Below are 144,179 nucleotides of genomic sequence, written 5' to 3' on the forward strand. Positions count from 1 at the left end.
TGCATGGAATTCTGTGTGTGAAGGCCTCGTGTGGGGGAGGTTGCTGGATGGGCCCTGGCAGCATGCAGCATGTATGCTGGGCCATATCTGTGCGAAAGGGGATGGGAAGGGCTATGGTGGGCCATGAGTGTAACAGGCAGGACGGTCTAACTAATACCTTTACCTGTGTATGTTTCCTCTGCAGGTCAGTGCCATCAAAAGAAGGGTATATGGCGTGCCATCGCCAAGGACGTGCGGACCCTGGTGGTCTATGGTAGGCGGAGCACCTACTGTCGGAAAATGTGGGAAGACCTGAGACGCTGGGCACGGAAGACGGTGGAGGCCCAGCTGGGGATGGCCTCCCAACGAGGAAGGGGTGCCCATCGAACCCTGACCCCCTGATGGCCCGCATTCTGGCGGTGCCCTATCCGGAGCTGGATGGGTGCTTGAGGGCATCACAGCAGCCACAAGGGGGTGAGTACAGTGCCCATCATTACAACTTACGCATGGTGGGGTGGTACCCGCGTGGGGGATGTGTGTCTGTGAGTGCCCCTAGACCAGGCCTGACATAACAGAGTAGGTCCCATGTTGGTCAGGGTTCTGATGGGAAAATCCTCCAACCTAGCTAGTAGGCTTCCACTACTGGGCAGAGTTGTGTGGGTACCAGGTATGCTGCAGTTTGCGGTATGTGTCCCTCCCCATGCCCTGGTAACTAGCATTGTTACTGATAGTGCATTGCACAGTGCGTAGGGCTGTTCCCTGTGTGTGAGGGTGGTATATACGCCAATGGTGGTGTTGGTGCAGCCATTGACCAAGTGTTTCCTTTGTCTCCCCCCACTTTTTGTTTTGTCATTCTGTCCTTATGTGCATTAGCATAATCTGGCGGAGGAGCAGAGGCACCGGCGACGGAGGGAGCTGCATCCCACAGGACCCAGGAGGCACAGTCCACCGACGATGAGGGCACCAGTGGGACGGAGGGTGAGGGGAGCACCACGGAGAGGACCGGAGGGGACAGTTCGGACACGGATACCTCCTCCGATGGAAGCTCTCTGGTGGTGGCGGACACCTCTGTGCCCACCTGAGGTACATGTACAGCCGCCACACCCTGTACCAGCACCGCCCTCCCAGCAGCCCCTCATCGAGTTGCCCGTGCCCGCTCACCCAGAAGGGTGGGCATCTCCTTCGCCCCAGGCACCTCAGGACCTGCCCCAGTGAGCCCTGCTGCCCTGAGTGAGGAGGCTATTGACCTCCTGAGATCCATCTCTGTTGGGCAGTCAACCATTGTTAATGTCATCCAGGGGCTGGCAGCCCAAATGCAACAGACTAATGCATTTCTGGAGGGCATTCACACCATGTCTTGGCGGCCCAACAGAGATCAATCCAGGCTCTGGCCTCCTCTCTGATGGCAGCCATTGTCCCTGTTTCCACCCTCCCCCTCCAACTTCCTCTGCCCAATCTCATTCCCCTAAACCCCTACCTATCCCAAGCACACAGACAGACGAGCATGCACACAGGACAACACACAAGAGTGGACATGGCAAACACAAGCACCACACATCATCCACAGGCACTCACACAAACACCATCCAGATGCAGACATATCAACATCCACCGCCTCCACGGTGGCCCCCTCCTCCTCCTCCTCCACCTCCCTCCCAGTTGCGTCTAGACTCACCCCTGCATGCACAACATCCTCATCCACTACCTCCATCACCAGCACACCTATCAGAACACACACCTCACTGGCAGTCACCACCCCAACATCCATGCACACGTCCCATGTGTCTGTGCCCCCCCTCCCAAGACACCCAACAGCCATCCACCTCATAACAGCATCCATCCCATGCACCAGCACCCAAACACAGCAGACAGACACCTTCTCCAACCACTCCTCCTTCCTCCACTCCTAAACCTTCTCCCTTATCCCGCACCAATGTCCCTAAGAAGTTTTTCCTCTCCACCATTGACCTCTTCGTTACCCCTCCCCCATCCTTCACGTCTGGCCAGGGTGTGTAAAACCCAGGCAAGCACCTCAGCCACCCAGTCCACGGGCCCAGTAGTGTCCACAGCAACTCATGGTGGTAAAGGATCCAGGCCACCAGCCAGCCACACGGAAAGGGTGGCTGCCCCAAGTGCTGCCAGGAAGGTCAAGGTGCCACCCCCAGCTGCTGCCAGGAAGGGCAAGGTGCCACCCCCAGCTGCTGCCAGGAAGGGGAAGGAGCTAAGGAGAAGTGCTGCCCTGCCTGTGACTGTGCTTTGTGGAGCTATCCTGCAGTTGCTGCTTCTGCCTGTGAAAGGGGACAAAGATGGGACTTTGTTGTGCATTCCTGCTTGTGAAGAATCTCCAAGGGCTTGAACTGAGCTTGCCGCCTGTTGTTGAAGTCTCAGGGCCATCAAAGACTTCCCCTGCCAGCACCTGGACTCTCTGCTGAGACTCCTGCCCTGCCAAGTGGTGCCCTATCCAGTTCCTGGGCCCTTGAAAGGTGAAGCTGGCAGACAAAGACTGAAAATCCACGCACAGACCGCCATGCAGGGAAATTTTCGACGCACCTTCCGTGACGCGGCTGATAAACGACGCGCTGCCGGCTTCGCAGCTGAAATCAACACTCCACCTGCATCGCGGCTGGAAGATCGATGCAATGTGGCTGGAGAAACGACGTGCAACACCCGCTAACGGAGGCTGATAACGACGCAGACCCCACGCAGCGCAATTTTTTGATACCGTGCGACCGGATTTTCCACGCAACATCGCTGGGCACGGAAAAAAAACAATGCAAAGCCTGCCTGGACCCGAGGTGCCTGTGTGGATCGACGCATTGCTCTCTTGCTGGAAAGGAGAAACGACGCACGCCGACACGCGGTCTTGCGAGTGAGAAATCGATGCATCGCTGGACTTTTCCGATGCACACTCGCCCAAGCGGTGTTATTTTGACGCTACCCAGGTACTTTTGTACGCTAACAACGTTCTCACTGTTTTCTAAGGATTAAGACTCTTATTCTTTGAAAATTCATAACTTGACTGGTGTATGTTGGATGTTTGTTGTTTTGGTCTTGTTTTGTTTAGATAAATGTTCCCTATTTTTCTAAACCTGTGTTGTGTCATTTTGTAGTGTTTTCACTGAGTTAATTTGTGTGTTGGTACAAATACTTTACACATTACTTCTGAAGTTAAGCTTGCCTGCTCGTGCCAAGCTACCAAGGGGGTGAGCGGGGGTTAACTGAGGGTGATTCTCCTTTACCTTGACTAGAGTAAGGGTCCTTGCTTGGACACGGGGTAACCTGACTGCCAACCAAAGACCCCATTTCTAACAGTACACATGGGAAGACAGGAAGATGGTTAATAGTGACGCTCCTGTTGAAATAGCGACTTGTAAATGAGATCACACTTGCCAGCACCATCAGCTCTTCAGCTCTTCTCCTTGGCAGAGGTTCCTCTTGATTCCAGAAGTGATCTAATTTTCAGGGGTTTTGGGACTCTTCTTATACACCTTTCTGCCTTTGAAGTAAGCCTACTTCAAAGAGAAGCTTCTTGTTTTCAAGATCCTGCCTTGTACAGGCCAGGCCCCAGACACACACCAGGGGGTTAGAGACTGCTTTGTGTGAGGGCAGGCACAGCCCTTTCAACTGTGAATGACAACTCCTCCTCTCCCTCCTAGCACAGATGGCTCATCAGGATATGCAGGCTACACCCTAGCTCCCTTTCTGTCACTGTCTAGAGAGAGGTGCAAACAACCCAACTGTCAAACTGACCCAGACAGGGAATCCACAAACAAACAGAGTCACAGAATGGTTTAAGCAAGAAAATGCCTACTTTCTAAAAGTGGCATTTTCAAATACACAATCTGAAAACACACTTCACTAAAAGATATATTTTTGAATTGTGAGTTCAGAGACCTTAAACTCCATATTTCTATCTGCTCCTAAAGGGAATCTGTACTTTAATCATATTTAAAGGCAGCCCCCATGTTAACCTATGAGAGAGATAGGCCTTTCAACAGTGACAACAGAATTTGGCAGTGTTTCACTGTTAGGACATGTAAAACACATAAGTACATGCCCCACCCTCAACATACACTGCACCCTGTCCATGGGGCTACCTAGGGCCTACCTTAGGGATGCCTTACAGGTATAAAAGGGAAGGTTTAGGCCTGGCAAGTGGGTATACTTGCCATGTTGAATTGGCAGTTCAAAACTGCACTCACAGACACTGCAGTGGCAGGTCTGAGCCATGTTTACAGGGCTACTAATGTGGGTGGCACAACCAGTGCTGCAGGCCCACTAGTAGCATTTGATTTACAGACCCTGGGCACCTCTAGTGCACTTTACTAAGGCCTTACTAGCAAATCAAATATGCCAATCATGGATAAACCAATCAACAATACAATTTACACACTTTAGCACTGGTTAGCAGTGGTAAAGTACTCAGTCATAAAGCTAACAAAAACAGGTCAGAAAAATTAGGAGGAAGGAGGCAAAAAGATTGGGGATGACCCTACAAAAGGGAAAAAGTCCAACATGTACAATATGTTTACTGTGAGCGTACATTTGTGAGGGTACATGCATCATTGGGATCAGACCACACAGATGGCACATTTCACAGTTTGTGTAGCCATACAGCTTAGGATAGCTTACCCATGTGCTCAAAATGTTCATTCACATGAGTCCCTTGCTAAGAGTATATCCTGGGATGCTGTTGACTTTCCCTAGATTGTGGCCAGCTTACCCACCCATATGACACGGCATTTGTGTGACAATCTAATGTGTGTCCAATGGAGCAGACATCAGGCTGTCGTGCAACATGAATAACTTACAGTTCCATGTACAGGCAAGTGATATGTGCTCGACAGACATGTGGCATGGATGTGTTTGTCATGCCATGCATGTGATTGGTTTGTGTTCTTCATGTGTGATTTCTTCTGCCTAAAACATTGGTATGCCTGGGATATCATTGCAATAATCTTCATGATCCATTAATGGGTCATAGTACACCTTCAGTACAATATCTTTGCTCATATTAGTGACTAATGTGTTACCCTATGTAGATACATCACTACTGTTTGTAAGTGTTAAGAGGTGGTTTACTCAAACACCATGCACTATGATGCATCTTAGCATTTGTCCATGCTCACAACTGTGGGCCACCTAGAGCCTGGGGCACCTGGGGGCATTAAGGTTACATTTTGTGACAAATGTGTTTTCAAAATACACTTTGACAGTGCAATTCCTCACCACATAGTTTTGGACAGAATTTCCTTGTAGCACACAGTGTGCATAGCAGGGCTGCCATCAGACAGGGATGGCAGGCTACACATCAGTGCACACTCAAGTGCAGGTATCCAAATGTACGACTACACTCCCCTGCCCTATTATCTACTAGGGACTTAAATGTTGTTGATGTCAGCCTTGCCTATTATCTACTAGGGGCTTACAGGTGATTTATGTCTGTATTGCCCTTTTATCAACTACGGACCTACAGGTTGTTAAATGTCAGTCTTGCGCCATTATCTACTAGGGACTTACAGGGGATTCATGTCTGCCTTGCCCTATTATCTGATGTTGACTTACAGGGGATGTATGTAAGCCTTGGACTATTATCTACTAAGGACGCACATGAGTCTGTGACTTGGGATGGCATATGTGCATTTATTGTCTTGGCACTGGTAGATAGTGGGACAGGGACATTTCTGTAGACCAAGGGAACAGATAGTGTCTGTTCCCACTCATCACTCATATGTGTTATGTGTGCTGGGCAAGCACACGGGGGGACGTGCTGACAGTGTGACTGGGATGTTAAGTAGCCTACACAATAATGTGTGTGCTTAAGTGTGTGGTCTTACATATCTACAATATTGTTTTGTAGAGTGATTTATTGAGATTGTGCAGACATTCCCACATGTAGAAGCCAGATTGTGTACTGTAGGCCTCAAATACTACATTGCTGGCACTGTTTGGATAATTGGTACTTCCTCCTCACCTTCCTCATCCTCACTGTCCAGTCCTTCATCCATGTCACAGTATTTTGTCCATGTGATATGTATCAATGAACATAGAATTTTCTACAATGCGAGTAATATTTGCTGTAGCATATTCATTTTATGCAGGGTGAGCGACTGACATCCACACATCTCTGGGTTCCAGCCGCAGCACTTCTGTAGTCTGTGAGTCACCTCCACAAAGTGGCTGTGACAGTTCAGCACAGTAGTATCTCAGCTGTCCTTCAATGTAGGTGTGTTTAACGTGGGCACTCATACACAGCTGCTGCCAACATCCTTTGTCAGATGGACAATGAGTGTGGGTGGATTGTATGAATAATCCTGACAGCTATGGTTAACACATGCATGTGGAAATATGTCTGTCTCCCGATAGACACATGGATTTTGCCACGGGTATGAGACATGCTATGACACTGTTTGACATACATGGGAGCAGGCGCGGCCCGTCCTTTAGGGCGGAGGGGCCATGCTCCCCCACCTTTTGCCCCTCATGAAGAGTGCCAGTCAGGCTGATCAAAGGTCAGCCTGACAGACACTCTTCATGTTCAGGTCAGGCAGCCAGGAACAGACATGCGCGATTTGAGCAGATTCCTGGTTGCCTGAGCTGAACTTTGCGGGCTGAAGAGGTCACAGCTCCTGTGGGCGTGACCTCCTCAGCTCAGCAAAGGTGCCTCGAGGCCCTCCCCCAGGTGGCGAGGGAAGCGTCACCCATTGACTTCGACCTGGGCGCTTCAGGCTTAAGCCCTGAAGCGCTCAGGGCGAGTGTCAATCAGTGACACCTCATCACAGAGTGGGGATGGGTCAGCAGTCTCACTGACCCCATCCCACTCTGTGACGAAGTTGGGACTGCTGCCTTCCCTCACTGAGGGAAGGCAGCAGTCCCAACCCTCTTGGGACCTCCGAGGCTGAAGGTAAGCGTGTGGGTGTGTGTGATCTTTTTAAAATGAATGTTTGGTGCGTGCGTGCATGTTTGAATGTTGAGTGTTGTTAATGGATGTGCGTGCGTGCGTGTGTGTGTGAAAGAATGAGTGTGTGTGCTTCCCGCCCGCCCCCTCCCTCCTAAAACTGCCAGCTGCCACTGCATGGGAGACGACTACTTATTTGAGTAAGACAGACTTAGATATACTGGTGCAGCGTCCTCTGTCTGTCACACACCATTTGTCATACATGTGAGTGCCACTAAGGGGTATGTTATGAGTTGTCATCTGTGATTGTGACATGAAGACATTACGTTGTCACATAGCTGACACTTACCTACTGTTGTAGGTACTGACTTCTCTTGTCCTACCAAGGCCTGTCATCTGGATTACATTCATCACATGGAGTTACAATGTAGCTGCTGTCAAATTTCAGCCCAACAGAGCTGTGTGATATGTGTGTTGCTATGTAAAATGTATGTTAAACTGGCAATGTATACATTACAACCGCACATTCCATTATCATTGCTTTGTGTGTAGTTGTTTGGTCTTCCTGAGTGTGTTCCTACATATTTTCCCACTGTTGTGGCCTACTCTTGCTTTCCTAGATGTGTATTAGATACTGCTGCATTTGTCTGTGACAGATACTTCAAGACACTTGTGTGATTAAGTGATTTATTTACAAGTTTTTTTTAATGTGACATACTATTTACAATATTCATGAGAAGAAGTTCTGCACAATGCGTGGATGTCTACGTACCCCAGCAGTAGAGTTTTGTGCTTCCCATCCTGAGGTGGGGCATCATTGTCCTCATCCTCCTCCCCTGGGGTCCTCCACCTGTTCATTCCAGGGGACATTAATCCACACACACATTTTGTGCAATATGATGCAAACCACAATGATTTTACAGACAAGGGGTGGTAAATATAGGAGCCTTCCTCTTGATAAATCTAGGCATCAGAAATGGGACTTCAGGATACCAAAAACCCGCTCCACAACATTCCGGGGCCATATGTGTGCTAGATTGCATGCCTTCTCGGCGTTGCTCTCTGGGTTGACATATGGTGTCATCATCCATGGCTGGATACAATATCCTTGGTCAGCTGCAGTGGAAGAGAAGAGACAGTATTTTTGTGAATGAATGTGTCAGGAAGGATACATTGAACAAAGTTGTAAATTAACATTTTTGGTATAGAGTGAGGCCCACTTCAAACAAGCATTGGCAACGCAATAGGTCTCTCATTTACTTGAGTTAGAGCTATTGCCGTGGTAAATGCATAACAGGACTTTTCTTGCCACATATATTGGTCAACCCTGCCGCATGATTTGGTCCTCTCTGCCAGTGGCTATCATATAACTAAAGCACTTCCATTTATCTTCCTCCTCTATCTGTAGCAAAAAAATCTGTTATTATTTTGGGGTCCCCCCAACCTAGAGTGGGGTCCCAGAGATGACCTAGACAGAAAGAGCATGTCGTGCTGACTGTACCACATGGTGAGTTATGGGCAAAAATGTTTTGTAAAAGGAATGCCCTGCAAAGAATTATGGGGCGAGGTTCAGAGTGCAGCGAATATTGTAGTATGTTGATTGTAATGCTCAGAACAGCCCCTAGAGAGCACCACAATAAAAATAGCATTTGTAAGAAACATGGGGGTCATTCTGATCCTGGCGGTCATGGACCGCCAGGGCCAACGACCGCGGGAGCACCGCCAACAGGCTGGCGGTGCTCCCATGGGCATTCTGACCGCGGCGGTACAGCCGCGGTCAGAAACGGGAAACCGGCGGTGTTGATTGTAATGCTCAGAACAGCCCCTAGAGAGCACCACAATAAAAATAGCATTTGTAAGAAACATGGGGGTCATTCTGACCCTGGCGGTCATGGACCGCAAGGGCCAACGACCGCGGGAGCACCGCCAACAGGCTGGCGGTGCTCCCATGGGCATTCTGACCGCGGCGGTACAGCCGCGGTCAGAAACGGGAAACCGGCGGTGTCCCGCCGGTTTCCCGCTGCCCAAGGGAATCCTCCATGGCGGCGCTGCAAGCAGCGCCGCCATGGGGATTCCGACCCCCTTACCGCCAGCCTGGTCCTGGTGGTTTTGACCGCCAGAACCTGGCTGGCAGTAATGGGTGTCGTGGGGCCCCTGGGGGCCCCTGCAGTGCCCATGCCAAAGGCATGGGCACCGCAGGGGCCCCCTAACAGGGCCCCACCAAGATTTTCAGTGTCTGCCAAGCAGACACTGAAAATCGCGACGGCTGCAACTGCACCCGTCGCACCCATTCCACTCAACCGGCTCCATTCGGAGCCGGCATCCTCATGGAAGGGGGTTTCCCGCTGGGCTGGCGGGCGACCGCCAGAAGGCCGCCCGCCAGCCCAGCGGGAAACCCCCTTCCATGAGGATGCCGGCTCCGAATGGAGCCGGTTGAGTGGAATGGGTGCGACGGGTGCAGTTGCAGCCGTCGCGATTTTCAGAATTACCGTGGCGGTCTTTTGACCGCGCAGCGGTATTCTGCCGGCGGGACTTTGGCGGGCGGCCTCCGCCGCCCGTCAAAGTCAGAATGATCCCCATGGTCATGTAACTATATAGTCAGCTACTAGAGAGCATACCCACATGAAAACAGAATGGCAAAACGTAATGCACTGTAACCATATATTTGCCCCCTACAGGGCGTAGTATATTACACATTTTAATGCCTAACAGGCTTAGTAGAATAATATTACACACATGGCCCTTAAAACACAAATCACTCCCAGCTGTAAAGGAAAAGCCCCAACCATAAAAGAATTTAAAAAGTCACTGAAGATTGGAGAGAGGGGTTATTATTTTGGGGTCCCCCCAACCTAGTGTGGGGACCCAGAGATGTCCTAGACGGAATGAGTGTGTCGTGCTGAACATTTTGATGGGTGTCCCATTGTCCTAGGACCACCACAATGTGAGTTTTGGGCAAAAATGTTTTATAAAAGGAATGTCCCACAAAGCATTATGGGGAGAGTTTCCAAGGGCAGCAAATATTGTAGTATCTTGACAGTAATGCTCACAGCAGGCCCTAGAGGGCACTACAATCAAAATAGCATTTTTAAGAAACATGGTCGTGTAACTATGTAGTCAGCCCTTAGAGAACATAACCACCTGAAAAGAGCATGGCAGAATGCAATGCAATATAACCATATACTTAGCCCCTAAAGAACGTAAGGCATTACACATTTTTAGGTCTATTCGAATAAAATTACAAACAAGGCCCTTAAAACACAAACTACGCCCGCTGTAAAACAAAAGTTCCAGCTACGAGAGAGCTTAAAAGACATTGAATGGTGAAAGAGGTTATTATTTTGGGGTCCCCCCCAACCTAGTGTGGGGACCCAGAGATGACGTAGACCGAAAGAGCATGTCTTACTGAACATTTTGATGGTGGCCCCATTCTCCTAAGACGGTGAGTTATGGGCAAAAATATTTTGTAAAAGGAATGTCCTGCAAAGCATTATGAGGTGAAATTCCAAGTGCAGTGAATATTGTAGTATTTTAACTATACTGCTCAGAACATCCCCTAGAGGACACCACAATAAAAATGAAACTTGGAAGAAACATGGTCATGTAACCATATAGTCAGTCCCTAGAGGGAATAACCACATCAGAAGAGAATGTCAGAAAGCAATTCAGCATAATCATATATTTAGCCCCTGGAGAATGTAGTGCCTTAAACATTTTCAGGCCTAACAGGCCTATTGCAATAATATTACAAACAAGGCTCTTAAAAACACAAAGGGGGTCATTACGACCCTGGCGGAAGGCGGAGAAGCGGCGGTAAGACCGCCAACAGGCTGGCGGTCTTTTTTTTTTTAATTATGACCATGGCGGTTACCGGCATGGTCATCCGCTGGTTCTCCGTTCCGCCCGCCGGGCTGGAGACCTGGGTCGGCGGTATTTGGACCCGGCTGACCGCCATGGATTTGATGCGGTTTGAAACCGCCATGAAATCCATGGCGGTAAGCACTATCAGTGCCAGGGACTTCCTTCCCTGGCACTGATAGGGGTCTCCCCCACCCCCCACCCCGACCCGACTCCCTCCCCTACACCCCCCACCACCCCTGCCACCCCCCAAAGGTGGCAGGGCCCCCCTCCACACCCCGACTCCCAACATCACATCACTCACTCACACACGACACGCACGCAGGCACCATCAACACACATACACGCACACACACCGACATACATGCCAACATCCACACACACAGTCAGACACGCACACCCACATTCAAACATACACGCACACTTCCATACAGCCATGCCCACAGACATACATGCACTCATTCCCAAACACGCAACACCCCCGCAAGCATACACGCACTCACACACCCCCTCTACATACACACACGCACACCCCCATGCACGCACACAACACACAACACCCCCCCACCCCCCTCCCCTAACGGACGATCGACTTACCTGGTCTGTCGATCCTCCGGGAGGGGACGGGAGCCATGGGGGCTTCTCCGCCGACACCACACCGCCAACAGAACACCGCCACGCCGAATCACAGGACGTGATTCGGTGGGCGGTGTTCTGTTGGCGTGGCGGTAGAGGTAGAGCAACCTCCACTTCCCCGCCGCCCACCAGTATGGCTGTTGGCGGCTCTCCGTCCGAAAAAGGACGGAGAGCAGCCAACAGTCATAATACGCCGAGCGGAAAACCGCCACCACTGGTGGTCTTCAGCACGGCGGTCCCTCTGCGGTCTTTTCAAAAGACCGCCGAGGTCATAATGACCCCCAAAGTACTTCCAGCCGTAAAACAAAAGTTCCAACCATGAGAGCTTAAAAAGACACTGGGTGGTGGGAGAGGTTACTATTTCCCCCCCAAAAAAACTAGTGTGGGGACCCAGAGATGACCTAGACAGAAAGAGAGTGTTGTCCTGAATTGTTTGGTGGTGGTCCCATTGTCATAGGACCACCACAGACTGAGCTATGGGCCAAAATGTTTTGTAAATGAAATGCTCTGCACAGCATTACGGGGGCGAGTTTCCCGAGTGCAGTGAATATTGTAGTATCGGCTCCCCAGCTGTGCCAGGAAAGCTGTGTTGAGGATTTCTGTGTTTTTCTGTTTGAAATGCACCAGTTTGTAATTTTTCAACTGCTAAACTTGTATATAAGTGGTACTTGTGTAAAGCGCTCCTCCATTCGAGTTTGCCCTATATGAAACTTCACGTATGTAAGTGGTATTCATATAAAAGGCTCCTCCAATCAATTTCGCACTATATGAAACTTCTAAAAATAAATAAATAAAAAAGAAACCTCCTCCAGCATGGAGCCTTTGGGACAGGCACCACAAAGAAATAGCGGCATGCCCAAAACAAGGAAAAGGAAGAAACAACATATGGGTCTTGCATTTGCTCGAGTTAGAGCTATTAGCATTGTAAATTCCTAACTGGAGTTTTCTTGCCACTTACATTGAAAATTTAAAGTAAAACAGTTGACATAAACAAGCCTATTCAAAGCCCCACGGCCGCTATGAGCATGAGTGCAAAGGAGAGACAAAAAAAGAAGTTTGCTTGCAGTCAAAAGTATCAACAATCATGCAATTATCCAGTCTGCAAGGCGGTAACAAAACCGCCCCAAGGTGGGACCAACGTAAAGCGTTTACCAATGATGATAAAGAATTTTTTAAAGACAAGCCCACGAACGAGTGAAGGTGATAGGTGTGCGGTGGGGGTGGTTAAAAGCCTACAATACTTACAACAGGACAAAGCACTTACGCGCTCGACCTAAAAAGTAGTGCGCCACACTAAGGTAAATGGCCGATCGTGCAATAATCCATGTAACAGGGTCAGACTCCAAGGCGGTAACAAAGCAGCCTCAAGGCGGGACAAACGTAAAGCATTTACCTACGAAATCAAGAAAATTTTGAAAGGCAGGCCAAGGAACGAATGAAAGTGATGGGCGTGCTGAAAGACCACAGAAGTAGATCACAACGTGTTGAAGACAGTGCATGCGCGCTGCCAGGGCTCGACCTAAAAAGGGGGAGTTAACAAGAGAAACATGCATTTCACTAATGAACAAATTACAGTGACTCATGCCTCACTATGATTATCCCCCATATCATGGTAATGTTTGTAGAAGACCATGCAAGAGCAATTTCACTGCACATTTGAAAATGTAAGAAATTGTTTGAAGCTCCTTAATGTCAACTCGCATGCTGAAGGTATTCAGAGGTAAAGGAAATGTTAACATGGGCCAAGCTTTTCTTTTGAAAGTAATCCCCGGCCTGCTGCCAGTTGTATTTAGGGGAGCTAAGTGTCATAATGGGGGCAGCCTGGACCTGCAAAGACACAGGTGCCCATTTCAAACAGAGCTTGGCAAGAAAAAACAAGCATTTGCAATGCAATGGGTCTTGTGTTTGCTTGAGTTAGAGCAGTTAGCGTTGTAAATTCCTAACTGGGCTTTCCTTGCCACATAAATTGAAAATTAAAAGTAAAACCGTTTACATAAGCAAGCCGATTCAAAGCGCCATGGCTGCCATGAGCGCGAAGGAGAGACACAAAAGGAAAAAGAAGTTAGCTTGCAGTCAAATGTATCGGCAGTCATGCAATTATCCATTTAACAGGGTCGATGGCCAAGGCGGTAATAAAACTGCCACAAGGAGGGACAAACGTAAAGCATTTACCAAAGATAACAAAGGATTTTTAAAAGGCAAGCCCATGAACGAGTGCTAGTCCACAGATAGATTACAACAGACCAGAACGCTTGCGCGCTCAACCTAAAAATGCATCGTCTACTAGTGTACATTGGGTAACCACTGCATATCAAAGTGCGAATTGACTGCACAGTAAACTATGAGTATAGAGTACACTTTACTTCCGCAATAAACCCCCCGAGGAGCAACGTTTTTATGAAAATTAAGTCTGTTTCCATCCTGGCTGTTAAAGGTTATTACGCCTTGTTTTACTATGACCAGGCACTCAGAAGTGGACGAAACAACAAAGGAAGAGAGGATTCCAGGCCTGCTCGACATATGGTTTCAATTTTAGGCCTAAAATAAAGAATGCAGGCACAAAAAAAACATCAAACACTAGGAGAAACCCACTTATGTTTTGCATTGGACCGGTGCCCTAGGAAGGGCAAACCCTGGCTGTGAAATTAGCAACGCACAGTGAGTGGGCAAAAGATGGGACTCTCTTTTAGCTCACTCCCCTAGTTTGTGACACTACATTAAAGATAACACATGCATCCCATAATATCACCAGTCTTTAAAGATGATGAGGTCACCTGCCATCTGTCATGTCACATTGCTATCGTTGTGTCCACCCATCAGTATGTTAGTATACCAGTGTCCCTGTGTCAACCTCCCAGAGTACATGTGGGCCCTAAAAAAATAACTGAATTAATAAATTGTGGTCAACAGTGTCAAATGCCTATGATGAGTCTAACAAAGGGGCCATCCCTACACCCCTCCATGTAAGGCTGAAGAGTTAGGAGCAGGGATCGGTTTCAGACAGAGTTTGCAAGCAGTGTGTAGATTATACTCAAGTTTTATTATGTGCAACCCCTTAACACTTCTCCGATCAAAATTCGATGGCTGCAGAATTACAATTGAGAAACCGCCCTGGCAGTAATTCATCAATGTCACAAAATGTATTTGTTTTTCAATGACACCTCTGGTGTACGTCGATTTTTGCAGGAAAATGTTCCTGCGAAAATTACGTTTATTTTTTTTCCAGCAAAACAAGTGAAAAATATTACCAAGGATATTTCACACAAACTGATGAAAAAAGTAATAGACTTTTGCCCACAGTTTCGTTCTTGGTTACTTAAGCACCCGTGATTCAAATAAAAATTAAATAAATAATATGATGAAATTGTTATTTTCCCTTAAATTTCATACAGTTCGCAGAAACAAAGCCCCCCAATCTTGAATACACTCAGAGAAGGCCTCTGCAGTCTTAGAGTAGAGCAGTTGCCCGATTGCCCGACATCTGGGCTGATGTTTTCAAATACAATATTATTAAGGTTTTCCCAAATAAAAACATATATATTACACTTTTGTATCACTTTCTGATTCATACCGGTATAATGTCCTAGCTCTTAGTTGAGCCACATTCTGCACTGATTTTCTGGAATTAAGTGGAACCTAAAAAGGATATATGCATGGGAGCAAAACATGAGGGGAGGGCTTGCAAAACCGAGTTATTTGTATTTCGTGCTGTCCATAAATTTGCCAATAGTTTTCCTTTCATTGAGTCAACATGGAAAAGTAAAGGCATGTTTGAAAACATATTTGCTTTCCATTTTCTTTCGCTTTAATGACTTCCTCGTGGGCAGGAGCGCTGTGTTTTGCTTTGAGACCAGAGGCCTTCACTTGGCTGGATTATGGTGTCCTAATGCCTACTTTTCAGCTGTTTGTTGAAAAGAACTAAGACTCTTTTGTCAATCAAACTGCTCTTCCCAAGAGCTTCTTTTATTAAAACAGGAAATCACAAACTCGTCTGTGCCCAGAGGGCCCCACCCATGCTCTTCCTCGGATCCCTATGTACGTCTCCTGTCATGTGTTTGTCGTTAGCTCCTCGGATGATACAAAGCCGGAATCCTGACATGTGACTGACTCTGCCCCAGCCCTGAAGGTGTTTCGGAAGCACAAGCCTTTCAGGAAACCTCCTCATTTTCAATAGTACATGAACCCATTGGACTGCTTGGTTCATATGCAACCGCGCACACAAAGAACTGAAGGTGATTATAGAACCCGACAATACTCAGAAAATGCAGTGATTGTGCACCGAGCCCTTCATCTTTATGTTTGTTAATTAAGCATCTCTCGTGCAGAGAATGCGGGGCGTGAACACAGCAGGTGAAACAGTAGGGATGACACTGCTAGCAGTGGGTAGGCGTGGCCACATAGTACTCCAAGACCAGCAGAAAGGAGAAAGGGGTCTAACCTTGTGAGAATGTACCTACAAATGCTGTCTAGAGGTGGGGGGATATCCAAGGATATGCGGGCACACATGGAGACCCAATATCTTGTATATGTGGCTATGGTAGGCACACCTGGAGACCCAATATCTTGTATATGTGGCTATGGTAGGCACACCTGGAGACCCAATATCTTGTATATGTGGCTATGGTAGGAGCACATGTAGATACAATGTCATGTATATGTGACTATGATAGGGGCACCTGGTGACTCCAAACTATGTGCTTGTGGATACTGTATGGACACCTGGAGACCCAAAATCATCTATACGTGGCTATGGTAGAGACACCTGGAGCCCCAATATCTTGTATATGTGGTTATGGTAGGCACACCTGGAGACCCAATATCTTGTATATGTGGCTATGGTAGGGGCACCTGTAGACACAAAGTTAACTATAGGTGGCTGTGATAGGGACACCTGGAGACCCAATAATATGTATACGTCGCTATAGTAGGGACACCTGTAGACACAATGACATGTATATGTGGCTATGATAGGGGCACCTGGTGACTCCACACTATGTGCTTGTGGATACTGTAGGGACACCTGGAGACTCAATACTTTGTGTACGTGGCTATGGTAGGGACACCTGTAGAAGCAATATCATGCATACATGGCTATGGTAGGGACATCTGGAAACTAATATGATGCATATGTGGTTATGGTAGGGACACCTGTAGACCCAATATCGTGACAACATGGTTATGGAAGGGACACCTGGAGACCCAATACCACATGTACATGGATATGGTAGGGACAACTGGAGACACAATGGTCGTCATTACAACCCTGGCGGTTGGTGTTAAAGCAGCAGTAATACCGCCAACAGGCCGGCAGTAAAAAAAATGGGATCACGACCACGGCGGAAACCGCCAAACACAGACAGCCACTTTAACACTCCGACTGCCACGGCGGTAGCAACAAACACAGCGGCAGTACCGCCAACAGCCAGGCTGAAAGGCTGAAGACAATGTACTGCCCACCCCATCACAACCCACCAATCCGCCAGCTTTTCCGGGGCAGTACCAACGCCATCAAAAGCACAGCAGAAACAGGACTTGGAAGGGAAACCACTCACCGCTTGACACAAACGAAGAACCAGGATGCCATGGAGCCTGAGCTTCAGGTCCTGCCCATGCTGGTCTACCTCCTCATCTACCAGGAATACGAAAGGTGGCAGCAACGACCACGGTGAGTACGGCACCTAGTATACAGGGGAGGAGGGGAGGAAAAAGAGAGTGACACACACACACAACACCCCCATCCCCACCCTCACCCACAACACCATACACACAAAAACATGCATCAACATTACATTTACACCCCGTAAACTCCTGGAAGAACGCAAGGACAAAAGGAATAGAGTCAAATCAGTGATATATTAGAAATAGGCAGATATACGTAATAAATAGAAAAACTGTATTTACAAAAATATACAATATGTACTTAAGGCAGTACATTTTCCATTCAAAATGTCCGTGGGCCATAAGGCCAAAAATCATGGGCCAAGCCCACACTTGACTCCTGCCTCAATACGGAGAGAACACTGCAGGGGCATCAGGTCGAAAACACACAGGCACCTCAGAGGGATTGGGAAAGGGGGGGCACCTCAGCCGGAAGATGGAATAACGCCACTGCTCCTCGGGGGGCCCAATGCCCACTGCTTGGTCCTTGGGAGTGCAAAGCCACAGTCTCTCAAGTGGGTTGCCCACTGTTTGGTCCTGGGGAGTGCAAAGCCACAGTCTCTCAAGTGCATGGGTTGCCCACTGCTTGGTCCTGGGGAGTGCAAAGCCACAGTCTGTCAAGTGGGTGGTTTGCCCACTGCTTGGTCCTGGGGAGTGCAAAGCCACAGTCTGTCAAGTGGGTGTTGCCCACTGCTTGGTCCTAGGGAGTGCAAAGCCACAGTCTCTCTAGTGGGTGCCTTTCTTCATTGGTTCTGGAGGGGGCTTTGTGCCCAGTGTGCTTCATTCTGCCAAGGACTGGGTGAGTGGATGCCTTTCTCCACTGGTTCTGTAGGGGGCTTGGAGCCCAGTCTGCTTCATCCTGCCAATGATTGGGTGAGTGGATGCATATCTCCACTGGTTCTGGAGGGGGCCTTGTGCCCAGTGATACAACACTTGGGGTGTGGCAGTTCACAGTCCCTCACCTGGGTGTCTGAGGCACGAGATTTGCAGGGACCAGGTTGCATGATAGCCCATGGAGGCAGGGCTAGACTCCATCCTGCGGCGGCTAAGGCTGTAACTGGTTGTAGTGCCGGTGCTGGTGGGGGTGCTGCCAGTGGTGGTGGGAGGCTCCAGCCCTTCTCCTGAAGCCTTGGACAGCTGCCCACTGGAGCTGCTGCTGCTGCTGGTAGTGGTGCTACTGCCACCAGTGCAGGTGGCGGTGCTTGCGGAGGTGCCTGCGGTGGTGCTAGCGGCGGTGCAGGTGGCGGTGCTGGCCGTGGTACAGGTGCCGGTGCTGTTAGTGGTGGGTGGAGGCCCCAGCCCTTCTCCTGCAGCCTCGGACGGCTGCCCACGGGGGCTGTTGCTGCTGACAGTAGTGGTGCTTGCGGTGGTGCAGGTGGCGGTGCTTGCGGCGGGTCTGCTGGCGGTGCTGGCCGCGGTGCAGGTGGCGGTGCTGGCGGTTGTGCTGGTAGCGACCAGTCCTTCACCTGCAGCCTCCGACGGCTGAAGTGCCTGGCCTGGTGTTTTCTGCCCCTTCCTCACCTTGGCAGATGGTGGTGTCACCTTGGGTCTGGCACCTGGAGTCTTTGGGGTGGCCTTGCTGGGTGGTTGGTACTCCTTCCCCTTGCTGCATGCTGTCCCCCTCTTCACCTTGGAAGGTGAAGAGAATGGTTTTGTCCTTGGAAGGTGTTTGTGGCACACTGGCTGGGCTGACGGGTGTCCCCTTTGAGCCTCTGTTAGCTGCAGGAACCACAGCAGACGTCGACTTGGTGGCTGAGGTGCTGGCCTGTGTTCTGGACACCCTGGCCCGAGGGGAAGGATGGGGGGGAGGGGCAGGGAAGAGGTCACTGTTTGCCAGGAAAAGCTTCTTAAAGACACTGGGGCGGGAAGAGGGAGAGGGTTTGGGAGTGGAGGAAGAGGGAGTGGTTGTAGGAGGTGTCTGCTGTGTTTGGGTGCAGGTGCATGGGCTGGATGCTGTTGTGAGGTGGATGGCTGTTGGGTGGGTGGGTGCTTGCATTTGTGTACTTTGGGAGGAGGGGTCACAGACACAATGGGAGAGGACACAGGGAACGTGTGCATGGATGTGGGGGTGGTGACTGCCAGTGAGGGGTGTGTTGTGATGGGCGTGCTGGTGATGGAGGTAGTGGATGAGGATGTAGTGCATGCAGGTGTGAGTGGAGACGCTACTGTGAGGGAGGTGAATGACGAGGAGGAGGGGGACACAGCGGAGGCAGTGGATGTTGGTGTGTCTGCATGAGGATGGTGCTTGTGTGAGTGCCTGTGAGATGAAGTGTGGTGCTTGTGTTTGCCTGAGCCACTTTTGTGTGGTGATTTGGGTGAATGCTGGTCTGAAGGTGTGCTTGGGATAGGCTGGTTGAGGGGATTGGGACTGGGTAGAGGAAGTTGGAGGGGGAGGCTAGAGACAGGGACAAGGGCTGCCATCATGGAGGAGGCCAGAGCCTGAAATGCTCTCTGTTGGGCCGCCACGTCAGAGTGAATGCCCTCCAGGTATGCATTTGTTTGTTGCAAATGCCTCTTGACACCCTGAATGGCATTCATAAAGTTTGACTGCCCAACAGTGAGGGATCTCAGGAGGTCAATACCCTCCTCACTGAGGGCAGCAGGGCTGACTGGGGCTGGGCCTGGGGTGCCTGGGGTGAAGGAGATGCCCACCCTCCTGGGTGAGCGGGCACGGGTAACATGCTGAGGGGCTTCTGGGAGGGCAGTGCTGGTAGGGGGGTGGCGGTTGTACCTGTTGTTGGGGTGGGCACAGAGGTGTCCGCCACCGCCAGGGAGCATCCATCGGAGGAGTCGTCGCTGTCTGTGGTGTCCCCTCCTGTCCAGGTCGTGGTGCTCCCCTCGCCCTCCCTCCCACTGGTGTCCTCACTGTCGTTGGATTCGGCCTCCAGGCCCATGTGGGATGCAGCTCCCCCCATCGCCAGTGCCTCTGCTCCTTCGCCAGATGATGCTAATGCACACAGGCTGACAAAACTAAAAGAGGGGGGGGAGAGAGTCAGAGAATACACTTGGTCAATGCCAACAACACCACTACCGTTGGCGTACACAACACACAGGGAGCAGCCCTATGTACTAGGCCTTGCACTACCAGTTACTAAGATAGTCACCTGCCCATGGGGTACAATGCCTACCGCCAATCAGCTGCACACCTGAAACCCACAGGACCCTTCCCAGTAGTAGATGCCCACTAACACCATTGGGGTACGAGTGCTCCAGAGCCTGCCCAATAAGGGACCTACACTTCCATCTTCGCTCTGGCCTAGGGGCACCTAAAGACCACATCCCCCACCCAGGTAACCCTTAATACGTGCAAAGTCAGGATTCAGAATCTGTACTCACCCCCTTGTGGCTGCTGTGATGCCTTCAAGCGCCCATCCAACTCCAGATAGGCCACCGCCAGGATGTGGAACATCAGGAGGGTCATGGTGCAACGGGCACACCTTCCTCATTGGGAGGCCAGCCCCAGCTGGGCCTCCGCCGTCTTCCTTACCCAGCGGCGCAGGTCCTCCTACCGTTTGCAGCAGTAGGTGCTCCGCCTGTCAAAGACCCCCAGGGTCCGCACTTCCTTGGCAATGGCACGCCAAATACCCTTTTTCTGGTGGGCGCTGACCTGCATGGAAAAGACAGCAGAAAAGGGAATTAGTCAACCGTCCAGACCGTCACACTCATGGCCCACCAGATCCCCCCCATCCCCTGATGCACATACATTGACCACCATACATGCAGCACTCTGGCCAGGACGCCTCTTCCCCCCTAAATGTGGCTTACACACACAGCAATCCCTACATTCATGGCCCACGCATCATGCTCACAGTGTACTCACCTGTTTGTCTGGAGGACCGTAGAGTAGGTAGGACCCCATCCACCAGTTTCTCCAACTCCTCCACAGTGAAGGCAGGAGCCCTTTCCCCAGATACACAAGCCATTGTCGCTTCCAGACACAGGTCACAGCAGCACTTGCAGTGTAGGTCCTCTCCTGTTGAAGGTCAGGTAGCAAGTGAGTGACCAGATAGAAAATGGCGGTCACGTCTGCGGCGGTGCGTACCGTCACTGCCGGCATACATCGCCATTGGCTCCTGGAACCCATAGAGCCCAATGATAACCAATGCGAAGTTGCACGGCGGTCTTCGACCGCCTACCGCAATGGCGCACAGCGCCAGCATTACCTCATTTCCACTTGTCCCTCCTCACAGGTCAGGCAGCCACCATTTCAGGAGGGCACAAGGCAGACATTGGCACATCAACTGATTGTCGGATTCACATACTGGTTCTGTAAAGGAAAAATGCATCATTAGTGCAACAGATGTGTGAATATGACCCACTGATCACCGTTTTCTTCCATGGGCTTCAACCGCTGAGGCTGAATATGAGATGGCTATATCCTCCGGTGTACAGACCCCTGGTGGACCTTGCAACAATGGAGGACAGACACATTATCATTACATACAGACTTGATCGGTCCACAATCCAAGAACTGTGTGCCCAATTGGAGCCAGCTATCCGCCAGCCCGCAGGTATCCCCCCTCTTGTGCAGGTCCTATCAGTGCTCCACTTCCTGGCAAGTGGTTCCTTCCAAACTACAGTGGCCATTCCATCAGGGATGTCTCAGCCAATGTTCTCCAATGTGCTGTGTTGACCAGAGTGTTGTCAGCCCTGCTGAAACACATGCGCTGCTACATCGTATTCCCCCAGGTGGAGGATTTGACCACAGTGAAAGCTGACTTGTATGCCCTGGGACATATCCCCAACATCATTGGTGCCATTTATGGTACCCATGTAGCATTTGTCCCCCCCCAGAGAAATTAACAAGTTTTCAGGAATAGAAAAAGCTATCACTCTATGAATGTGCAGATGGTGTGTTTGGCGCACCAGTACATCTCCCATGTCAATGCCAAGTATCCTGGCTCTATGCATGACACCTTTATCTTGAGGAATAGCAGCATCCCATATGTGATGAGCCAACTCCAGAGGCACCGGATGTGGCTAATAGGTGAGCCCAAGGTCCCCACCCAGTATAAGTTGGTGTCTGGGAATGGAGTTGTCCCTAAGGGTTAGTGTGTGTCTAACAGTTGGCCCTCGATATTTGCATGTACCTCTGGTTACCCCAACCTCTCATGGCTACTGACCCCAGTGAGGAATGCCAGGACAAGGGCAAGAGGAACGTTACAATGAGGCACATGGGCGAACAAGGCGGATAGTTGAAAGAACCTTCGGCCTCCTGAAGGCCAGGTTCAAGTGCCTCCATCTGACAGGTGGATCCCTGTACTACTCACCCAAGAAGGTGTGCCAGATTATCGTTGCATGTTGCACAACCTGGCCTTGAGACGCCAGGTGCCTTTTCTGCAGGGGGATGAGCCTGGAGATGGTCTTGTGGCACCAGTGGAGCCTGTGGACAGTGAGGGAGAGGAGGCAGAGGAAGAAGATGTGGACAACAGAAGTAATATAATACAGCAGTACTTCCAGTGACACACAGGTCAGACACTGTAACTTCACTTTACATTTCAGTTTTCTGTTGGACATTGTACATGGCAGCCTGATTGCCCTATGTCTATGGCCACTTACTGTACCCTTTGGCATCTCTATTTTCAGATATCTGTGGCCCACTCTGGCTCCTGGTGTGTTTACTGCTGCCCACTAAAGGTCATTCCAATGAAAATTTAACTGTAGATATGACTTGCTATGCTTTGATAATGTTGTACTAATACATACTTGAATCATTTGACAGACTCCAGATTTGTATTTGTTCCAAGGGTGTTTATTTAAGTGCTCATAAGTAAAGGGGTGTGTGCAATGGGCTGGGTTGATGGTGGAGGAACGTCCAGGGTAGAGTCCAGTCTATTTGTATCACAGGTGCATTGTCCAAGGGGGCATAGGAAGTGGAGTAATGGCGGTTCAAGGTGGACAGGGTGACAGAGATGGACAAAAGGGAGACAATCAGGAGAGTCTTATTTCCTGGCGGGGTCTTGGCAATGTTCTCTGGCTTCTGCCTGGATCGCAGGGACCGTTTGCGGGGTGGTTCTCCTTCTGCAGTGGTGGGCTGATGGTGGCCTGTTGTTCCTGTGGTGGGGCCTCCTGTCCACTAGCATCGGCGGAGGGGGAGGGCTGTTCTTCGGTTTGGCTAGTGTCAGGGGCCCGTTGGTGTGCCACTACCTCCCTCATAGTGTTGGGCATGTCTTCCAGCACCCCTGCAATGGTGACCAGGGTGGTGTGGATGTCCCTCAGGTCCTCCTTGATCCACAGGTACTGTCCCTCCTACAGCCGCTGGGTCTCCTGCAACTTGTACAGCATCTGGCCCATGGTCTCCTGGGAATGGTGGTATGCTCCCAGAATGTTGGTGAGTGCCTCCTGGATAGTGGGTTCCCTGGGTCTGTTCTCCCTCTGTCGCACAGCAGTCTTCCCAGCTTCCCTGTTGTCCTGTGCCTCTGTCCCCTGAACCGTATGCCCACTGCCACTGACCCCAGGTCCCTGATCGTCTTGTGTTTGTGGGGTTGCCTGGGGTCCCTGTAGTGGTGGATACACTGCTCATTGACGTGTCTTGGGGACAGTGGCATGGGCCCGCTGGGTGGGCTCTGTGGTGGGTTGGGACTGTGGCAGGGTAACCGACTGTCCGGAGGTCCCCAATGGGCCAGGTTGGTCATCCTGATCCTGGCGTGCAGAGCTGCTGTCATCACTGTGGGCCTCTTCTGGGGGGGGACTGGATGTTGCTGGCAACTCCTCTCCGGTGACGTTGAGAAGGGGTCCTGTGGGGATGCAAATGCAGAGTTAATTTTTCTGCGTGTGCCATCTTGTACATGTTCCCCACTATGGTTGTTATTCCCAAGGCAGCTTTAGCTTGTGTGAGTTGTGCTTGGTTTGGCTAAGTGACTGTCACTAGTGTGCATGCTGTGGTGATGGGTGTCCATGCAGGTCTGTGATGGGGGTCCATGGATTGGTGTAGCATGCAGGGCTTGGTATTGGGATGGTGGGTTGTGATGTGTGTATGTGTGTCAGGTGTGTGTAGTTTGAATTGTCCAATGTGGTGGAGTTTTGTTAGTATGTGTGTATTTTGAGCGCGGCGGTGTATACCGCCAATGGTTTACCGCGGTTGAAAGACCACCGCAGTGATTCGTGGATCGTGATACTGTGGGCGTATTCCTGTTGGCGTAACGGTGTGGGTTTTGGTACCGTCAGTTTATCACTGACCTTTGGTCTGGTGGACTTGCGTGGGTGTCTGTATAGTGGCGGATTTCTCTGTGTGGGTCATAATACCCGTAGCTTAATACCGCCGCGGTCATGGTATGTTGGCGGCCGTCAGCTCAGCGGTAGGCGGCATTTACCGCCAAAGTCGTAATGAGGGCCAATGTCATGTATATGTGGCTATGGTAGGGGCCCTGGTGACTCCACACTATGGCCCTCATTACAACCCTGGCAGACGGTGCAAAAAGGGCAGTAAGACCGCAAACAGGCCGGTGGTCATTACAGCCCCATTATGACATTGGCAGTTTGGCATATGCCAAACCACCAACGTCCTGCACCGTCCGCCACGGCGGTTGTGACCGCCAGGCTGGAGACAACGGTCTCCAGCCCGGCGGCCGTCACTAGACCGCCGGCGGAATCAGGTCCCCGCATACCGCCATGGATTTTGTGGAGTTTTCTACTGCCATGGGAAGGGAATTAGTTCCCTGGCACTGATTGGGGTCTCCCTCTCCCCCCACGCCCTCCCCTGAGTCCTCCCCCAACACCCACGACCCCCAAAGGTAGTAGAACCCCCTCCCACCCCTGCCCCCACCCCCATTGAAACCCCCACACATACCCCTCACACCTCCCTACACGCACGCTCACACCACTCACACACATACAAGCGAACATACATGCACACATTCACACACAGATACATGTTACATTTCCCTTACACACATTACACCCCCCACATGCATACACGTACTCATACAACCCCTCTACACACTCACACGCACACCCCCATGCACGCACACACCAAACAACACCCCCTCCCCTAACTGTTGGCTTTCTTGCTCTATTCTCATGATTGGATGGCTTTTCTGTCTCAATTGTCTGGTTTTGATTTGATTGATTTCCTTGCTATTCATGGGTTTGTACTTGCCATGATCATTTCGGCCTCACAGTAATCTGAATGGAAGAATTGTAGGGTTCTATTGCATACCTAAGGGAACTTTTTTTATTTTGCATTCACAACTCCATGGAGTGCCCGTGTTTCCTTGTTCTTCTCTTGCTTTTTCCTCTGCCTCCATGTCCGTGCTCTCTTTTCACTCCCTGATACTGTGCTAGTTCTGTAAAACATTTTTTCTTTCATTTTCTTTCCAACTTGTATTTCATTTATTGAATTTTAATTTCGTTTTTTTTTTAACATGGTTACTTGTCAATACCTCACAGCGCATTTAAATATCACGACTCAAGCATGCACATCTGTGGCCATCTTGGAATTAACTTCTTTAATAGAAAATCCATTGCAAGTTTGCTATGGACCAGAAAGTTATGGCTGCCATTTTATGTTGCGGGACACGGTCCTCAGGGCAGAAAATAAAAATAAAAAGTGGCATAAGAGGTCGCCAGCGGTCACTAGTAGGTAGTTATAGTTAGGACCATAACAAGCGTTTTTTGACTTTTTTGACTTGCCTATATCTTTGGCACCATTTGACTAATCTTGCCGAAATTTTCCGAAAGAAGTGCCTCAGTGATTCTTGTTGCTCATGGAAAGTTTTGGGGTGATCCGTCCAGCGGGAGCCGATAAATAAGGGGGGTCAAAAAAGTTGTGTTTCCCATGTTAATTCCCATAGGAACTTTAGACACAAATACAGACCGAACCACTGTACGGAATTACTTCAAATTTTGAGAAAGTTAATTTTTGGAACGCAGATTATGCTTTCCCTTATTTGGTGTAAATTCGTTTAGTAGTTTTTGAGTTATTAAAGGAAATCCAAATTTGTAAATCTCGGCTTGCGAATAATTAGTGAATATCCGTGAATTTTCACGAAAGCGCGTGTGAAAACAAGAGCTGTAATTGGCTGACTGCAACCTGACTAGAAAGTTGCAGCTGCCATTTTATTTCACAGGGCACAGTCCCCAGAGGTGAAGATTCTAACTAAAAGTAAAATAAGGGGTCAGGATGGAGTTACCCTGACCCCAGGGGTGTGATATAGGTGTGTTTTAGGGAACAATTATGGGTTTAAAATAATTTTGCGTCACCATGTGTGATAGTCACAAAAATTCACAAATATTCTTTTAATCAACAGGTTGTCCCATGGGGTCCAAAAAAATGAAAACTTAGAAAACAAATTTGAAACTAGGGTAAAGGGGGTAAGAAAAGAAGAAACAAAATATTTTGTTTCATTTCACAATGTGATTATGTGTCCAGATTTATCAATTGCATAATATTGAGGGTGAAACCTTAGCAGTTATGGGTAGTGAAAACTGCTAAATGCCCCCCTCACCATGGGAGAGAACTCCCACACCGAGAGGAGCATTGTCTTTGTTATTTTCAAAGAGTAAATCTTATTTTCGAAACTAAAATCCTGCTTCAGGAAATTTTTTGATAATGCAAAAGAAAACAGCTTGGTACAGGGCTCCGTCATGTTGACGAGGAACAGCTGTGACTGTTGTTCCTGCCAATGCTATAGAAAAGACTGGCAGCGTGGCAGTCATTTCTAAATTTGGCAGGTGAAGTAGTCTCGGCCTGGCGAACGTTAATTCCACCACCAGGCTAACAGAGATGACTCCGTCCGCCAAAGTATAAATGGGGCCCTTGGATTATGGACTCGTGCATCCTTGATGGGTGGTGACAGTTTTTGTAAGGCCTCAACGTGGCCCTGTGTTTGGTACCTGAGACTCTCCATGCCACCTCCAGGAACTCACCATCCATCCTGGTCATTTCTTCAATTGGTCGCTAGGTCTGCTCATGTCCTTTGAGGATCTGGTATTCACATACTACTGCATTGTTTGTAAGCCCTAACACTGCCTTTCTTATTGAACTGCAGCAGGTGCATAAAGAGAGAAAGCAACAAAGTATTTCATTCTGTTTGTTGTTACTTCTTTCTAAAGTGCAATAGTCCGGCACTGGCTCTTAGATCAATCTCAACCTGCTGCAAAATGACAATGGTGAGAAGATCCGATTCTTCAGTTTTCCACAAAGGGGTAACAGATTTGGAATTGATCTGGTATCAGAAGGATGTGAATTACATAATTGGGGTATACAGACTGAAAGGTAACAACAGGCTACTTGAAAGATGGAAACCTTGATCATCCTTACTTAGGCAGAATGTCTGGCTAGACGAGGGCCCAGTCTATGTTATAGGGCCACCATATGAAGAGCATTATGCACAATGGTTACTATTATAATTGCATTGAGACAAGGCCAGCTCAAAGGCACACATCTGACGAGGAATCCGCTTTGATGATCTACTTTAGCCTTCTATAGTTGTGGTAACTGCGTAACCAAGGATGCTGGTAGCTGGCAATAGACATCAGACATGATCTAATCAGTGGCGGCCCTCGCAAATGTCAAGAGGCCAGGGGAAACAAACAAAAACCCAACACTTACCATTCACTTGTTTCTGGGCTTGCGAATAATTAGCGAATATTCATGAATTTTCACGAAAGTGCGTGTGAAAAGAAGAGCTGACTGCAACCTGACTAGAAAGTTGCAGCCGCCATTTTATTTCACAGGGCACAGTCCCCAGAGGTGAAAATTCTAACTGAAAGTGGCATAAGTGGTCAGGGTGGAGGTACCCTGACCCTAGGGGTGTGATATAGGTGTGTTGTAGAGAAACATTATGGGTTTAAAATAATTTTGCGTGGCCATGTGTGATATTCACAGAAATTCACAAATATTCTTTTACTCAACAGGTTGTCCCATGGGGTCCAAAAAAATTAAAACTTAGAAAACAAATTTGAAACTAGGGTAAAGGGGGTAAGAAAAGAAGAAACAAAATATTTTGTTTCATTTCACAATGTGATTATGTGTCCAGATTTATCAACTGCATAATATTGAGTGTGAAACCCTGGCAGTTATGGGTAGAGAAAACTGCTAAATGCCCCCCTCACCATGGGAGAGAACTCCCACATCGAGAGGAGCATTTTCTTTCTTATTTTCAAAAAGTAAATCTTATTTTGAGATTAAAATCCTGCTTCAGGAATTTTTTTGAAAGAAAACAGCTTGGTACAGGGCTCCGTCATGCCTCCTGCTGCCGCTGCCGGCTCGCTCCTCTTCTTGTGTCCCAGCATTCACTGGGACACCAGTACAGGCTCCCCAGCAATCCTGGCGCTGCATTCATGCTAAAGCTAGCATGAAAGCAGCATCAGGATTGGTCTGAGTGGCTTGGACTGCAGCTCGGACACTGACCTGGGGTCTGTGCAGTTTCTCCAGCGTGGCTGTTCAGCACAGCCGGGTTGTAGAAACCTAATGTGTTTGAGAAACCGCATGTGTGTTTGGCCAGCGTAAGACAGCTGACCAAACACACATGCACACCTAGGTGCACTCTCTCCTCCTCCCCAGACCCACTCACACCTCCTGTGGCCCAGCCACGCCCCTCTCTTCACATGCTGGCTGAGCTAGCAGATGAAAATGAAACTAGAGTAAGCTATAGTTTTATTTTTTATCTGCTGGCTCTTAGCCAGGGGGCGCTTCCCCTCTACCATTGCGAAGGAGCCTCCCCAGGATCTAATACAGTCCACTCGGACTGGTATATTGTAAATCATAGATTCATGCCAAGTGCTTCATCTCCGCTGCAGCCTGGTCCATGCTATACAAGTATCTTTAATTAACAAATAATTCTGAGTCTCCAACTGTGTGTTGGTAGTCAGTGCTTTGGAAGCTGGTCATTACAGAGAACAAGCACTGGCAAATACAATAGGTCTCAGATCAGCCAATCGGGGGAGACAGTAATGATGACAGTGTTGGGAGGAGAGACAGGAAAGGGGGCAGAACAAGGAAACATGCACTCCAATGAAGCGCTCAAAATAAAATAAAAAAGAGTCCTCTCAAATAGCCAGTAAATACAAATCTTCCTGTCAGAAAACTCTGACACTGAAATGCATCTAGGTGGGAAAAACACACAAACATGAGATTAAAGAGGAAAGCCATTGAATCTGGAGCATGCAACTGAGATAGACAACAATACCATCCAATTGTGCATAAGGTGCAACCCAAAGCCTACCCAATTATATTGGAAACACTGGGGCCCAGATTTATGAAAAGTGGCGCTGCACCTAATGCAGCGCCACTTTTCTTGAGCCCCTTAGCGCCCCGGGTTGCCGCCAGCCAATCACAGCATTCTTGGTGGCACGTGCATTCGCGACTATGCCGCAAACGCCGCAAATTCGTCACGACAGAGCCGCAGCCCTAGATAAACACATTTATTTTCCCTTTAATATCTCAAAAACTACTGTATGGATTTACACCAAATAACCAAAAGCACAATCTGCAGAAAGAAAATATAGCTTTCTGCCAAATTTGGTGTAATTCCGCACAGCGGTTCGGGCTGCAGTCATGCTCAAAACTCCTATGGGAATTAACATGGGAAACACACTTTTTTGACCCCCCGATTCAATTGGCACCCGCCTGACAGATCACCCCGAAACTTTCCATGCACAACAAGAATCACTGGCGCACTTTTTTTGGAAACGTTTGTGAAGATCTGTTTAACGACGCCAATGATAGACAAGTCAAAAAATGTTTTTTTCTACGGAAACATGGTCCTAACTATAACTACCTACTGGTGACTGCCAGTAGGTAACGTAGATAGATAGATAGATAGATAGATAGATAGATAGATAGATAGATAGATAGATAGATAGATAGATAGATAGATAGATAGATAGATAGAACCCAGTGGCAGTCGCCAATGGGTGGTTATAGTTGGGATCATGTTTCCATAGGAAATGCATTTTTGTGGCGCCGTGTGAGGAATCTCCACACAACTTTCCAAAAAAGTGCAACTTTTTTAATTATTTGCATGTAGAACATTTTGGGGTGATTTGTCAGAAGTTAAAAGAAAGACATAAGGGGGCAGGATAGGGATACCCTGACCTCATAGGCCTCGTGGTGGGGTCCCAACGGAACCCTGCCTGAGATCAAAATTGTTTGTTTTTTAAAATTTTGCCACAAATTCTAAGAGGATCCGCAGCAAAATTTTAAGAAAAAACAAGCATGGGCTCCCGCTGTATTTTTTTTTAACCCCCCTGGGTGGCTCAGGTCCCGTGGAGGAAGAGGGGTTTATTTTTTGGGGTGGGGGTGCGTCTGGCCCCCATCCCCAGGCCAATTTCGGCCCTGGGGACCCCATCCCCCGGGTCCAACATCTTACTTAGGGGGACAGCGGCACGCATCTCCAGGCTGTTTTCGGCCATGGAGACACCATCCCCAGTGGGAGGGTGGCACGCTGTTCCCCTCCCCATCCTGCTTTCATCCTCTGGGAGATCCATTCCCCACCGCCTGACATATTTTTTCAGACGACCCCCCTCCCTGAGCTGCTAAATACCCCAGGATCCCATCCCCTGGAGTTGTGAAACTAAGTTAAATGGAGGGGGCCGCACCTGAGCCATTAATGGAACCTGCTCAGTAGCTATTGCCCAGGAAGCCACCCCCTGAGCATAACAGTTTCCCGTCTCACACCAGCAGGGGCAGAGAAATCCGTTAGCTCCCACTTGGAGGAAGCATTTTTGAATTTCCAGCAGGCAGGAGCTTTGAAAATGCTCTTGCCGACTGGGATCAGACTTTTCATCTGTTTCCCTGCCCGCACTGATGCGGCAGAGAAGTAGATCAAAATATTGCTCCTGTCCACAGGGACCAGCATTACTGGCTGCTCCCTGCCGGCGGAACAATGCCAGCTCCTACTGCATGCAGGGAGCCGGCTGGGCCCAGGAGGGCCTTGGATCTCCACCACAGCTGCCAACGAGGTGATGGTAGGTACCTGTGGTGGGCACCAGGGCATCCACATTTTACAAATGCAGGCCCTGGAAGATGGGGCCCCCAGGGCCAATATCATCAATGATGTCATTTGAGATGTCATCAGTGATGTCATAGAACATGTCATGAGTGATGTAATATGGGAGGTCATAAGCAGTGCATGGCGGGGTAATGCATGGCGGGAACACAAGTTGTAGTTAGTTCTGCTACTATAACTGGTGATTTTTTTTTTTTAGTTCAAAACGTTAATGTTGTCACTGACAGATTTACCTAACTATAACATTAGTTTACTTGTTTGTTTTTAGTGAAGATATACAAATCCAAATGTTTGTTATCCACCTAGTTGAATGGAGTTTAACCATTCACACTCGTTATCAAATTCAGTTCAACCCCTTGCACCACTGCCAAGCTTTCTCCAGCTGTTTGCACAGCATTCAATAATTCTAAATGTCTGGCACTTCCACCAACTAAAACTCAACAGATACAAAGACGGCCTCGCAGAATTCTGCAACCAACCTTCCTCAATTGCTGGGAACTCTGAAAATAATTGTGTTTGAAGAAGCTTTTAATCTCAGATGATTGATGTGCCCTTGTTTCATATCCAGGGGGATTTATTTCCCATAAGTGCTCCCTTCAGAACTTGACGTCACCCAGTAATGATGGTTTCTATTATGTGTAAAGCCATTATATTTTGTGTTCCATACAAGCAATGCTTGGGATGCATACAGCCAAGATGAATCAGGGAACAGCATCATGATATTTCACGAGTTGCAAACGCCGCTCGCCCAGGTAAGTATGCCACCTGTCAGCAAAGAGAGGAGGTGAGCAAACAGTGCGGAGCGGCAGTGACATATTTATTAATCTCTATGGCTATATACATGCTATATAACACACCGCAAAAAAATCTTCTAATATGAATTAAATAATAATTCAGCAGCATTTTGTTTACATGACATTTAGGGGGTCATTCCGACCCCGGCGGGCGGCGGGCACCGCCCGCCGGGCGGAAACCCCCCAAACACCGCCCCGCGGTCAAATGACCGCGGGGAGCATTCTAACTTTCCCGCTGGACCGGCGGGCGATCTTCAAAAGATCGCCTGCCGGCCCAGCGGGAAAGCCCCAGCAAAGATGAAGCCGGCTCCGAATGGAGCCGGCGGATTTGCTGGGGTGCGACGGGTGCAGTTGCACCCGTCGCGATTTTCAGTGTCTGCCAAGCAGACACTGAAAATCTTAATGGGGCCCTGTTAGGGGGCCCCTGCACTGCCCATGCCAGTGGCATGGGCAGTGCAGGGGCCCCCAGGGGCCCCACAACACCCGTTCCCGCCAGCCTCTTCCTGGCGGTGTAAACCACCAGGAACAGGCTGGCGGGAAGGGGGTCGGAATCCCCATGGCGGCGCTGCTTGCAGCGCCGCCATGGAGGATTCCTTTGGCCAGGGGAAAACCGGCGGGAAACCGCCGGTTTCCCTTTTCTGACCGCGGCTTTACCGCCGCGGTCAGAATTGGCCAGGAAGCACCGCCAGCCTGTTGGCGGTGCTTCCGTGGTCGTTGGCCCTGGCGGTCAATGACCGCCAGGGTCAGAATGACCCCCTTAGTTGCCCTAAGAAGAAGAATCCGTCAGATTTTATTTTATTTGTGGGCAGTGTACATTTTACTATAAAAGGTTTATTTGTAAAGCGGGTATCGTGGCACGATTGACAGATATCAGATTTTATTGTTATTTTTGGGCACTTAAAATTTTTCTATAACAGGTTTATTTGTAAAGCACACGTTTATTCCAACGGGTATCTTGGCACTACTGTCAGATAGCAGACGAACGTTATTATCCAGTGCAAAGGTATCGATTGTATTGATCTCAGAAGGATGGCAAGCTGCATGGCCCTGCAGGAATTCTAATTTATGACAGTGGCGTCGAATACATTCAGTGCAATGTATGAAGTAGTTTACCGAGCCATTAGATGTGGCTTCTGATACGAATACACATAGGCACACAATTGGATTGCACGTGCACACACACACACACACAAAGGCTCAGATCTATACTCTGTTTGCGCTGAATTAGCATCATTTGTTTGCGCTAATTCAGAGCAAATTTAACTCCATATTTATATTTTGATGCTAGACTAGTCTAACTTCAAAATATTGGAGTTAGAGTCATTTTTTGGATGCATGAACCCACATTGCATCAATGAGAGGCAGGGTGGGCATTCCCATCCAAAAAATGACTAAGGCCATACCGCATTATTTATACTCCCATGCAAAAATGGTGCACAGGAGGGAGGCGTGCCTAAATAATGGCACTAAGCCTGCTTAGCACCATTATTTAACACCTGGGTCAGGGTAGGCGTTAGGGGACCTGTGGACCCATTTCCATGGTCAAACACCATGGAAAGAGCCCACAGGTGCCCTCCCCAACCCTCAGCAACACCCCCACCCACACCAGAGGGACACCAGAGGATGGGGGACCCCATCCCAGGTAAGTAGAGATAAGAATTATTTTTTTTAAGTGCCCTTGGGGGCCCCGAAATGGGCCCCCCTACATGGCACTGGGTGCAATGGCCATGCCCAGGGGACCCTTGTACCCTGTGCTGGCCACTGGGGTGGTGGACATGACTCCTGTCTTTTATAAGACAGGAGACATGTGGTATGGATGGTTTTGCATCAAGAAATGATGCTTGGCTGGTTAGAGTAATTTTTTTTGCCTCTAACCAGCCTAACGTCATATTTTAGTGCAAAACCCCCTTCTCCCACACGCCACCTCCGCCTGGCTAACATCATTTTTTCTACGCTATCCCACCCTTTGCGCCGGATTGCGCCATTTTGCAAATGCAGTTTTACGTCAAAAAGTAGAAATATGGGCCAAAAGACACACACTCTCACTCACACTCTCAATCAGAGGTCCAATGAATGTTTTCCACCATTTGTAAACCAATTATGGCATTGGTGTTCTGTATTTTCAGCATAATATGTGAAAGTAAATAAATTACAAGTTTATTCCTCTGTTGAAACATCAGCATACAGGGCGTCTTCTCCTTGACCCTTCCCCGACTGACTCAATGTTCGTTATCACAAACTCTAGAACACAGAGCCAGCACGCTCAAGGAAGAGCATCATCACAAAACTAAGCATGCACAATAGAAAAAGGACAATATATTAACCTAACTAAATGTACATACTAATGCTAAAATGTGAAAAACTACAAGAACATAACACATCTTACTCTTTTATATTATTGAAAATGAAAATAAAATAAAATAAAAAAATCATTCCGATACAAAGTATGACATCCATTTTGGTTTAGCCCGAATTCTTTCACTTCTATTTTCTTTGCTTTGTTTTCTAAACATCCTTCCTCAGTATTATCCATTGTCCCAAAATTATCACATTCAGAACATGAATTATCCTTTACAGTGAAATCGCTCTTTGCTCTCCTTTCATTTTTATTGACCTCTTCACAATGTATTCTACTATTCAGTCTTACATTCATCTCTACACCATCTCTTTCTTCTTAGGTATTCATGCCTTTTGAAGATTCTCCTTTTTCAAATGGAATTTCCTTAGCCATTACACTATAAATTTCATCCTTATTCATGCCCAATTCTAAATCCATTTCCAATGACTCATCCTGTGAGTCTTCATCCTGGCTTCCAATTTTTTTTTCATACAAACTGCGGTCTGCTTTAAGCACAGCAATTCTCCTTAAATTCCATAATTTACCATCACTCAATAGAACTGCATTGCGCAATACTTTTGACACTTGTAGTGGTTCAGAGAATTGACTTTCAATTTTACTCACTTTCCATATTTTTTTTTTTACTTTCACCCACATGCCTTCCCTAATATCTATATTTTTTAACCTCTTTTGAAATCAAAAGTTTTTTCAATATTCCCAATGTTTGTCATTTATTTTCCTTCTTATTTTCTCTATAGAAATTTTAGCATCTGGGGACTGCAATAACCACTCAGGATTGCATTTTGTCTTAGCTCCCCTTTCCCTCATTACTTCAAAAGGAGAGACACCTAAAGCTTCACGTACAGTAGTTCTATATGGTCACACTGTTTTAAAAATGTGTGTTTCCCAATCTTCACCGTTTTTTGTGGCTAACTGTATAGTATTCTTCAAAACTTCGTTAAATCTTTTGATCATACCATTGCCACTTGGATTGTATAAGGAAGTAGTTTTGTATTTGACACCTACTCTTTCAAATTAATCCTTTGCTAAATTTGACACAAATTGTACACCATTGTCACTAATTATTTTAACTGACAACCCTTCTTCTCTATAAATACTTTATCAATGAATTCCAATACTTCTTTTGAGTTAATTTTTTCCACCACTTTGATCACAATACACAAATCTATTCCTGGCCACCAATACCATTTTTTGACTCTTTGCTTACTTTTAACAACACCCTTGTGACCTGCGTGACACAACTTCATTAGCGTTCCTCAGAGTGAACAGAGGAATGGCTCTGTCACCTCTGAACACTGACCCATGAATTACAGACAACTCACTTCTAACCTCCCAAAATGGTTGAAGATCTTTGGAATAAGGGATTTTTTATCTTCCCAACCTTGTTGTATTAATTAGATAAGTTCTTGTAACACAAAATCCTTAGTATACTCTTACTTCCATTTCTCTTCCTTTACTCCAGGCAATGTATCATTGCAATTTGTGAATCATCCCATTTATTTTTGTCTCATTCCTGAATTTCTGCTGGCATATATGATAAGAAATCAGCACCAATATTGTTTTTTCCCAGGTACATACTCCACCTTATATATAAAGTCTTGTAAGCATATTGACATCCTCGCTATTGTGGCAGATGCTTTGAATACCCCTTCTGTTGTTAACAATTTTACTAGAGGTTTGTGGTCAATTTGTACTCTGCATAGTTTCCCCATACAAATGATCTGAAGTGCTCTAAAGCCCAGACACAGGCTAGAGTTTATTTTTCTATCACTGAACATTTTTCTTCCATAGGGGACTATGCACAAGAGGCATAAGCTACTCTGTGTTCCTTTCCATCTATCCAAAGCTGAGATAAAACACCTCCTGAACCTTAATTGCTAGAATCTACTGTAATAACATTTTCTGGTTCTGTATCAAAACATTTAAAGAAAGGGGCTTCTGTAATGGCTTTTTTAATATCTGTAAATTCCCTATTGCATTCCTCAGACCATGCAAACTTCATTTTGTTTTTTAACAGCTATCTTATATTACACACTCTACTCCAAACATATTTAACAAATTTTGAGTAAAATTCTACCAGGCCTAAGAAAGACCTAGCTCCATCTTTATTGGTGTTAATAGAGATAGATAGATAGATAGATAGATAGATAGAACATTTTGTAGGATGTAGAGCATTTTGTATATCTTCCACTAACTTAGGTTTAGTAGTTATACCCTCACCACTTAAAACGTGTCTTAAATAATGTACAGATTGTACTGCAGATTTGCACTTTGTGTACTCAACTGTTAATTCTTTTTCTTCAACAATTTTCAAAACCTGTTATAAACTTACATCATGTTCAAGTCTATCTTTGCCAAGTACTATGATATCATCTTGAAAGCTTCTCATCTTCGGTTTCTTCCCGTATAATTGGTGCATAAGTCTTTGAAAAATAGCTGCTGCCGAAGCTAACCCAAAAGGTAACCTCTTCTACTGGAAGCAGCCAGATGGAGTAATAAAAGCTGCATTCATTTTGCTCTCTTCCTTGAGTCTAATTTAGTGGTATGTAGCGGATAAATCTACAATGGAAAACCACTCAGCATCTTTAATTAATTATAACATTTCCGAGAGTTTAGGTAAGGGAAATTTATCCACAACTATATTCTTATTTAAGTGGTGCAAAGAAATACATAATCTGATTTTGCTATTGCTCCGTCTCGCCACTACCACTGGTGAAATCCACTCAGACGATTCGATTGGTTCATTTATATTAGCTCTGACCAGCTTTTCTAATCCTCTATCAATTTCATCTCTAAGTAAAATAGGGATATTCCTTATTTTCTGTACTTTTGGGCAGGCATTAGCTTTTAGAATAATGATGATGTTGAAAATCGTTCAACTCACCCCACATTTCCCCACTAAGGACATGTGGATATTTTCTTAAAATTTCTGTTTCGATAGTTTCACCCACATCACTGACCATAACTGGTTCTCGAGTGTTAGGATTGAGGATCACTTGTAATTCACATTGATCCTTCCATCCTAGTACGGAAGGACCTTTCCTGGAAACATATAATTTACCTATGCATTTTCAATTCTTAAACCTGAATACTAGCGTTCTGTAGCCCATCATATCTATTTTTTCACTCCTCAGGCTTAATATCAGGTGCTAATAATCCCAATTTTCATTAAAACTTTGTTTTCCATACCTCTTCATGTACAATAGTGAAAGGAGAACCAGAATATGCGTATATGTTTACTCTCACACCCCCAGTGGTCATAAGGCACATTGTGTTTTTTCTTTCACAACCCCAACTATCATTTATGTTTAGTATCAATACCTTCTTTTCCTTTTTATCTTGAGCATCTTTGTTTATCTCACAGTGTATGACTTTTTAATGTTGTTCGCTTCATCACTTGAGCTTGCTTCATCCACACACTGCACTTTAAAACCTTTCTTTTTCATACACACCTTTGCAAAATGTCCAACTGTACCACAAGCCGAACATTTCTGCTTAATAGCTGGGCGAAATTAGGTAGATGCAAGATGTGACTCACTGGCACAAGTGTAACATTTTATATTGCCCTTCTTTGTAGATTCATTTACCATCACACAGTTTGCAGTGTCACTCTTCACCCTGATAAAGGGACTTGTAACCGTGTTATGTTACTGCGACTTGTAACATAACACGGAATGCACTTATGTTCACCAGAATGTATATTTGTGCAACAGTGACCACTCTTCACCCTAATAAAGGTACTAGGTCACAGCGACTTGTAACATAACACGGAATGCACTTATGTTCACCAGAATGTATATTTGTGCAACAGTGTCCACTCTTCACCCTGATAAAGGGACTAGTTCACTGCGACTTGTAACATAACACGGAATGCACTTATGTTCACCAGAATGTATATTTGTGCAACAGTGTCCACTCTTCACCCTGATAAAGGGACTAGTTCACTGCGAATTATACATCCATGACGATCTTTCATCGTGTATAAAAACAAGCAAAAAAAACTTGTGCGGTAATTTTGTAAACGATGCCCAGAATTACATCCAGTCGCAGAAAATTGAGGTATCGTACACACTCGTCAATTTTTGTCGTTTGAAGTAGAATTACACCAAAGACGGCGGCAGGTACATGTGAGGTAATCACACTTGAAGGAGGAGAAGGATGTTCTAGTTACGTCGTCTGGAAGTGGACGTAGCAAACGTGCGCTAAATTCACGCCAGAATAGCTCGTGCTGGACTCATGAATGCCGAAGAAATCGATGGAAGAATGCACTGGTTTAATTTAAAACATGCCCAAAGTTGAACTGCCAAGACTGCGTGGTAGGTACATTTTAAAAGATAAATACTTTAATGTCGATGATACGCAGTAAATTCACACTAGCAGTGTCAATGTGCAGGTCAAATGGAACCTCTGCTAGTGGGTCGGTACTGCCACTTGCAATGAGGATTTTATATCCCAACTCACAGTGAAACGTGCCAGATAGAAATGCACAACTGACAGTACTTAGTGCTGGGATGAGGGGCAAATTCCAAACATGTGTGTGAAGCTTGAGCCTTCAGTATCAATACATTAGAAACAACCATTGGCAAAGACATTAGGGCTGGCCCTGGCTGCAATCCATTTGGCTTTGTCAAGGCTTGTTTTGTTTATATGTGAATATCTATTTGTTGGGGGAGCTTTGGAGGCATTTAGCAGTACAAAAAAGAAAACATTGTCTAAATTCAAAAACTATGTTTTTGTCTCAAAATTCACACCATGCCACAGTAGCCCCTGGCACTGATGGGAAATACTTTGTGTGTGGACGCGCTCTTTGTGAAAGAGCAGAATGCTGTCACTCACAGTGCAGTCAGCCAATATCTGAAGTAGGCTGACTCATTGTCTTATACAGCTGGTTCCCAACCATTTGACTTTTGTGGCCCCCGCTTTATCATTACTGGAACCTGGGGACCCCCACTGAGTCATTAGTGGAATCTGGAGAACGCCTACTGAGTCATCAATGGAAGCCGGGAAACCAGGCCTAAACATTGTCGATGATTTGAACTGCAAAACAATACACAAAAAATATAGACACAAGCATTCATCAAACACATACACAAATGCTAACACATTTTATTTAATTTGCATACAAATACAAAATATATGTTTTTAATAGGAAGGTTAGAGCTTTTCAAAATCCAATTTAAGCCACACATCGTCCATACTATGGTCCTCATTACAAGTCTGGCGGTCGCGTGACCGACAGGCTGGCAGTGGGACTGCCACATTATGACCGTGCAAGCCGGCAGCCTGGCGGTCCCGGTGGTTTTCATCCTCCTGGGCAGTGCTGCTTGAAGCACCGCCCTCGGAATTAGGAGTCCCCATCCGCCAGTCTTTCCATGGCAGTTTACACCGCCATGGAAAGGCTGGTGGAACAGGGGTGTCGGGGGTCCCTGGGGGCCCCTTACACTGGCCATGCACTTGGCATGGGCAGTGCAGGGGCCCCCATGCACAGCCCCGTCATGCATTCCACTGCCCGAATTAGGGGCAGTGGAATGCGCAACGGGTGCTGCTGCACCCGCTGCACTGCAACATATGTGCCGGCCCCAATGTTAAGGCTCTGTTCACCGCAGGGCCGGGTGGGCGGAAGCACTGTGAAGTCCTATTAGGGCCGGCGGGGTTCAGGCCGCACAGGTGGTCTGAAGGTGGGAAGAGTTTGGTGGGTGGCCTCCGCCGCCCGCCAAACTCTTAATGAGGGCCTATATTCTGTTTTATGCACCTGCACTGCTCTCATGAATCAATCTGGGGATATTGAATTTTTAGCCTCCAATTTCAAAATCCTTGAGCTTTTACAGTGCTTCTTAAAATTTTCTATCGTGCATGTGTCGCAATGAAAAGTCCACAATTTCTTGAATAAGATTATTCTTTATTCAACCCTAGCATCTGCAAATACACAGGAGAACCAAATACATCCCCGCTCCACTCCTCGCATATCTCTCCACTCCAATCAATGTCCTTCTGCCCCTTCGCTAGTCACCAGCCCAGAACCTTCATCAACATTCCCATTCTATACATTCTATATTCTATTACCACAGCATGTAGCCACTTTATTTATATACGTTTTATTAATCTGTTAATTTAAGTTAATTTTCTAAGCAGTCACGGACACCCTAAGGAGATTTTGCGGACCCCCAGGGGTCCCCGGACCACAGGTTGGGAAACACTGTCCAATGCTGTTTGCTGCAGCGAACGGTAGAAAATGTGATTGACACAACAACAGGCCAAATTGATGAAGGAGGCTGGCTGAAAGCCCTTGTAAGTAAATATATACATATAATTTTTATAACAACAAATAGGCTTGGCTAAAAACAGACCTAAATTATATAGGGGGACATTACGACCTTGGCGGGCGGGACCGTCATGCACCCCCGCCGCGGCCATTTGGTGATCCCCGGTGAACCAGGTTTCCGCCTGCCGGCCCAGCGGGGATCACGGCCGCAACATAGGAGCTGGCTCCAAATGGAGCTGCTGGCGGCAGTTGCACCCGTCGCGCTTTTCACTGTCTGCATAGCAGACAGTGAAAAGCTGCATGGGGCCCCCAGGGGCCCCACGACTCCCGTTCCGCCAGACTTTTTCTGGCGGTTTGCAGGCTGGCGGTCGGGGACTCGTAATCCCCTAGGCAGCACTGCAAGCAGCGCTGGCCAGGCGGATTATCACCGCCGGGGCTAAAGTGGCGGAATTCCGCCGGCCCCAGCAGTGCAACCGTGGTGCTTCCGCCGCAGTCGTAATACGCCTGGAAGCACCACCAGCCTGTTGGCGGTGCTTCTGTCATTTTAGCCCTGGCGGTCTCGTACCGCCAGGGTCAAAATGACCCCCATAATAGTCAGGAAAATCATGGGTGAAAAATCATAAATTTCTACCGCAAAGAACCGGACCCTCAATGACATATATGTGAAAACTGATCTACAGGCCAGACTGGGGTTAGCTGAGGCTTAATCCAGGCGGAAGCACTAGCATTAAATATCTGCTCATAAAAAGGGATGTTGTCTGACCACAGTGTATCCAGAAACCATGGCAACAGTTCCTGTTTATGGTCAATGACACCAAGAGGCACATCCTAAATACAAAGCAGCAAACGTAGCAGATTTTGCAAGATCAGTGAGATAGACAGGACCTTATCAGCCATGGAAGTTTCTATAGCAACCTAAATTATGAGCTGCACGTGCACAGTGTAAGTGCTTAGGCAGAAGCTAAGGGATTAAGGGGGTTATTCTAACTTTGGAGGAGGTGTTAATCCGTCCCAAAAGTGACGGAAAAGTGACGGATTTACCACCAGCCGTATTACGAGTCCATTATATCCTATGGAACTCGTAATACGGCTGGTGGTATATCCGTCACTTTACCGTCACTTTTGGGACAGATTAACACTCCTCCAAAGTTAGAATAACCCCCTAAGCGTCTCCCGACTGGTGCCAATTTTTTTTAAATATTGCATTTTAGAGTTGTTTTCTTGCAAAGAATTGGATTAAGCCACTTTAAAGTATGACATTGAGTCTGAAATACTGTAAAGGCTTTTGGTCACTGTGCAAATAAAAGCGTCCTATGATCTCATGTTGGCTGCTCCTTTTGGCCAATCTTGTGTTCCGGAAAAAATGTCTCATCTCACAGTTTCCTAACAGTGAGGACACCAAAAAACAGGATTAACACTGATATTAAGCATTTTACAAAACATTTGGGCCCATACTTATGGGTTTTGTGATGCAGGGCAGCATAGCAGTATTTATCCCATATGGCACAATCCTGTCCCTTACCCTGCACTGGTACCCTTTTGGCAGCCCAGCCCCAATGCAAGCACCATGGCACAAGGGTGCCTGTATTATTAGGAGGATTGTTTTGGTGCAGGAAGGGACACCTTCCTGCACAAAAACAATCCTGGGAGGCATTTTCCTCTTTCTATGTGTGCTGCAGAATGCAGCACACATAGAAAGAGGAAACAACAAGGAGAAATAGAGCTATTTCTCCTCGCTATGCCTCACCTTGAGAAGAGTAGAATTTTGATGCATTCCCAGGCTTACCAGGGTTGGGAATGCATCAATGCTTAGGAGTTGCATAGTAATACCTACGCCACACCCATCGAATGCCTCCATAGGGTAGAGTAAAGAAACGCAGTGATTTGCACTGCATTGCCTTACTCCATATTTTTTTAAGCCATTCACAGCCCCACAATGTGGATTTGTGTGTTTTCAAAAATATGACTTAGTGGTGCGTGACCAACCTGGAGGACGGCCTGGCTGTCGGGGGCGACCTCAGTGATGGCGGTGGGCACGTTGGGAACATGCTATTGCTTCCGCACACCTCACCGAGTGGACCGGGGGCCCGATACAGATGGAAACCTGATTGCTGGACGGGCAGTAGGGAGAGCCGTTGACTTGTGTGCATGTCGCACCCTCAGTGCCTGTGGTAGCAGTGCCACTGGGTCCTTAGAATTGGACCAGGACCTTTGTGAAGCACTGGTAGTGACCAGAAATCATTAGAATCAGCACAGAACCTGAGGAATTGTTAAACAGAGCAACACCATGATCATAAGTAATCGGCTGTGACTTAGAACCAAAGTGCATGGCCCGTCGAGCAGAGTGGGGGCAAATGGGACTGTTTGATGCATGGCTGCATATGTTCATAGATGATTTCAGAATCCCTTCCTCCACAAGATATTATATCGCTGGCCAGCACTTGACATAAAGTCAGGGTGTGAGGTCCTACCGTGGGACATATCACTGCCTGCAAGCAAGTGAAAGGGAGGACTTGCAGTATGTATCTCCTGAACTGAGCCACAGAGGCCTTCCCCGGTCCCAACCCAAAATTAGTTTTTTTTTCAGACTCAACCGGTTACCGCTTTGCATATCTCTTCACTCTTGGGACCCCTTGGAACAGCTTTACTCCTGCACAAAATTTATATTGCCATCCCCTGACTGGGAGGCTCCGTCCTTTGCCCCACATTTACTCCTGCATGACAACACGGGATGTCAAAATGGTGAAGACTAAATGATCTAGGTCCATGCCACAGGAACATCCTGAACACTCTACAGTGACATCCGCCCCTACGGACGCCTCCATGTCCCTGCACCAATTGAAAGCCATGTTTCAAATGTACTCAACTCGATTTGAGAAAGATTGCAGGCCATACATGAAATTAAAACTTCACTGGAAACCAAGGTCAATTCGGTCTTGCACGATGTAAATCTCTTCCGACAGGACCATCACAAACTGAACGACAAGGTCGAGGTAATGGAGTCTTCCCTCAGTGCCATGAGGCCCACTGTTCAGGAACTGTAAACCCAAATGAGACAGGTCATTGGGGAGGTGGTGGCCCTACATCGCAGGGCAGAGGACGAGGAGGGTCATTCCCGACAGAACAACATTCGCTTCATGAACTTCCCTGAAAAAGGAGAGGGCACGGACACAGAGCTCTTTATGGAAAGCTGGCTAAAGGACACCATCGTAAATGGGAGGACCTCCAAATTCTTCTCAATTGAAAGAGCTCATAAAATGCCAGGGAGACCACCACCGCTTGGAGCTCCATCTCATCCATTAATTGCTCGCTTACTTAACTATCGAAATCAAGACATGATCCTGCAACGATTTAGAACCCACCATCCATGGAAGTATGAGAACGCAACCATCATGGCATACCCAGATTTTACAGCAGAGGTACAACGTTAATGTGCCACCTTCACAAAGATCAAGCAATGTCTACAGGAACAGAACTTTAAAGACGCTCTGATGTTTCCAGCTAGGCTCTGCCTGGTGGATGGCGAGAAGATTCTAATTTTTCCTATGCCGGAGGGCGCTTAGACGTAGATGCATGCAAAGGGTATCACTCAGTCCTCATCTGTGAATTCATGCCCCAGTGTGTGTTTGACCCGTGAGCCCATTGCCGATGCCAGAACCGCCCCCAGGCCAAACCTACCAAATCTCAAGCAGCAGAAGAAAGAGCCAAAGTTCCGCGAGAGACCACTCAGTATTCCACAAATATTTTTGCAGCGCTAAGAGAATCGCAAAGATCAGACTCTGGTTCAGATGCGGAAAGCTCCCACACTGCATCTACCGACATGATCAAGGGTCCGGACATTAGTCCGCGCATGGCTGATTATCTCAAACTGTTAAAAGATGCATTGTTTGTGTTTTCATGAACACCTGACTGTTGGATCCCACTGGGTAATTCCATTCCATCATATGGGCTCCAGGGCCTTGTGTCTCCTGTGGGCCTTGCTGGCGCTTCCATGCTCCATGACCATGTCTGGTGTTCCACTGGTGCATCTTGATAAGCTTGCTAGCTCAGTTATATTTACACCGCAGTGGTCTCGCCCAAATAAAATATTACTAATTTTACACCTGGTTCGGATGGGATCATGATTGATGGGGCTGACCTCACCCTGGAATGTAAGTGCCTCCTATATGTGTGCACCCCACCGAATGGTTACCGCATGGACTATCCGAACACTTAATTTTTGTTTAGTTTGCACAAGTTGTGTATCTGGATTATTTGGCAGGGCACCTTTCTGCTACCTGCTTGAGGGATTATTGTTTAAAATTACAATGATAAATAAGTTGCTCTTGTTCTTGCATACCAGATGGGGGTTGTTGGGTCTTGGAGATGTGATCCTGCTGCGCCGGGAATTCAAACAAGACATTAGTCAGCACAGAGGGACTGAAGGGCACTGATCCCCTAGACTCCTCACTGTACACTCCTCTGCTATGCATGACCACACTGATGAGGCTGTACCGCGCTACACTATACTAACGTGGAATGTGCGCGGGATGGCGACACTGACTAAAAGATATCGCATTCACACATTCCTCAAACGCCACTGGGTGCATTTCTCCATCTTCCAAGAGACTCACCTGACGGATAGTGAGCTTCGGAAACTCAAAGCCAAGTGACACGTACGGGTGTATGGTACTTCCTCGTCCGCATTCGCTAGAGGGATACTAATATGGATAGCACTGTTTGTACCGTACACAGTGCATCACCACAGCATTGATCCAGGGGGTTGCTTCATTGTTTTGGAGGGTACTTTGGATGGGTCGCCTTTGGTGCTAGTGGGTCTCTACTCTCCCAATCAAGCACAGGGAGACTTCTTGAATATGTGTTCCCCTGCACTGTTTCAGGATCCACTGGCCCCGTATCTGTGGGGTGGGGACTTTAATTGTGTGTTTAATATGGATCTTAATTGCTCGTTCCCCCCAAATGCACACTGCCTCAAAGCTTATGAACCTGGGCCAAAGATAGGGGGCTTCATGATCTATGGCGCATTAGACATCCATTACCAAGAAAGTACTCCTTTTATTCCTCCATCTATGCCCTTCACACCAGGATAGATCTGTTGCTAGGCAGCACACAATTATGCATCTTGAATACATGGCACCGCACCCTCTCCGACCATTGCCCCTTATTACTTACTCTGCAATGGGGCAAACCGCGCCCACGTATCCCCACATGGTGTCTTCAAACGGACACCCTCTTAGATCCGCCTTACCGGGAGGAATTATCCTAGTGCATTAGACAATCTTGAGAGCATAATATTGAATCAACCACACTTCGTGCAACGGAGTGGGATGCCCACAAGAGGGTGTTGTGAGAGGGCAGTGCCTCTCGACCACGTGAGGAGTGAAACACACACTACACGCTGAATTTAATTCCTTAGAGCTGAGTGAAATCAGGAAAGGGAATGAGTGTGAGTTTTTTTTTATTTTATTCATCAGCACTGTCATCGCACGTTACCTGTACCAGTGTTCACCAGTGCTGGCATCCTGCGGTCCATATAAAGGGTTCCGCAAGGCTTCCATCATAGGTTCATGTACCAAGGTCAGCAGTGCTGTCATCGTAAGTTCCTTGTACTGTGGTCATCAGCACAGTCATCGCACGTTACCTGTACCTTGGTCAGTAGTCCTGCTATCAAACGTTATTCATAAAGTGTTCACCAGTGCTGGCACCTTGGGGTCCGTGTAAAGTGGTCTCCAAGGCTTTATTGGTAGGTTCATATGCCATGGTCAGCAGTGCTGTCATCTCAGCTGCCTGGTACCATGGTCATCAGGGCTTTCATTTTAGCTTCTTTGTACCTTGTTCAAAGGCACTGTCCTTGTAATGTGTTTGCAAATGCTCTCCCTTTGGCATCCATGTAATGTGGTCAGCAGCGCTGCCCTCCTAGACTCCTTGTACAATCAGTGGTGGAACGAAACTTGACCCTCCCCCTCCCCCAAAGTACCTGGAGGGGGCCACCTTATCTTAGACTCAGCCGGGGGCCTGTTGCCCGTGCACAGTGTAGTGTGCTGAGGGGCCGTCCTGGAGCTTAGGGCCTCCTGCCCCGTGGGGGCTGCGGGGGCCTTTGTTACGCCAGTGTGTATAGTGGTCAGAAGTCCTGTCATCACAAGTTCCTTGTACTGTGGTCAGCAGCACTGTTATTGTAAGTTCCTTGTACTGTGGTAACTTATATGGGCCATGGTCAGCAGTTGTGGTATTATAAGTTCCATATACCTTGGTCAGCAGAACTGTCATTGTAAGTTCCTTTTTCTGTTTTCAGGAGTCCTGTCATCAGACGTTCCTTGTATCATGGTCAGCAGCACTGTTATTGTAAGTTCCTTGAACTGTGGTCAGCAGTCCTGTCATTGTAAGTTACTTGTACTGTGGTCAGCAGCACTGTCATCATAAGTTCCTTGTAATGTGGTCAGCAGCACGGTCGTCATCAGTTCCTTGTACACTTGTAAGCAGCACTGTCATCATAGGCTCCTTGTACCATTGTCAGCAGCAATGTCATTGTATCTTTCTTGTACCAATTCTCAGCAGCAATGTCCTCGTAAGTTCCTTGTATCATTGTAGGCAGCACTGTCATCATAAATTCCGTGTGCCATTGTCGGCAGCACTGACGTCATCATCGTAAGGCCCTTGTACCATTGTCGGCAGCAGTGTCATCATAAGTTCCTTGCACCACTGTCAGCAGCACTGTCATCATAAGTTCCTTGTACCATTGTCAGCAGTAATGTCATCATAAGCTCCTTGTATCATCGTTGGCAGCACTGTCATCATAAGTTCCTTGTATTATTGTCGGCAGCACTGTCATCAAACTTTCCTTGTACCACTGTCAGCAGCAATGTCATTGTAAGTTCCTTCATTATCAGCAGCACCTTCATCATAAATTCCTTGTACCATTGTCAGCAGCAATGTCCTTGTAATTTCCTTGTACCATTGTCGGCAGCACTGTCATCATAAGTTTCTAGCACCAATGTTAGAAGCATTGTTGTCGTACGTTCTTTGTACCGTGGTCAGCAACACTGTTATCATAAGTTCCTTGTACCAGTGCCTTGTACCATTGTCAGATGCACTGTTATCATAAGTTCCTTGTACCATTGTCACCAGCAATGTCATCGTAAGCTCCTTGTAGCACTGTCGTCAGCACTGACATAATAAGTTCCTTGTACCGTTGTCGGCAGCACTGTCATCATAAGTTCCTTGTACCATTGTCGGCTGCACTGTCATCAAAAGTTTCTGGGACCATTGTCGGCAGCACTGTCATCATCAGTTTCTGGTACCATTGTCGGCAGCACTGTCATCGTAAGTTGCTTGTACCGTGGTCAGCAACACTGTTATCCTAAGTTCCTTGTACCAGTGCCTTGTACCATTGTCAGATGCACTGTTATCATAAGTTCCTTGTACCATTGTCAGCAGCAATGTCATCGTAAGCTCCTTGTAACACTGGCGTCAGCACTGACATAATAAGTTCCTTGTACCGTTGTCAGCAGCACTGTCACCATCAGTTTCTGGTACCATTGTCGGCAGCACTGTCATCGTAAGTTGCTTGTACCGTGGTCAGCAGCACTGTTATTATAAGTTCCTTGTACCAGTTCCTTGTACCATTGTCAGCAACACTGTCATCATAAGTTCCTTGTACCAGGGTCAGCAGTACGGTCATTGTAAGTTCCTTGTACCATGGTCACCAGTCCGATCATCATAAGTTACTTGCACTGTGGTCAGCAGTTCTGTCATCCTAAGTTCCTTTGTCCATTTGTTCCATTGTCAGCAGCACTATCATCCTAAGTTCCTTGTAAAGTATTCACCAGTGCAGTTGCCTTCAGATCCAGTGGTCCAGTTATATTGTCCATCTTCTGCCGTAATTGACATTCTTCATGCTGAAAAGAGATCACAATTAATGTCTTAAGTTTTATAAGCAGCTATTGATTCTGCAGTTACTGTATTTCTAAGCACTTCAAAACGTGGCAGACAAGGGTGCCAAGACTCCAAAAATCAAACCGGGGTTAACAAAGCACATCTACTCACCCCTAAGGGTCTCAAGGCACTAAGGGGTTAGTCCTCTGAGCTTCAGTTGAAGAGCCAGGTTTTAAGGTCCTTCCTGAATTGAGGTTGAGATTCTGACTGCCTGAGGTGCAGGGGCAGGGTGATCCAGCTCTTTGCCGCAAGTAGGCGAAGGACCTTCCACCAACCATGGTCTTATGTATGCATTGTACGGTGGCTAGTGCTTGTTGAGTGGAGCGGAGAGGTCTGGTGAGGGAGTAGAAGGTGATGTGGTGGTTGAGGTCTTGAAGGGCCTTGTAAGTGTGGAAGAGGAGCTTGAAGTTCATTCTTTTTTCGATAGGAAGCCAGTTGAGGTCTCTTAGGTGATTGGGGATATGTTTGTGGCGGGGAATGTGCAGAATGAGTCTGGCGGAGGCGTTTTGGATGTGCTGTAGTTTCTTCAGGTTCTTCTGAGTGGTACCAGCGTAGAGGGCGTTACCATAGTCGAGTCTCACACGGAAACGCTGGTTTGTCCAGAATAACACAATTCTGCCAAGTGATGAAGCAGCCACTAAAGTTCATGCCTAATGATTCTACCATCAAATAATTTATCAACAAGGCCAAGTTTTTGGCCACCTCTGTTGAGCAGTTAATTAATATTTAAATAATATGTTTGTATTATCATTATTATTATCATATACATTATCTACTGACACAATTAAAATTCCTTGTTTTTCTGATATAGAAGTGAAGTTTTATAGGGATAAAAGAAAACATCTAAAATTAGAACAGCAGCTCAAAAATCCTCATTCAAATCCAGATTCATCAGTGCTAAAAACAGTGACGTCATTCCCGCAGGTACCATATGCATAGCAGTTAAGTTTTCAGCTGTCCAAGCCTTTTCTGTCTCTGCTTGTGATCTTGGAGGTGGTGATTGTGGCACAGGCTGCAGTCATCCACAGGTCCTCATTGTTCGTGGACCCCTGGATTTTATGGCTTCATTCGGGATTAGGAGGTAGCCGAGCACAGAGGGACACATCACATAGAGTGAGCCCCAGAAGTGGTAGTGTGGGGCGGGTCTGTGCACAGTTTCTCAGATAGAAAGATAGTTGTAAATTGATGTTGTTATAGAACTGCAGAGGAATGTGCTGCTTTTATCTGGAAATGTAGGGGCCTTTTTGGCATCTCAAAGGAAAACAGAATGCAACACAATAACAACACAAAGCAAAAAACAACACTACTTAAAAATAACAGAACACAATATAGCAAATACACCATACAACAAAACTCTCTGAACGGAATGCAACACACAACCACAGTAAAACACAACAACAATGCTATAATGCAGCACAAAAACACAATGGTTCAAGAAACAACACAATGCATTGCCACCAGAATAAAATGCAACACAACAGAGGTGAGCAGACACGGTTGTCACACAGTGGCAACTAAACAAATCTGCTTTCCTAATAAGATGGTAAATGGTGTGCATGTCTAGCAATTTCCTGCTTTCCACCAAGCCACCTAGCAATGTCCTGCTCTGCGCCAAGCCACCTAGCAATGTCCTGCTTTCCACAAGCCACCTAGCAATGTCCTGCTTTCCGCCAAGCCATCTAGCAATGTCCTGCTTTCTGCCAAGCCACCTAATAATGTCCTGCTTTCCGCCAAGCCATCTAGCAATGCCCTGCTTTCTGCCGAGCCACCTAATAATGTCCTGCTTTCTGCCAAGCCACGTAGCAATGTCCTGATTTCCGCCAAGCTACGTAGCAATGTCCTGCTTTCCGCCAAGCCACCTAGCAATGTCCTCCTTGCCGTCAAGCCACCTAGCAAAGTCCTGCTTTCCGCCAAGCCACCTAGCAATGTCCTCCTTGCCGTCAAGCCACCTAGCAATGTCCTGCTTTACACCAAGCCACCTAGCAATGTTCTGCTTTACACCAACCACCTAGCAATGTCCTGCTTTCCGCCATGCCACCTAATAATGTCCTGGTTTCCGCCAAGCCACCTAGCAATTTCCTGCTTTCCACCAACCACCTAGCAATGTCCTGCTTACCGCCAAGCCACATAGCAATGTCCTGCTTTCCCCCAAGCCACCTAGTAATGTTCGGCTTTCCGCCAAGCCCACCTAGCAATGCCCTGCTTTCCGCCAAGCCACCTAGCAATGTCCTGCTTTCCGCCAAGCCACCTAATAATGTCCTGCTTTCCGCCAAGCCACCTAATAATGTCCTGCTTTCCGCCAAGCCACCTAGCAATGCCCTGCTTTCCGCCAAGCCACCTAATAATGTCCTGCTTTCCGCCAAGCCACCTAGCAATGCCCTGCTTTCCGCCAAGCCATCTAGCAATGCCCTACTTTCCGCCAAGCCACCTAATAATGTCCTGCTTTCCGCCAAGCCACCTAGCAATGTCCTGCTTTCCGCCAAGCCACCTAGCTATGCCCTGCTTTCCACCAAGCCACCTAATAATGCCCTGCTTTCCGCCAAGCCACCTAGCAATGTCCTCCTTTCCGCCAAGACACCTAATAATGTCCTGCTTACCGCCAAGCCACCTAGCAATGCCCTGCTTTCCGCCAAGCCACCTAGCAATGCCCTTCTTTCCGCCAAGCCACCTAGCAATGTCCTGCTTTCCGCCAAGCCACCTAGCAATGTCCTGCTTTCCACCAAGCCACCTAGCAATGTCCTGCATTCTGCCAAGCCACGCCATCTAGCAATGTCCTGCATACCGCCAAGCCACCTAGCAATGTCCTGCTTACCGCCAAGCCACCTAGCAATGTCCTGCTTTCCACCACGCCACCTAGCAATGTCCTGCTTTCCACCAAGCCACCTAGCAATGTCCTGCTTACCGCCAAGCCACCTAGCAATGTCCTGCTTGCCACCAAGCCACCTAGCAATGTCCTGCTTACCGCCAAGCCACCTAGCAATGTCCTGCTTGCCGCCAAGCCACCTAGCAATGTCCTGCTCTCCACCAAGCTACCTAGCAATGTCCTGCTTTCTGCCAAACCACCTAGCAAAGTCCTGCTTTCCGCCAAGCCTCCTAGCAATGTCCTCCTTGCCGTCAAGCCACCTAGCAATGTCCTGCTTTCTGCCAAATTACCTAGCAATGTCCTGCTTTCCGCCAAGCCACCTAGCAATGTCCTGCTTTCTGCCATGCTACCTAGCAATGTCCTGCTTGCCGCCAAGCTACCTAGCAATGTCCTGCTTTCTGCCAAGCTACCTAGCAATGACCTGCTTGCCGCCAAGCTACCTAGCAATGTCCTCCTTGCTGTCAAGCCACCTAGCAATGTCCTGCTTTCTACCAACCACCTAGCAATGTCCTCCTTGCTGTCAAGCTACCTAGCAATGTCCTGCTTGCCGCCAAGCTACCTAGCAATGTCCTCCTTGCCGTCAAGCCACCTAGCAATGTCCTCCTTGCCGTCAAGCCACCTAGCAATGTCCTGCTTTCCGCAACGCCACCTAATAATGTCCTGGTTTCCGCCAAGCCACCTAGCAATTTCCTGCTTTCCACCAACCACCTAGCAATGTCCTGCTTGCCGCCAAGCCACCTAGCAATTTCCTGCTTGCCGCCAAGCCACCTAGCAATGTCCTGCTTTCCGCCAAGCCACCTAGCAATGTCCTGCTTACCGCCAAGCCACATAGCAATGTCCTGCTTTCCGCCAAGCCACCTAGCAATGTCCTGCTTTCCCCCAAGCCACCTAGTAATGTTCTGCTTTCTGCCAAGCCACCTAGCAATGCCCTGCTTTCCGCCAAGCCACCTAGCAATGTCCTGCTTTCCGCCAAACCACCTAATAATGTCCTGCTTTCCGCCAAGCCACCTAGCAATGATCTGCTTTCCGCCAAGCCACCTAATAATGCCCTGCTTTCCGCCAAGCCACCTAGCAATGTCCTCCTTTCCGCCAAGCCACCTAGCAATGCCCTTCTTTCCGCCAAGCCACCTAGCAATGTCCTGCTTTCCGCCAAGCCACCTAGCAATGTCCTGCTTTCCGCCAAGCCACCTAGCAATGTCCTGCATTCTCCCAAGCCACACCATCTAGCAATGTCCTGCATACCGCCAAGCCACCTAGCAATGTCCTGCTTACCGCCAAGCCACCTAGCAATGTGCTGCTTTCCGCCACGCCACCTAGCAATGTCCTGCTTTCCACCAAGCCACCTAGCAATGTCCTGCTTGCCGCCAAGCCACCTAGCAATGTCCTGCTTGCTGCCAAGCCACCTAGCAATGTCCTGCTCTCCGCCAATCTACCTACCAATGTCCTGCTTTCCGCCAAGCCACCTAGCAATGTCCTGCTTACCGCCAAGCCACCTAGCAATGTCCTGCTTGCCGCCAAGCCATCTAGCAATGTCCTGCTTTCTGCCAAGCCACCTAATAATGTCCTGCTTTCCACAAGCCACCTAGCAATGTCCTGCTTTCCGTCATGCTACTTAGCAATGTCCTGCTTTCCGCCAAGCCATCTAGCAATGTCCTGCTTGCCGCCAAGCCACCTAGCAATGCCCTGCTTTCTGCCAAACCACCTAGCAATGTCCTACTTTCCGCCACGCCACCTAGCAATGTCCTGCTTCCCGCCAAGCCACCTAATAATGTCCTGCTTTCCACAAGCCACCTAGCAATGTCCTGCTTTCCGCCAAGCTACCTAGCAAAGTCCTGCTTGCCGCTAAGCCACCTAGCAATGTCCTGCTTTCCACCAAGCCACCTAGCAATGCCCTGCTTTCCGCCAAGCCACCTAGCAATGTCCTGCTTGCCGCCACGCTACCTAGCAATGTCCTGCTTTCTGCCACGCTACCTAGCAATGTCCTGCTTTCCGCCACGCTACCTAGCAATGTCTTGCTTTCCGGCACGCTACCTAGCAATGTCCTGCTTTTCGCCAAGCCACGCCATCTAGCAGTGTCCTGCTTTCTGCCATGCCACCTAGCAATGTCCTGCTTTCCACCAAGTCACGCCATCTAGCAATGTCCTGCTTTCCACCATGCCACCTAGCAATGTCCTGCTTTCCACCAAGCCACACCATCTAGCAATGTCCTGCTTTCCGCCAAGCCACACCATCTAGCAGTGTCCTGCTTTCCGCCATGCCACCTAGCAATGTCCTGCTTTCCACAAAGCATATGTAATAGTGCACCACAAAAATGTTTTGTGATCCGACCCTAACGGCTTTATTCTGAGTGTGCTGGAATATGGCACAGTGACTCTACACCACGTAGTACTAATAATGCAGGATGTGGTATTCACTGGGTTCCTCTTGTGGTATTCATATTTTTAACAACCCTCGCTATTTTTCACGTTTTCGACAGGTAAAAGTTGGTCAGAATCTTAGTTTGAAAAAGCACAACTTCTGATTTGTGCACCTGGAATGCGCTTGGGCGCTGCAGTGTGTGCACAATACTGAGCACCAATGCTCAGCATTGGTGCTCTAGTGAGCACCAATGCTCAATGAACCAGGATGTTCACCTCAGAGATTCACACAATGTGCCAGCAAAATTCTCAGCAGGTTTTACTTGTCTAAAAAGAAGAGGAAAATAGGGCAGACAGGACCATTTAGAGAGGGGCAGGTGGCAGATCTTTATTGAAGAATAGCTCCCAAATTGTGAATTTTCACCCGAACTAGAAAGAGGAGGAAGTTTGTAAACAGGACCTCAGACATGTGTTGTGTTTGGCGAGGTTTCTTTGCCACCATGCTGTTGTGCATGAACCCAGTTTAAACCAGTGCTTAATTTGTAAATGAAGGTGCCCAAAGGTCTCCTCTGAAGCACGCGGCTGCTGCAATTAAATGTGCGAGCACGGAATACTGAGGCGGCATAATCCTGAAGCCATCTCGGGCCCCTTTAATCCATTTACAGCCACTCCCTGCCCCTTCAGCTCACTCTTGTAGCTCTCTGCTTTCTCCCTTTGTGACGCTTTTTCGTTTTTCTCTTCCTCCGTCTTTCCGATATGTGTCTTTTGCTCACAGGAAATGCTTGAGACACAAAAATAAGTGCTGAACCTCAAAAATAAGTGCCGGTGCTCCGCACCGGAAACAACAGGCACAAATTAAGCACTGGTTTAAACTATGAAGAATTTCCAACGTCTCATTGTTTCTTGCTTTTTGTGGTGCTCTGTGTGCAGAGCTGGGATTTTTAAACACATTGTTGAGCCCAATGTCTTTCCGGAAGTAGTTGGGGTTGCCCATACAGAACTGTATGACCAGTGAATGCGGTTTAAAACTTCATCCTTGACTCAAATGTCAGCCTGTGCTGTGCCCAATGGAATGGGCTGTACCTGCCAAAGCTCCAGACAGGACATGCTGGTCTTACTACAGATTGGAGATCACTTTTTTGTGTAGACCGACATGTAGTAAGTAGCTGCGTTTGATTTGTGCTCCTGTGAATATCCTTGATACTGAGGATCTATTTTAATTTAGACGATTTGTAATGTATCTGTTGGTTGACAACTTACAAAAATAGAACAATGCGTATTATCCAGATGTGTATGTTGGTTCATAAACTATAAATATAGAATGGTGTGTATGATCAAGGTGGGTTAGAGATGTTCCTTCTCTACCTGACATATCAAGCATTGGTAAAGCCAAGAGATCTAGCTTTCTTTTTAAGTTCTGATTAAAACATTTTGAACAAAAAGCATGCAGCATTGAAAACACAAAGTAACACATGATTGCCTTCTGTGTAGAAGTCATAAATGAGATAAGTAATGTAGTGTGTGATTATTTAATGTACTTTGAGATGTTAAATAGTCCCTTGTGCACTGTGGAAAGCAATCATTAGGAAGTAGGAAGACAGACCAACAACTAACAGCATGAGTTATGAGAGGAATTCTCTCGGTCTAATCCTAAACCCATTCTATGTACGTTTTAAATAATTGATAAAATAGGTCAAGACAGACATAAAGAAAGCCTCATTGTGGAAATTAGAGTGCTCAAAACTGCTGTCAATCTATCCCCTGCTAACCAGAGACTCTGCAGCAAAGAGCATTAATGAGCCACACAATTTAGGGGCATATTTATGAGCCCCCCGCGCCACCTTAGCACCGCCATAGAGTCATTTTGTGACGGCAGGCATAATGTATGGAAGTGGCGTTCCGGCACTAGCAGACCCTCAAAAAGGACACCCTGAAATTTAAAAGATTTCACTGCACCGTTTTTGCCATCACTTTCAACGCCTACTCCGATCAGGCGTTCAAATGACGCAAACATAGTAACCTATGGACCTCCTTGCACTTTGCTGCAAAGCGCCACAATAGCGTCAAAAAGGTTGACGCTATTGTGCTAATGACCGCCATGGTGGCGTGTACTACAAATACAGCGCAACCATGGTGTCGTTAGGGGCCGGTAAGAGGGCGGAAGAAATCATAGCTGATGCGCCACTTTTTCTTAAATATGTGCCTTAGACAGGTACACTCAGTGTAAATCCACATATACAGGCATACAAGAGAATATAGACACTCTGGGGAAATAAGAAGCATTTTCTCCTCCCCCCAGATTACACAAATATTTCAACTAACATCAGAATGAACGGGTGCTCCTCAGATCCAGGGATGACTAATGGAAGAGATGCCTAAAACGCACGTGGCCGTCACAAAGCAGCAGTGTTTACAGTAACTTCCTTTCTGTTTAGGCATTTTAAGGCCAAATTACTTATGCGTGAAACTGGAACAAACTGGAAAATGAGAAGCAAGCTGCTGCCTTTCCAGCGCCAAAAATTACAACCTGGAGCATAGAAAAAGACTTCTCTATCTCGCCTTACACAAAGACGGAAGAAGATTCCTTCTTAATCTTGTTATTCAGGTTCCAAGGAACTCAAAGATATGTTCCAGAATTTTACTATATTTAACGAAGAAGCACCCTCCCTTCTGTCCATTCGCTTTCTCTGCAACCAAATTCGTCACACCCTGCCCAGCTACCAACAAAAACAACAGAAATCTAGTTTAATAATTAAAAAAGGAGCCCCACCTTGGTATCTGTCAACATTCCACATTCCCCCTCCATTGAAAGACATACATTAAATCAGTGCTTAATTTGTAAACAAATCAATGAATCAATATTTGTAAAGCGCAGCTACTCACTCGTGAGGGTCTCAAGGCGCTGGGGGGAGGGAAGGGCCCTCATCCGAAGATCCACGTCTTGAGGTTCTTCCTGAGGATGGTGAGCGAGGTGCTTTGTCTGAGGTGCAGGGGGGGATGTTCCAGCTCTTTACTGCAGTGTAGGTGAAAGATCGTCCTCCAGCGGTGGTTTTGCGGATGCGAGGTACGGTGGCCAGGACCATCTGGATGGAGCGGAGGGATGTGGTGGGGGTGTGGAAGGAGACGCGGTCGTTCAGGTAGGCTGGTCCTGCGTTGTGTATGGCAGTGCCAGGGCCCTCGTCAGGAGGTCACTGCAGCCTGCACAAAACACTTGCCCCTACCAGCGTTGCCTGTGACAGTACCAACACAACTTCTATAAGTGTGACAGTTCAGACTATTCCAGGCCCCCAAAGGTATAAGAATGGCTTCGGCGGCAGCTAATAGTCATTTTTAATATATGTTGAATTCATTAGACATTCACAAGTGTGGGAACCACCGGCTCAAATTAAGCACTGCATTAAATCAGTCTCAATTTAGTTTCTTGTTAAAGTCTGTCATATGGAATGTACTAGTTAAATTTACTTGGTAGAAACTATTTGACTATAAAGCAAAACTGGGAGAGTTTAATCTTTTCTGCAGTGGAACTAACAGGCTGATTTATAGCTTGGCGGACAGAGTTTTCCATCACAAACGCAATGGATTACCCTGTTTGCCAAACTGACGTTACGCTTGCCCTGTTTATGGTTGGGAGGACCACCTGCTTTCCGTGGAGGGAGCCTCTGTTGGCTCTGCCGACAGAAAGCTTCCTCCGACATCCCAACAGAGATGAGAAGAAGGTGTCAAGAATTGACCAAAGTACTAAGGTTGTGTAGAACCGATACTCATGATGGACAATTGGCACCACATAGTTGGAAAGAAGACAAGAGACAACAGGCCAATAAAAGAAGGAGATGCTGTAGGGTGTTAGATGGGTTGTAGATGAGTCTTCTCCAGGCTGAGAAAGAGGATGATGAAGGGCACTTCCTACATGGTAGTTATTAGTCCTATGGATCTGAAAAACGCACTTCACAGTACCAACGCATCACTGACATGATGAAAAGCCAATGAGGTTTTAGCAAAGATACGTGTGCTACTGTAGGGATGTGGCAAACTCTGTTAGATCCTAGAAAATTGACCAATGGGAGGCAGTTAAGAGTGAGCAGAGTGAGCAGTAAAGAGCGAGAAGTGGGGCTCCATTGAACTTTCCATTAGAACATACACCTATGATCAGAGGATGCTAAATATCCCAAAACCCACCTCTCCAGCGTAAAATACACAGTGCACAGGTACAGATTGTGTACTCTGTGTACATCATGCATATTGTGAGTGTGGTCCTTAGTCAAAGACTGAGGGCCCTGATTGGTGTATCTGGGAGGCACACCCAGTGTGTAATCATAGCTCAAGAGCGACCACTGGATCTGAGCTCATTTACGTAATTGGTGGGGCTTACACAGCAGCATGCCAGCCACAGTGCACAGTACACAAACAACGCTTTAGTTATCTGAATGGCACACACAAAAGGCACTGCCACATCCAGAGTCTGCTAGACTTACACCTTAAGCAGGGTGACAGGGCAGGAGCCTATGGCTTTATTCCTTCCACTCGTTATCTCTACTTTGGCTGGTTCCTGCCACTTTTTCCTTTTATCCTGACCTCTATTCCTGCTGCTTCCCATGCCACTATCTCCATCCTAGTGCCCCATCCCTCCTTAATTCTTAATCCCTGCATCACATGTCTTCTACCCTTGCTTATACCAGGGCACATGGGCCACTACAGTGCTTCGTGCTATACTCTGGTGTTCTTAATCCTTGTTCCTCCATTGTGCCTGTCAGCTAGTACCAGTAACCCTCCATATATACCCTTGTACGTCCACCCTAATTATACCTTAGCACTGTTACCCCTGCTTACATACCCTAGTACTTTTGTCCCTACCTTTATCTCTACCATACTATCTCTACCCCTGCTTACTTCTTAGTACCTCTACAGCATTTCTTCTAGTCTTCCACATACCTGGGAACATCTAACCCTACCTATACCTTAGTGCTTCTCACCAGACCATCGTAGTTTAACCTCTTGTACCTATATATCCCATAATACCAGTGCCCCTATGTATGTAACCTAGAATCGGTACCTGTAACTATACCTTAGCACCTCTGCCCTTGCTTACGTAAACTAGTTCGTCTACCATTACTCCTGCATACGCTTTAGTAGCTCTGCCACTACGCCATCCTACAACGACTAGTCCTTTCCCACTACTCCTGCACCCTTTCCTCCTCACCTGTTTTATTGTACCATTTGCCTACTTCCGAGTCCTCATTTTCTGGTATTTTCTGTTGAAATTCCTCAAATTTGTCAAGGAAAAGTGGGTTTCTTACTCTGAACATTCACCAAAATAAAAGTTCACCAGGCTACGTTCGTCCTCTGGTGTTCTCTATCACTTTGGGTTTTTCCTGGAATGAAGTGGATCTATAGTCCCCCTCAAACCCCGAACCCGACACCACCAAAATATCTTAATACACTTGAGCAAAAACCTGGCCCAGGCATGAAAGTTTGTTTGAAAAATCAAAAATGGGAGAAAATATACAAAGGTGTTTTACGTATGAATTCTCAGAGTGGAGCCAAAGTCTTGGAACTTTCATAATGCTAATATAGTTGGGCAAAGCCCACCCATACATACCCACAAAACATTATAGGGTTGTGGTGGGGACCTAGGCCCGTATTTATACTTTTTGACGCAAAACTGCGCTAACGCAGTTTTGCGTAAAAAAAAATAGCGCCGGCTAACGCCATTCTGAAGCACCATGCGGGCGCCGTATTTATTGAATGGCGTTAGCCGGCGTTAGCCGACCGGCGCTGCCTGGTGTGCGTAAAAAAAACGACGTACACCAGGCAGCGCTGGCGTAGGGGAAAATGGTGTTTGGGCGTCCAAAAATGGGGCAAGTCAGGCTGAGGCAAAAAAATCGCCTTAACCCGATTTGCGCCATTTTTTTACGACGCCCAACCCCCATTAACATGACTCCTGTCTTAGCAAAGACAGGAGTCATGCCCCCTTGCCCAATGGCCATGCCCAGGGGACTTATGTCCCCTGGGCATGGTCATTGGGCATAGTGGCATGTAGGGGGGCACAATTCAGGCCCCCCTATGCCACAAAAAAAAAAAAAAATACTTACCTGAACTTACCTTAATGTCCCTGGGGTGGGTCCCTCCATCCTTGGGTGTCCTCCTGGGGTGGGCAAGGGTGGCAGGGGGTGTCCCTGGGGGCAGGGGAGGGCACCTCTGGGCTCATTCTGAGCCCACTGGTCCCTTAACGCCTGCCCTGACCCAGGCGTTAAAATCCGGCGCAAATGCAGGTTTTTTTGCCCCGCCCACTCCCGGGCGTCATTTTTGCCCGGGAGTATAAATACCACGCACATGCCTGGGAGTCATTTTTTAAGACGGGAACGCCTACCTTGCATATCATTAACGCAAGGAAGGTGTTCACGCAAAAAAATGACGCTAACTCCATGAACTTTGGCGCTAGACGCGTCTAACGCCAAAGTATAAATATGGAGTTAGTTTTGCGTCGAATTTGCGTCGAAAAAAACGACGCAAATTCGGCGCAAACGGAGTATAAATATGCCCCCTAGTACATTTTAAATTAAATAAAACAAATGTGTTCCATTTGGCCTGTCACCTTTTAGCTTTACTGACTGCAAGCAGTTGAAGATACCCTTGGGGACCTGTTCCTTTAAGGATTGTAGGAACAAGTGCTCCCAGTTGCTTCTCCAGAGATCCTTACGTTTAATGCTTTTGGCCTCATTTATGGCATCCGGGCCACCAAACCTCCACCGTGGTGGATGGAGGCAGCACTTCTGCCAGACCTGCTGAAGCTGAGCAGGCACATTTAGGATTGGTGACCTTTTTCCTTGAAACATCTCCTGGTGCTTTAGGGGAAACAAAAGTGATGTAATAACCGCAACATCAGGGAGGCGTGGCAGATGTTTCACCACCTATGTGACTTCTGGAACTGGACCTCCGAAGCTGGGATTGATTGAAGACATCTACCAATTTCTGAGCCCATCTGAAAAAGAGGCCAGTTCTTGAATGATCCTAAATTGAAGTTTGGAGGGGAGGAATCGTTGATTTTCATTTCATGCTCCCACTCTGTTGAATGCTTTTCTGCTGTGAGTTAGAGGGATTCCCATCCTACTTCTTTGTCCTGAAATCCTTCCTTTTTAGATTTCGCCTGTGACAGTGCTCGTGCTGCATGCGCATGGTCTCTCGCTTGCAAAACGGATTGTGTACAACAAGGGACTGGCAGCTGGCCCATCCCGTACCATTCGTTGGCTTCTTTGTCACTCTTCTTTGCTCCCTTGTAATTGAGCAACAACGTGTTCCCACGTCACTTCCTCTTCTTCAGCTGGAGTATGTACAGATTACTTTAGCTTCATTAGTGTCCTTCCACTGACCGAGGTACTATTTTTTTTAAATGTATTCTTCATCTTGCTTCTTTTCCCTCCCTCCACGAGACCATAAAAAATGCTATGTTGCAGCTAGCACTGGCCACGTCATGTCCCCTTTTCAACCCACCCTTTACGCTTTACCTCCCCCACTCCCTCCTGTTGCAAGTGTCACCCTTCATTCACACCACCCTCCCCTGTTGCCACGCCGTAGGAAAAAAAAGCTCTGTGATGTGGCCAGCGCTGATCATGTCATAGCACTTTTTAAAAACTTTTATTTTACATTTTTTAACATTTAACCAGTCTGCACAGAAGCTGTGGTACTGTTCACCACGGCTAGAAGACATTGGTGAAGCCAATAGCTCTTGCATAGGTGAGACCTATTGGCTTTGCCAAAGATTGTTGTTGAATTTAGCGAGAAAGAGCTAAACTGGGCTATTAGTAGAGCCTTTTATCCAGCATAAGGCCCCCGGAAGCTATGTGTGCAATGCAAATCCATGACATCCTTGTGCATGTGCCGAGACATGCGGCAGATGCCTCTGGATGTCATCTGGAAGGGCTTGTGTTAGCGTTATGGGCCTCATTACAAGCACCAAGGTGCTGACTTAGTTAAGTCACTCCCCCTCCACAGTAACAACAACTGAGGTATCAGTAACTCCAGGAGGAGGAATTACAAGTGGGGGCTGGACGATCCTTTAGTAAGAAAGAATAACTTGAGATAATCTGTCAGTCTGGTCTCCATTCACCTAGTTATTCCTCATTCCTCCCCAACATTTCGATTCACCTGGTTATTCCTCATTCCTCCCCAACATTTCACCCCGAGACTCTTCCTGCTTTCAGCAGCTGCAAACTGTGCGTAAAGTGCACAGGATCGACAGATTCACTCGCATTGCAATCTTCACTGGAATTACCGGGAAACTTGCAATCAGAGCCAAGTCTTAGAAACGAGTTATCTAGCAGTCAATGGATTTGGTTCAGCTTTATTCACAAACTTGTGCAGCTGGACCTTTCTGCCTGGTCTGTAGGTTGATACTCCCTCGCGAGGAGGGAGGAGGACTGGACCCACCAGTAGGTTCACGGTACCCCCCTTATGTGATCCTTGTACTGGTCTATACGTAAAACTCCAGGCCTCATGCTATTTATTGTTTTCACATACCCATCGGGATAAATCCTCATTTGCTGCTCATCCTATTGGCATTAAGCCAGTTTTGTTTGCACTCTGAATACGTTTTTGCTAGTATTTTTTACATTTATTTAACTGATGAGGGTACACTTGCACTCGGATGCACGTAAAGTCAACAATGCAGTGCTCTCATCTTATATCATCATTACAATGTCGTTATAGTACAAAAAATAAGCCTAGCTGCATTTATTTCATACTGTTTTACATTTAGGGCCTGATTCAGACCTTGGCGGACGGCGGAGGCCGTCCGCCAAGGTCCCGCCGCCGAATGACCGCACCGCAGTCAAAAGACCGCGGCGGCCATTCTCACATTTCCGCTGGGCCGGCGGGCGCTCTCCAAAAGAGCGCCCGCCGGCTCAGCGGAAATGCCCCTGCAACGAGGATGCCGGCTCCGAATGGAGCCGGCGGAGTTGCAGGGGTGCGACGGGTGCAGCTGCACCCGTCGCGTATTTCAGTGTCTGCTTTGCAGACACTGAAATACTATGCGGGGCCCTCTTACGGGGGCCCCTGCATTGCCCATGCCATTGGCATGGGCACTGCAGGGGCCCCCAGGGGCCCCGCGGCACCCCCTACCGCCATCCTGTTCCTGGCGGGAGACCCGCCAGGAACAGGATGGCGGTAGGGGGTGTCAGAATCCCCATGGCGGCGGAGCGCGGGGATTCTGCAGGGCAGCGGGAAACCGGCGGGAGACCGCCGGTTTCCCGCATCTGACCGCGGCCGAACCGCTGCGGTCAGAATGCCCTGCGGGGCACCGCCGGTCTGTCGGCGGTGCTCCCGCCGACCCTGGCCCCGGCGGTCAGAGACCGCCGGGGTCAGAATGACCCCCTTAGTTCTTTAAATAAACTAATGCAGATAGAGATGCACATTGCTTTATGTCAGTATTTACATGCAAAAGCAGTGAAGATTGAAAACTGTGAGCCTTATCTGTAATATCCAAAAGAAGTGGTGAAAAGATTTAGGGGGTCATTCAGACCCCGGCGGGCGGCGGGAGCCGCCCGCCTGGCGGGAACCGCCGAATGACCGCACTGCGGTCAAAAGACCGCGGCGGCCATTCTGTGTTTCCCGCTGGGCTGGCGGGCGACCGCCAGAAGGCCGCCCGCCAGCCCAGCGGGAAACCCCTTCCCACGAGGACGCCGGCTCCGAATGGAGCCGGCGTAGTGGGAAGGGTGCGACGGGTGCAGTTGCACCCGTCGCGAATTTCAGTGTCTGCAATGCAGACACTGAAATTCTATGTGGGGCCCGCTTACGGGGGCCTGTCGGAATCACCCCCTTAATAGCAAAGATTAATGTCCTTGATAGTTTCAGGCATAATTTAGTAACTTGGTGGACTGCAAGAAAACAATATGATTTAATAATCCTAATTTTAATGGTGATTTCTTTCCTGCCCTCGTCTTTTCTGCTCTTGTCTCGTTTCTCCTTTCTAATCTGTTTCCTTTGCCTGCCTGGATCAATTTCTGTGCAAAGTGACTGACCGTGATTCTGCTTTCCTTGAATGTATCTCTTGCCCTTCCTGTACTTTGCCATGGTTTCTTACCTGTTGTAGCATACGCTCCAGGTCATCTAAGGCTACCATATCCCTCATCTCCCTTAACCACACTTTCCCACCCCACCATCTTCTCTGTCCCACTCAGCTGAATAGCTGCTGTTTTCACTTGTTCCACCTCCCCGGCACCCATGGATATTTAATGTCCCCCTCTTGGAGACTCCATGCCAGGAATTCAGCTAAAGTGTTCATCTTCTTGTGCAGCTTTCCTTTAAGCCCTGTTTAGGATTGGAGGTCACAAGCCATTCAAAATAAATCCAGGATTTGTAAAGCGCTGCAAATCACACGTGAGGGTCTCAAGGCGCTGAATTGTAGGCACATGGAGATTAAGTGACTTGTCCAGAATCACAGGATATTGAGCCGATGCTGAGACTAGAACCTGGTTCCCCTAGCCCCGAAGAGCTCAGGACATTACGCATTAGAACCTGCCACTTCCTACCGATCTCTGACACTCTTAATGACTAACAACCCCTCACTAACCTCCTTAGGGCCTGATTATGATGTGGTTGGTCTGTTCCAATTCCCCGACCTCCATGTTTATAATGTAACCCTCTATTTTTCTGTCCTGCTCTGCGAAGTACACCTAACTGGGAAGTATCTGTCTGAATTGTGACAGTCGATCTAAACCAGTCTACCCTACTCCCCACAGCCCCAGCCATTTCAGGGCCGCTCCACGTATTTATATATTGTATTTACATTTAAGATTCCTATGTAGCATTTATTTACTAGATGCCAGCTCTGTTCATGGTGCCATAGTGCATCCTACTGGCGAGGCCCAGATGGGCCGAAACCAGTCAGAGGGGACATGGATTCGCTTTTTAAGCGGAACGTATTCTTTTGGAGCAGGACAGAGGCCGGTTTGCATATGGCTCATTCCTATCTGAGCTATCATGGTAGGAAAAAATGAGGGACTGGATTACAGCCCAGAGTTATCATCAGCGGCAGAGATAAATTTATGTAATCCCCCCTTCACTTTTTTCTCTACAGTGCAAAATCCAAAGAGCCACAGGTATGTAAGATGCAAGCTGCCTTCTTAATGTGCATTGTGCTCAACCTGAATCCTAAAGACAAAGCCCAAACATGCTGTAATGGGTCTTGATTCCCTGTGTTCCTGTTCCAAGGTGATCTGACCTAGCAATTGGATCTGGACTTTTCCTATTTGAGCAGGAGCAAGGCTGGTTGTCATATGGATGCTTCAAATCTGAGGTGGCATGGTGGACAAAAAACAATGGACTGGATTGTGACCCAGGGTAATTACCAGTGGCTGAGATTAATTCAAGCAGCACCCTAAGTGTAGCTGGTATGTCTAGATGTGGTTCCTGTGCTTACTGTCCCATAGGGCTCAAGCTGCACCCTACTAATGAATCTTAAATAGATTGAAATTGGTCTGAGGTTGCTTGTGCTCCTGTTCGGATGGGACCAGGCCTGTTAGCTTGGGCTGGACTCTTCCTATTGGAGCAGGGTCAAGGCTGATTTGCATACGGCTGTTCTCTGTTTGCTGTGGCATGCTGAACAAAAAAAAAGCACTGGATTGCAGCCCAAAGATATGACCAGTGGGTGAGATTAATTCAAGAATCCACCTATCATGTTTTGTTTCCCCACTTTTATCAAAATATGGGCAACCATGTTTGGAACATGATGAGGTAACTTGGGCCTGATGATCCTCTTACTACTGATTCCCTTCACCAAACTGTCCCTGTTTCTCCTTGTCCATATTTTATTGCCATCCCAAAAGGTTATACCTAATGGCTGATCCAGAAGTTGGTAATTGGCTAACCTGGCCGCCTAGTGTCCTGATTTCCAGTATCGAACTTCCACTCCATACCTTTACTTATTACATAAAGAAGCTTGACACCTGTGCCTGTGCCTGTGTTTTTTTGCCGCCCTACATTATAGGCGGGATTACGACCTTGGCGGATGGGATACTCTGCCACAAAGGTGACGGATATCCCACCCGCCGTTTTACAAGTTCCATAGGATATAATGGAACTCGTAATACAGCGGACGGGATATCCGTCACATTTGTGACGGAGTATCCCATCCGCCAGGGTCCTAATCAGGCCTCATTTCGTCACCATACTTGGTATCAACAATTTAGGAGGGAGGTTACTCCTACTACCTAGGAGAGCACATGGGGAGGGAACTGGGCATTCATGTCCAACTTGTCTTGTTACATAAAATACACCAGGCAGAGGGAAGCCCTGAAGTTCTGTTATTCTTAAGTTGTTGGCGAAGATCTGGATATATGTGATGACACCTGGAAGACTCAACCTGTAAGTTCCATTAGTGAGATAGTCTAGTCCTAGCCTATGTAAAGCATACTCCTCGCTCAGACTACCTCACCCTCACGCTTTCCCTTCCCTATCACCTCCCACCCTCTCCTCTTCTTCCATTCTTACCTCTTCTCTCAGGGCTACATTGTAATTTTACCTACAATCCTGACTTGGGGGGTCATTATGAACACGGCGGTAACAACCGCCGCGTTCATGCTGGCGGTCAAAATACTGACCGCCAGCGACCCTGGAACTCCGCCGGCCACATTATGAACATTTCTGTGGGCCGGCGGGCGGAAACATTGCTTCCGCCCGCCGACTCAAAGAAAGGCCCGGCCGGGACATTGACGGCGGCTCCACATGGAGCCGCCGTCAATGCCTCTGTGCGGCAGGTGCAGTTGCACCCATCGCGCAGATCACTGCCCGAAAATCGGGCAGTGACCTGCGCGATGGGGCTCAGCACCGGGGCCCCTCCGCCGGGGGCCCCTCCGCCAGCCTTTCCCTGGCGGGATATCCCACCAGGAAAAGTCTGGCGAAAAATGAAACATTATCCGCAGGGTAGCGCAGCTACCCTGCCAGATAGTTTTTTAACTCACCGCCAGGCTGCCTGACGGCGGGAGCCTGGTGGTGGGTGAGGGCTGCCGATTGCGGCCCTCACCATGTTCAGAATATGGCGGTTTGGCCCGCCATGCCGGCTGGCGGCTTCAGCCGCCAATGCTGGCATGGCGGGCCAAACCGCCATGTTCGTAATGAGGGCCTTGATGACTCGATTCCACCAGGGTGGGTGGCCTCCATAGTGCTGTTTTCTATCTGTCTTTCTATCAACACTTTTAATTCAGTTGAACCTGAGATGTGATGAAACTCAGTTATGTTGTAGTTTGCTGTTTCACTCTTCCATTGTTTGCACTTTTGAGAATACCAGGATAATGATCTTTGCATGCTCCTTCACAGCTGTGTATTTTTTGGCTACAAAATGCCTATAAAGGATTGTTTCAAATATTTTAATAGCAGATTAGAAGAATTGCAGGCAGGGCTGAGTAAGGACATTTGCAGAGTATGTCCTTCCAGGGAACCCACCCAGTCCAAGTTGCTCAGTCATCCACTGTGGGCTTTCTCCTGCTTCCTATAACTGAATGGAGCACATTGGTGCATTGTGTTGAGGGTACAACAGGTAAAGGGAAAGCTGAACAATGGTTTGTGAGGGTGCAGATACCCTTGAATCAGAAGATGTGTGTGGGGTGAGTGTTTTTTTTTTTAGTAAAGTGGGCTGTATTTCAAAATAAAAGATTGCTTTGTTTGAAAACAGTCACAGCCATGGTGGTCTGCAGACCCCAGCAGGCCACCATGCCTATGACTCTAGACAATCGTAGTGCTTCACAATATGCGACTGGCCTCATGCATGTCAATGAGGTATGTTGTATAGACACCCACTACAATTCTGAATTTTGGGAACCAACCTATTGGTGCATAGGTTGGTTCACAAAATTACTTTACATTCGCAAAAAGTGGGTGCATACGTTGCGACCACTTTCTGCAAATGGGATACCTGTACATCAAGCATGGTATGTCTTAATGTTTTGCAAAACCTGGTTGAAAAAACAGCAATATATTACCAACTACACAAAGGCAACGGTATCCCATTTGCAAACGGGAAGAGGTTGCCAAGGGACCACTTCCCCTTTGTGAATGTAAAAAAAAAAATTGGGACCACTGCCTATTCTTAAAAATATTGCTTACACTTTGCATTGATTTTTTTTTAAGGAAAAGGGGTTGCACTTTAAAAAACATTAGTTTTGTGTAAAAGCAATTACTGCAATGGTAGTTCTGCTTACCTCAGCAGGCCCCTGTGATGGCTGTGATTCCTAGTGGGTCACAATTTGCAACCTACTTCATCATGGTTCATGACATCGTTGAATTCGACTCACTCTGAACTAGTATTTTTGGAACCAACCTACTAGTTCATAGATCTTTTCGTAAAATGCCACATTGGGGTCGCTAATTGTGACCAGTATTTTACAACCATTGCTTCGTACATCTGGCCCCAAGTTACTCTTTTTCTCAGCGGTTTTAAGAAGCCGGAAATGTGCGTAGTGACTTCATCCTTATTTATTTCACAACGTGATCCTTTTATAAATTCTGCTAGGTTTCCTCCGCCCGCAATAGTCCAGCTTCCATACGGAGTGGAAGGTTCATGCACTAAGCAGGCAATGAGACAATGAGGCAATGAGACAACAAAGAAATCTCACTGCATTATCTTTTTTAGGTTCTCTCTTTTCTCCCTGTCCTTCTTTCTCCCTTCTCTCTCCTTCTCTCCCATCTGTGCCTCATTCTCTCCCTCTCTTGCGTTATCTTTCTCTCTCTCTCTTTTCACCTCCCTTCGTTCTCTCTTTTATGCTGTAAAGGACTATGCAGACTGGAGGTGCAAAACATCCTATGAAGAGTTTAAGGCCCATATTTATACTTTTTACCGCCGCATTTGCGTCATTGTTTGATGCAAAAGCGACTCAAACTTGCAAAACACAATTGTATTTAGTAAGTTTGCGCTGTTTTTGCGTCAAAAAGCAGCGCAAATGCGGTGCTAAAAAAGTATAAATATGGGCCTCAGTGTTTCCTCAAGGGATCCACACAGACTTCAGAGGCTTGTCAACTTTCAACGTGTTCTATTATTTTATTGAAAATATATAAAACCAGAGAGTGCCCCCACTTTCAGATGTTTCTTGTCCCATGGACACACACTTATTACAGTAGAAAGCGATCAGCCAGTGCCTCTTCCCATTATTTATCCTTTGACCTGCATGACCTCTGACTAATACATGGAACCCTTGTGCTCTACAACTGCAAGCATGTTTTCTAAATGCAGACAACCTGTGCTCCTCTCTCACACACGTTTTACACACAAGGACCTACACACACATCAAACACACATGCATGTGCACTGCTCTTAATGTGGAAACACATGCTCCTCCATTCATACTCTTCCAATGCATACACATTACCCTTAATTCAAGAACCTCCTGGTCCTCTTCCCTTGCATAAACACAAACAGTTCCCAGAGCAGAGAACTCTCTATCATATTTCTTGTACCCACAGTTCCTCCCTTAGAAAAGTCCCTGTTTCTTGCGTGCATGCAAGGTCTCTCTACGTATACAGTTGGCCGGTGCTTAATTTGTGAAAGAATGAGTGCCCGCGCCCAAAACTCTGCTCAGAAGCCGAGAGTCGGTGCTATTAAATGTGGCCACGCCGAATACGAAGGCTACTAGTCTTGACTCAACCTCATGACTCTTTAATCATCTACCAGAGAAGCCCTGCCCCTTTATCTCTCTTGCAGGTTGCTGCTTTCTTCCTTTCTGGACATTTTGCCTCCTTTCTCTTCCTCATTTTTTACCCTCTGTTTTTCATTTTCTTGCTCTAGGTCAAAGGGCCGAAGTCACAAAAGTGGAGGATATCCCATCTGCCGTATTACAGTTTCCGTAGGCAATAATGGAATTTTAATACGGCGGACTGGATATCCATCACGTTTGTGATGGAGCAACCCCCTGCACCAAACTCTAAATCACACCCAAAGTCTGTTAAGGAAAATGAGTGTCAGTGGGCCCCACCGGCAAACACTGGCTCAAATTAAGCACTGCAGTTGGAGGAAGTGGGTTGCAATGGTATTGGAAGTGGGCAGTGACCTCCTATAAAAAATTTGGACGGAGGCATTTCTTTTTGCTTTTGTTTTCTTTTTAACAAAATAAGCTCTGGATAGACAGCTGACCAAGATGGACAATTTACCATATCAAAAGCAGGGGACTGGTTCAGCAGCATAAGTCCCACTTGGAGATGCTCATATTGAGATAGCCACAGTTCGCCCGAGGTGGCCAGAAGGATGGCCTTTGTACCATGCAATGTGCAAAAGCCTCCCTATGACCTATCGAGAGGCAGTTATCTTCCAAAACTTTAATAAGCCATGATTATTAAAGCCATGATTATCTATGATCTTCAAAACTGCTGGGACAAGGGTTTCAGGCCTGCAGTGAATCCAGACGCATGGATCAAGAACATACTTTCTCCAGCAAGGTGTTGATAGAAGATTGATGATGCTGAATATGGTAGGAGCAACTTCTTGAATAACTCCCTTCTGAATAGTCACTGTGCCCTCCGGTGAACCCAATTTGAGTAGTTCAGTGGCCCTCAGTATGGCTCATATCCAGAAAAGAAATGAATCAGACAGGATCATCTCTCCTCCTACTGTGCCCTACAACTGGTTTATGAATCATGGTCAAAGATGGCCGCTATGGATGGACACATTTGTGGAAAACTTCCTTGAACAGGATTTGTAAAAACAAAGGTGATCAGAATACTCCTGGATGAGACAAACATACGAACAGGAAAGACAGCCATTGGACCAGAAACCGAGAAGCGAGATAAACAACAAAGCCCTCCTATCATGAGGAAGGGTCTGACATAAAGCCCACTATCTGTAGTCCATTGTAAACAAAAGGTCTGTCTAACACACAACTAAAGCTAACAAGCATTTACAATGCAACGGGTCTCGCGTTTGCTCATGTTAGAGCTGATCGCGTTGTAAACTCTTAACCCGACTTTTCACCTATCGGGCAAAAGTGCATTTATGTACATAACCCGAAAAAGTGAAATCAAGTATGTAAAGCGCTCGACTTCTGCCAAGCGAGATCGCGCTCGTAAATTAGAGAAAAAAAAGTCCACGAGCCCGATGGAAAACAGCGAGCCTTGCATGTTTTCTGTACTTGGTCGCTGCGCTCGAGGAGGGCTTGCCACCGGAAAAGGCATGACATATGGGTGCCTTCGACTAATGAAAGCAAGCAGATTTTATTAGGGAAGCCCACGAACCAATAAAAAACACTGACGTGAAGTTGACAGGGCTCCGAGCCCTTTTCTAAATACAAAAGAGTCTCCCTGCTATACGCATGCGCGAGCGCATGCAACGTAGGCTCGACCCTAAAAAGGGGCCTTCCATGACAGCAGGAAAACATTCTACCTCCTGCACAAGATGTTGAACAGTCCAGCACCAGTGACAGCTGCGTATGGCAGTTATATGACATCAGAAATCCCACCCGCTAAGATTCAGGATGTTGAGTAGCAGCGAATTGCTGACATAAACCAGGACACCTTGCAGTAGCAGTTGTGCCCTATAGATTGAATAGTAAATTGCAATTCTCATTTGCCCTGCAGTGGTTGGTTTATGACTGCCACTGAAGGATAATTGGAGCCCTAAGCTGTTGTGGGCATAACACCTCCACTGAAGAGAGAATGTTCGATTTCCGTTTAGCAGGAAGTGACGCCCTTCCTGGGCGGGACATCTGACTATAGTTCAACTTCGATGGACATTTACATTTTAAAACAGATGGAAACTTAAAGTAATCCTTACATCTGAAGTACACGTGTGCCCCGCTGAAGGTTAACAAATTAATGCACGTGGCTCTGGAACCCGATAAATAGTAATGGTGATACAGAATCACAAATATATAGATGGTCATAGGTCATTTTCATGCACTTGTGGTTCTGTTTAAAGTTCAAGCAGTCTTTCCCACAGAGTAGATATATCTGTTGGGTGTCACTTACCCAGAATTTGATTCCCGCACTAGGCTGCATTGAGCAGTCTGTCATCATCAGCCGACGCACCAGAATTGTTCATTTCAGTGATAAGTTGTCATGCAGGAATTCGTTTTCATGGAATTGGATCTCTCTAATTTAATAGTCCTGCTTGCTGCTCTGAGTTGAGGTCAACCATTTAATATACTGCCGGTGAAAGCTTTGGCTTCTTGCCTTCTGTGCTCAGTCACTGTAGTAATATTAGTTTACAGCACAGGAATGCGCCATCTTTAAATACCCTCCCCGAGTGCTGCCGCCAAAAGTCACTGAATTCAGTTGTTAGCTACAGCAGTGGGTGTCCAGGACAGGTGGGGCAGAAGAGACCACCACTGACAAAGCCAGCAGTTTTTGGTGTTTGTAAAGTAAAATTGAATCCAGGAGCACATCTAGCCACTCAGAACCGGAACTGTAAAGCCGCCAGTGAACCTTTCCCTCTCACAAGTGGTGATGCTCTCTCACTATTACCAATTTTATATAACATATTTACTAATCGATACAACATATACGCATGAGGTGATTTTCATGTTAAGGTTGACCAGAGTTAATCATGTTCACATTGTTTAAGTAGGTCTCAGTTAGATAGCTCACACTAAAATGAACATTTAATTGGCTGTGGTGTTCTTTTTTTCCTTTTCAGGAGCAAAGCTAAAGTAGTTTGAGATAATTAAAGTGTGTTAAATGTTTTGGCTTCTCTCCACATTTGCCTGGGAAAAGCTGATCCCGATGTATCGTTCTGGTATGAGATATCTCTTGGAGGGCATGCAGCTGACACCTTCAATTGTGCGATGGCTGGGAAGAAGGGTGAAATCATCTCACCTGGGAACATTCGATTCTGATACGTCTCCTCTCCCTGGAGATCGTGGGGAGTGTTGATTTTACTCTGATGTTCTTACCAATTTGCTTTGCGTTTGCTGATTTTGAATTGATTTAAATCATAATAAAGACAATTATGTCCTGACCATTTATGCTCAATTGACTTTGAGTTTGCAGACTATTAAGCTAACAAACCTTCATGGTTTACAAATCTACTACCCTCTGTCATTTTTGTGGGGCCTAATGAGAGTAGAAAGGGGGTGATGGTTGGAGCATTGGCACTGCCAGAGCACTTTCCTTACCACCCCCTCCAGGACAATGTTGCCTCAGGATACCTTCCATTTCTGTGTGAGTTTTCAAAAGTATCAAAGCAGTACAAATGCAGAACTTTCACGCATGAGCCTTAAACATATTCTGTGTATGGTGTGTGATGTGTGCACGTGTGAAGAGTTCTGATACTGTGTGACACAGGGCAGCTCCATGAGGGTTTGCAGGTTCCCCTCCTGTTACACATCTTGTTGACTGATGCTTTCTCTGTCTCTCTCCCCACCACCCCACCTAACATATCAGTCGACCTACCACACTGTGGGTGCAGCCTGTCCTGAACTTCTAATACATCTCACACCACATTAGACTTTTCCCCGGCACTCCCCACTGCTTCTTGCTAGCAGCACTTTAATTTCTGTTTAAAGACCACAACTCGTACACACACTGGAAGTTGCAAGCTCCATGGTCCCAAATTCTCCCTGGATGCCTTCAGTTCCTGGCTTTTAGTTTTGCTAAACATCTTATCTCCCAGCAAGTGCAGCACCTCACCCACCGAACACAAAAAGTGATGTTTTTCACCACTGACTGAGTTTCATGAGAGATTGAGAGGAAAGTGTGCAAAAATTAATGAGCCACCCACAACTTAATCAATAGAAATCTACTGAGAGTATTCAAAGATCCCCTGAGGATAGTAAAACCAAAATACTTTGCTCAGAGAATCAATAACTTTCTAAGGAGGGTGGACATCCCTGTGGTGCAGTTTTCACCAATTATTTGGTATCTTGGCACTTTGTCCAGGATTTTGTGTTTATGACTACATGGCTTTGCCAACAATAAGCAACATGAATAACAGAACATGGATCAGCAGCAAGTCAAAGACTGGTTATGTACTCCATGAAAATGCAGCATTGGGAAGTAGACGTAAAACTGGAGCAGAAAAACTGCATGAAAGAGCCTACACAAGCGATACATCAACGACTCAACTTGTTCCATTCAGGGAGATGAAAAGATAAGTCCCCACAACTTATGCAATCTTTCATTTAATACTTGAATGGTTTCTTAGCTCATTCAAATTCAGACTTGTTTGTCAAATTCCATGTTGTTGCACCAAAAAGCCAATTTTTTCAATCGACTAAAATTTTTCACCTCATATCTGATGCATAAAACCATAGGGCCCTATTTACAAAGGTAAGTTGCATGGGTAGAGCTCCTCACTCGTACAACAACGCCTACAGCTTGGTGTAACTCCCCTTGTAGAGGAAATTCACCATTTGCATGCGTTGATTTACACCTAGACTTACGAGCCTCCACCCCCTTAAATCAGGGATTAGGACTCCTATGACAGAATTTACAAATATAATGTTATTGTTAGTATCTTTCCACCTGTTTGTGGAGATCTCCACCACCGTTGCAAAGATCTCCAAATAATAAGCACGAGGAAAATTTTAGAACATTAATTTTAAATTATTCAAAGATAAATATTATTTTCATTAAAAACAAAAGCACATTTTCTTAACTACTAGTCACCTAAGACTTCGAAGGACAACACACCGGCATTTAAATCTAACATATTAATCAATTTTAAATTATTTAAGTCTTTAAAATTTAAATATATGTTAAATTCATAAAATAATTGAAAATGTTCATTTCCCCTCCCCCACGTCTTACCCTCCCATTTGTGTTGAATGTGTAACAGTCTTTGAAGAGAGCTTTGTGTTATTTTATTTGTGAGTTCAATTTTATGAAAAAAAATTACCATTTACAATATTTGGTATTAAAATATGTTATGTACATTAAAAACAAACAAATATCTTATAATAAGTTCCACATTACTTTAAATAAAGTTTTATTTAAAATGTAATCTAATTGAATGTATTGCTATATTTGCTGATGTGTTAGTGCCTGCTTTCACTGATTTCTATGGGAGAATGTTGCAATACCCACGGCTGACCATGTGTTGTTCTTGATTTACGCCAAGGGTGGGCTGAAGTACATTTAAGCTTGTTTTGTGAGTAGTACTGTAGCAGTAGGTTTAGACTTATATTGCGTGATTTGCGATTATCTTATTATCTTACTCTTAAGTGGGTTTTTTTTAAATTAGTGTGTCAGCTCTCCTTCTATTTCCCTGAACCACACCCATTTTCCATTACACTGTGTGTCCTACATTTACTACTTAGCACCTCAGTAAGAGCAGACCGGTCAATTTCAATATGTGCGGCAACCAGATTGGAATGGGCAGGGGAACGGGGGAGCACGTTCCCAAGCTTCGTTAATTTGATCTAAACAGTTCCCAAACTTTTTATTTAAAAAACAACTGCACTAAAATGCTTGAATTACTAAAAGTTGAAAATGGAGAAGGGACTCCTCTGCTAAGAACTGAAAGAAAGGAGAGGCAGTTAAAGAAGAAACACGCCTTCTTTTCAGTGAGGTGAACTGGGTGATATGAACTGTTTTTATGTACGGACATCTGAACTGATGTGTTTATGTTTAGATGGCTATAAAAATAACTTTTGTAGTAAATTTGCTACTTCAGCTATTCACCATTTACAAGTGTAAATTTGCTACAGCATGAGCACTTATATGTCTCCGGCCCCTTCATTTAGGGGGTGGAGCCTAATTCACTAGGGTGAAATTATTTTAGTAACTTTTTACAAGTAGGCAGAGGTGTCCTCCGGTGGGACGGAGATCACATATGGTAAAATATAGGGAAATTGTTAAAAGTTTAGTAAAATACAAAAATACTTTTATGTTACATACTAATGTAAATTTATTTTATATATATTTGTGGCACAAAAGAAAAACTGCCACAGTACTATTAACTTACTATTTGTTAAAATATTTAATTATTTAAATATATTATATTATATTAAAATTATTTTCGTCAAGTCTTATTTAAAATAAATATCACCTAAAGAAAAATGTTTAGATTTATTTATTGTGTATTAAAAGTTTCCAAAAGTCATGTATAGAAATAATTTAAATTGATTTAATTATTATTTTAAATTATATGCAATTTCATATTAAAAAGGGATATTAGAATGTGTCAAAATAACATAGTATTTATTATATACATATAATTATTTCAACATTGAAAAATGTACATATATTTTTAAACAATAGAAATAAATTAATTTTGTTTTAAACTTTTATTACTACGAGGGTCTATGTTATATCCCCTACCTCCGTTATTTTCTATGGGAGAGTGTTGCAGTACCAGTGGTTGGCCATCTGTGATGCTGGGCTTTCTGCAGGTCTGAGCTGGGGTACATTTACATTTGTTTGGGTTCCTGTTTGGCTGTACTAACAGTAGAAGTGCAGTTTGAGAATAGCAATAGATCTATTGTTTTGTGGGTAGGTGCATGTCCCTCCCTTCCCCCACCATAACCCTCCCTAGCCCTCAGTCCTTCTTCCTTTATCCCTCCCATTATGTAGTAAGTATTTCCCATTTTCTAGCCACTCCTCCATTCTCTTACACATTTCACACTAAATCGCAGGCGTACATGTTTGGGGATCTCGGCACAGAAAAGGTTAGTGAATCGAATTTTGTAGAACGTGAGCAGTACTACTGTAGTACTGCCAAACACACTACAAAATGCAGTTTCTGAATAGGCCCCTATGTCTCTCCTTCAATTTCCTGGAATTGCCATGCGTCCATTACTGCACAGTCTTTCATTCAAGAATGCAACTACGTCCACTATGTCATGAATTAAATTTATCTTTTGTCTCACACAACCAGTATCTTTGAGAATATCAGTCAGTAGTTGACATGGCACATCCCTAAGTACTCATCTTGTGATCATAAATGATTTAAGTTTCCTTATTTTATTCTGCTACATACCAGGCTGGCGGTCAGGCCTGCTGCTGCTGTGGAGGTCCGACCGCCACATTAAGACCCTGGAGGTGAGACCACCAGGGATCCACCGTCTGTGCTGGGATCTGTGATCCTGACGGTTGACGGCAGGTGGAGGTCGCAGTCAGCCAGGGTGGCGCTGCATGCAGCCGACCCTGCTGATTGTGACCTGTTTCTCTGCCAGCCTTTTCATGGCGGTTTTACCACCATGAAAAGGCTGGCAGAGAATAGGTGCCACAGGGGAGGGCCCTGCACCATCACAATGTGCAGACAGCAAGCATTGCGAAGGTGCTGGTGCCGATTTTCGAGCCAGAGTCAATGCTGCTGCCAGTTTCCCACTAGGCTAACGGGCAGAAAACTTGGTTTCCGTCCGTCAGCCTAGTGGGAAACTCGTAATAGGTTCGGCGGGGTGGTCACCACTACGGCAGCAGCCACCCTGTCAGGAGTTTGGTGGACGGGTGTTTCCGGCCGCCAAACTCTTAATTAGGGCCTAAATTGTGTGTTGATGATGCCCAACTAGAGTACACGCCAGGGGCTGTATTACAGAAAGTGCCTCAGGGACACGTCAGGCATGTGCACCCACACTGCTCACTACCAGGGAACTTGGGTATTACAAAAGGGGCCACAGGTGCTTGTGCGGCCCTTATGCAACATTGATAGAGCTGGCGCACATGTGACTCCAGCGCTACTTCAAGAGGGCCTGCTCTCATATGCATGGGGGGCGGGGTCATGCAAATGAGTGAATCTTTTTAACTCTGCACCCGTGTCGTTTTATGGACACAGGCACAAACACAAAAAAGCTGTCGGGGCACACTCAAAGTGTTCCACAAAAAAATGGTGGCACACTATCAGTGCACCCCCTGATGGCAGCCCTCTGGAGGGGAGAAAGAGGGTCCCACGGAACACTCAGACATCACATTGCAGTCGTGTGCAGTCACTCAGTGCATCCACCTGCAAAGGAATCAGTAATCCCTCCCCAAAGAGCAGGCGGGTTGCCGCCTTCACAGTGAAACTCGAAGCTGCTTTGAAGCAGCCGCTCCCTATTTCAGTTGAATGCGCCGCCCCCACGGCAGCGCACGTTTACAGCTCACCTGAGGGCAGCGCATTCACTGTACTGGGCACAGTCTTCCTGTTTGCGCACTGCGCAGCTATTTAAAGGTGCGCCATGGCACAAACAATAAAAGTATGCACTATGTGTAATAATGGCCCTGGTTTCTAGAGAACCCAGATGGCACAAGTGCACATTTTTCATCTTTACTTGGCCTGGATAAAATTTAAATTATGCCCACATAAATGATGTAATTTGGGGACTCTCAAATGACGCTTGGTATGCAAAATTCCAAAACTTTTGTAATTCTACATGTCCTGAAATTACATTGACATTCACAATAAAATTATTAGCACAAAACCATGGCAACAACGCGAACATGCACAAAGCAAGCAGCTGTGGTTTGCAGCAATGGTATTCTTTTGTGCAATTTTTAGCGAGCAGTGCGTCCTCACATCATACATTAGCACTAGGATGCATTCATGCCACATCATAGCGCTCAATGAAGGATTTTTATTTCATGAAATTACATGTACTTTTGCGTAATTTTCCAAAAACTTCACACAAATTAAACAAAAGGAAATTACACAAATGTCACACCCCCCTAATCTAATCCCCACCCATCACTGCATGCCTCGTGACAATCAAGGGACGGATGTTGCACAGTAAACCCTTCCTCAGTAAAGCAGGAGACAGAGACTGTGGCTTTCCTGATCCCAATCAGTAACCATTCTGAGGGACTGACTCCTTTGGCCTTCAAAGGCCTCTAGTTATAGTGACCCTGGTCTGGCAACCACCTATCCTTCAAAGCACAAATAAACCAGCTACTCAAATGTGCTACTACCCCATTTCTATCTTTTCATTTGAAGGACTCCTTGTGAACAGCTGTCATTTGAGTAAGTCTGGCCATGCAAATCCCCTTAAAATGGTCTGCTGACCATCATGATAAACAAGCTCTGAGCCCTGCAAAGCAAAGCAGAATAGAGTATAGAGAGTCTGAGTTCTGCTAGTCAAGCAATGGAAGCACTGAATTGTATGCCCACTGAAGCACTTATTAAATGTAAATACCCTGGGTTTAGCTACAGAACATTTCATAACAACAGCTCTTCTGTACAACAAGTGCCTGATCACATAGCACCTCATTCATGGACATCATTTAGGGGTCACCGGGGGTCGCAGCTGCTATCCCTGGCTTGCCCCTTGCAGATCCTGGAACTGCCTTTGCGACCCCTGGACTCAGAGATGGCAAACAGTACCAAAAGACAGGGTCCGCTGCACACTCCTTTTTCTGTTAATTTTTCATTATAGTAAGAGTCAATAATGTTCAATTATATACTATTGGTCCACTAAAAATGGAGCACAATTTGCTGGAAAAGGACATTTGGTGCCTTTAAAAAACTGCTTTTAAATGAATGTTGTGTGTGTGCGTGTGTTTATGTGAGAGAGTGTGTGTATATGTGAGCATAAGTCTCAATGTGTGAGCATGTGTGTGGGAGTGCAAGTGAGTGAGAGACAGTTACAGGTAATGAGGGAGAATGTGTGAGATTGAGTGTCAGTAAGTATGAATGAGTCAGAGTGAGTGACAATGAGTGAGTAAGAATGAATTAGTGAAGACAGTGTATGTGAGTGAATGTGAATGGGTGAGAATGTGGAGACATGCTTGTGACATTGATGACGCAGAAAAAGAGGGTCCTACATATATTCACATGTCATGTAACCAAAATCGTATAATGTAGTGTGATTTTAGTAAAGAAAATAATGTACGGGGGAAATTGTGCCCTCGGAGTAGTTCGCTAATATTATAAACGTGCTTTATTAATCATGAAGAATTGAAAATTGTAGTAATCCGTCATAATTGCAAATGTGTGCCATGATTTCTTATTGAAACTGTTTGTGCTTTGCTTAAATTTAGTAGAGGCTTTGGCCTAGTTGCCTGGTCTCAAATTCTAACTGCGTGGCTTTTCCTTGAACTAATGTACCATATATTCTTGCTTAAAGTTGTATTTTTCCAGTAGAGATGACTAATACACTTATCTCCAAGGTTGCGTGCTAGGCTGGTTTCATCCCCTCTGATCCAAGGTCAGTCTGCAGGTGCGGACAATGAGGGTACAGATATCAAAATAATTGGCGAACCTTGCTGCAACTTGTGTTCCAAGGCTCCAAGGACAATGTATGCATAAATGAGTACTAGTAGAAAGACATTTTTCATTGGTCAATTTGAAACCACCCTATGAACCCTCCAATGGAAGACCCTGCAGAATTTGGAATGTTTCTTATTTAAACTCACTGGACAAAGAGAAGTCAGCCATTTTCTTGATGCCATCTTTGAAGCCAAAAGCCAGACGCCATCTTAGACGACATCTTGATACCCTTTTCTCTATTCCAGAGAAAGAGACTTTGAGAATTCTCGCCCTAGAGACTTTAAGTTTAAATTGCCCCGTCTTGCCCATGCAGTAATTTTGCCCCATTCTCCTTGCTGCTGCAAGAAAGCTTGCCCTTAACTTTGCCCCTTTGAAATTCTGCCCCATGCTGATCGAACCGGTACCTGAAGGACGAAGACTTTCTTGAATGCTGATTGTAATTGGTAATTATGAAAGGATAATTGTATTATGCATTGTGTTTTTCCCTTTAGGTATCAACTGCTATTTTGATAGGGTCCAAGCTAGAAGTTTTCCAAATTTGTGTCGACTAAATTCGTTTTGCATGAAGTCCCACATGCCAATGCTAATTAGAGGTTAGTAGAGGTATGAACTTCATGCACCATGCTGAATTGAAATCTTGTCATGCTGACCGATGTATGAAATTAGTCAAATTCAGTTGCTTATATTAGTGATTTGTATTGCCATAACTGAATGTACTATTATTCAGATATTTCGTAGATTGCGTTTCTTCCGCCGCTATGGACAGCTAGTAATGTTCGTATACATATATCATTTTGTTTTGAGACTTATATACATTGTGCTAGCTTTATTAAGATAGGGAAATAAATTCACTAACTTTTAATAAACTGGTGTGGTTATTCATGACTGAAAGGTCATGGTGCGTCGAAATACCAACTGTTATTGATTTCTAATGTGTTATACTGATCTACCAATTGAATATTGGCTATCGCGTACAACAGTTATTGATTACTTATTTAAGTGACCCGACTATTCAAGGATGAGGAGAGCCCAACTCGGCTAAAAGGTTCCCCGACCTCCAACGTGTCCAGGTAGAGGTAATTTAGAAGGACTGGACGCGTTATCAGTAGATGGTAGCAGAGATTGATGGTTTCGCCCTTTGGGACCCCATCCGAGCAATAGACGGAATTAAGTTAGAATTTTCTTTGATAAAACAAGTTGAAGAGATGATGATGCCCTAAGTCCCCAATGACTTTCCCGGGATCTCAGAGCTTGCGAATGGAGGACATGGAGGTATGAGAATGTTTTTGGCGTTTCTAGTGACGGTATGAGTGAAGTTAGGGTTTTGCGCTTGCACAGCTTATTGCCGCAGATGAATTGAGAAGTTTGTGAGGATTTTAGGGGGGTTACGAACTCCAGTTGAAGTTTTAGAGGAGTGTGACTCCAAAGTGTGAGAGTAGGGAAGTTGTCGAACTTCACATGTGTGTAGCGCTTTGTGCAGAAAAATTGTCCACGTGGTTGTTGATGTTGAGACGGGCCCTGCGAGGTCAAGAGACTCCGGAGTATGTTGAAAAGTGTATGAGACACTTGATTGATGTTGTAATCTGTTCGGTTTAGTAGGTTGATCGGGGGTGGTCAACAAGTTGGTATGAATATTGAGGCATAAAAGAAAAATTTCGACTTTGAGATTTGACGAATTCTAAAGCGCGCTAGAATAGTTCATTGATCCGTTTAGAGTAAAGTTTGCGGGTCAAATTTTACTTGCGAAAGTGGGAGACCGAGAAAGATGGAATAACTGCCGAGGCTAGTGAAAAATCCCTAAGGTTTCTGAAGCGAGTGTGTTACCCTTCCTGTAGTAAACCAACAGATTTGTTTTCTTCTTTTGGTTAGTGCTCGCGATATATTGCAGAAATTAGTTTTGAGTGAAGCTGAATGAAGGAGGACAAGCCGCGGGACTTTGTCAGCCGCAGTGTGTGAGTGTGACGTCACTAGGAGCCGCGTTGGGATAGGTTGGTTGGTGAGAAGGGTCGCGCACGGATTGTACGCAGTCCATGAAGCGCAATTGGTGGGGAAAGGCAAGCAAAGAGTATTCGGGGAATTAAAGTCACTTATTGATTACTTATATTGAAAAATAAAAGACGGAAAAATGAAGTTTTTCAAAGCATTTAAGAGTGCCATGAGGGGAGATGTTTACATTAAAGCAAATGTAGGAGAAGAAACACCGCCTGAGGGTACACCAGCTTACATCGTAATTGAAGAAAAGGGTGTGGCACCATGTCTTTGGTTAAAGCAATGGTGCAAATTAACAGAGAAGCATGGAAGTGTAGCGTTCCCTATCCATGGGTCGTTTAACCTAAGGGTTTTGGAGAATTTAAGATTCGCGCTATATGACATGAAAGTACCTCCAAGGCCAGCACAGTTTGAGGCACTAGCAATTTGGGAGCTAATAGCTAGAAACCAACAACAAAATAAATTTGAGACAAGAATAAGAAAAGTAGAAAAGACACTAGCGGATGCTAGATGGGATAGTACACAAAAAGTTTGGAGATCAGACGTATTGCAGGGAATTAAATTGTTCCCAGCAATTACTGATGAAGCAGAGGCGGAAGGAAGGAAAGCTACCTATAAAACAAACAGGAGTCAGTCCAAAGATAGGGAAAATAACAGAAACGTAAAAAGGTCAGACGAGTCAGACGATGAGGAGTTCATTATACAATTGCTGAATGACCGCCCGCCACCATATGTGGAAAGTGAAAAAGGATCAAGCATTAGTAATGCCCCTCCAGAACCAACACAGGGTAATGTAACACCGAACTTGAGAATATCACAAAGACAGAACGGTCCCGATATGCCTTTTTCACCACAGGTACCACAAGTCCAGAGGATATATCCTGACATGCCTAAATTGAAACCTGTCGATACGTATCAGCCGCAGGTTCAAAGGCACTGCTGTGATGAACATAATTTGAGAATGACTTCTGATTTAATGGCCCGGGGAGGACAGAGTTATCAAAACCCGACGTTGATTCGAGCCGAATCAACGCAAATCTTGATGCCTCAAAACCAGGCACAAGAAGTGCTGAGGTACACTCTAGTAACAGAAAGCCAATCAGGTATGCCAGCAATGATGAACCATAATGTGGGGATTAACATGCCACAGAATTCAGGGAACAGACAGAATCCAGATGCAATATCTCTGCCTATTACTGTGGGTCCGCCAGTACCATTATATATACAGGCAAACCCAAACGTATGCGATCAAGGGGTAATGACACAAAGTGAGACAGGGAGAAGATGCATAGAAAATACTACAGAAACAACTCCGATAGCAACACTGCCAAATGGATCTGGGTCGTTGTCGGAATTTAGTCCTATTCCAATTTGTGCTCCGTCGACTGTGGTAAGGTCAAGTCCACTACTATTAATACCGTTAACTTCAAAGACTGAAACATTACCGCAACCATCAGTAGCAGTTGATGTAAATGCTACATTGTTGGGACTGTACACACAACAGCTAACACAATGGTTCAACAGCCTGAACTCCCCACAGAGTACATCCAGCGGAAAGGGAGAAGAATACCTGAATAAAATAAGATTGGGCATGGAAGCAGATGAACTAGTAGAGGGAACAATGGGTCTGAACAGGTTAGAGTCATACACAGAAGAAGAGTTGAGATACATGTGCCCTAGGATTACAAGAGAAGTGAGCAACATACATAAGAAGTTACAAGAAATTGCAGACAGAAACAAGATCGATATAGGTAAGACCAAACACTTAAGCAGAAGCTACAGGTTAGACTTTGAGACAAAAGACTTTGAACACATGAGATCGGCAGGGATGAAAACGCACCTTAAAGAGATACTGCAGAGCGCACAGGTCTGGAGATGTCTAGATAAATGGGAAAGTAGATGGGTTAAGAAAAAGGACAAAAAGAAAGAAAGTACCCCAGATCGGAATGAAAAAGCACAACAGAATGACGACCTGATAATCATGTTGCCAATGAGAGAAACAGCAGGGGGAAAACTTGTACATGTACCATGGCACAGGTGCGATATTCAATCCTTTACGGATGATTTCCCCAAATTGAGGGAGAAACCGATAGAATGTTATCAACAGACAGATCGATTTGTGAAACACGCAAAATGTCTCTGGGAAGACCTGAATACCTTGTTTGAAATAGTGGTTCCGGCAGATTTATGGGAAGACTGTAAAAGAGCTGTAGGTTGGCCGACGAGTGAACAAGAAAGAGATAGGGACACAGGTGCACCATCGCCTGCGGTAATGAGTTTATATCATAAGGTGATCGAGCACTTGAAAACCAAGGTTGCGTCGAAAAATGTGGATTGGCAGAGGATTGACAGAACAGCACAAGAGGCTAAAGAATCGATACATGCGTACTATGAGAGATTGTTGAAAGCGTTTAAAAATTACAGTGGCACGGAGACGATTGAGGCAAAGGACATGCTCCATTTCGTGTTCAGATTTGTGGAAGGGTTGAGACCTGAGGTCAGTCAGATGATTAAAATGCATTTGATTTGTTGGCAGTCAAAATCGATCGATGAAGTGTTGAACTATGCAAAATACTGCAGTGATGAGATTGAGACAAAACAGAAAAGGTTGAAGGAAAAGGTGATGGTGATGCAGCTTAGAGCAGCTCAGACAGGTTTGCAAGGTTTGCAAGGTTTTCAACAACAGATGCCGCAGCAGCAACAGCAGGGAAATGCTATGTTTCAGCCGCAGATGAGAGGCAGAGGTCGAGGAGGTTTTGTGAATAATGGTCCTGACATAAATACTGTTATGATTCCAAATGGTATACAGGCAATGAAGAAGGTGATGCCATGTCACACGTGCGGAATCGTCGGGCATTGGAAACGGGAGTGCCCAATGATGGTGCAGGAAGGGGTAGGTCAGCAAAACAATGATGTCAGTGCATTTCAGAATATGAGAGGACCGAAATTGAGAGGTCCAAATCCAAATTTCCAGAATAGTATGAATCAGATGCAGGGTCTACAACCCATACAACCGCAACAGGTGCAAATGCCCTGTGCGCAAATGGCGCAGTTGCAGCCAATGCAACAGCAGTTTCCCATGGTACCTAATCAGCAAATGCAAATACCCTTAGCACCAATGAATCAGCAACAAGTAATGCTTCCTCAACAGGTCACGGGTCAAGTAATGAACCAAAATGACACAGTACACCAATTCCCTTTACACAGTGAGGATGGAATAAACGATGTATGGGAGAGTGAAAGTTCAGATGAGGAGGGAAATTGTATGCTTGCAGCATCTTTGGAAGTTGATCAAAAGGGTCCGTAGGAAGGAAGAGTTATGGGTCATCGCGTTTCATTTTTAGTTGACACGGGAGCTACACGCTCCACTGTTAGAAGCATTGAAGTACCAAATTTGCCACTTTCAGGGAGAACAGTTCAAGTAGTGGGAGTAGCAAATAGGTACCTGACAAACCCCATCACTGATCCAGTGCAAGTCAGAATTGGTAACTATCAAGGGTCACATAAATTTGTGGTGTGTGACTCAAGCCCGATATCACTGTTAGGGAGAGACCTATTGTGCAAATTGGGATGTTCGATTATGTGTTCTAATGATGGAATTAAAATCCAGACAAACAGCAATGGGGAAGAAGAGGACAGTGTGGGAGGGGACGAAGTGGAAACTGTTGATGAAGAGTATCCCCTGATTACTCTTTACCCAGTGCTCACTGAAGCAGACATTCCTGCTGAGTTACAGGAAACAGTCGGAAAGGAAGTGTGGGATATGACAGGGAAAGAAGTAGGATTGGTCAAAGGAGTAGAACCAGTGAAAGTGACTGTGAAACCCAATGTAACTTTTCCCCAGACCCCACAATACCATATGGCGCAAGACACCCTCATGAAAGTCGCCCAACTCATTGATGAGTTTGTAAAACAGGGAGTACTAAAAGAAGTGTTAAGCAGTCCATGCAACTCACCAATTATGGGACTGATAAAGCCGAGTGGAAAGGTCCGGATTGTTCAGGATTTGAGGAAAATAAATGACATAATAGTCAAATGTTGTCCCGTAGTACCAAATCCAGCTGTGATACTGTTTCAAGTTCCCTGTGATGCTGAGTGGTTCTCAGTCATCGACTTGTCACAAGCGTTCTTTTCTGTGCCTCTTCATGAGGACAGCCAATTTCTCTTTTGTTTCAAATTCCTGGACAGGGTCTACAGTTGGTGTCAAATTCCTCAAGGGTTTTCGGAATCACCATCAATTTTCAATCAGATTCTAAAGAAAGATTTGGGATCGTTGGAATTACCGTTCGAATCAACCTTGGTGCAATACATTGACGATCTGCTAATTGCATCTAAGACAGAAAGTGACTGTACAGCTGATACCATGGCCCTACTGAATCATTTGGGAAGGAACGGACACAAAGTGTCCCCTTCAAAATTACAATTCTGCCAGAAGAAAGTGAAATATTTGGGTCACCAAATAGAGAAAGGGTCACGAAAAATTATGAAAGAAAGGATAACAAGTGTACTCCAGATGAGTCCACCGAAGACGAGGAGAGAAGTGAGAACGTTTCTGGGAATGGTGAGCTACTGTCGCCAATGGATTCCCAATTTCTCGACTCTAGCAAAACCTTTATTGAAACTGACCCAGAAAGATGCGCTGGATGAAATAGAGTTGAAAGGAGATGAGATGGATGCTTTTATTTAATTAAAGGAATGCATGTGCAGGGCTCCAGCTTTAGGTATGCCTGATTACACGAAGCCTTTTACACTGTTTTGTCATGAACGTGATACATGTTCCTTGTCTGTCTTGACTCAAGCCCATGGCGGCGTTAACAGACCAGTAGTATATTTTTCAGCTACTTTGGATCCGGTGGCAGCAGCACTGCCGTGGTGCTTGCGTGCCGTAGCAGCTGTTGGTATCAGCCTAAGCCAGAGTGAAGGAATAGTGATGGGACATCCTTTAACAGTCATGGTCCCTCACTCAGTCGAGATACTTTTGACACGTTGTCGAACACAGCACATGACTGGTGCTAGGCTTACAAGGTACGAGACAATAATTTTGGGTTCACCGAATGTGCAGCTGAAAAGGTGCACTACGTTAAATCCAGCAACCTTGTTTCCCAGTGAAAATGTCGAAATTGAGAACGCTGAAGACGTCGAGCACGACTGTCTTCAGATGACTGAATTTTGTACAAAACCAAGACCTGATATCAAAGACACCCGGTTGGAAGACAACGATCAAGTCCTTTTTGTTGATGGTTCATGTTTAAGAGATGCACTGGGAATATTGAAAGCAGGATATGCTGTATGTACGATAACAGGTGTTCTGGAAGCATCCTGGCTTCAAGCAGTTTACTCTGCACAGGTAGCGGAACTGGTGGCGCTTACTAGAGCTTGCCAACTTTCCGCATTGATGAAAGTCACCATTTATACTGACAGTCAGTACGGATTTGGAATAGTGCATGACTTTGGACAATTGTGGTCAGAGAGAGGCTTTATGACTTCTTCAGGATCACCAGTGAAAAATGGTGAAAGAATAAGAGAGTTGTTACATGCCATTCAGTTGCCAGGAGAAGTTGCGGTGGTAAAGTGCAGCGCACACTCAAAATCACAAGACTACGTTTCTTTGGGAAATGGGTATGCAGATCAAGTCGCAAGGTTTTGCGCATTGAACTGTATATTGCTCAGAGATTAATGGAACTTAATAAATGAGCCAGAACTTGAACCAAGCGAAGCCTTTGCTCTAAAAGTCGTAGATACAATAGATGAATTGAATTCTTCATAGAACGATGTTAGTGAGGATGAGAAACTCTCATGGAGCAAATTACAATGTGTAAAGAAACCAGGGGCCAGATGTAGCAAACAGTTTGCGAGTCGCAAACGTGTGTTTGCTATGCAGAAATGCATTTTGCGAGTCGGAACCGACTCGCAAAATGCATTTCCGACTCGCAAATAGGAAGGGGTGTTCCCTTCCTATTTGCGACTCGCACAAATGGAGTCCCAGTTACCATCCACTTGAAGTGGATGGTAACCCACTCGCAAACTGGAAGGGGTCCCCATGGGACCCCTTACCCATTGTGATTGGACCCAAAAATATTTTTCCAGAGCAGGCAGTGGTCCAAGGGACCACTACCTGCCCTGAAAAAATCCGAAACTAAAGGTTTCGTTTTTTTTTTCTAAGTGCAGCTCGTTTTCCTTTAAGGAAAACGGGCTACACTTGGGAAAATAAAACTGCTTTATTTAAAAGCAGTCACGGACATGGAGGTCTGCTGTTCCCAGCAGGTCTCCATCCCCGTGAGTGCCCATAGTCGCTATGGGGGCGCAAATTGCGACCCACCTCATTAATATTAATGAGGTGGGTCTTTGTGACCCCATAGCGACTCGCAGAAGGTGTCTGAGACACCTTTCTGCATTCCAAATTGTTAGTTGCAATTTGCGAGTCGCTCGGACTCGCAATTTGCAACTCGCAATTTGGAATCTTCCTACATCTGGCCCCAGATGATTTGTGGGTCTCAAGTGAAGGGGAATTGGTTCTGCCTAACAGCCTGTTGACACAATTAGCCAGGTTCTACCATGGACAGGCTCATCTTGGAAGGGACGCCATGGTCAGGCTATTCAAAACTGATTGGTTTAACCCCAAATTCCGTCTAGTTGCTGAAGCAGTTTGCCACCGTTGCGTCATTTGTCAACAAATGAACGCGGGGAAAGGAACAGTAGTGAATTTGAGCCACATTGGGAGAGCTGGAGGTCCATTCAGCAGGATGCAAATGGATTTTATTGAAATGCCTGTGCATGGAGGCTTGAAGTATGTGTTGGTGATTGTGTGTATTTTTAGTCACTGGATTGAAGCATATCCCACACGTAGAAATGACAGTCTCACAGTTGCCAAACTACTCTTGAGGGAACTAATACCACGTTTCGGATTCCCGATCTCTTTAGAATCAGATAGGGGAAGTCACTTCAATAACAAAGTAATAAAATTACTGTGTGCAGCGCTGAACATTGAGCAAAAATTGCATTGTAGCTACCGCCCTGAAGCCTCAGGTCTAGTGGAGCAAATGAACGGCACATTGAAGTCAAGGATGGCGAAAATATGTGCATCAACAAACTTGAAATGGCCTGACGCATTGCCCTTGGTATTAATGTCTATGAGAAACACCCCTGATAGGAAAACTGGACTGTCCCTGCACAAGATCCTCATGGGCAGAGCCATGAGGCTTCCAGCAGTTCCTGCAAATGCTCTGTTGAATATTACAGATGATATGGTGTTGGACTACTGCAAAGGTGTAGCTGATGTGGTGCGCTCTTTTTCTCACCAGGTAGAGGTGATGAAGCAGAAAATGAAGGTTTTGATTTATTAACGCTTAAACGTAGTGCTGGAATAATCATGTGTGACATTAACTGAATTAATAAAGATTGTACGGGGACAAAATGTGCCCTCAGAGTAGTTTGCCATCATTTATATGCGTGCTTTATATAACGTGGTGAATTAGAATTGCACTAATCCGACATAATCATAAACGTGTGCTACGATTTGCTTGTTTGAAATGTTTTAGCTTAGCATTACTTTAGCAGAGGCTTTGGCCTAGTTGCCTGGTCTCATGGTTTAGATGCTCGTATTTTTCCACTGTGCTATTAAACGTGTATTTTTGCTTGAAGCTGTACTTTTCCACAGAAACTGTTCACATGCTTATCTTAAAGTTGGTGCCAGCCTGGCATATTTTCTCTTTAATTCAAGGTCGACTTGCAGGTGCGGACAATGGAGGCTCTGAGAGTAAGCTAATTAGGAGACAATGTTGCGATCTGCGTACCCATCTCCAAGGATAATGTATGCTTAAGTAAAAGCTTGAGAACTGTCGTTTTTGATTGGTCAATTTGAAGCTAACCTATGAACCCTCCAATGGAGACCCTACAGGACTCGAACTGTTGTCTATAAAAACCAGGTGCACGAGAAGAAAAGAGTTCATTACAGCCATTACCAGCTCGATACCCGCCATTTGCAGACTTCGTAGCTATTATGGCCCACTTTGCTGCGACGCCATTTTGAGAGACTTTGATGCTTTCTCTAATCGAGAGAAAGAGACTTTAAATGATTCTTGCCCTAGAGACTGTAACTTTGATTTGATCCCTTTGCATGAAGTAATAGTTTTACCTTGCCACCGTGAGGCATTTGCCCCGTTCACCCCTGCCCCTTTGTCCCGTCTCATGCTGATCGAGTAACGGTACCCATGATGACCGAAGAACGGTACCTGTGAGACGAAGACTTCCTTGTATGCTGATCGTAATTGGTAAATATGAAAGGAAATTGTAAAATTGCATTGTGTTTCTTTTAGGTAACCAACTGCTGATTTTGGTAAGAGCCCTAGCTAGGAGTTTTCTAAATTAATGTTGCTAAATTGTTTTTGCATGAAGTCCCACATGCTGATGCTAATTTGAGGTTAGACGAGGATTCCACATGTTGCACGATGCAATTTGAGATCTTGTTATGCTGACTAAATGTACGCAATTAGTTCATTACAGATTATCGTATTAGTGCTTTGCATAGCCATTATCGAATGCCTTGTGATTCAAATGCTTCATAGATTACACTTGTTTCGACGTTATGGACAGCTATTAATGTTCATATATGTTTATCATTTGGTGTTGAGACACATTTACATTGTGCTAGCTTTGTTAATATAGGGAAATAAATTCACTAACTTTGCATTAAACTGGTGTGGTTATTCCTGACTGAAAGGTCAAGGTCCGCCGAAATGTATTCTGGATTAATTGTAAAGTTATGTTGTTCAAGGTGTTGCTTATGTTCGTTATTCATTATTGATTTTGATGAGATTGATCGATTAAGAGTACAGAGAGTTCCCACTAAGTCAAAAGATTCATCGGCCTAAAGAGCGTCCAAACGTAGGTAAATTTGTCACCACGTTCCGCTCTATCAGTAGATGGTAGCAGAGGACGGTTCTGTCTTTTGGGACCCTGTACCATTAAAGTACATGGTGTTGAATTAAGGGTTACGCATTTTGAGACCCCATTCGAGAAGTTGAATTAGATTTTCTTGGATAAAACGGATTGACAAAATGATGATGGGCTAGGTCCACCGCGACTTTCCCGGGATCTCGGAGCTTGCGAATGGAGAGAATGGAGGCGTGGAATCAGCGTTGGCGGTACTAGTGATGGTATGAGTGAAGTTAAGGTTTTGCGCTTGCACAGCTTATTGCCGCAGGGTGTGTGAAAAGGTTGCGAGGATTTTCTTTTTAAGGATAGCGGAGGTGCGACTCCGAGTGTAGAAGTAGAGAAGTCGTCGAACTTCATAAAGTTAGCGGAGGTGCGGCTCCGAGTGTGAGAGTAGGGAAGTCGTCGAACTTCATGTGCGTGTGGCGCTTTGTGCATAAAAAGGTCCACGTGGTTGTTGTTGTTGAGACGGGCCCTGCGAGGTCAAGAGACTCCGGAGTATGTTGATCCATGTTGTGGTCTGGGCGGTTTAGTAGGTTGATCGGGCGTGGTCAACGAGTCGGGTACGTGTGTTAGGGAGTGAAAGAAACTTCGACTTCGGGCTTTGACAAGATTCTAAGTGCACTAGAACAGATCATTGACAAGTTGAGAGTAGGTCTGCGGGTCAGATTTGCTTGCGAATGTGGGGACTGAGAAAGACCGAATAGCGGCCGAGGCTGGTGAAAGAGATCGAATAGTGGTCGAGGCTGGTGAAAAGTCCCTAAGGTCCTGAAGCGATTGTGTTACCCTTCCTGTAGTAAACCGACAGATCTGTTTTATTTTTTGGTAGCTCGCAATTTATGCAAAAAGTTGTTACGAGAGGAGGTGAGTGAAGGAGGACTAGCCGCGAGGCTTTGTCAGCCGCAGTGTGTGTGAGTGTGACGTCACTAAGAGCCGCGCTGGGATAGGTTGGTTGCAGAGACGGGTCGCGCACGGATTGGACGCAGTCCGTGGGGCTCGATTGGAAGGGGAAAGGCAGGTGAAGAGTATTCCGGGAATTAAAGTCACCTATTGATTACAAATTTTGTGCAATTAAAGTTACCTATTGGTTAAAGTTTTGTGGAATTGAAGTCAAATATTGGTTATAAACTTTGTGAAAATAGAAGACGAGAAAATGAAATTCCTTAAAGCATTTAGGAGCGCAATGAAGGGGGAGTCTTACATTAAAGCGAACGTAGGAGAGGAGACGCCGCCCGAGGGTACACCAGCTTACATTGTGATGGAAGAAAAGGGGGTAGCTCCGTGCCTTTGGCTAAAGCAGTGGCACAAGTTGACAGAGAAACATGGGAGCGTAGCGTTTCCGATATACGGGACATTCAATATAAAGATTTTAGAAAATTTGAGATTCACGATGTACGACATGAAGGTGCCTCCAAGGCCAGCACAGTTTGAGGCTCTAGCAATTTGGGAACTGATGGCCAGACAGCAACAGCAAAAGAAGTTTGAGACCAGAATGAGGAAGGTAGAAAAGACACTAGCGGATGCTAGGTGGGATAATGCACAGAAGGTGTGGAGGTCGGATGTATTGCAGGGGATAAAATTGTTCCCCGCAATTACTAAGGAAGGAGAAGAGACAGGTAAGAAAGCTACCTGTAAGACAGACAGAAAGTGTTCTAAGGATAAAGAGGACGAGGAAAAGTTGAGAAGAGAAGAGGAGTTAGAGGATGAGGAGTTGATAATGCAATTGCTGAACGACCGTCCACCGCCTTATGCAGAGAATGGACAAGGTCCAAGTACCAGTTCTGCCCCTCCAGCACCGATACAGAGCAATGAAACCCAGAGTTCAGGAGCATCATCGGGATCTAAGGACCCGAGTCTGCTGCTCACCCCGCAGATACCACAGGTTAGGAGAATATATCCAGATGTGCCCGTGTTGAAACCAGCAGAAAATTATCAGCCGCAGATGCCAGGGTACTACAGTAGTGACAACAGTGCAGGAATGATTCTAGATCCAACCGTAAGGGGAGTACAGAATGGTTACAACCCAACAATGGCACAAGCTGACTCAACTCAGTTTATGATGCCTCAAAAGCAGATGCAGGGAGGAAACGCACATGTTCAAATGATGGGGAGCCAGATGGGCATGCCGGCAATGATGACCCATGGTGTGGGAATGAACATGCCTCAGAACATGGGGAACGGACAGAACCCAGACGCGATATCGTTACCCATTACTGTAGGTCCAGTGGTACCTCTGTATAGTCAGCCTAATACGGGTCTGAACAGTCAGGGATCAATGCTGCAGAATGGGACAGAAAGAAGGTGCATAGAAAACACTCCAGGGATAACTCCGATAGCGGCTCAGCCAACTGGGTCTGGGTCCTTGATGGAGTTTAGTCCCATATGTGCTCAGTCAACACTGGTGAGGTCGAGCCCCCCACTGATAATACCTCTCACATCGAACACTGAAAAACTGCCGCAGCCATCGATGGCAGTCGATGTGAACGCTACCCTGATGGGAGTGAATGCGCAACAGTTGACACAGTGGTTCAACAGTCTGAATTCCACACAAAATTCAGCTAGTGGGAAAGGAGAAGACTATATGAATAGGGTCAGGTTGAACATGGAAGCACAAGAATTGGTGGAAGGGACAATGGGTGTGAACAGGTTAGAGTCCTACACGGAAGAAGAGCTGAGGTATCTATGTCCCAGGATTACGAAAGAAGTGAACAAGATACATAAGAGCTTGCAAGAAGCAGCTGACAGAAACGGGATTGACATAGACAAGACGAAGCACTTGAGCAGGAGCTATAGGTTAGATTTTGGGACAACAGATTTTGAGCACATGAGGTCAGCAGGCATGAAGACACACCTTAAAGAATTGCTGCAGAGTGCACAAGTGTGGAGGTGCCTAGACAAATGGGAAAGCAGGTGGGTAAAGAGGAAGGACAAGAGGAGGGACAGTGCTACAGAGCACAATGAGAAAAGACCACAGAGTGGTGATACAGTAACAATGTTACCAATGAGGGAAACAGCAGGAGGAAAATTAGTACATGTACCATGGCACAGAAGCGACATTCAGTCCTTTACGGACGATTTTCCCAAACTAAGAGAGAAACCAATTGAATGGTACCAGCAGACTGATAGGTTTGTGAAACTTGCAAAATGTCTCTGGGAAGACCTGAATACCCTGTTTGAGATTGTGGTTCCGGCAGATTTGTGGGAGGATTGCAAAAGAGCTGTAGGTTGGCCGACAAGTGAACCAGAGAGACACAGGGAGACGGGCGCACCATCACCTATGGTGATGAGCTTGTACTACAAGGTGATTGAGCATTTGAAAACGAAGGTACCCGCGAAAAACGTGGATTGGCAGAAGATTGACCGAACTGCCCAAGAGACTAAAGAATCAATTCATAGTTACTATGAGAGGTTGTTGAAGGCGTTCAAGAATTACAGTGGCACGGAAACAATTGAGGCGAAGGACATGCTTCATTTTGTCTTCAGATTTGTGGAAGGGCTGAGGCCAGAGATAAGCCAAATGATAAAGTCGCATTTGATTTGTTGGCAGTCGAAACCGATCGATGAGGTCTTGACTTATGCGAAATACTGTAGCGACGAAATTGAGGTAAAACAGAAAAAGCTGAAAGAGAAGGTGATGATGATGCAGCTTAAGGCAGCTCAGACAGGTTTCCAAGGTTTGCAAGGTCTGCAGGGTCTGCAAGGCTTACAAGGGATGCAAGGGTTCCAACAGCAGGTACCGCAACAGCAGTTGCAGTTGCAGGGAAACATGGCGTTTCAGCCACAGGCCAGAGGCAGAGGTCGAGGAGGTTTTGTGAATAATGGTCCGGATTTGAACACTGTTGTGACGGGTGTACAGGCAATGAAGAAGGTGATGCCGTGTCACGTGTGCGGGATCGTCGGTCATTGGAAACGCGAGTGCCCGATGGTGGTGCAGGAAGGTGCAGGTGTAGGTGCGGGTGCAGGTGCAGGTGCAGGTGTTGGTCAGCAAAACAATGATGTCAATGCATTTTAGACAATGAGAGGACCGAAAATGAGAGGTCCAAACGCAAATTTTCAGACTGTGAATCAATTACAGGGATTGCAACCTATGCAGCCGCAGCAGATGCAGATGCCCCGTATGCAGATGACGCAAATGCAGCCGATGCAACAGCAGTTACCTATGGTACCTAATCAGCAAATGCAAATACCTTTGGCACCAATGAGTCAGCAGCAAGTGATGGTTCCTCCACAGGTAACGGGTCAGGTAATGAGTACAAACGGCACCGTACAACAGTTCCCATTACACAGTGAGGGTGGAATAAACAACGTATGGGAGAGTGAAAGTTCAGGAGAAGAAGGAGATTGTGTGCTTGCGGCATCCTTGGAGGTTGATCAAAGGGGTCCGTACGTAGAGGGAAGAGTAATGGGTCATCGTGTCTCATTTTTGGTTGACACGGGAGCCACACGTTCAACAGTTAAGAGCAGTGAAGTTCCAAATTTGCCTCTCTCAGGGAGGACAGTTCAAGTGGTGGGAGTAGCAAACAGACATCTGACGAACCCGATAACAGATCCGGTTCCAGTCAGCATCGGTAACTATCAAGGGGTACATCAGTTTGTGGTGTGTGACTCAAGCCCGATAGCACTGTTAGGGAGAGACCTGTTGTGTAAATTGGGTTGTTCGATAATGTGTTCAAACGAAGGAATAACAATAGAAACAAGCAATGATGGGGAAGAAGAGGACAGTGTAGAGGGGGATGAAATGGAGACGGTCGACGAAGAGTATCCTCTGATTTGTCTTTTCCCGATGATAACTGAAGAAGACATCCCAGCAGAACTACGGGAAACAGTCGGAAAGGAAGTGTGGGACATGACAGGGAAAGAGGTGGGATTGATGAAAGGAGTGGAACCAGTAAAAGTGATGGTAAAGCCCAATGCGATCTTTCCCCAGACCCCACAATACCACATGCCACAAGACACCCTCATGAAAGTTGCCCAACTCATTGACGAATTTGTAAAGCGGGGGGTACTGAAAGAAGTGCTAAGCAGTCCATGTAATTCACCAATAATGGGACTAATAAAGCCAAGTGGAAAGGTCCGACTCGTGCAGGATTTGAGGAAAATAAATGACATCATAATAAAGTGCTGCCCTGTCGTACCGAATCCAGCTGTGATAATGTTTCAAGTCCCTTGCGATGCTGAATGGTTCTCAGTCATCGATTTGTCACAGGCATTCTTTTCTGTGCCTCTTCATGAGGACAGCCAATTCCTCTTTTGTTTCAAATTCCTAGACAGGGTGTACAGTTGGTGTCGAATCCCTCAAGGGTTTTCTGAGTCACCGTCAATATTCAATCAAGTTCTAAAGAAAGATTTGGAAGAGTTAGAGTTGCCATTCGAGTCAACTCTAGTACAGTATATTGATGATCTACTGGTTGCATCAAAGACAGAAAATGGCTGCACAGCCGATACCATTGCTCTGTTGAACCATTTGGGAAGGAATGGTCATAAGGTGTCTCCTTCCAAATTACAGTTCTGTCAGAAGAAAGTGAAATATTTGGGTCACCAAATAGAGAAAGGGTCATGGAGAATAATGAAGGAAAGAGTCACAAGCATACTTCAGATGAGTCCACCAAAGACAAGGAAGGAGGTGAGGAAGTTTTTGGGAATGGTGGGATATTGTCGCCAGTGGATCCCCAACTTTTCGTCTCTAGCGAAGCCCCTACTGAAATTGACCCAAAAGGATGCTTTGGATGAAATTGAGCTGAAAGGAGACGAGATGGATGCTTTTGTTGAACTGAAAGAATGCATGTGCAGGGCTCCAGCTTTAGGTATGCCTGACTACACGAAGCCTTTCACATTGTTTTGCCATGAACGTGATGCATGTTCTTTGTCTGTCTTGACTCAAGCCCATGGTGGCGTAAACAGACCAGTAGCGTATTTTTCAGCTACTTTGGATCCGGTTGCAGCAGCACTCCCAGGGTGTTTGCGCGCCGTAGCAGCAGTTGGTATCAGCCTCACTCAGAGTGAAGGAATAGTGATGGGACACCCAGTAACAGTCATGGTCCCTCACTCAGTTGAGATACTTTTGACCCGCTCCCGAACGCAACACAGGACTGGAGCGAGACTCACAAGGTATGAAACGATAATTCTGGGCTCACCGAATGTGCAGCTGAAAAGGTGCACTACGTTGAATCCAGCTACCTTGCTTCCTGGAGAAAATGCTGAAATTGAGAACGCTGAAGACGTCGAGCATGACTGCCTTCAGGTGACTGAATTTTGCACAAAACCCCGACCGGACATCAAGGATACTAAGCTTGATGTAAATGACCACATTCTTTTTGTTGATGGTTCATGTCTAAGAGATGGGATGGGGATTTTGAAAGCAGGATATGCTGTATGTACTGTGACAGGTGTTTTGGAAGCGGGATGGCTTCAAGGAGTCTATTCTGCACAAGTAGCAGAACTTGTTGCCCTTACAAGAGCATGTCAACTGTCTGCATTGATGAAAGTCACCATTTACACTGATAGTCAATACGGGTTTGGGATTGTGCATGATTTTGGACAACTATGGTCACAGAGAGGGTTCCTGACTTCTTCAGGATCTCCAGTGAAGAATGGGGAAAGAATAAGGGAGTTGTTACATGCCATTCAAGTGCCAGCTGAAGTTGCAGTGGTAAAGTGTAGTGCTCATACGAAAGGACAGGACTATGTGTCTCTGGGAAATGCATATGCAGATCAAGTCGCAAGATTTTGTGCCTTGAACTGTATATTACTGAGAGATGATTGGAATACGATAAATGAGCCAGAACTCGAACCAGCTGAAGCATTTGCCTTGAAGGTTGTAGATACAATAGAGGAACTGAAAGCACTACAGAATAATGTCAGGGAGGATGAAAGAGATTCCTGGATTAAATCACAATGTATAAAGAGACAGGATGAGTTATGGGTTTCACATGAGGGAAATTTTGTTCTGCCAAATAGTCTCTTATCACAGCTTGCGCGGTTCTATCATGGGCAAGCTCACCTAGGGAGAGATGCCATGATAAGATTGTTCAAAACTGATTGGTTTAACCCCAGATTTCGCCAAGCTGCAGAAGCAGTTTGCCATCGATGTGTCACTTGCCAGCAGATGAACCCAGGAAAGGGAACAGTTGTGAGTGCGAGTCACATTGGTAGGGCAAGCGGTCCTTTTAGCCGCATGCAGATGGACTTCATTGAGTTGCCTGTGCATGGGGGTCTGAAATATGTGTTGGTGATTGTGTGCATTTTTAGTCACTGGATTGAGGCATATCCTACACGTAGAAATGACAGTCTTACAGTTGCCAAACTATTGTTGAGGGAGTTGATACCACGTTTCGGATTCCCGATCTCTTTAGAATCAGATAGGGGAAGTCACTTCAATAACGAGGTGATGAAGTTACTTTGCGAAGCACTGAACATTGAGCAAAAGCTGCACTGTAGCTATCGCCCTGAAGCATCAGGACTGGTGGAGCAGATGAATGGTACGCTGAAATCGAGAATGGCAAAAATATGTGCATCGACAAATTTGAAATGGCCTGACGCATTGCCCTTAGTGCTAATGTCAATGAGAAACACTCCTGATAGAAAGACTGGATTGTCTCTGCATGAAATTCTCATGGGCAGGGCTATGAGACTTCCTGCAGTTCCCGCAAACATGCTTTTGAATATTACAGATGATATGGTGTTAGACTACTGCAAAGGACTGGCTGACGTGGTTCGCTCTTTCTCTCACCAGGTGGAAGCGACCACCTTGCCACCGATCCAAGGTCCAGGACACGCACTGAAAGCAGGTGACTGGGTCGTGATAAAGAAGCACGTGAGAAAATCGTGTCTGGAACCCCGTTGGAAAGGCCCTTTCCAAGTGATCCTGACGACAACTACCGCTGTGAAGTGTGCGGGGGTTCCCAACTGGATTCACGCCAGTCACACAAAGAAGGTGTTGTGTCCCACAGATGAGGAAGTTGAAGCGCTGAAAGTACCAGTGCCTGATAAAGCAGTGCCGAGTGCTGAGACAGAACAAAAGCGAACTGAAAGCGAACAGGCAGAAGCAGGAGAAAAGGAGATATTCTCCGACAACGAAGACACCAACTCACTTGGGAGAGACCAAGGAGAAAGTTCAGACAGTGACGAAGAAGCTGCAGGTGACAAAGAACCTGAAGCAGCTGAGGGTAGCAAAAAGCCCGAAGCAGCTGAAGGTGACAAGGAGCCTGAAGCAGCTGAAAGTGATAAAGAGCCTGAAGAAAGTAACGGTGACGAAGGGCTCGAAAAAGGTGAAAAAGCAGGAGAGCCTGATCAGAGGAGGGCTTTCCCAGAAGCAGACGATACAGAAAAAGAAAAAGAGAACGTGATTAATTCCCCAGAAGGAGGGGACAAGGCAGAACAGAACGAAAAGGTTCAAGCTTCCACAGAAAAGATCGCAGGTCCATCAAATGGACATGGTGCAAAGAGAAGACTGAGTATCTCACCAATAAAAGAAAAGGGTAAAGAAAGTTTGAACGAAGGAGGAAGGCCGAAAGTGAAAGAGAAAATTAAAGAAGTGACTGTTGTGGATCAATTGTCAAGTGAAGAAAAAGACTTGACAAAAGAGGAAAGTACCAGCGAAGCAGAATCGAAAAGAGAAGCAAAATTGAAGAGGAAAAGGATACCAAACAGGAGGTATTCCGGTCCTGAATGGGCATACGCAGTCAATGATGATTGGACTGACGAGTTTGTATCTCTAAGCATCGAGAACGAAGAAGAAGAAGAGATACCAATAGAAAAGAAAAGTTTCATAGACTCTGTCGATTGAAAGAGTAAATGATATTGCTCGCTACAATATAACGTGAAAGAAACAACCAGCTGAGACATTGTTAAACCGGATGAGACATTTGCTAAACTGATAAAGACTGAATTATTGCCGAATTGAGACAAATGCTGCTAACCGATAAGTGACTGGCCTTTGAAGAAGACGGTGTGAACATTGTGCTTGTTCAGCTTTGTAACTGAATTGCTAAATAGTTTCATTTTAAGTGCTTCTAGCTCTCTGATTCTATACAGATCATGGCGCAAAACAATAGAAAGAAATTTTGTAAATATGTGTGTATAGGCTTGGTAATTACATGTGTAATAATAATAATGGCAATTGTGTTTGGAATGCATGGAAAGGGTGAGAATGAGACTATTACTGCTTCTACTATTGCTCCTGTTACTGCCAGTGAACTAACCCCATTGAAAAGACTAGCAATGGATGAGAGGCTCTTGCACGATAAGAAAGAGCTTTCGTATAACGTTTTCTATCGCTTGCTAACAGAGTATGTTGAGACTATGGATGCGAAGGATTGTTATGTGTGTACACAGATACCGACATCAGTAAAAGAAGGGGTGACTTATCACCACATGCCTCTTACATATGGGATTACGTGTAGTATAGTAATGTCTAGGTTTTATGGTCAAACTAACATACAGTATTTTTACTAGAATTATGATGTTACCTTTGCTTATGTTCCTATAATAGCGCAGCTAAGCGAAACTGCAAGATATTGGGATTACAAAATTATGAGGGACTTTTTCGAGCCAATGCAACCTTTTGAAACGGCTCATGCTCATAGGGAAAACCTTACCTGCTCAGTCTCTGCTGTAGAAATAAGTTTTTTAGATCGCACAGATGATAGGAGGGCTCAAATGAAAGCGAAATTAGAAAAGGAGCTACAGAAGAGGACTTCAGTAGATAATTATGATTTTGCTGCTATAAAGACACAAGGGAAAATAGCTTTAGATGCTTGGCATGTAGGGAAGTTTTGTATATATCGAGGTGAATCATATTATGACAATATTTTTGTAGGAGCGAGTGAGTGCAAACATACGTTTATTTTTAAGGCCAAATGGACATTCATGATGGACGGACTTGACCCTGTCATTCCAGGGGTGTATTACATTTGTGGGCATAATGCTTATTATCGTCTTCCCAAGGGATGGTGGGGGAGATGTTATTTGGGTATAGTGTTCCCAAAGGTTTATCAACTGGATGACGTATCGATGATTCAAAAGACATCTGGATCTCATAATATCGAGAAAAGAGAGACCGCAGCTGCTGTGGTAGGTGATATATTTGGAGCCATGATTCCTTCGTTGGGAGTTGTGCTGAATTCCATCAAGATACGAAAGTTGTCTACTATAGTGGATAACATGCTGACAAAGTTTTCAGGTGCTATAATCCTGATAGATGCTGAGCTTGCAGCGGAAAGAGCTATGACTCTTCAAAATAGGCTTGCTTTAGACATTCTTTTAGCAAAGGATGGAGGCGTTTGCAAAATGATTGGTGCACGTCACTGCTGTACCTATATACCGGATAATAGTGTGAAGATTAAAACTATGCTTGCTAATCTAACAAAAGAAAGTGCAGATTTGAAAGAACTGAAAGAACCAGGAGTGTGGGAGAAGGTTGGAAAGGGAATAGCTTCAGTGGGACATTGGATTGGGGGAATTTGGAATGGAATATTATTGAAAATAATAGAAGGAATATTAATAGTAATAATTTGTGTATTTGGAATTTGGGGAATAAAAAGGGGAATAATAATGATTATGGAAAGAATTAAAAGAAGAAAAGAAGAGAAAATTATGAAAAGAATGGCAGAAGAATACAAAGCGCAAACTAGGGGAATTAAAAGGAAAAGGGAACTGACAGAATTTTAATGGAATAAAATTTGTGGGCGTGGTTTGGTGTGATGACTAGTAGTCATCAGAGGAGGGATTGATGAAGCAGAAAATGAAGGTTTTGATTTATTAACGCTTAAACGTAGTGCTGGAATAATCATGTGTGACATTAACTGAATTAATAAAGATTGTACGGGGACAAAATGTGCCCTCAGAGTAGTTTGCCATCATTTATATGCGTGCTTTATATAACGTGGTGAATTAGAATTGCACTAATCCGACATAATCATAAACGTGTGCTACGATTTGCTTGTTTGAAATGTTTTAGCTTAGCATTACTTTAGCAGAGGCTTTGGCCTAGTTGCCTGGTCTCATGGTTTAGATGCTCGTATTTTTCCACTGTGCTATTAAATGTGTATTTTTGCTTGAAGCTGTACTTTTCCACAGAAACTGTTCACATGCTTATCTTAAAGTTGGTGCCAGCCTGGCATATTTTCTCTTTAATTCAAGGTCGACTTGCAGGTGCGGACAATGGAGGCTCTGAGAGTAAGCTAATTAGGAGACAATGTTGCGATCTGCGTACCCATCTCCAAGGATAATGTATGCTTAAGTAAAAGCTTGAGAACTGTCGTTTTTGATTGGTCAATTTGAAGCTAACCTATGAACCCTCCAATGGAGACCCTACAGGACTCGAACTGTTGTCTATAAAAACCAGGTGCACGAGAAGAAAAGAGTTCATTACAGCCATTACCAGCTCGATACCCGCCATTTGCAGACTTCGTAGCTATTATGGCCCACTTTGCTGCGACGCCATTTTGAGAGACTTTGATGCTTTCTCTAATCGAGAGAAAGAGACTTTAAATGATTCTTGCCCTAGAGACTGTAACTTTGATTTGATCCCTTTGCATGAAGTAATAGTTTTACCTTGCCACCGTGAGGCATTTGCCCCGTTCACCCCTGCCCCTTTGTCCCGTCTCATGCTGATCGAGTAACGGTACCCATGATGACCGAAGAACGGTACCTGTGAGACGAAGACTTCCTTGTATGCTGATCGTAATTGGTAAATATGAAAGGAAATTGTAAAATTGCATTGTGTTTCTTTTAGGTAACCAACTGCTGATTTTGGTAAGAGCCCTAGCTAGGAGTTTTCTAAATTAATGTTGCTAAATTGTTTTTGCATGAAGTCCCACATGCTGATGCTAATTTGAGGTTAGACGAGGATTCCACATGTTGCACGATGCAATTTGAGATCTTGTTATGCTGACTAAATGTACGCAATTAGTTCATTACAGATTATCGTATTAGTGCTTTGCATAGCCATTATCGAATGCCTTGTGATTCAAATGCTTCATAGATTACACTTGTTTCGACGTTATGGACAGCTATTAATGTTCATATATGTTTATCATTTGGTGTTGAGACACATTTACATTGTGCTAGCTTTGTTAATATAGGGAAATAAATTCACTAACTTTGCATTAAACTGGTGTGGTTATTCCTGACTGAAAGGTCAGGGTCCGCCGAAATGTATTCTGGATTAATTGTAAAGTGTTATGTTGTTCAAGGTGTTGCTTATGTTCGTTATTGATTATTGATTTTGATGAGATTGATCGATTAAGAGTACAGAGAGTTCCCACTAAGTCAAAAGATTCATCGGCCTAAAGAGCGTCCAAACGCAGGTAAATTTGTCACCACGTTCCGCTCTATCAGAGGCAACCACCTTGCCACCGATCCAAGGTCCAGGACACGCCCTGAAAGCAGGTGACTGGGTCGTGATAAAGAAGCACGTGAGGAAGTCGTGTCTGGAACCCCGTTGGAAGGGACCTTTCCAAGTGATTCTGAAAACTACCACCGCTGTGAAGTGTGCGGGAGTTCCCAACTGGATTCACGCCAGTCACACGAAAAGGGTGACGTGCCCCACAGAAGAGGAAGTTGAAGCACTGAAATCACCAGTGACTGACAAGAAAGTACCAGGCACCGAGACAAAGCAACGAGAACCTGGAGGTGAACAAGCAGAATTAGAGGAGGGAGAGATACTCTCTGAGGAAGAAACAGCCGATCCATTTGAGGAGAACGGAGGAGAGACATCAGAAAGCGACGGAGACCCTGAGGGTGACAAAGAGCCTGCAACAAGTGAAGAAGCAGGAGAGCCGGATCAGAGGAGGGCTTTCCCAGAAACAGACGATACAGGAAAAGAAAAGGAAAATCTGATCGACCTCCTGGAGGAAGAAAAAGAGGAGGGACAAAGTGAAATCTCTCAACCCCTTCTGGAATCGGTTGCTGGTCCCTGAGGTGAAAACAGTGCAAAACGGATGCAAAATATATCACCAGTGAAACTAAGGATTAAAGAAATACCAAATGAGAATGAAGAGCCAAAGTTGAAAGAGAAAAGAAAAGAAGTGCCTGTCGCAATAGCCACACCAAGTGAAGAGAAAGACCTGACCAAGGAAGAAAGCACCCGTGAGAGAGAATCAAAGGGAGATGCAAAATTGAAAAGAAAAAGAATACCGAGCAGAAGGTACTCTGGTCCGGAGTGGGCATACATAGCCACTAACGATTGGTCAGACGAATTCCTATCTCTCAGTCTCGAGAACGAAGAGGCAGAACTTCACTTTGGCACTTGAGAAGTGAAACCCCATGAACTTTACTGAATAAGACATTGATAACCTGATTGACTTTTAAACCGGCTAAGACATTGCTAAATTTGATTGACTTTGAAACCGATTTTGAGACAAAGCTGCTAACCGATAAAAGACGAAGCTGCTAAAGAAAACTGTGTGAACATTGAACTCGTTCAGCTTTGTATATATATATATATATATATATATCTGCAAATCCGATTTGGTAAAGCGTCTTCAACTTTCTGATTCTATACAGATCATGACAGGCTACACTACACAGGGGCATAAAATGAAGTGTTGTAAATACATGTGTATAGGTCTAATAACTGCATGTGTGCTAATCATTGTAGCAATAGTTCTTGGAATGCATGGGAAGGATGAGAAAGGGACGGATGACGCTTTTACTTCTAGACCTACTACTACTACTGAACTAACAGCTTTAAAGAGACTCGAACAAGATGAAAGACATCTGCATGATAAAAAGGAACTTTCGTCTAATGTTTTCTATCGCTTGCTGAGTGAGTATGTTGAGACCAAGGATGCGAAAGATTGTTATGTGTGCACACAAATACCTACCTCAGTAGTGGAAGAGGTGACGTATCATAGCATGCCTCTTACGTATGGAATTACATGTAGTATAATAACGTCCAGATTTTATGGTCAGCAGTACATTCATTATTTTTACTCTAATTATGATGTTACATTTGCATATGTCCCCATAATCGAATACCTGAGTAAAGTAGCCAGAGATTATTATATAAAATTGATGAGGGGCTTCTTTGAGCCGTTGTCACCTTTCCACACAGCTCACGCACATAGAGAGAACCTTACATGCTTGCTTTCACCGCTGGAGATAAACTTCTTAGACCGCACTGACGATAGGAGGAAAGAAATGAAGGAGGAATTAGAAAGGGAATTACACAAAAGGACATCTGTAGATAACTATGCTTTTGCCGCGATAAAGACACAAGGGAAAATAGCTTTAGATACATTACACGTAGGGAGATTCTGTATACATAGACATAATTCATATTATGACACAGTTTTTGTGGGAACGAGTGAATGTAAACACACGTTTTTGTTTCAACCTAAATGGACGTTCATGCTGAATGGACAAGACACAGTTATTCCAGGGGTATATTACATTTATGGACTTAACGCCTATTATCGTCTTCCTAAAGGATGGTATAGGAGATGTTATTTGGGAATAGTGTTCCCAAAGATTTACCAACTAGACGAAGAAATTTCCAAAGATGTCCAAATCACATCATGTTCAGAAGAGGGAGACAGCTTCTGGTGTAGTAGGAGATATATTTGGAGCAATGATTCCTTCAGTGGGAGTCATATTGAATTCAATCAAAATACGAAAGCTGTCTACTATTGTGGATAACATGCTGACAAAATTCTCAGGAGCTATAATCCTGATGGATGCTGAACTCGCTGCAGAAAGAGCTATGACTCTTCAGAATCGGCTTGCCTTAGACATTCTTTTTTTAGACATTCTTTTAGCAAAGGATGGCAGCGTTTGCAAAATGCTTGGTACACGTCACTGTTGTACATATATACCGGACAGCAGTGGGCGTATTAGAAAAATGCTTACAAACTTAACTAACGAAAGTACAGATTTGAAGGAATTGAAAGAACCAGGAGTATGGGAGAAGGTTGGAAAAGGATTTGCTTCGGTGGGAAATTGGCTCAGCAACGTTTGGAACGGATTATTACTGAAAATAATAAAGGGAATATTAATAATATTAATTTGCTTATTAGGCATTTGGGGAATATGGAAAGCTATCAAAATATTGAAAGCAAGGAACAAAAGGAAAAGAGAAGAGAAAATAGAAAACAAAATAGTAGAAATATACAGAGAGAAATCAAAGGGAACTAAAAGAAAGAGGGAATTGACTGAAATGCCAAATTATTAAGACAGAATTTTAATGGAATAAAATTTGTGGAAAGGTTTGATGTGATGACATAATTAGTCATCAGAGGAGGGATTGATGACGCAGAAAAAGAGGGTCCTACATATATTCACATGTCATGTAACCAAAATCGTATAATGTAGTTTAATTTTAGTAAAGAAAATAATGTACAGGGGAAATTGTGCCCTCGGAGTAGTTCGCCAATATTATAAACGTGCTTTATTAATCATGAAGAATTGAAAATTGTAGTAATCCGTCATAATTGCAAATGTGTGCCATGATTTCTTATTGAAACTGTTTGTGCTTTGCTTAAATTTAGTAGAGGCTTTGGCCTAGTTGCCTGGTATCAAATTCTAACTGCGTGGCTTTTGCTTGAACTAATGTACCATATATTCTTGCTTAAAGTTGTATTTTTCCAGTAGAGATGACTAATACACTTATCTCCAAGGTTTCGTGCTAGGCCGGTTTCATCCCCTCTGATCCAAAGTCAGTCTGCAGGTGCGGACAATGAGGGTACAGATATCAAAATAATTGTCGAACCTTGCTGCAACTTGTGTTCCAAGGCTCCAAGGACAATGTATGCATAAATGAGTACTAGTAGAAAGACATTTTTCATTGGTCAATTTGAAACCACCCTATGAACCCTCCAATGGAAGACCCTGCAGAATTTGGAATGTTTCTTATTTAAACTCACTGGACAAAGAGAAGTCAGCCATTTTCTTGATGCCATCTTTGAAGCCAAAAGCCAGACGCCATCTTAGACGACATCTTGATACCCTTTTCTCTATTCCAGAGAAAGAGACTTTGAGAATTCTCGCCCTAGAGACTTTAACTTTAAATTGCCCCGTCTTGCCCATGCAGTAATTTTGCCCCATTCTCCTTGCTGCTGCAAGAAAGCTTGCCCTTAACTTTGCCCCTTTGAAATTCTGCCCCATGCTGATCGAACCGGTACCTGAAGGACGAAGACTTTCTTGAATGCTGATTGTAATTGGTAATTATGAAAGGATAATTGTATTATGCATTGTGTTTTTCCCTTTCGGTACCAACTGCTATTTTGATAGGGCCCAAGCTAGAAGTTTTCCAAATTTGTGTCGACTAAATTCGTTTTGCATGAAGTCCCACGTGCCAATGCTAATTAGAGGTTAGTAGAGGTATGAACTTGATGCACCATGCTGAATTGAAATCTTGTCATGCTGACCGATGTATGAAATTAGTCAAATTCAGTTGCTTATATTAGTGATTTGTATTGCCATAACTGAATGTACTATTATTCAGATATTTCGTAGATTGCGTTTCTTCTGCCGCTATGGACAGCTAGTAATGTTCGTATACATATATCATTTGGTTTTGAGACTTATATACATTGTGCTAGCTTTATTAATATAGGGAAATAAATTCACTAACTTTTAATAAACTGGTGTGGTTATTCATGACTGAAAGGTCATGGTGCGTCGCAATACCAACTGTTATTGATTTCTAATGTGTTATACTGATCTACCAATTGAATATTGGCTATCACGTACAACAGTTATTGATTACTTATTTAAGTGACCCGACTATTCAAGGATGAGGAGAGCCCAACTCGGCTAAAAGGTTCACCGACCTGCAACGTGTCCAGGTAGAGGTAATTTATAAGGACTGGACGTGTTATCAACATCCATGGTGAAACACTGGTACTGGCATACTAAAGGTAATTATTGCATATGGGCCACACATTGAAAAATTATTTTTGAGGAAATTCTTGCCATGAGGTCATCCATCGCAAAATGTTGGCACCAGCACATTGCAATAAAGGAGGACAACCTGCCATATTTGAGGTTGGCAACCGTGACAAAGTTCCCACCATGACATGAAGAGGTCATTTGTGAAATAATGGTCGCCTATGGCATGTGGAGAGCATAAGTGGCAAAATTTTGTCACAGTCACTGGAATATTGGGGCCCCCATGGCATATGTGGCATCCATGCCAAATGTGGTTCCTAGCACAATGGAGGTAATTTCTGACACATAGGTCAACCATACCACATTTTGAAAAAATTAGGCAAACTCCTGAAGAAAGTTGAACATTTATGAATGTTTTTTCAAAATCCATGCCATTTTAGCACATTTATGTGAACAAATGTGCTTTAAAATACACTTTTAGACCCCTTTCTTTTCAAAATTGTTTATGGGAGGCAAACCATTTTGGAAGAGGCCTGGCATACTCCCTTCGCTCACACACTACCATTCAGGATAAGTATTATGCCGCAGAACTTCCAATGATCAAGCCAGCACCATAATATAAATGTTATTTTAAATAGGCAAATGTCTGTATTGATTTGTTACATTAATCATGACATTATTATAAAACTTCATTGATGTAAATTATTGTGATGTCATCAAGGTTATGGTTATGTGACATGATTTCCTGGAAAAACTCAGGGTCAAGGGCCATCTGATCACTTCCTGTGATGTCATTAAGGTCAAAGGGTATGTGACATCACTCCTGCTACCCCTGGCATTTTGGTGAATCAACCTCATTACGAATGCCACAGTGAAATGAGGTGGTAATACCACACCAGTGTTAGTCGCATCATAGGGTGTGTAATAACTGAGGGCCTGACTTAGATGTCGGTGGATCGGCTACTCCATCACAAATGTGACGGTTAGCCCATCTGCCAAAATTGAAATCCCATAGGATATAATGCGATGTTTAATTCGGCGGATGGGCTATCCGTCACAGAGTAAACTGTCCACCGAAATCTAAATTAGGCCCTGAGTGGTGTCATTCCATTATTACACATTATTCTGTCAGAATGAGTGATATAATGTGGAATCTACATTTTGAGTAGTGAATGTCGCAAGATTTGCATTTTTAGGAGCTCTTTGCCACACACACACGTAGGTACTCATGCACACATACAGCACGTGCTATGGGGGAGTTGTGTTTACCTTGCCCATGACAACAGGGGAATTTCAGTAGTTTTTAGGGCTGTAACACAGCCAAATTGCCTCTTCTACCAAAGTTGTTTTTAATAACACACATTATTTTCTACTCTCAGTAAACAGCCACTACTTCCCTTTGAGAAAGTTTTTGCAGTGAATCCTTGTTTTTTAAATAATACACTACGGTCCCCTGCCAAAGTAAGACTGTATGTGGGCACGCCTAAACCATGAAAATCAGGAGGACGCCGGCGCCCAGTTCCTGTGTCCTCAAAAAACATTGCCTTCGGGCTTTAAACATGGTCAGTAACTTGTATGCATGGGGCGTGGCCTCCAGGGACCCCAGGAGATGTACATCATGTGCACTGGAATCAGATTGAAAGGCTTGAACTTTTAGATAATTTAGAAAATCGTGTATGATTTCACATTTGAGGAAATGGCTTATAAGCCGGTATTTAGGTAGAACTACCTACTAGATTGGCCAATTACCATTTAACCCAGAATTATTCTAAGTGTGTGCTTCATCAGGACTCAACAGGTTTTGAAAGAAGTCATTAAACTATGTACAACTGCTGTACACCTTGGAAGGGTCTTTTACATTCCTGTGATACAAAAATATATGGAACTTTACGTCATTAAGTTTGGGTCTTGTCACGTCTCCCTCAAAGGTCTTATTAATTTGCCTTCATCGTCTATTTATGCATGAGTACTACAACATGTCAATTTGAACTAAAATTCCAAATTACTAACTGAATAATTGACCCCGCATTAGGACACTTATGGACATATTTATAAGAGCCGTGTGCCGCTGTTGAGTGACATTCTCGTAAATTTGGGCCTTAATTTTCATGTTTAATGGCCCCACACAATGAAGAACCCCAATGCATTAATAATAACAGTGGCATCAGGCAGCAATAAGCAGCCATAGACACAGGCATGCTTGGGTATCAATGGTTCAGGCCCTGTGCCCTCTGTGCTGGCAGGTGACAGGTGTCGTAACTGCTAACATGATGCCAGGGCAGATGGCAGCAGCCCCTTGCTCGATCTCCCTTGTGAATTGCAGGAGGAAGAAAAATGGGGATGTTCCCGCAATGGGAAAACATGGCATGCTGTCAGATGTTCTGTGTATTATGTTATGTGTATAGGTATGGCGCACTATCACCCGCAAGGCTGTCCTGGCACTGAGCAGGTGTATATGCCTAGAACTGTCTAGGGTACTTTGGTTAGTCAAAAGCCAGGTCTTCAGCTTCTTGCAGAATTCAAGAAGAGAGGCGGATGTGGAGAGGGAGGTCATTCCACACCTCTGGCAGTTCCTCATCCTTGAGCAATATATGGGTCAAGTGGCACACAAGACCTTGGCTCTTGGGCATGGCTGGCGTGTCTTCTATGTGAGAGTTGAGGAGGTGGGGATGGAAAGGGCGCCAGAGTGCAGCGGCTCACAGGTAGCATAGCGTGGATGCCATGGGCCCTGGTGCAAACAATGAAAATGGCCCCTTAACTGCTGTTGGGGTAGTAAAATACAGCAATTATCAGGCTTGAATGGGCCCCTCTGGGCTCTTGAGCCCAATGCCACTGCTCCTGTTGCACCAATGGTAGCTACACCCCCTGTGGCACACCACACAAGATCTTATAGAACCCTGGATCACATTTCTTCAACAGAACGCAAGGTGACAAGGGGAAACATTCCACACCTGTGTGTGATGGGAAGGTGAAGGTATACAAGTGTCCACCCTGACCCTTGGACCACCCTGTGGGAGGCAGACAAGTAATTACCCATAGTTTAAGAACTCACCTCAACTCCGCTAAAAGGGCTGTGAGGTTTTAGGCAATACTGGGCAGTATTAACACATTGAATCCTGGCCCACCCACAGATTGAAGGGTGGGTTTGCAAAGCAGGTCTTCACACAGAAATTATTCTTGGGCTCAGATCCTGATTAGAGATGGAAAGATTATCATTTTAGGCCCATCATCCATTTTTTTTCATTTCGCAAAGTGAGAAAATAATAGAGAGCCACACAGGAGCAGAGTGAATACACTACACCCTCAGGACTGAGGGAAGCCGCAGATGAGCGGATAATGCAACATGTTTTAAGAAAACACGGCTGTTTGCACTAAGGGGTCCTCCGTTACACTTCTGTAATTTTAATCATTCCCTGGCACAGCTCCATCCTCATTTAGGGAGGTGTGGTAATGTTAGGAATGTGTGAAAATTTTACAATATATTTCTTCCTTTCCCAATTATTTTGAGTAATACTATATTATTGCATGACAAAGGGTGCAATATTGGATTAGAGAGCTATAAATGATGCTGAAATCCAACACTCAGAGGCATATCCTGGTCAGTTATGCCGTGCGGTCTGAGCACGATATATTCTGACAGTCACTGTTGTGTAACTTACTAAGAGACATGATATGAGGAGTGAAGGTTTAAGGCGTATTGGGAGTTGGTGAGTATTCGAGATGTGAGTGGACAAAGAAATTGGCAAATTAAAAACAGAATAAAAGCCTTTAAGCTCCTCAGATGTATCAAGTATCGAGATATCTGGACGTTGTACAAAAGAGGTTGAGAAATGACTACAATTTCCAATGGAACTTGGGACACCAGTCTAACCGTGGCAGGAAAGCCCAATGTGCCACCATCCAGCCACCGCTTAGAAGAAGGAGTCATGGACAGTGCCAGTGGCAAAGTAAGAACTCCCTCAACCGCCAGTCACTCACCAAACACCCAATAGGTAACAATTAGGTGACATTATCACCAGTGCTTAATTTGAGCCGGTGGAGCACCAGCACTTATTTTTGAGGGCCGGCACTTACTTTTCTGCATCAGGCATTTACTAAGAGCAAAAGACACATAAGGGAGAAATAGAAAGCTGCAAGAGTGAGCTGAAGGGGCAGGGAGTGGCTGTAAATAGATTAAAGAGGCCAGAGATGGTTTTAGGATTATGCTGCATCAGTATTCTGTGCTCGCACATTTAAATGCAGCAGCCACGTGTTTCAGAAAAGAACTCTGGGCACCGGCACGTTTTTATTTACAAATTAAGCTCTGATTATCACCCACTTTTTACAGGGCCTGACATGGCAGAAAGGTGGCGGAGAGGCCACCACTTCAGAACCACTTTCAGCTTCTGTCTCCCTATTGTGAAGCTCAGGGAACCCACATAAATTAACTCCTGGTCTGCACAGCACGCTCAGGTAATCCCTGAACTCCCTTGATGCATTTGCCCCATGCCTACGGGCACCATGGTAATCACATGTATTACCTTCTCTGGTGGGCTAAGTATCCCTGAAGAATTCCCTGCGTGTGCGTGATAGCGTCAGGTGGATTCCCTGTTATCAGAGAGCAGTTGAGCAAGGAACTCAAGGAAAATCATTTTTCGGATTACAATGTTGGTGTGGGGCCTCTGGGCCATGGGGAACATCTGTGTTTCCACCCCACACTGCCATGGCTGCACGGTTGCTTCTGCGTGTAGATCCTATATCACAGTGCATGAACAGTACTGGAGTAACCCACTTGAGAATTGACTAGCCGCTATAACTACAGCCATATTCCGTATGGAGAGGAGCTCTGCAAATTTTCTCGAAGATTGCTGAATATAGTTTTTGAATAGTGAAGAAGCTTGGCTCTCAGGTTTTAGTTTGGAGACCAAGATAGCCCCAGAGAGTTTACCTTTTCAGCTAATGGGACAGACTCTTCCTTCTTCACTAGAAGGGTAAAAGTGAAGGATTTGTTTGCTGTTTCCTGTGAAATATGCTGCTTCTATTTTTGTGGTAAGTGACAGCAGCTATATCTAGTCCTGGATGGTCTCCAAAGTCTTAAGCATTTGTTAGAAAAACCTAAGTTACAAAGGTATTTTCAATAACATTTGAGTGTAACTCTGAAATGGCAGACTCCTAAATAAAATATTATCTGCATAGGATTGAATTGTCTACATGAAGTTTTTAAGAACTGATGATAGTGGGCCAAATAGGCATAAAATAGCAAATGTAGCAAGACAGTTGCCTAAACAAAGGTCATGCGTGTGGTGGAGAGACAAACGGCCCTGTCTAGTCATGATCACAGTAAATACATCTTTAAATTAGGTCAGTATTTCCTCAGGTTTTCTTACTATGACCAACTTGTTCAGAAATACCTTGTAGTCCATAGCGTCAAGCCTACAGACATTTTAGGACACGTGTCGTAAAGTGACCTTCAACTAAACTCTATAAAACTTTTACTGTTACTCCATTGGGATGAATTCCATCTTTGGCCTGAGACAAAAGCCTGACTGCACTCTTGGTTAGAAGTATTATTGCCCATCTTCAAAGGATTCAATAAGGTCTGTAGTTTACATTACTAAGTGCATCCTAAACAAATTTGTATGTAACAGTGTGGATGGACAGATGCGTCAAATGATGCTGAGATGCATCATGAAACAGGAGCTGGCCTACAGAAAGCTTGGTTTGTAACATCCAAGCATTGGCGACGAGGATGTGCACTCTTCCGGGAGCAAATGGGACCTTCGAATGCAAACAGTTTCCAGGAGTCCTACTCTGTTGTGTTGTTTAATTATTAGTTGCCTTTTGGCCAGCAAGAATTATCAGTTGCCTTTTGGCTAATGTGATCCTTGTCTTCCAAAAACATGTTGCTAATACTGTTTCAAAGCAAACATCGGCCACCGACCCAACAAAACTACCTGTTTGCTTTCTGGCTTGCTGAGTGGTCTTTATAATAAGAGATGCCAGATTAATGCGTGTGCAGCAAATCAAAACTCAACACTCAATGCACTCACACTTTGGTACTTTGGTACACACACTGGTGCGTGCTTCTTCATAGATATGGTGCATTCTCTCTACTGTTTGAAGTCTTTTTATATCAAAGAACCTTTGCTTTTCAGAAAATATGGCTCACAGTTTACGGCTCTGAAGCGAATGTGTCTTTTTTAAGATTATAAAAAAAGCTTTCAGGATTTTGTGTGTTATTGATCACCAACAGGGCCAGATGTCGATCTGGCCTGCAGTGTGACATGTCACCTGCATGTGACTGATAAGCTACCACGGCCTTAAACACAAAATGTGACATTGATTTAGCTGAGCCGACTTAGCTGCTTGAGTGATTTGCACAAAATTGGTTATATTGATTTTAGGGTGCCTTTTAAGTTCCTGGTTTTCAGCATCCACGTTTGTTGCATTGTACAACGTGTTGCAATTTGCGTTGCTCGGTATGATTAGATATCCACGGTGCCATTTGGAGCGGAGACCCCTATGTTCTTCGCTGCAGTCCATCGTCCTGTCGGTGGCTTAGACGTAGGCATGGCCTGTGCTTTTGCTGGTATTGAGTAGTTGTGTTTTTTGTCTGCTATGAATCACTGTTTATTGACATGCTTTGCTCGACCTTAAAATAAAACGTTGAAACAAAAATGCTCATTGGCCGAGCAAATGCCAGTCAAACACTAACAAATGATTTTTCCTGCACCGTGTTAGTGGCACATTCGTCTTTGGGCATCCAATTGGATGCTTTCGAGAATCTTTCATTTATTTTCAATAGTCTCTTAAAAATTGCATGTAACCCTAGTTGTCAATTTCAGTCGCTATTTTACTCAAACAACATAACATTTTTTTTTATTTAGATGGACATCTAAATGGGTAGAACAAACCCATGTGCTGAAAGGGAATCCTCTACAAATTCGTTCTGGCTGGTTGGTAAGAATATCCGCTTTGTTTGGTGCAGTTGTTTTGTTCAAAAGTCATGTGTTTCACTTCCTTTTCAACTTTACCTCCTTTGCAAGATTTTTAATTTATGAGTTATCCGCTCAAACTAAAAACATGGGAAAGTTTAGGAGTCTAGTGGAAGCAAATGAGCTGCAACCGCCTCTAACTGATGCCGAAGGCCAATTGGCTGAAGATGTCCATGAGCAAGCAATGCGACACCAGAAACCCAAGCTATGTGCTCTGTCCCCGCTGCTGCCCCCCTCTGCGGGGGCGTTGACGGTGTTTTGCCCCCCCCCCCCTTCAACCTTGAACCTTCCTCGACTCTGTTTTCACTTCTCTCTCCCAGTCGTCACTTCCGGTGTACACTCTGAGAGTGCGCACAAGCAGGCGCGCAGCTCTAGTCCAATCTGGGTGACATCGAAAGCTATACGGAGCAATATAGCCAGGGCCACGGGAATTATGCGGCAGGAAAGGGACAAAGTATGCAGCAGGGTTGAGTAAATTATGCAGCAAGAAAAGGCACACTATGTGGCATAATGCAACACATTTTGTAATAGTGCCAATTCAATATTTCGTCATTTTTAAACTTCGTGACACTCTATGGGCATTGGCTGCACCTTTTTAGTACGAGTTTAATACTCATTTAGTAATAAGCAACAGATAGATGTCCGTGCAGCTTTGTAAAAGGCCTTCCACTGCTTGACAACGCAAGTGGCTGCATTTTTAATACCTTCTGAACTGTGTAACAAATTTATAACTATGGGGAAATCGATGTGGTCGCATAATTCCAATGGCCCTGAACATAGCACGTGCTTTTGTGGGCCTGCTTAGCCCACCAAAACACATTCCAGTAGCGCTACTTACCTGCAGAGTGAGCGCTATTGTGAAGATAACTGCACTCCACCCAATATGGGTGAAAAATTATCTGAAATGGTAGATGGGGGAATGAATTCACACAAGATAGAAGCACCATGCTTTGGCAAATACCAAGCCTGGTAAAGCTGTGGCAAAAATAATGAAGGGGTAATGGGGTGCTCCCCACAGGTGTAACAAAGGCCCTCGCAGCCCTCGCAGTGCGGGTGGCCCCTGGGCTCTAGGGGATGCCCCAGCACAGTAGCCGGGCCTGAGAGCTCCTGAATAAGTTCAGAGGGGGCCTCTCCATGTAATTTGCAGGGGGGGGCTCAAGTTTCGTTACACCATTGGTGCTCCCTATGCATTAGAACACCCACAACGCAACCTGCCCTCCCATTACTATGTCACTAAAGGAATCGCCCTAAAAAGGAAAGGTTTTAGAAACAAAATACCCAGATTCCTGAAATTCAAAGCTATGAACTGTCGTTTAGGCACAGATATTTGACGGTGGTCATCAACACACCAAGCTATTTTACAGGTTTAGGGGCATATTAGCGCCACTTTTCTTCCATCCCTTAGTGCCCCCCTAATGCCACCATGTGTGTGCTGTAATTAAAATACGGAGCATTTTGGCGGTAGTTAGGGGACTAGCATCAGAATTTTAGGCGCTAGTCCAGAGCTTTGCAGGATTAGCGTCAAACATTTTGACGCTAATCCTTCAAAGCTCATTGAGGCCCATTGTAATCAGTGGTGTGCCTCCTTTTAACACCTGCCCAGAGCAGGCATTAAGAGTTCCAAAAAAAATGACGCAAAGAAATATGTTAAATTTCTTTGCACCATTTTTTGGGCATCCCCTAGCGGGGGAACGCCCCCTTTGCAAACATTATGGCTGGCACAGACATAATGTAGCGCAAGGGGTTACAAAGTGGCAGAATGCATGCATTGCACCACTTTGTAAATATGGCGGGCATTTTGGCCTCGTTGGGCCACATTAGTGTAAAAAAATTACGTTACTGTGACGCAAGGAGGCACTAGGAATCCTTAAATATGCCCCTTAATTTACTAGTGCCACAATAAGGTCAATTTGTCCAAAACCATCTCCTGGAACCACATTACACTTTAAAATACACCTCTCAACTGAGGCCCAATACAGAGATTTCCAATTTATTTTTTTGTTGATATATTTATGCTAATGTTTCATCATCATATTTATTATCCAGATATCCCTTCTGCAGACCAGCCTCGTACTCGAAATGGTCTTGAACTGTGCAGAACCAATTTCACTCCTTGTGAACCTTTGATTGCGCAAATTCACAAGACGAGCCGCGCATCCAGTTACATTTTTCCGTATCTGACGCTGCGCGTCCGAAGGTCAGGCACCATTTTCTCCCAGACTCCGCTCCAAGACAGCACATATCCAATTAGACAAAATGAGTCTATTAGCGGAACTGGGCCTTTGTGAGGAGCAGTGATTATCTCTGGAAAAGTGTCTACTTGCAACATCCTCTCAGGGACTGCAGGGCTCAGATTCCCTCTCACAGGGCATGAAAAGCAGGCGATTAATATATTGGGTAATTGCAATTTTTTTTCTTTTTGTTCCTGATGTCTTTTTCGAAAAGGAGTAATATTTCCCATCGCTCGTAGGCTTCAAACAAGTATAATTAAAGATGGCGGGCGCCACATTCCGCATCACTCGGGCCTTTGTAAACACAAGGCCAGGAATAGGCGGGGAGGGGAGGAATACATGAAGCCAGCCTCAGAGAGGCCAGGCTTGTGTTACAAGGACAAAGCAGCAGTGAAGGCACCAGCCAATAATTCACCTCAGCCTTTGGAGACACCGTGAGCAGCGAAGGAACTGGAAGAGAAAGGCGCCCTTTGTCGCTGCAGCCTCCCCGGCACTTCTAAGCCAACTCCTTGCAGATGTTTTATTGCTCTGATAACCTTAGAGCTGCACAAGCCTCTCCTAAAGCCAGGGGTCTTGACTCTTCAGCTGTGAAAGCACAAAAAGGCGATAAGTTATTGCTTCCCCTGCTGCTGCTCCACGGTGGCAACAAACTAGGGGGCTTCCATGTGGGAGCGGTATCTGCAGTGCTTAATTTGTGCCTGTTGGCACTTATTTTTCTGCCTCAAGCATTTCCTGCGAGCAAAAGACACATTTGGGAAAGATGGAGGAAGAGAAAAAAAAAAGAAAAAGCGTCACAAAGGGATTAATCAGAAAGCTGCAAGAGTGAGCCGAAGGGGCAGGGAGTGGCTGTAAATCGGTCGAAGAGGCCCGAGATGGCTTCAGGATTACGCTTCCTCAGTATTCCGAGCTCGCACATTCAATTGCAGCAGCCGCATGTTTAAGCGGAGGGCTTTGGGCACCGGCACCTTTTTATTTACAAATTAGGCACTGTGTATCTGAAGTTCACCTCCTGTGACGAAGAATGATTCCAAAACCAGACGGATTACAGGGGTTCCTGGGCATTCAATACTTTTAGCTGTATCACGAACCCGCCCCTGTGTTGTATGAAATTGCGCCGCCAACAGCGGATATATTAAATAAGTGAGGCCCACATTTATGGGCAATTGGCGTAAGGCAGCGCCACAAGCCTTTTTGTTGCACTGCCCTACGCCAATGTGCAAGGGCAGGAATGCGTAGTATTTACAAAATATGGTACAGTCCTGCCCTTTCCCCCAGTGCCAGCGCACAATTTGGTGCCTAGCGCAAAGGCAAGCACACTTGCACCATGGCGCAAGGGTGTCTGCATTGCATGCAGGATTGTTTTTTATGCAGGAAGGGGCAGGTTCCTGTACAAAAACTATCCAGAGAGGCATTTTCCTCTTACTATGTGTGCTGCAGAATGCAGCAGACGTGGAAAGAGGAAAAATCGAGGAGAAATTAAAAATTTCTCTTTGGCGCTGTCCCAAGTTTATATCATTTAATAAATTTGGGGCAGGTCTAAAACCATGGGTGTTGTATGGGAAAACGCACTGCAGTGCCGATGGAACACCCCCCGCACCCGGTGCAGAGTAAGGCAACACAGAGAATTGCGCTGCTTTGCTTTATTCCATATCTACCAGGCCATGAAAAGCCACGCAAAGCGGCTTTGCACAGACTCATAGATATAGGTGAGAGACTTGCGCTGCTGAAGCGTAAAAAAAAAAGTGACGTTCCGGTGGCGCAAGCCTCTCGTAAATATGCCCTGAGTTTCTCCATGGAAGTTGCGGCACTACATTGTAACATCTGTGTGTACTGAACCTCATGCATATAAACTCGTGCATTTACAAGTTAGTGTAAGCACTGTAGACACTACCATTTAGCAAAAACGAGAGCGTAGCACCATTCCACCCCAAACTCGTTATATAGTCTTTGGCAACCCTTCACTTTTGCATAGTTGGTCAGTGAATTAATGCAGTAGCTTGAAATGATTTTATGCCCCCTGTACGTTTACATCCGTCCCCCACTGGGTAATGGTACCTGTTATGAACGCCTATATACCCTGGTGGAAATTCCAGTTTATCCGTTATAAATGTTTTTTAGGGTCGAGCCTGCGTCGCATGTGCTTGCGCATGCGTTTCGCTTTAGTAAATAGAAAAGGGCTCGGAGCCCCGGCCACGTCACGTCAGTGTCTTTCATCGGTTCGTGGGCTTGCCTTTCAAAATCTGCTTGCTCTCATTAGTGGAAGGCACGCATATGTCATGCCTTTTCCAGTGGTTAGCCCTCCTCGAGCGTAGCAACCAAGTACTGAAAATATGGGAGGCTCGCTTGTTTTCCGTCCGGTTTGTGGACTAGTTTTTATCTTTTTTTCGCAGCGCAATCTCGCTTGACAGAAGTCCAGCGCTTTGCATGACATCAACCCTGTTACATAGTTAATTACACTTTTGCCAGTTCCGTAGATAATTGCACTTTTGCCGATAGGTTTCACTACGAGTGAACTGTAGCAGCGCGATCGTGCTCTTTTTTGCAATTTTTTTTTTTTCTCCCTGCATGCCGTCTTCAACTGTCCATACGAGTGAACTGTAGCAGCTCGATCGCGCTGTTTTTTCACATTTAATGTGGAAATAAAGGTCCGGTTGGGAGTTTACAACTGCTAATAGCTGTAACTCAGAGAAATGCGAGACCCTATTGCATTGCAAATGCTTGTTTTCTTCTGGAGCTAGTCACTGGCATATGGTTGTAATGCCTGTTGGGTTGTACTTTGGAACTAGCTACTGCTGTCTGTTAGTTTCGCTGTCATTCACTTGCAGCCTTCTATTGAAGAATGTTGTATTTTTGGGTTGCATCCTAACTAAATTAGAATGTGGAATGCAGTCTTGAGGGACGTGTTGCATTCCAGCTCCAGCAGCTGCTTCTGACAGGGGGGCTAGTGGCCTGTTTGTCATAAAGGGTGTGTAAAGGACTGTTCACATCTAACACGTCTCTGGTGGACTTACAGTGGCGACGAGGATGCTAAGGTGAGAACTGAAAAGTGAAGGTTTGCAATGAGTGGTGTGGAACATTTCGACTACTTCATTTCCAGAGGCAGCATTAAACACAAATTGAAGTTGGTAATAGCAATTGAAGAGACACTTTGCCCCAAAAATAAGGAACATTTGCACTTGTTTTTGGGGATGGCGGAGGATGATACTGGGGCCATATTTATACTTTTTTAGCGCTGCATTTGCGTAATTTTTTTACGCAAAAACGGCGCAAACTTGCATAATACGATTGTATTTTGCAAGTTTGCGCCGTTTTTGCGTCAAAAAGCGGAGCAAATGCTGCGCTAAAAAAGTATAAATATGGACCCAGGTTTCTTGACCACTTAATTTAGAATAAAAACCGATGACAATACATTGTTGTTAAGAAAGAATATGCGGTTATAGTCAAGCACAGGGTATTCCAAAACAGCAATCTGGGACGAAGATGTTACTCTAATCTGTAAAAATGAAGACACACCACTTTCAATGACATATATTGGCCCATATTTATACTTTTTTTAGCGCCGCATTTGCGTAATTTTTTTACGCAAAAGTGGCGCAAACTTACAAAATACAATTGTATTTTGTAAGTTTGCCCCGCTTTTGCATCAAAAAGCAGCACAAATACGGCGCTAAAAAGTATAAATATGGGCCATAGTGTCATGAAATGTCATGCAGCCCCCCCCCCGCTCACGGCCAGGGTATCACTGAGACATCCATATGTACCCACATTACCATGTAACTGATGATCAGAGTCAGGCTTCTCTTAGAAGTGCACAGCATGTAGCAACACAAGGATGCCCAGCTTGATCGACCAGGACACATGAATGAAGCAGGCTTAGGTTTCCACTGTAAGGCTGGCTCACAGGAGCACAAATATATAAGCCAATACTGACCCTGCAGAAGCACTGGGCCGGTCATACAGTTTCTCCTGAGATTAACCTTGTTTAGTTTCCTGGGAGGTAAAGGGGAGTTAATGTCAATCCAATAATTCAATTCACAGTGTGGCCCATTTGGCCACACATTAAGGACCAGGAATCAGTAAATAAAGTTAAATGAGCTTTATTACAAATTAAGTGCCAAACTGATATATATGAATCTCAAGAACATATTATGAAGATACAGAATCACCAAAGATAAATTGACACGTTGAATGAAATTTAGTCTTAATATCATAAGGCATACAAGATCTTCATTTGCAGCAATACAAAAGATAAGAAATATAATTTGATGGTCAGTGTACAGGTTCCGTTCCTCCTGTCTGTGCATGAATAAATCTAAAGTCACCCAAACCAGGTCTAAACTTAAATTGGGAAACCTAGTTATTTCTGGGGAAAAAAGGAAGGGGTCAGCATAGGTAGAAGTCCTCGAAATAAAGGCAATGCATAAAATAAAGCCACACAAAGAGAGTGAAGCAGAGGTCTGTACTCAAAGTCCTAGGAAAATCTGTCTCGACTAACTGCATGAACACCAATTGAGAACACAGGACATTCAAGAATTCCACGTCATCGACTCCAGTAGTTTTCCACCTTCTCACAGTACAAACTGGCAACTCCATTCGATTTTCCCATCCTACAATTTGAACATCAGGACGACCTTGGATATCTTCCTGCGCCTGATAGGACTTGAAGAGGAGTCTTCTCTTAGTTCATTAGCGCCTCTCATTCTTACCAAACATTCTCCTCCCGGACGTTACTATCTTTAATACAAAATATGCCTTTCACTGACTATGAGATCATGTGAACGCACCTGCAAAGAAAGAACACTGCTGCACAAGCAAAACTTTCATGTTGAAGGTTAAACATTAAGGACCACTTGCTTAAAGCCTTTCGTTAAGCTAACTTAGCAAGGCAGTCAGTGTACACATTTGAATACATGATTATAAGTGCACTCAGAATTACAGAATAAATGCAAAAAAAAAATCAATCAATTATTTAGTATTTGTATAGCGCAGCACTATCACCCCTAAGGGTCTCTGGAGGCGGAGGGTGCTGTGTCTCCATCGAAAAGCCAGGTTTTGAGTTTCTTCCTGAAGTCTGCCAGGGAGGGGGCTGTTCGAAGGTGGAGCGGCAGGCCGTTCCAGGTCTTGGCATCGATTAAAGAGAAGGAGCAAACAGTGCAGCGACGGATGCTGTGAGGGTTGTGGAGGGTAAGCGAAGCAGAGCGCAGGTGTCTTGAGGAGCGGTAGAAGTTCAGTTGGTTAATGTATGATGGTCCTTGGCTGTGTAGGGCTCTGCGTGCGTGAGGATCTTGAACTGGCATCTCTTCTGGATGGGGAGCTAGTGGAGGTTTCTGAGGTGAGGGGTGATGTAGGAAAGTGCCTCTTTTTGACATGGTTACCCCCCACTTTTTGCCTGGTGCCTGATGTGACTTTGACTGAAAGTGCACTGGGTTCCTGCCAGCCATGTCACCAGAGCCAGATCTCTTTCCAAAACTGTATAATTGTTTCCCCAATTGGAAGTCCTTTTAGGACCCTCTGTAAGTCCCTAGCAAATGATAACCCTGGTACCTATGGCCTGAGGTGCTAAAGAGGGTCCTTAAGGGCTGCAGTGTGAATTGTACCACCCTAAGGGATCCCTCACCAAGCACATGACAGGCTGCCATTGCAGGTTGCGTGTCCTGGTGCAGACAAAAGTGAAAACTCGACATGTCACCCATCCCTGTATGCCATGTCCCCTAACACTGCATGTAATATATGTAAGTCACCCCTACAGTAGGCTTGACAGCAATAAGGCAAGTGCATTATATTGCATGTGAGGGCATTTCTGCAAGAGCAGATATGCCCCTGCTATGTCTTTGTCAATTCTTAGACATAGTAAGTGTGCAGTGAAGCCATTTTAAATGCATGTGCTGGACACTGATCAATAAAAGTTTCCCAGCTACATGATGGTTTCACTGAAGATAGGGATGTTTGGTATCAAACATCTTGTATTCATAAGCCCACACTGATTACAGTGATGGATGTACCAATACATGCACCCAGAGCCCACATTAGAGGTGCCCCCTGAAAACCTACCATCCTCTGGTGTGCTTGCTGACTAGTTTCTGCCAGCCTGCCACCGAGACACTGTTCTGCCCCCCTAGAGTGAGAGCCTTCTGCTGTCAGGAGGCCCAGAACAAAAGCGTGTATGAGAAGAGGGTGTAACACTCCCTCTCACAGGATGCCCTGCTGATTAGCCTTCCTAAGACTGCAAGCCTCAAGGTGCTGCCACCTTTGAAATACAAAACTAGGCTCCCCCTCACAGGAGAGTAAGTCAGCCCCCTGCCCAGAGCCCCTTGGCACCTGGAAAGGCGAGAAATTAGCTAGTCAGGTAGGCGTGCCACCCTCAGCCTAGTACCACCCCTAAGGTGGGGTAAGCCAAGGTGAACACGATTTTTCAGAGGTAGCCATCTTTGAAATGGCACACCTAGAAATTCTGGGACAGGGTTATACCCACTTCCCATAGGAAGTGGTCATATAGGGGGCATAGTGGCCCCAAGGGTCAATATCCCATTGGCTACTACCCTACACCCTCCCCAATGCCCCTAAGTTCAGTATTTAGGGAAGCCCCTGGCACCAGAGAACCAGATCCTGACAGCCTAAGAAGACCAAGGACCCTGAAGAGTTGCAGAAGAGGAGAAAAGAAGCAGATGACCTGGTTCCAACCCTGTCAGCCTGCCTGCATCCCTCGTCGAAAATCTGCACAGAAATCGATTCACCCTGCAGCTGTGTCTCATGAAACCTGGGAGGACTCCCTGCCTTCGTAAAAGACTCAAGACCTCCCGTGAACAGCAAACTCCAAAGAAGGGACTCTAAAGCCTCCGGAACTTTCAAAACATGACACCTGAAGTCACCACTGCACCTGCCATCTCTGACCCGAGTTGAAGTGGACCACCGGTGCCAACAAGGTTCCCCAGCCGAGTCCATTGTGTCCCAGTCCATCTTGGTTTCACCCTACTGGACTCCCTGATGATGCCTCTGCACGCAGCCCCCCCTACGGCGACCACTCCGGTAAGGAAAACCCAACAACTAAAGATACCTCTGCACCCGCAGCCCCTGAGACGTGGAGAAGACGGCCAAAGGTGCCTACCTGTGCCCGAGCATGATGAGGCCTGAGCCTCACTGTTGGTTCAGCCCGACTTGATTCCTGGCCAGAGCCTGCAGCCTCTGTCGCAGTGACAGATCTCCACTGAAACGCATTGGGCACCCAATGCTGTTTTGCACCCTTCACTCGGCCACCCCGTGCTGCTGGTGGTGTAATGCTGGTGCTGCCTTGGACCTTGCCCACCACTCACCTTAATTCCTGGAGATTGGTCTTGTAAGTCGCTGTACTCTACCTGTTTGCAGAACTTGTTCTTCCTCCCATAGGATAACATTGCAGAACTCAGAAATTGCAGTGTCCACTTTTCAAAGTGAAAAGAATTCCTATTTAAAAACGTACAAACCTGAGCGATTTTTCTCTGGTGCTTAAACATATATAAAGGTGGTTACTATTTTTATAAATTGGTGTGGATCTCCTTTTTCAGTCAGGTGTCTCATTTATTGACTATTGTGTGTACTTGAGGATGTCTTGCACTCCTCTGTGTTAAGCCTAAGGTTGCTCCACCACACTTACTCCACATAGAGCACTTTGGGATTGCATAGCAAGCCCCGGTCCACTAATTGGGAAACCCCTGGACCCTGTACATGGAATTGACATACCACATAAATGGCCAGCTTCCACCAGGTGATGCTTGTTCATTTGGGGGGGTGTGGGGGGCAGGATAAGTCTGACTGCGGTGTTTTGTATGATCTGGAATCTTTTGAGGAGCTGGGTGGAGATTCTAGCATAGAGACCATTGCCGTAGTCGAGGCAGCTGGTGACGAGGGCCTGCTTTACAGTCTTTCTGGTGTTGATGGGGATCATGTTGAACAGGGTGGGGCTGAGGGATGATCCTTGGGGAACGCTGCAGAGGATGTTCTTGGGTGCTGCGGTAAAGGGGGGCAATCAGATGCTTTGTGTATGTCCTGTGAGGAAGGAAGCAATCCATTAAGGCTGCTGTGCAGTTAGTCAATGTTGTGGAATCTGTTGATGAGAGTGTGGGGGGAAACCGTGTCAAATGCTGCAGCGAGGTCAAGGAGGATCAAGGCCACGGTTTCTCTGCGATCAAGGAGAGTTCTGATGGCGATCAGTGCGATCATAGTGCTGTGGTTGGCGAGGAACCCTGATCTGAGGCGTCCAGTAGGTGGTTTTGTCCAAGTATTCGATGAGCTGTTGCTTAATGGTTTTCTCAATTACTTTGGCTTGGTAGGAGAGCAGGGAGATCAGTCAGAGGTTATTGAGGTCGCTGTGGTCAGCAGAAGGCTTCTTTAGGAGGGGTCTGACCTCCACGTGTTTCCATTCGTCCAGAAAGGTTGCTGTGGACATGGAGGTGTTGAGAATGCTGGTGAGTACCGAGCTGATTATGTTGGCTCCGGGGTGGAAGAGGTGGTGGGGGCAGGGATTGTTGAGTGCACTGGAGTGGATGGACGACTTGATGGCTGTGGTGGTTTGGGTGGTGAGCCGAGACCAGGTGGTTAATGTTCAGCTGGTGTTCGTTGGTTGGTTGAAGTTGTCGAGGCTAAGGTTGGTGGGTTGGGGGTCGAAGTTATTGTGGATGGTGGCCATACTGCTGTCGAAGAACTCTGAGAGGGTGTCTCAGAGTTCTTGGGAGGGGTGGATGGTATTCTCTGTGACTGTCAGGTTGGAGTATTCCTTGACAATTTTGAAGAGTTTCTTCGTGTGATTGGCTGCGGTGTTGATGCGGACAGTGATAGCTGTTTTCTTGGCTTCCTTGATGTGTAGGTGGTAATTGCTGAGGCCTGCTTTGTGAGCGGCTCTGTCCGTGGTGGTGCGCCATCATTTCTCAGGATGGTAGTACTTGCCCTTGGTGGTTCTAAGCTCTGGGGAGTACCAGCTGGCTTGTTTCGGGGCTTTGTTGGCTTTTGCTTGTTTCATCAGGGCGACTTTGTTGGTGCATTTGTTGATCCAGGCGGAGAACTTCTGGATGGCCTGGACAAGGTCTGGTGAAGTTTAGGTTTGTGAGGTGCTAAGTGCTTGAGTCCATAGCATCTCGGTCACCCTGCCCCAGCTGGGTGGGGGTTGCTCTGGTGCTTGGTGGTGGGGTGCTGGGCATCACAGATGGTTAAGTGAATAATGGCATGGTGCGTCCGGGTGGGTTCTGTGACGTGGGCGAATTTGATTCTGTCGCTAGAGGTGAATATGGCATTGAATGTGTGTCCGGCTTTGTGCACGGGTTCAGTGGCCAGTCGGGTAAAGCCGATATTGCCGAGGTTTTCCTGGAGGGAGGCAGAGTTGGTGTTGTTGTGGTAGTCGACATGGAATTTGAGGTCGCCGAGCAGGAGACCATAAAAATGAAATTCTGATAAAGCAGTATTATTCGAAATGCACAAGTATAAATGTGAACGGGAACTACAAATCTTCATGGTAAAACTAAACATTAAACAGATGCATTTATGAAACTCTAGTTTCTACAGTGAATGCAATGTCAATAATACATTTTAGTGCTTCACTCTACATTAATAATGTTAAGGCACACAGAGAATATGATGTCAGTTACATGTTTTATGATAATCTGTAACATATGTGGGTGAAGCCAAAATTGTGCTACTATATTCCCCTGAGTCTATAGTGATAGAAATGGCCTGATTTTATATCCTGAGTTACTTTTTGATACTTTAGCATGCGTTGATCTGGGCCCACCCACCCAGAGCTGCATCGGTCAGATTTCTAACCCCTGGGGCAAGAACTTAATCAATGCACCAATATGAATAAGAAATCCAGTTGGACTGCAACCAGTACATAATCCACTGAGCTGTACTGTGCAGGAAGTGATTTATGCTCACAATCAGTCCCACTAGATGAGTTCAGGAACAAAGTGGAACTTTAAGCCCTCTTTTGTAAATGAATAACACACTCAAACTAGCACTATGAACCAGGGGATATATTTTTTAATGTTTATTTCTAAAACTCATACAGAATGCAAAAATAAATGCAACTATGCATGACATGGCCAGCGAAAACAAAAACAACATTCCTACGTTCCTTGCATCCTAGCACCCTATAGCTATCTCTAAGCTCTATGCTAAATTTGAGCAAAAGCAGTAAATGGCAAGCTCAAAAATCTAGTTTCTTAAGATGGATCGCACAGTATACCTTCTATCAGTATAAAATAGGTACCTAGCTATTCTCTAATGCACCCTGTTCCTATGAATGATGAGCAGCGCAAGGCTGAAAACCATTTCCCTGCACTGCTCTGGGGACAACCTCCATCAGAGCTGATTGTCGCTGGGAACTGGTGTGACTTCTAGCATGAAGCTCTTCCAGCTGACGGTCAGATACCTGGGTTTTTATAGTACGTGATCGCCTTTTTTGTCTTCTATGGATGAAAGAAAACAGTACTTGCCGACATTAACGCAACAACAAGACTTAACAAATATGGTGATAAATGTGTCATCTCGATTCACATGTAGATTACATGTTCCTATAACTAAAAACATTAAAACATGTCAGTTTATACTTTAAGCGGCCATGATGTCATGGCAGCGGACGTAATTTAACAATAAAATATGTCAGCCTACGTAGGAGGCTTGCATGTTACTAATATTTCTGTGCATATGTAAAACTTCACACTTTCCTCTAAAAGAGATAAAAAAATCTGTACACACAGGCAGTGCTTTAAATGGAAAAATATAAGTGCAGGTACTCTGTAACAGAGTACCTGCTTGTTTCTGAGAAGTGCCGGTACTCTCCAATTAAAAGTATTACGTTTTTCTTGAGATATGCCGGTACTCTCCCTCTCAAAATAAAAAAGTGCCGGTACTCAGTACCGGAGAGTACCGGCCCATTTAAAGCACTGCACACAGGCACTTAATGACAATAGAAGAAGCCTAAGAAGGACTTGTGACAGTTTTCAAAAGCATCTTAGTAATGCAACTCAAAATAGCTGATTAATTGAGCATCATAATCAATGCTGCGTGGTTTGGTTTGTTAAAAAAATCAATAAACAGCTTAAAAAAGAACGGATGTCAGGACTGAATGGACAGAAGCTTATGCGAGGTGCTCTGGCAAAATAAAGTGAACGTATTTCTCAAGCAGTGTGATCCTAAGGACATGACGATTTCCTTAACTTTTGCCAATCCATGTGGCTTTGGGGATGCACTGATGGAAGAAAAAGATGATTTAAATAGCTTAGTGTTGTTTGCCTTATGTACCTTAAAAGGTGCATTAGTAAAACAGAAGGAGGTGCTGGCATGTTTCAAAGCATTGATAAGGTGGAACTGAGTCTGAAATGCAAACTGATCATATATCTTAAGCAGATATTTATTCTATAAAAGCAGGATTGATACTACTATTCATTTGGCAAGTGGGCGTATTACAGGAATTCACAGTGAATCTGAAGCATGTGCCGGGAAGTCGCAATGTTACTACAGGGTGCTCTACACTCATTTGCCTTGGGTGATGATGATAGAAGTGAAAGTAACGGAGAAGAGGGTTGGCTGGTGGCCGTGTGGAGGGCATTTGCTCTGGTGGCATCAGTGAAGAAGATTGGAACTCCAATGCAGGCCAGAATGAGAAGGGTGTTGGAGTGGTGGACTGCATTGGAAGCAGTTGTAAAAGAAGTATTGATAAGGAGATTTTGTTAAATTGTGATACAAAGGTGTGGGCAAGGTTAACTATGGTGAATGGGAATCTATGTAAGGCTAATAGCTGGTGGTACCTGGAAGGTAGAAAATATAGCAAAACCAAAAGATGTTGTTTGGGAAGCTCTTGGTTTAATAGAAATATGCTACCTGATTGTCGTAAGCTGCATACTTTTTGGCATACTTCGGCCCTGATCTATACTTTTTCACACAAAACTGCGCTAACCCAGTTTTGCGTGAAAAAGTATACCGCCAGCTAGGACCATCCCAAGACGCCGGCCAGACGTCATATTTATGGTTTGACGGTAGCCGGCTGTAAGGCCCGGCTAGCGTCCTAAAAAAGGATGTTAGCCGGGTGGGGGTGGGGGGTGTAGGGGGAACAGGAGTTTGTGCGTCAACGGATGACACTAGTCTGGTAGGAGACATAAATATGCCTCTAACCAGACTCGCATCATCCTTTGACGCACCACCCCCATGGACATGACTCCTGTCTTAATAAATACAGGAGTCATGCCCAACACCTCAATGGCCATGCCCAAGGGACATATGTCCCCTGGACATGGCCACTGGGCCCAGTGTCATGTAGGGGGGCCAAGGTAGGCCCCCCTATGGCACTTTGAAAATAAAATTGAAAATACTCACCTGAACTTACCTGTCAGACCTGGGATGGGGTCCCCCATCCACTGGCATCCCTCTGGTGTGGGTGGGGGTGTCCCTGGGGCTAGAGAAGGGCACCTGTGGGCCCATTCCATGGTCTCTGACCATGGAAATAAGCCCACAGGTCCTCTAACGCCTGCCCTGACCCAGGCATTAAATAATGGCGCTAAGCCCCCTTTGCCCCATTCTTGATTTTAGCACGGGTATAAATATGGCGTTAAGGCCAATTAGTCATTTTTTGCCCTGGAACGCCTATCTTGCATCTCATTGATGCAAGGAAGTTTCCCGATAGCAAAAAATGACTTTAACTGCAAAACTTTGGCACTAGACGGTTCAAGTGCCAAAGTATAAATTTGGTGTTAGGTTTGCGCCGAATTTGCGCAAGCAAAAAATGATGCAATTCGGCACAAAGCAAGTGTAAATCTTGGCCTATTTTTTTATTTTTTTTAATTTTAAACATGGATTTTCGAGTATCCTGGGCTGTGATTGACATTGATCTGTGCTCTTCGGAGCCAATTTGTTTTTAGATATAAGTGTAATGATAACATACAAGGGAAGTGGGGCTAGAGTGGCAAGTAAACATTGAAAGAATTATAATGAAACTGTATGTGATGGATGGTGGACAAATGGTGGCATGCGCCAGTCATAGGATGCAAAAGAAGTCAGTTTAATGCTCATGCCGTGAACTATAGAGGTCATAATGAGATGTTTTCGATGAAGACAGGTGTGGATTATGGTGGCCAGGCATACATCATCAATTTGAGGGGTTTGTCCAGGAATTGTTTACCATGCACTATGAGTGATAAGTTCCAAAGCATTCAGGAAAGTCTGATTGTTCCCAGTGAACATCTCAAGAAGGCTTTGCAAAATGTTGGTTTAAATATTTGAGGACCGTTCGTTGGTAATGGTGTGTCTGAAAAGGATGAGTTGGTCACAGGTGATCAAAGTGGGTAGAAGTGGCAATAGTCATCAATATCGGGCCAGAGGATACTACAGAACGTATGACTGATGTGTTTGAAAGAGAATGTTGTCCAGAATATCTTGTGACAGATCAAAACCTTTAAAAACATTTTCAAAGGTTCAGGAAATTAAATATCACAGGATGGCACTATACCATCCATAGGAAAATGGTTTGTCCTGGTCGTTGGTCCTATGTATGGCATAATACCATCCACAGGAAAATGGTTTGGTGGAGCGTTTTAACTGTTGAGCATACATTTACAGTTCATTGCATAGGGCTCTGGAATAGAAAGAAACATTCTGTGAAATTACAGGACCACCCTGAATTCTACAATAGATTAATCTCCATTATTTTTGTTGCAGGGAAGTCTCAACATTTCTGCACCTAACATTTCATAACACAACCATATTAGTTGGAGACGAATTCTGAGACATTTGGACAATAACATGCTGTGACTTGTTGGAAATTGCACAAAACACACTGTTTAATATAAAGTAAGGGGCGGTGAATTTGTGGCTAAAGGTAGCGCTCAAAAGACAAAAAAGAGGCATTAATTGCCACAAAAGGCAGAACAATCTTTGTAGTATCCCGGCTGTATAACACGTTTGGAGTTATTTTTATTTATTTTACATGTTAGTTATAGCTATTGATTTTATGCATTACCCATATGTGCTCGTGTTTCTGTGTTTTGAGAGAAGGGTGTATGCTTTATTTACATTATTAATCGGATTGAATGTAGAGTCTGGAATGTAGTCTTTGAAGAACACACTGACTTCCAGTGCTGGCAGACTGGGGAAGCAGGTGTCCTGTTTATCATGAAGCTGTGATTAAAGTACTGTCTACATCTTACATCTGGTGGATTTATCAAAACACACATCACATGAGCGCTGGGTGTCACACCACAACAGAGAAGTGCCATGATACCATGACTTGTCACACCCATTCAATCTCATCCCTGGGTTAAACACATTTTATTCCACGTGTTACTCTTAGGAACCTCATAGCCCTACCTCCACCGCCTACACGCCATCTGTTTAAAAGAGAGTGTGAGGGGAGGCAGCAAGCTTTGCTCCAGGATTCAGTCTGAAGTAGGGCCCTGAAGAGGCCTAAGAGTGTAGGTGCAAAAATCATTGGGTTTTGTTTGATCAACTGTCGTAGACTTTGAGAACATAGGGCCAGATTTACAAAGCCCTATCGCCTCCTTGCGCCACATTAGCATAATTTGTTTACGCTAATGTTGCTCAAGGAGGCAATTTCCGCAGCGCCATATTAACAAAGTGGGGCAATGCATGGTTTGTGCCTCTTTGCGACCCCTTGCACCACATTATGCCTGCGTCATGCATTATGTATGCAAGGGGGGTGTTCTGCAGTTAGGAGGCTGGCAAAATGGGAAATCGACAAGATTTCACTGGGCCATTTTGGGCGTCATTTTTAACACCTGCTCAATGAAGGCGTTAAAGTGACGCACCCATTGTAATCAATGGGCCTCCTTGCACTTTGCTGAACTAGCATCAAAAATGTTTATGCTAGTGCACCAAAGCAACACAATAGTGTCAAACAAGTTGATCTATTGGCCTAACGTGCGCCATGGTGCGCTGTATTGTAAATACGGCACACCTATGGTGTTGTTAGGTGGCAGTAGGGACACGCAGGAAAAGTGGCACATCAGGACCGATGCGCCATTTTCTTGTAGATCTGGCCCATACTTCCAGCCTTAAACACAAGGTAAAGATGCAAACCTTTAGTAATACTTTGTGTGATCAGTACTGTCCAGGTTTCTGTCTTTGTAATAAACCTGATGCAAGGCTCTGTCCAGTGCAGCACTGGAGAGAGAGGTTCTCGGCTGAGGTCACTCGCCCAGGCCATGTCATGTTCCTACAAACCATAGGTAGAGCTATGGCCAGCAGGTATTCAATGCTGGGGTACCAGGAACTCGCTGTTACCCGTACATACTGTGTGCAGGGTACTAGGAACAGCACATGTCCCAAGTGAATGAGCAGTGGATTGAAAGGTGCACGAAATTCAGTGCTTTTCTGGGGGGTGTAACCACAACATCAATTCTTGATATGAATAAATGACTGTACCTTCCCTCTAAATATTGTTTCAGTTATTATTGAAGGAGTTTTTATTAGGTGTCTTATTTTTAGTATTCTGGGGGAAGGTTTTCACAAAACAAGGCACAAATATTTTGCAAGAATAGTTGTAGCTCAAATCAAGTTAAAGCATGGAACTAGATACACTCCACTATAAAGGTTAAACCAGTAATACTGTAAATTTTTGAAACTGGTACATAACTGGTAAGTAAAGAGGTTTATATGTATGTATATGGTATTTAAGTTTGGAAAAACATAGTAAACTTGGGCCCCGATTTATGGAAAATGCCGCACAACTGCGTTAGCGCAGTAGTGTGTTAAAATTTTTAACAAGAGCTACCGCCATTCCCTAGCACCATCAGTGCGCCATATTTGAAAAATGAAGCATGATGGCGCTAAGGAATGGTTAGCACCCAAAAAATGATGCTAACTATTGAAACATGCCGTAAGAAAAAATTACGCTAATGGTGCAAAAGCGGCGCTAGACCCTTTTGCAGCACATTTTTTTACACAAACAGGTTAGGGCCATATTCAGCCTCATTAGCATAAAAAAAATCTGCAAGCAAGAAATAAACATTTGGGAAGACAAGATGGAGAATGCAGGCCAGGAGACACCCCAGGGAGATCCAAATCAGCCAAGTACCAGCCAGGAGGGTCCAGCAAAGTCCTAGGAGAAGGAGAAGAGGAGGCAGAAGTGTCACTTTAGTGAGGAGGAGCATGACATCTTGGTGAGAGAGGTGACGGAGCACCAAATTGCCAGTAGATACCAGAAAGGCCATATGGCAGGCAACAGCGTGACAGAGGTGAGGAGGACTGTCACCGCTTGCAAGAAATGCTGGCATGATTGCAAATGCAGAACTAAGGAGAAACTGGACAGGAACCAAAAGGCACACTGCAGACTGGAGGTGGAAGTCCCGCACCACAGGAGGACCTGGATGATCTGGAGGAGATGGTTGCAGCTTTCATCCCAGAGGTCCAGGAGGAGCTGGTTACTGGAATCGCAGGACAGCGCAGACTACCAAGAACTACCACAAAAGCAGGGTAAATTGCAGGGGGACTATCTGTGATCTCACAAATGGCAGAAGATGGAGGCACATAGGACACACTCAATGCATGCTAAAGGGTTGCATCGGGACACATAAGCCCTGAATCAAAGTGCCCCATCGGCACCCAAGCCACATTTGTAGTTACGTACTGGTTGCACAGTGCTCTCTGACCTATAGATAACATGGACACAAGCCACGTACTAGGGCTTTACACCACCATGTAAATATGCAGCACATTGCCTGGAAGGGATGTGCAATTAGTGTGTCTGTGCCACAACAACACCCGTTGCATATTGTCATTGCCTCAGATCCAACACATGTTCATCAGAGACTGGGACTGAAGTCAATACCACTCCAGGGGTGGTGTCAGGATGACATAACAAGGCAAAATGCTTTCCTCACACACACCTCCATGCGCCATTTGGGAATGGCCACAAAAGTTAACTCATACAACACATGAGGCATGTCTGTGAACATCATTTGTGCAGCTGTACAAGTAGCTGCAATCTCACCATCTAACAAGATTGAGTGTGTTGTGTAAATGGTTGGTGTACTGCTTAATGGGACATTCAACATGGGTAAGAACTGGTACAAGTGGCATCAAGGTTGCATTACCGGCACAATGTCACTAGCCCGTAATGCAACTGTACCATTATACGAATAGTTGGCCATGGGGATCCAAGCGGCACATTCCCCTTGTGCCACATCAACAAAGTATCAAAATGCATGCATTGATCTACATTATACATCCAAACACCAATATATTCCTGTGGCAGATATGCTGCATGCAAGGAAATGTTCCTAATGTGGGGAGATATAAAATAATGGGGCAGACAATCCATAATGGTTGCACTGTCCCTTCCAAGTAGCACATGTGTGGGGCCTGCTACAGGCAGATGATAATGTAACACAAGTATCATACGCAATGGACCTACCTATGCTATGCTCCACTTGTGCCATCATTCATTCTGCCAATGCATTATAGCACCAAAAGAGTGACAGCACACATTACACTACTGTGGGAATGTCCACCATAGTGAATAGGAAGATACATTCCGTGCCACCAGGGTGTCAGTGGCAGGGGGAAGGATCCTGCAAGGAAGTAGGTGGTGTGGAATCAAAGCCCAAAATACCTTGTAAGGTTGCCCCATGTGTGATGCACAATGCTACACATAATATAAAACTACAACCTGGGGTCTGTAACATGTCACCGAGCCTCCGTTATCAAGTACGTGATGTGCCATGTCAATAGCCACCACAGTCAAAGATTGACATATCACTATCTCATTGCAGAGGATGATGCCTTACCTCCTGCCGACCTGCCTGTCCTGGTTTTACAGATGACATAGATGACCAGCTGCCGACCATCAATTAAGAGACTCTCCAAGATGTCCTACGTTCCCTCCAGACACCATTTCCAGTCGCAGGGAGGACACACAGCGTTGCGGGATCTCCACATGTACCACTGAGCTACCAACACACAGCACCAGCCAGTCCTGACACAGCCCTCGACTCTGAGGACCCAGACATCATCTTTCAGAGGACAGGGGTAGGAGCCCAGTGGGAGCTGGCTATGCAGGTGAGGGTGGTGATGAAGACCACAGCAGGCAGCCAAGAGGGAGCGCAGAGGGACCTCAGTCCAATTAAGGACAACTCAGCTGCCATCAGAGGCACTCACTGCCCGCTATGCGGACTCTAGCAGACCCTGGCCGACATAGCTGCTGTCATGAGGCAGAGGCTTCAACAGTTGCCCTCCCAAGGTGGCAGCAGTATGATAGACAACAGGCTGGGTGCTATACAAAATACCCTGGATTCCATACAGCGGGAAGTGGCCTTCCTTAGGGAAAACATGGATGCCTACCACCGTGATGTCGCTGAGGTGTTGAGAAATCAGCGGTTCCTTCTTGCTGTAGTGATGCCTTATGTGTTCCCACAAATGGCAGATGCCGGGACCTTTGACTCCACATCTCTATCCCCTGAAGTGTGTGTGGCCACTTCTACCTCCACAACAGCATCAGACATGGCACAGGAGGCACCACACACATCATAGGATGAAGATGTAGAAGGGAGAACATTCGCAAGGAAAACCACCCGGTAGAATCAGTCTGTGCCACATAGACAGTATCACCTTAGTTCTGTGCTTAACATCAAGCCAGTGTTATGACAGCTGGCAATGTGCCCTCTTCACTCAACCACTGTTGACTTGTCTGCTATGGACTGTCGTTGTCTCAAATCTTACCTATTGGCTATTTGGACACCTCCTCACTAATGTACACATCTCCTAACCATGTCTCATGACATGTCCCTCACCTCTGGACTCTGATTGTACAACAAATGTCTCAGGATCTCTCATGGGGTCTGTGAACTGGACATTGTCTATCATTGGAAAATACACTTGCACTTCTGAATAAATCACATTGTTCACATGTAACATTTCAACGTTTACTGTAATCCAACAACTCGACTAAACGTAGGCATTGTTTGAATCTATATCAATGAGAAAAGAACATAATTGCATGTGTGCATTACTGTCAGACACAAAACCACACACTAGGATCCTAACATGAAAAAGGTGAATGATGGTGTTGTGTGCTACAACCAACAATAGAAGTTGACATATGGAATGCATGGGTCTAAACCAAGTGTATGGTAATTTACCCAGATAAGAGCAGCAGTACAACTAATAAGTGTGGTTCAGTTGAGGCGAATCTAATCAGTGACGGGCAGCTGTGAGTGTGGCAGGATACAGACCCCAAATGGCTAATGTCATATGTGCCACACTTTCCACCAATAATACTGCTAGAACCCAGCATTGGCAGTTAAAAGTTAAAGTTCCATACTTACCTGTCCACGATACCGCATACATACACAATGTGAATGGCTGGATCTGTGGATCTCAAATGTTTTGAGTAGCTGATGTCGTTTAGCACCAATCTGACAGCTCCTTGGTCATAGAGGATGCAAATGGTCATCCATGGAAATAAAGACAGAAAGCATACCCTAAGCCACTCCTCCTACTTGGCCAGTGCACACATGAGAACACCCAGACACCCGATCAACATGGAGAGATAATTGTCTAATACTAACAGGATTTATAAAACCTACCCTATACACTCCCGTACACTACACTAACCTAAACTAACTTTACTTAATTTACACCTACACCTATCTATCCTATTATAAACTTATCTTACACATGTAATACCACACTCTAAACATTCCCCCCCGCCCCTCTTGAGTGACAAGACACAAGTAGGACAACATAAACTAAGGCTATACATGTACTAACCTAACCCATTTCCTTTTAAATTTGTTTATTTTTTTATTAACATAGAAACACCAACATAACCCCCCACCCAAACCCCCAAAATAAAAAATGTACTACAACCCACCCCCCAACTACACCTACACTAACCTACACCTAAAGTACACTATTTTACTATCCTAACACTACCCACCTAAAACCCACTAAACAATTGAACATCAGTAAAAAGGAGAGGGAAGGACCTGGGAGGCTGTGGCACAATTGTTAACAACTTCTTCAGTTTCTTCTTGCAGTATTTTTGTCGTTTGTAATTACTGGCATTGTCACTTTCCATATTATCCAGCCTTGCCATCATGGCTGCCAAGTCCCGTCTCATGTCGGATTCAAAGGTAGAGCTTGTGGCTGTAGCAGGTGGCTGTTGGGGTGCCTGGCTGTGGACTGGTGCTGTAAAAGTGGAGGGGACAGGGCCAGCAGAGGCCCTATGACCCCAGATTTCTTCCCCAATGTGGCCTGACCAGTTGTGGGCTGTAGCAGAGGTCCCCAATTTGGAAATGCACGCCAAGCATTGGGTGAAGGTAGAAAAGCCATGCAATGTACACAGCATCCTCAAATGACTGATGCTGTCCATCACACATTCCACAACACTGACAAACTCCAAATCTATACTAACTTCCTACCAGCCATCTACGCTATCATATACATGTCACTGGGGTATCGGCTATCCATTGTTGACCATCAGGGCCCAGAGGTAAGTGGACAAGACAGTCCTTGCTAAACATTTGTGTCATAAGACTAGTGAGGATCAAGTGGCCCTACAATTTCAGCCTTGGTCAGGCATCATGGATGCAAGGTGGGGGTCATCTAATAGAGGGACAGGAAACTTCCCACTGGCAATTCTAAGGTTTGGCAAAGCATCATTTATGTGTCCTTGGATTAATGCCTGCTCAGAGCACACTTACAAGGGGGCGCACCATTGCTCACAATTGCCCACACGTACAGTTCAGGCTTAGTGCCCATATAGTTTGGCCAAAGCATAAACAGTAGATCTATGTTGTCTACAGATTTGGTACCTATTGCCCCCTACCCTGTGCTATGTTGTGCAAATTGGGTAATGCGGCACACACATGGTGGCTGTATGGGTGCCCTAAGGAGCACAGTAAGATTGCCACTGCACTGGGTGCAACTACAGTATTCCTAATTATTGAACCACATCTGCACATGCATGTCAGACATCTCCTAAGGACCAGGTACACACTCAGCATTCACGTTCTGTGCACACATGATGTGACCAAGATCACTCACAAATATCATGATGGGTAGACCATGTTGGTAAATCTGCACACATCTAGCTTGCTACATACCATAGATATGTCCCACAACCTACCTGAGCAGAGTTGTATTCTCATTGTGTACTCAACTGACTGTTGACCAGCACGACTGCTGCCTCACTCAAAATCTGAAGAGTAGTGACGCACCAGTGGTGCAAGTGTCTCCTCCATAAGCCCCCTACAGACCTCAAAACATGTACATCATCTGTACCATTTCCTGAGTAACTGAAAGCTACGTCTGGCACACAGTGCGGTCAAAAGTGCTGTGACATATATGTTGGCAACAGGCATGCTAATCAGATAAACAGCAGCTCAGACACATATAAGGATTGACATCAATGTATATGTGGGCATGCTTTCCTATTCCTAACAACCACTATTCCATAGCAGCACATGTTGGCACTTCTGCAAAAATCAACTCGTACTCCATCCTCAACATAGCATCAGACATGATGTCCATATCCTAACTCAGATGACGTCATCTCATTGGTCACACATTACATTTCATCATTGCATTACACACATCATACCTCCTCACGCAAAAGGAATGACACAGGTGAAGCACAAGATGACACTTAATGGCTGCATTGGGATCTTCAAATCAGGACACTTCTCCAGTGGTGTTTGGTGGAGGCCCACCTGCAATGCATGACAGGAAAACAGCTTATTGATATTTTGGACATTTCGTGCATGGACAACTGTTTTACATTCAACTTGTTAAGCTGAGTAAGCAAGTCAGCTTAGTGATAGGTCAGAACAACCGCCAAACACTTATAATCTGTCTGTGAGATGAAGGGCCAGATAATGGAGACCCTGGCACCACCAAAGCATCACTTTCCCTGACGCTCCTGTAGTGCATTTCACTGCACCATATGTGCATGGATTTGTCATGCAGTTGTTGGTGTTGGCTTCTGAGTAATGTGCTAGTACTGCTGCAGATGCAGGCCGGCATCGCACTGTCTGTAAAATGGGGCAGACCTGTGGTTCAAAATCAGCACGTGTGTCAAATAATGGAAACATTATGGGGTGTATGTGATACACAATGTACACAAGGAGGAATGTGTAAGTAGTCTGGACCCGGTGCCTAGCTAAGCTCCCTTTAATCCCGCTGGCCAAAGACACAAAGGGGCAGATTTAAGGAAAGTGGTGCTGCACCTAGTGCCTTGCAACGGTCCTTGCACTCCTTAGCGCCTCTCTTTCCACCACCATGTGTGCACCGTATGGAATATACAGCGCAACATGCCGCTGGGTAAGGGGCAATTGCATCATTTATATAGATACAAATGATGTACTCATCAGGAGTTGCACCAAACATTTTCCACTACTCCTGCAGAGTACATAGTGGACCATAATATATAAAGCTATGTCCCCTTTTAAAGCCTGCTATGAGCAGACGTTAAAGTGTGGAAAAAATGGTGCTAGGGTATATAAATTATTCCCTGCCCCATTTATTTTGCCCCCCTTACAGGAGAAGGCTCCCCTCCCATACATGATGCCTGGCTCAGTCATCATGTTGTGCAAGGCTTAACAAAGTGGCACCATGCATGCATCGCACCACTTTGTTAATATGTCACGGGGAAAATGGCATTTCAGCCCTGACTTAGTATCATTTATGAATTTCACAATGGCAGCGTTAAGGTGGCACTAGTGGCTCTTAAATCTGGCCCACAACAACCTGTCCTGACCTTTGACAAAACATGCTGCATTCAACCTTATGTCCGCCTGTCATGAACATGCAAATAAGGATGTTGCAATACAAATGGGGTACTTGCCAACTGGTCCACCAATCTGTATCCCCAAGTGATCCAGTAAATCCTGCTCCCGTGCTTTCAGGTCAGCCCAACAGTGTTTCAACTGGTGGTTGGTGCGCACTGCTCCAAATGTTTTGTGCAGGTGTTGGAGCACTTTGCCCCACCGCAACTTCTGTGCCTCTGTGGGGTAGCCCTGGATTACGCAGCCACCCAAAACTAGCATCATGGGATGGTAATACTGCACCAACCAAATGAACCCTCCCAGTTCATCAGACATTAAGAAGTATGTGCAAACTGCAAATGTAACTCAAAAAAACTAAATGAGTAAATTACCCCACCTAAGCCCAATTACCTTAACAAACTATACTACCCCAGGACAAATACCCCACAATACAATCACAAATACAGGACTAAAACACCACAAAAGACTGAGGAAAAAGCCAAAAAGCACACAACTGCAACAGGACACAGCACAAAACTCTCCAACAACACCAATCCTCCGCCAGAACCAGCTCCACACACCCTCACACAGTCACAGACAAAAAGACTGTGAAGTTAAAGTGAAAGTGAATGCACTGTACCATGTATGCAGCCAGGAAGTCCTGTTTCATCACTTTCTGGGCCTGTGCGTCATGTTTTCTAATATGTGTCTTTTTTTTTGATGCATGACAGTCATGTTTCGATTTTTCCCCATTGAGGCTAACAAGGCCTCAAGACTTGCGATTGACGAGCAGGGTCCAGGCATAATTTTTTCTTAGCAAAGTAATAAGTATTGGCGTTTGCATCGACATTTGTGATCCATGACGGTCGTGCATGGTATTCCTTCCCATGAAGCCTGACAAGGCCTGTGGACTTGCAAATGACACGCAGGGGCCAGGTGTTGTATTGGTGGCATAGCGGAGTATGGATTATTGCCATTTGCGTAATTGTTTTTTACGCATAACGGGAAGGCGTGGATTTTTGGGGAAAGGCTGACAGTGCACCCAGATTCACATACCATTGTCACAGGAGCTATTCATGTATGTAGTATGTATGGTATGGTGACCTGTGTGTGCATGTTCATACAGTGTTGTATAGCTATTTTAGCCATATTTTGGACATGTTATTTCAGCAAAACTGGCCTGCCGTTGTGCATTTTAGCCCTTTTACATTTTATTCAGCATTGCTTTATTTTTCTAGCCTTAGCCAAATTTGCGGTATTGTTTTATTTTTCTCTATCTAGTTATTCTTTTGCCTAGGAAAGTATTATGTTCTTAGCAGGACATTCATTTCACTCTGTCATTTCCTCAAGGCAGCAGTCAGATAGGGTTGGCGGTAAAAGAGGTACGCTGGGTCTCCAACATTCACATAAACATACACATCTTTACGTGGGGATATTTTCTCAGATTATCAACTGTTTTATTATAAAAACACTTCTTTGGCCCGTACACATTAGAGGGAGATTCCAGCCAGATGACTACGACTATATGTTGATTGCCTTCGCTACAGCTGCTTGCTTAGACTACATGATCCCTGGCCTAAATGGGGATAGTGTCCCTCTAGACCAGGGGTCTTCAAACTGGGGGGCTGGCTCCCCCAGGGGGACCTCAAGTAATCCCAGGGGGGGCACCAGGCTCTAGCCAAAAGAAGCATTTCACAGATAACAGTGTTTTGTTTTAAGCTGAAACATGTTATTGCATTTTTTAAATGGCAACAGTACTTTATTACAATGTTAAAATACATCTAGACATATTTAAACATTGCAATCTTTATAAAATATTTGTGAAACATTCTGAAGGGGGGCCCAATGATTTTTATTTTTCAACTAGGGGGGCGCGGCATTAAAAAGTTTGGAGACCACTGCTCTAGACCATAGGCTTCCTTGCTCAGGTATGGGGATTGATGTCTTCCTGGGGGGGTAACCTGAAGGGTGGATTAGGCTTATTAAACGGTGTTCTAACATAGTTTAGGTAGGAAAGATATGTATCACTCCTAGTGACAGTATGGTGGGTATGTTTCTGTGTTTCACTCTCCTTGTCACAATCTTGTGTCTACTGTGTTTTATCAACCTAGTTATTACAATACATGCCATATTATCTAAGATGCAGTTACTTCAATAAACCCTTATTGAACTATATTCTTCCTTTGTTTGTCTTTACCTGTGTGAGACTAATGTAACTGAGAGAAAGGGACGAGATCTGATCGACCACAATTCCCCTGAGGAGTCTTTCTTGTCAGCGCCTGGTTGCCACAATCATCCCTGTGCTTGGGCAGAGATGAGGCGCTGCTAGTTAGCTGAAAAACCTGGATTAGGCTGACAGGCGTCCCATAGTGTGGAATTGTACTTAGTACCCCAAAATCTATGCAATTCTGCCCAAATCCAGTAGCCTCATTGAGATAATGAGAACCTATACGATAACAGTTCTTAACGGTAACATCAGTATGTGTTACCATTATGTTTATATGTGTGTGTGATGCATGCAAAACCCTTTACATATGTGCATGTGTTGCTAGACTTTGTACACATACATGTTGCCACATGTGTACTAGGAGTGTACATATGTGATCTAACACATATATGTGTGTCTATCACATTATATTGTCTGATTTCCAAATGTATATATGACAACAGCACAGTAGATATGATGGGTTATGTCCAATACATGGTAATGCATGTTATTCTCATGCAAGTCATAATCAGAGGATGCAGTGGACAACGGCTGGGTTGATAACACGTTACACCTTGCAATGTGAATGCATGTGTGTCCACAATGAGGTGTGTTGTTAGTTTGTTGTTAGGTTCATGCTTCATGATGCTCTGTTACAAGTGTGACATATAGTTCCCCATGCATCTATGATGTAGGAGATGGTGTACTCACATTTTTTAATGAAGGTTGGTATGTGCCATGTAGGTTGGAAGACATGTGTAGTGTCAGATGTGCAAATTTTACCAACAGTGTGTTCATGGGATATGAAACCTTACATATCTACCTTCCTGCAGGGACACATGTTGGACTTTGTTAAATGGCTATGTAGTCTTATCAGTCCCACCTATGTTTCCGTATGTTGGAACACATCTGATGGTCATTTAAGTCTGTCAATGATCATGTGATCCAAATGCATATTCATTAGTGGAATGTTGACTTTTGGGTAGACTCCAAAACACAATACCAGGCCTTTGCCATTTAAGTGGTATATTTGAACAGAGATATCAGACATCAGACAGAGATATCAGACATATGTGTGCATGCCACAAACTAGGTACTTACAATTGATCATAACATGTTTGTTATGACTGTCACATACAATGGCATACAATTGTGTAGCAGTGTTGCAGTCAGACAATGATGGCAGCCTAGTGATCCTTTGTACTGTGGGCCTATTTATGCCCACACAGACACATGGTTGCATGTTTTGGCACAGCTTTACAGTGCTCCACTCTGCTCAGTCCACTGTGCACATGCATCAGGCCCCTGACGGTGTCAAAAGTCAATGTAGCCTCAGCATTGGGGCTAAGGGGTGTTGTGCAGGGATCTAGCCTCCTCATGACAGCTCTTCTGCAGACTGTCACATGTACATTTTTGATTAAATGGGCTGGAATTTTTATTTTCCTTTGGGGTACATGATGTCAGGCTTGCCCTATCATATATGGAGGACTGGCTACTTGTACATGTAGGACATTTCTCATCATTTGCATGGTCTGACAGACACAGTAATACAATCTTTGTAATTTCCATTTGCAGCTTGATTAGGGCCTGTATCTCTAGCGTAACTTGTATTTTTCGTATGACCCAGGGGACAGATGATGTCATCTGTCACTGCCTTATGTCAGAATAGTATGCGATGGGCAACTACAATGTTGTTGTTGTAGTAAACATGAGTGGGTAATATACTGACCTAGTCATCCTCTCTGAACATGTTTTGGGTGATCACATGGTGACATTGTTCTGTTGCTCAGTCAGTATTGGTCTGTGTGTGTACATTCTCCATCATTTATGGCATATCTTGTTTGGAATAGATTAGGTCCTACATTGCTGGCATTCTTTATGCTTACACTTTGTACACATCTTCTACTGCAACATTGTCCGGTCATACATGGACAGGGTGCAACGTGTGACTTGTGTAATTTGGACTTCTACTATAGGCTACATGCTAGTTTCCCTCCCATTTCCAGGCTTTGTGAGATTACATGACTTCCTCCCACACATGACAGTACACCTGCCACAGCACTTGGGTAGTCTCCAAGTGACCTCCCCATGTTGCATCTCCAAGTTTCTGTGAGATTCATTCAGCTGTCCTTCCACATCCTTCAGTGTGCATGGGTTTGCACTAAATTCATCATTCCATAACCTATGTCAGTGTCACCAAGAGTGTATCTTGTTAGTATGTGAAATCATCTCAGCGCTGTTTATTTTCACCACATGCAACATGTCTGTCTCCTTCTTCAGACATACATTTTAGGATGGGTCTGTGGCCCCTGAGTGGCATGTTGTAGAGCTAGACATTTTAGGGAATTTTGCCACTTTTGATAACTTTCCCTTGGTCAAGCATGTGAGTGTCAATGAGAGGTGTGTTTTCATATGTGGTGTATGATAGTATCATACAGACTATACTGGGTAACCTTGCTGACACATGTCAACCGTTATAGGTAAAGGCAAACCCTTTGATACCTAGACCATACACCCATACATCAGTCTTCACATGTATATCGGGATTAGCTGCAGGCATGTGTCAAGACAGCAAATTTGTGTGCCAAATGTGTTAGAATGTACATAGGGAGTGGGACAGGGTCTGCCTACATTCCACCGAG

This window comes from Pleurodeles waltl, chromosome 3_1 (genome assembly GCF_031143425.1).
Source record: "Pleurodeles waltl isolate 20211129_DDA chromosome 3_1, aPleWal1.hap1.20221129, whole genome shotgun sequence".
Taxonomy (NCBI): domain Eukaryota; kingdom Metazoa; phylum Chordata; class Amphibia; order Caudata; family Salamandridae; genus Pleurodeles; species Pleurodeles waltl.